Source organism: Juglans regia, chromosome 12, assembly GCF_001411555.2.
Source record: "Juglans regia cultivar Chandler chromosome 12, Walnut 2.0, whole genome shotgun sequence".
Lineage (NCBI taxonomy): Eukaryota > Viridiplantae > Streptophyta > Magnoliopsida > Fagales > Juglandaceae > Juglans > Juglans regia.
In genome coordinates, this window is record NC_049912.1 from 19,601,117 (window position 1) to 19,735,399 (window position 134,283).

The 134,283-nt window shown below is 35.0% G+C and overlaps 9 protein-coding genes across 12 annotated transcripts; 4 read left to right on the forward strand and 5 right to left on the reverse strand.

The window, feature by feature from the left end:
* Nucleotides 1-24,479: 24,479 nt before the first annotated feature.
* LOC108994701 (putative ubiquitin-conjugating enzyme E2 38) lies at nt 24,480-26,056 on the reverse strand. Its single transcript, XM_018970017.2, has one exon. It carries the CDS (start codon nt 25,866-25,868, stop codon nt 24,756-24,758), a length of 1,113 nt encoding a protein of 370 aa, XP_018825562.1. The 5' UTR covers nt 25,869-26,056; the 3' UTR covers nt 24,480-24,755.
* A 19,860-nt stretch (nt 26,057-45,916) lies between these two features.
* On the forward strand, nt 45,917-48,377 carry LOC108994779 (probable pectinesterase 67). The gene is made up of 5 exons (XM_018970113.2): nt 45,917-46,371; nt 46,485-46,647; nt 47,284-47,490; nt 47,587-47,834; nt 47,993-48,377. The coding sequence occupies exons 1-5, from the start codon at nt 46,085-46,087 to the stop codon at nt 48,144-48,146; spliced, it is 1,059 nt and encodes a 352-aa protein (XP_018825658.1). The 5' UTR covers nt 45,917-46,084; the 3' UTR covers nt 48,147-48,377.
* Nucleotides 48,378-58,550: 10,173 nt separating this feature from the next.
* Nucleotides 58,551-60,098, forward strand: LOC108994731. The gene has a single exon (XM_018970058.1). The coding sequence runs from the start codon at nt 58,551-58,553 to the stop codon at nt 60,096-60,098; it is 1,548 nt and encodes a 515-aa protein (XP_018825603.1).
* An 11,990-nt stretch (nt 60,099-72,088) lies between these two features.
* LOC108994780 (huntingtin-interacting protein K) lies at nt 72,089-73,933 on the forward strand. Its single transcript, XM_018970114.2, has 4 exons — nt 72,089-72,304; nt 72,492-72,547; nt 73,441-73,507; nt 73,601-73,933. Exons 1-4 carry the CDS (start codon nt 72,173-72,175, stop codon nt 73,679-73,681), a joined length of 336 nt encoding a protein of 111 aa, XP_018825659.1. The 5' UTR covers nt 72,089-72,172; the 3' UTR covers nt 73,682-73,933.
* A 2,347-nt stretch (nt 73,934-76,280) lies between these two features.
* On the reverse strand, nt 76,281-82,677 carry LOC108994777 (serine/threonine-protein kinase STY8-like). 2 transcript variants are annotated; one of them, XM_018970108.2, is made up of 13 exons: nt 81,725-82,676; nt 80,841-81,261; nt 80,097-80,763; nt 79,795-79,835; nt 79,372-79,440; nt 79,086-79,186; nt 78,841-78,919; nt 78,543-78,641; nt 78,307-78,375; nt 78,139-78,188; nt 77,939-78,020; nt 77,541-77,635; nt 76,281-76,966 (listed from the first exon to the last, which is right to left on the reverse strand). In XM_018970108.2, the coding sequence occupies exons 1-13, from the start codon at nt 82,141-82,143 to the stop codon at nt 76,840-76,842; spliced, it is 2,319 nt and encodes a 772-aa protein (XP_018825653.1). In that variant the 5' UTR covers nt 82,144-82,676; the 3' UTR covers nt 76,281-76,839. The 2 variants fall into 2 exon arrangements, with proteins under 2 accessions (XP_018825653.1, XP_018825654.1); XM_018970109.2 differs by lacking the exon at nt 76,281-76,966 and having other exon boundaries at nt 77,542-77,646; nt 81,725-82,677.
* Nucleotides 82,678-89,929: 7,252 nt separating this feature from the next.
* LOC108994778 (ATP-citrate synthase beta chain protein 2-like) lies at nt 89,930-95,859 on the reverse strand. Of its 2 annotated transcripts, none has more exons than XM_018970111.2 (17): nt 95,761-95,859; nt 94,985-95,101; nt 94,750-94,852; nt 94,182-94,247; nt 93,971-94,094; nt 93,750-93,884; nt 93,056-93,116; nt 92,841-92,917; nt 92,371-92,526; nt 92,096-92,224; nt 91,811-91,943; nt 91,589-91,716; nt 91,306-91,411; nt 91,111-91,187; nt 90,946-91,016; nt 90,518-90,802; nt 89,930-90,311 (listed from the first exon to the last, which is right to left on the reverse strand). In XM_018970111.2, the coding sequence occupies exons 2-17, from the start codon at nt 95,082-95,084 to the stop codon at nt 90,236-90,238; spliced, it is 1,827 nt and encodes a 608-aa protein (XP_018825656.1). In that variant the 5' UTR covers nt 95,085-95,101; nt 95,761-95,859; the 3' UTR covers nt 89,930-90,235. The 2 variants fall into 2 exon arrangements, with proteins under 2 accessions (XP_018825656.1, XP_018825655.1); XM_018970110.2 differs by lacking the exon at nt 95,761-95,859 and adding an exon at nt 95,437-95,722.
* Nucleotides 95,860-109,056: 13,197 nt separating this feature from the next.
* On the reverse strand, nt 109,057-109,614 carry LOC108994732. Its single transcript, XM_018970059.1, has 2 exons — nt 109,427-109,614; nt 109,057-109,330 (listed from the first exon to the last, which is right to left on the reverse strand). Exons 1-2 carry the CDS (start codon nt 109,612-109,614, stop codon nt 109,057-109,059), a joined length of 462 nt encoding a protein of 153 aa, XP_018825604.1.
* Nucleotides 109,615-112,572: 2,958 nt separating this feature from the next.
* Nucleotides 112,573-118,408, forward strand: LOC108994802 (protein high chlorophyll fluorescent 107). Of its 2 annotated transcripts, XM_018970171.2 has the most exons (8): nt 112,573-113,151; nt 113,301-113,444; nt 115,216-115,521; nt 115,642-115,701; nt 115,919-116,164; nt 116,676-116,786; nt 116,919-117,095; nt 117,702-118,408. In XM_018970171.2, the coding sequence occupies exons 1-8, from the start codon at nt 112,612-112,614 to the stop codon at nt 118,047-118,049; spliced, it is 1,932 nt and encodes a 643-aa protein (XP_018825716.1). In that variant the 5' UTR covers nt 112,573-112,611; the 3' UTR covers nt 118,050-118,408. The 2 variants fall into 2 exon arrangements, with proteins under 2 accessions (XP_018825716.1, XP_018825717.1); XM_018970172.2 differs by lacking the exon at nt 116,676-116,786.
* A 1,871-nt stretch (nt 118,409-120,279) lies between these two features.
* LOC108994823 (aldehyde dehydrogenase 22A1) lies at nt 120,280-127,390 on the reverse strand. Its single transcript, XM_018970205.2, has 14 exons — nt 127,188-127,390; nt 127,060-127,103; nt 126,522-126,626; nt 125,347-125,474; nt 124,826-124,948; nt 124,279-124,432; nt 123,895-123,998; nt 123,734-123,812; nt 123,130-123,225; nt 122,905-123,042; nt 121,927-122,142; nt 121,453-121,644; nt 120,890-121,033; nt 120,280-120,790 (listed from the first exon to the last, which is right to left on the reverse strand). The coding sequence occupies exons 1-14, from the start codon at nt 127,297-127,299 to the stop codon at nt 120,635-120,637; spliced, it is 1,791 nt and encodes a 596-aa protein (XP_018825750.1). The 5' UTR covers nt 127,300-127,390; the 3' UTR covers nt 120,280-120,634.
* Between the last annotated feature and the right edge of the window lie 6,893 nt (nt 127,391-134,283).

Consider the following 134,283-nt stretch of genomic DNA (forward strand, 5'->3'; position numbering starts at 1 on the left):
AAATCCGAACCAATTTGTGGTCAAAAGTAGTTTATTCCAAATTGAAGAATTAAGTTGAAATCGGAATGAGTCGGGTCGGAATCATACTCAATTGTATCTAGAGTAACTCCGGGGCCGGGTCGGGTAAGGGTTGTAAACTCTCTTGAAGGCGAATGCTCGCTGCCATTGGAGCTTTTGCAAGTGTTTAAATTATAGTTCAAGCAATAATTTAGAAACCAGTGAGTAAATTGAATTGAGCAAATATTTCTCTATGCCTCCTCGAGGATTTTGTAGAACATGGGAACATGTTAGTGAGCAACATGTTTTGTACGAATTGTAGGAGGGGTCGTTTAACCCACAGAAATATATTACCATCAAATTTCCATTCAATGTACAGTTGCAGGTGCTGCACTTTTGAGGGACATGGAAACCGAAAACAAGCTGCACCATACATGATTGATCTCATCATGGCACTGTCAAGGCTCTGTGCATGGTTCCTACAGCACGAACAACGCGGACGCCACCCTGCAAATAATGGGCCACCTTGACAACATTCTGGGTAGCAGATTATCGGTATAAGTAAAAACTTCTGGGACATGACATGGGTCGAGTAACCCTTCGATATCTTTCGTTTTCAGGGTTGCTTTCTTGCTTATGTCATGGCCGCTTTGGTCGGACGGTCGGTCGCCAGCTTCTAATCGGTCCGCAGTAGCCCATGTTATCTATCACATTCGATGCTAACATAATTTTCGACACCAAGACTAGTCACTTTTTAGCTTGTAACCATAAAACTCGAAGAAAATAACCTAGGGTCACTGCTTTTTTTTTTTTTTTTAATGATCAAGGATGCATTGAAATTAAGTCAAGGTACCTACAAGAAGACCCCATATTAAAACCTCACTACATTGACTGTGGTGCTCAAAGCCAGGGAGGGTGAGTAAATTAAAAAATAAATAAATACCTCTGCCAAGGAGGAGCAGGGTCAGATCGCAGGTAAAGGATGTCAGAGAGGTAAGGGAGGCCAGGGGCTTCAGACGACAAGTAAAGGGTGTCAAGGGGATAGAGCCATGGTGCCAGGGAATGGGATAGATAGTCAGGGGAAATGGGAAATGGGAAAAGGGGAGTCTATCGGCACGCAAGGCAGACCCCGTCACACCACTGTAGAGGGCACGTGGGAAAGCAATTAGATAGATAGGGGTTCGGGGACTCCCAGAGGGATCTTCTCCTTCTACAGTTCTTATTCTTCCACTTTGACTTCCTTCAACTTGAGAACAAGAAGCTCTAGCGAAGGGTTTTTTTTTTTTTTCAGTAAATGTATCCGAAGCCACCATTGTACAATGACGAATGAGAGACCATGATAGATTGAAAATAAGAATATTATAATGAATTTCTCCTCCCTAAACGCCTATGGACGTGTGTATTATGCCGAACCACGTAAACACATGTGTCCATCTTATCTTATTTTCTCTATGCATTTCACCACCATGGACGTACATATCGACATCGTACAACCGCACCAACACACTGCCGAGGGCTCCTAACAACACCAATCAAGGCCCCAAGTCTCCTCAGTAGGCTGGGAATGACTATTTATCCCTTTTCGGGCTGTTGTGCAATTTTTAAAGCATCAATAGTGCGTTTTGTAGATCTCCACTTGCACTACCTCTACGTTCTCATTCAAGAAAAATAAGAACATAATTTTAAGAGATGATCACCATAAAAGTTTGGTGATCACCATAAAGATGATCACCAAATGTCACCCAAAGCTTTAAATTCTAGGTATAAGTTAATAGGCACGGAAATGCAAATGCTGAAACTGACATCTTATAAACCAAAGCAATGAAACCTAGCCGTAGTCACAATCTCTCTCTCCCTCTCGTTGTTAACCCTAGCTGCCGGTCTCTCTCTCTATGGGTTGATTGTAAACTTGTTTTTGAGATGCAAAGTTGTTCGCCGTTCGTTGTGGGTGGGCAGATGGCCATGGGGGCCAGTCCACCCCGTCATCCCAATTGGGGGCCAACCCAAGTAAAGCCTAATAAACATCCCATGCAAGGCAAGGCGGGTAGCAACCCTAATGCCTAGTCAAAGAAAAAGCAATCAACAAACAAAGAAGTCTCAACTAGAAGTTCATTTAAATATCTATAATAAACTTAATAACACATCAAACATGGAAACAATCAATCCAATAAAGCCTTCCCTGCTACTCACGTATGTCACTTGGATCTGGAAAACAATCTACTTGATGATGTATTTTACTTGGATCTACTGTTAAATCATGCAATTTTGTTTGACTCGTGTAGTTTCACTTTCATTCTATTTTGTGAATTACCGGCTGATGCAAACATGATCTTGTTCTAGATATCCATGACTATCTTTGGACGTATTCTGAACATTCTAATCAATGCTATAATTAAAGTTCTTTATAGTCATTATAAAAGGTTTAAATTTCTACCGCTAATTAATGTGAGATCTCATTCTATCAACTTTCTATATTATAACTCCAAAGATTATCTCAATATGTAGTCGAAGTCTCTGTAGCAGCTTTATTTTGAAGAGGGGTCACAATACTTAGGCGAAGAAAATAATAACTCAGTTACGTGCAAATGCGGAAGATATAAATTGCATTATACTTTTAATTTGGGTAACAAATTTTTATTTATTTATTACAAATTGGTCTCTACTCAACTCGTCAAGGTTAAGCAACAAGATTTTGTAGAATCTTTGTACAACAAAATTTCTTCAATGATGATATTAATAGCTCTGATATTTTACACAATTTATTGAATTGAAGTCTCAAAACGTACGTGGCCTGCCTTAGTTTACCATTGGAGGAATCACCCCATGATCAATTTCTAAATTCCATTTAAAAAATAAAATAAAACTCTAAACTCCATAGAAAAACTTGTTTTGACAAAGTTTTCTTCCAAATTAGGCTGAAAGAAACTTACTGCAACTAACGTCTCGACTCTCATCTATAAAATTAAATAATATATATATTGTTAACGTCGTGTTTCATACGTCTTTGGGACAGGTTCCAACAACTCAAGTCTTCAAAGTTGAGTCTGCGAAAATGAAGAAAAAAGAAGCTGGGAGAGGGTTGCCTTGGGGCCGAGGAGTCTCCGATACTAAAGTTAGTAGAATATTTTAGAAGTTTGTAAATAATGAGAGAGTCAATAGACTAGACAGTCCAGAGAGCTTTTCTTGTACCTAGGGATCACTATTTATACCGAGAGTTTGAGGGATAGATCGTGCCTGCCCCTGTGGGACTTGCGTCCTCACTACTGTTCCCTTTGTCAAGGTCCTTTAATGCGGCGTGCCTCTCCGATGACGTCATTAATGTGACATGTTGATCGGGTAGTAGTGTCATTAATACGGTGTATTCCTCGATTTGCCTTACTCTACTAGTGTCTTTGGTGGTCCGTTGATGTCACTTTGTCAGAAGATCAAAGATTCTTTGTCTTTCCCATTCTGCCCTATACGAGTCCCCATGAGCGAGATGCAGCCAAGCGGCGTCAAGTCTGTTCGTCCCATCAGCCGTCATTGCTTACTTTCCCTTGCAAGCGAGTTGCTTCGTGAGCAAGTTTGGGCTCTTGGGTCAAGTATCGGGACGAAACTCATTATTTTCAACCAAGCGCCTAGTGGGCTTATGAGTGAAGGGAAAATCCCCTTACATATATGTTCTTTGAGTATGCAAAAATTAAATATTTTTTAAATGTTTAAATTAAAAAAAAAATGCAATGTCTTTGTTAAAAAATATGTGCTTGTCCAATATTAAGGGAGGGGTACATGACAATTTTGTAGGTGCTAATTTGAAGGAGAATTTTGTCTGTATTCTAATTGATCTGTTTTGCAAGCAGAGAAAGAGAAGAAATTGAACCGTATGGGGCTGTTAATTATTTTCGTGATTTTCTTAATGGTGCATAGGCATCCAGGTGGGCGGATCTATCACAGTTTTTCCAAAAAGGGATTACCGATGAGGAGAATGCTCTTTTGTGTAGGGAACCGTCAGAGTTGGAGGTAAAAAATGCTCTTCTCTCAATCTGTAAGTGTTGGGATATAGTCAAAAATGATGTAGTGGAGGGAGATAAGAGATTGTTTTGGTGGTAGTTCATTGCCACGATTTTAATCTTCATCATTTATTGTATTGATTCCTAAAGTGCAGGAGTTGCAAAGTTTTGATAAGTTTCGACCTATTAGCCTCTGTTTAGTGGCCTATAAAATTTTTTCTAAGATTTTGGTGGTTCACATGATTGGTTTTCTTTCTCGGATTGTGTCTCTGAGCAAGAAGCTTTTATTTCGGGAAGAAGTATTTTTTATAATATTTTCCTTGCTCAAGAGATGGTACAATGGATTAATAAAAAGGCGGTAGGGGGAAATGTGTTGGTTAAGATCGATATGGCGAAAACATATGATCGAGTGGATTGGGAATTTCCTTTACAAGTCTTGGAAGGTGTTGGGTTCTTTCAAAAATTATGTGGGTTAGTGGAAAACTGTATCAAATCTCCTTGGTTTTCTATTATGATGAATGATGCTTATAAGGATTTTTCAAGCTTTTTAGAGGACTTCGTCAAGGTGATCAACTATCTCCATACTTATTTATTATTATGGAGGAAGTTTTATCTTAGTTGTTGAAAAATAGTTTTGAAGATGGGAGTATAGGCCATTTTATCATCTGAGGGGTGGTCATTTGATCTAACATTTACTCCATGCAGACGACTTATTAATTTTTTCAAATAATGATACTGATAGAAGGTCTATGAAGCAATTATTGAAGATGTTAGAGTTGTATGGACAATGGTCTGGGCAGCATATTAGTTTTGAAAAATCATCTCTCTTTATGTATACGAGGCTTGGCTCAACAAGGGTGGCAAGTTTGTTGCGCCTTACAGGTTTCGAGGAAGGGAAGTTCCCGATTTGGTACTTGGGTGCGCCGCTTGTAGTGGGGAGGCTTATGGCTTGGACTTTGGATCCTTCGATGAGTAAGTTTCAAAAAAAAGTAATGGGATGTAAGATGAAACTTTTGTCTCAAGGAGGTAGATTAATTCTAATTTGACATGTTCTTTCTAGCATGGAAACTCACTTATTGGCTGTACTAAATATTCCGAAGCTGGTTTTGAAAAAGTTGAATGCTATTTTATCAACTTCCTTCTGAGGAGAAGGATGTGAGAAGTCAAAGAAAAAATGGTTAGCATGGAAAAAATTAAGTAAGCCTACCATTGAAGGTGGTATTGGGGTTAGAGATTTGTCTGAGATGTAGCGAGCTATGCATATGAAGTTCGCTTGGAGATTGTTCTCTCTGGATAATTTATGGACAGGTTTTTCCAAAGCAAAATATATGAGAGGGAAACATATGATGAAGATCAAGCCTAAGCTTTCGGATTCGAGGTTTTGGAAGTCCATTTTGGAGGTTATGCCGGAAGTGTTGGATAACATGCATGTTAGGGTGCAAAAGGGTCGCGTTTCTTTTTGGTATGATAAATGATTGTCTACGGGTCCTCTAGTTGATTCAGGTGTGGGTGCTTCTAATCCACAAATTTTGGTGCGTGATTGTTGGATAGAAAAGCAATGGGACGTTGCTAAGCTTGAGCAGTTGGTTGGATCTTCTCGGGCTAGGGAGGTGGTCTCGGAGGTTATTAGTGGCTGAGAGGGGGCAAATATGGTGATTTGGAAGCCTACACAGAATGGTAGTTTTTCTAAGGCTTCGGCTTGGGAGTTGAGGAGAATGCAAAGTGTCATATTTTTCTCTCTTAATGTTTAGTCTTTTATACTTATTTGGTGCCTAAATGTACTCATTATTCTTATATTTTTATTTAGGAAGCAAACGGAGTCGTTTAATGCAAACCGAAGTTAATTGGGCCATTCTGGACAGTTTTGATACTGCTTTGTAATCTGGGCATAACTCTATTATCCGAGCTCCGATTGACACTATTCATGATAGTATGGAACACCAAGACAAAGCTCTACAACTTTTATGTTTTGAGTTTTGAAAGATACTGGCTGCATAAAGGTCGAAATTGGGTTTGAAGTTGACCCACCTGCACTGCTGACGTTTTAGAACGTTTGGCCTTATCGTGCAATTCAAATATGCGATTTAATTGAAGATATTTTGGAGATCTAGTGCACGAAAGTTACATTTGGAAAATACCACTTTCCTAGTTATATTAGGACTATTTTATTTTTAATATTTCTCTTAATTAAGTCAGATTTGGATATGATTATTTGAGGATAATATTTATAATATTTTAGGAGATCTAGTAGGATTCTAATAAGGGGCATGGACGTGTAAAAGAGGGAGAAAATGATCATACTAGGGCATCTCTCTCCCCTCTTCTCTAACTCCTCCTTCCAGTTTTTATGATAGTTTTGTATGGCTAAACTTTCATAATTGGTCGAAGGAAACAGAAACATCGGAATCAATAAAATTGTGAGATCTGATTTATTTTTAGTGTTCAATTTATGCTTTGAGTATCGAATGTTTTTCTATGCCTATTTTCATGATTGTCTCGTTTAATTACTAGGAGGCCTACTAGTTTATTATTCGTTGCAATCTATTGCTAGATTAGACATCAAATTCGTAATTGTTTGATCCCTCTAATTTGTGAAGCAAATAAGATTTGATGATTTGCTGCATCAGAAATTATTAGATCTTAGGAAGAAAGATCGACGAAATTAAATGCAACTGCTTGTGGTGGTGTTGTTTAGCTTCATCGATCTCTCTAATTCTTAAGATTGCTACTAAATTAAACTTTTAGCACTTGTCTTGGGTTGTTTAGTGGTTAAGGTTAATTAGATCGCTTGTTTTCTAATTAACTACGACTAAGGAGAGATAGGAAATTAATTCCAACGGTAAATATTCAAAGTATGAATTAATATATATTTGCATCGATGATCAGTTGTAAAATTTCGATGGTGGATGTTGACTTAGACCAATGTTTGTTCTTTTTATTGATTTCGATACTTTAATTTGAATTGTTTCTTAGTTGTTCTTCTTAAAATTGTTTTCGTTATACTCAAACCCCCCAATCCTTGTTCACGTAGCATAAAACTAGGCTAAATACTCTCTATGGGAATGATCCTTACTTGCACTACAATATGTATTTTTAGGAGTATAGGTTTTATTTTTAGTTGCCTGCGACAGCACACCAGGAGTTTATCCGTGTTAAGAGTCCAAGAGTGGATGGGATGGAGTGGATTTGGCACAAGTTTCTTCCAAAAAAAATTTCTTTATGCATGTGGAAGGCGTGGTTTGGTTGTCTGCCAGTGGATGATCACATTCAGAAACTGGGCATTTCTTTTGCCTCAGCGTGTAACTGCTGTGTTAGAAAAAGGGTAGAGACATTGGATCATGTCCTATGTTCAGGAGAGGTTGCTCATATTGTTTGGAGGAGGGCTATACAGGTGTTGGGCGTTAGTTGCATGAACGTAAATCTTTGGTGGCTGAGAGTTTGACGTTGGCTTTGCTGTGCCAGGCGATCTTCACAATGTGGGCAGCTTATCAGTTACTGCCTTGCTTGATCACGTGGAGATTGTGGTTATCCGATGTAGAGCACGTATGGAGGGAAAGCATGAGTCTATAGATTTGATATGGTTGTTGATTCGATTTTGGCTAAGGCAAGTCTCAGATTCGATTGCCAAAGTTTAGAGATTAAATCATGCGAATGAGGAGTTGTTGGCTACATTGGGTCAGCCTATTATTAACCCAACGGTAAGAAGTCTACATCTAATTTCTTGGAAGAGACTGAAGGAGGGCTAGGCGAAACTGAATGTTGATGGCTCTTGTCGAGGTAATCTTGGGAACTGTGATGGTAGGGGTGTTATTAGGAATGATTTTGGAAAAGTGGTAGTAGCGTTCTCTCCTAAGTTTGGCTTTGGTACAAATAATGAGGCGAAGCTTAGGGCCCTTACTTGTAGGTTGAAACTATGTAAGGAGATGGGAATTACTCACGTTGAGATTGAGAGTGATTCGGCTTTGGTTGTACAGTGGCTTCTTAATAAGTACTACTCGATTGGGTATTTATGGGATTTTTTAGAGGAATTGCTTATGGCTCTTCATGGTCTTAATTACATGATATCACAACTTAATTACATGATATCACAACAATTTAGAGCAGGTAATAAAGTTGCAGATTTTCTAGCAAGGCAAGGTGAAGAGGGGAAAATTTGTATGTATGTGGGTTTCAATGATTTGCCCCTACATATGTGAGGTTTGCTTTGGTTGGATTTTTCTTGGTTTGCCTAGCATTAGGCTTTAATGTCTAATTTGTTTGATGTTGGTTTTATGTTAGTCGGGATTTATTTGTTTGGGATTTTCTTTCACTTTAAGTGGGGGTTTTTAATAATATTTTGGAGATGCTCTCTTTTTTTTTAAATATATATATACATGCCCCTCGCATGCATAGGGTAAACAACAATTCCCACTGAATTATAAACATGAGAAAAGTAGAAATTTAATTAGACCACTAACAGCAAATGAACAACAAAGAAATGATTGTATCAAAATCAAAGTGAGAAAAAGAAAGAAAATTAATACGAAAAATATTCATAATTTTTTGCACAACAATATTTTAAACGAGAAATATTTTTATAAAATAACTTATAAAATTAATAACATCGTTTTGTAAAAATATCTCAAATTTAAGATATAATTATATAAAAAACTGATAAAAATAAGTTGCACGTGTATCGTTAAACAAATATAAGCCATTCCTGGAGTGGAATATTGGTGGAAGTGGGCTTATTGCAAGCATGGAACAATACAACTGTATAATATTTTCTTTTTCCTGGCCACAACACAAAACGGGTCTCCATGGACAAAGTTGAGATTCACATGGATTTGGGTCGGATGAGATATAAAATTCTCATCTTATCGTTATATATTTTTTAAAACTTTATATAAAATATAATAAATAATTTAATTTTTTTAAATTTTAATTTATTTTTTTTAAAATTTTAAAATAATAATAATATTAAAATATAATATTTTAAACTTTCAAATAAAATATAAAATTTTTAACTCATCTCCAAATCTGAATAATAGAATTTATAAATTATTTTTATTTAAAAATTAATTTGAAGACCCAAATCAAATGGAATGGAAGTAGTGGTTGCAAGGTAATGCACATGATCCACTGCAGCAGCCACAAGCAGCCTTTGGCAGCGCAGGGGCATATCATACTGCCAGATTGGGACATATTCTATGCTCATCATTTATTATGTGCTGAATTCCATCCACCCTTGGTCAACATCCATTTGCGGTAGACCAGTCTCTCTCTCCTTTTCCAGTCAAATACGAAATATAATTTTTAGAATTTTTAAAATTTTTAAAATTTATGGTAATTTTATTTTTAATTATCACTTAAATATAAAATATCTTAGTAATTTTTAATATTTTTATTTAATCATTACTCAAACAAAAAAAAATCAATACAATTTTTATAAATATCAAAATAAAATGTAAAAATCAATACAACTTTTACAATTTTTAAGATAAAATATTATTCAAATTATTTTTTAATTTTATAATATTTTTATTCAATCTTTTCTTTTTTTTTTTTGAAAATTCAATAAAATATCTCAACTCAAATTATTTTACTACTATTCACAAAATTATGAGATATTTCAAGTATCCAAACATACCCTTGGCTATTAGTTCAAAGACACTCTTGTCCAAACACTCCGAGTTTCTTTATTTGGGTTTTTAGATTTACCAATTTTTATTTTAAAATGAGATACACGAGATTTGTACATTCTAGTATTGTAAAAATCAATTTTATTATTATTCACAAAATTATGAAATACTCTAAGCGTCCAAACATGCCTCAAGGCTAGATATTGGTTCAAAAGCACTTTTGTTAAGCGTTTGAAAAAAAATATTAACGTTATATATAGTTTTAAAATGTGTAAATTTTATACATTTTTTTTTAAAAAATAGTAAAATTCATTATGTTAGTTTTTTTATGTGAGTTTTAGATTTATCTATTTTTATTTTTAAATAGAATACACGAGGCTTGAACGTTCTAATAGTATACAAATCATTTTCTTAAAAAAAAAAAAAAGACTCAGCTATACAAAATTGAGGTTTTTTAAGCAATTTCTACTTGTTATCAAAAGATTTGTATGGGCATATATGCACACTCATGATCTATACATTTTTCATACAACACAATAATCGCATAACATTATATATATATATATTGGAAAATGATCCCTCTCCCTGGAAAACACACCTTCTAGAATGGTTTTAAAGATGAATAATATTACATACAGTCGTAGAATGCGTAAATGTCGTACAATCGCTTTGAAAAAGAATAGAGTTTACTATTAAAAAATTAATTTCTTTTCATATAGGTCTCATATTTATTTATTTATTTCAAAATAACTACACGACACTTACACACTCATAACTACAATTATCATTCCTCTTTAAAGATTCACAACATAAGTGTCAACTTTACATTACATACTATACGGAAAGCAATGATATAATAATGGCAACTTGCCAACTACGTTATAACTATTTTACTACCATATAATAAAATAATATTTTTTAAAAAAATTCAAACACATTAAAATAATAGAAAAAGTCAGAAAACTAAATAGAATTAATATTTCAATCCCAAGCTTTGATCTCAACCCACCATGACTATGACCTGGCTCTATTATAAAATTAAAAAATTGTTTGAAGGTAGTTTTTCAATATAATATTTATTTTGAAATTATAAAAATTGTATTGATTTTTGTGATTTATTTTAAAATTTATAAAAATTTTATTATTTTTGTGTTTAGATAATAATAGGTAATGATTATATGAAAAAATTAAAAATTTTAAAATTGAAATGTATTTTGTGTATAAATAATGCTTGAAAATGATATTATGAGAAATTTTGAGAATTCTATATTTCATCTCTTTATCTAAAGGTCCTCTTATTCTTCTTGCCCATTAAAAATAAAAGACAAAATAAAAATACGGAGGCCCGAGGGTCATTTGAGAGAAGGAAAATGCTATGAGGCCGCCAAATGTACTGATGGATGTGCCTCTAGTGAATTTAAATTTATTTTTTTAAACCTTTTTTTAACATTCTTAATTATTAAAAAAAAAAAGTACATAACTTTACTAATAATTACGTCTTTAACTATTAAGAAAAATAAAATAAAATATCCGAACAATAATTTTGAATAATAACTTTAAGAAGAACAAATATCATTTTCTTTTTGAAAAATGTAAGTATGATTTTCAAATGTGTTCACTCATATATTTTAATTTTTAATTTTTTAATTTTTTTTAATAATTAAGAAAATGACTATTAATGAATTTATTTTTTTTTAAATTTTTTTAATAGTTAAGGATCTTTAAAAAAAAGTTATGTTACATACAGTCAATTTTACGTACTCTTTACATGTGATTGGTTAAAATAATTATTTTATATTAAAAAAATAACATAATTAATTACATTAAAAAATTACATAAAAAATACATAAACATCTCTGCACATAAAATTTTTGCCCTAACATTGTCCTTTCCATCGTGGATATAACATTATCCTATCTAAATATGGAAGGTGACACCGTGACACCGTGACAGAGACGCTCTGAGCTGCGCAGAATTCGGATGACCAGAGCCTATGTTACTGACAAAAATGGAAGCCATAATTCTGATCCACTGAGATGGTGGTGTTGCCATGCTCGACTGCCAGCATTATGCCCCAGCCCTTCCCACCAGAGAATATACCCTCTTATTTCAAGTTTTTATTTTATTTTTGTTTCTTTTAACTATTATTACAATTACTTATAATTTTATCTATAATATTTATTTCGTTATATTTTTTAATTTAAATTTCATAATTTTTAGTATATCAATAATTTACACGTAAAAGTATAATTTTTTTATAAATTTTTCTTAAATACCGTTTGCATTTTTCTTCTTTTAAATAACCACAAAATCAATATTTCATTTGCCAAGATATTATAGTACAAGGATCAGAATCATCCAAATTTCTTAAAATAATGATAAATCCTGTAACCTCCTTGAGTAAGATACCCTAAAACTGATAAATCTTAGCATGATATTTAATTAAAAGTTTACAAAATTTATAAAAACCCAAAAAACAAAATCCTCCTAATCCCTCTTGGCTCTTATAAAATTTAGAAAAATTATGGCCCCTCTTCAAAAATCATCTGTACCTATCAAATAATTTTTCTCATCAATCATTATTCATTATCCACACCTTATACCCATAAAAAAATAATTCTTAAATATGGATATAGAGGTGAATAGTAACTTATGTATAACAAAACCCTTACCTATCAGCCGTAGACCAAAAAAAAAAGAAAAAAGAACTGGCTCTAATATGTATAAAGATTTTAAAAAAAACCCATATTTTTCTCTTAGAAATGGTAAAATATAAGTCTATGAATGAATTAAATTTCAACTCTTAAAAAAAATCTACAATTCTTCTTAAAGTTCAAAACTTTGACCCTAAGGTTATGTATGTTTTTATAAATCATCTCATCTCATCTAATCTAATTATTATAATTTTTTTAAATTTTTATATAAAATATAATAAATAATTTAACTTTTTTAAATTTTAAAATAAAAATTATATTAAAATAAAAATTATATTAAAATTTATATTTAAAAATATTTTATTCAACTTTTAATTTTTATCACATTTTATTTGTATAAACAAAGGAAGGAGAAAAGGTATGAAAACTAATTGATTCTTCGTAACGTGCGACTTTCTTCTATTTTGTTTTCAGGGCCCATTTGTTTCGATGGAAATCATTTTTGTTTTACGGAAGTCTAATTCAGCAAAATAGTTTTACAAGAAAATAAATGATTTTTTGGAACTTGGTTGTCACTTGTGAATATTTTAATTAGTACGTATAATCTTTTACATAAATTTGAATTTTTTTGTGATAGATTTTCCATAATATTAATGCATTAACTTTAACTTCTGTAATAATTTTTTTTATATATATATTAAATAGGGTTAAATACAAAATTAGCGTACGTGGTTTGTCTAAAATGTCAAAATGCACTTTGTGTGTTTTAATTGAATTTTTTACTCCATGTATTTTTACTATGGATACTTCTAAAGTCACCGCAAGGCTTCCGCGCTGGGAGTTCCCGTTAATGTATTTAATATATAATTTTTTTTTTTTTACATATACTTTTTTAATATTTTTAAATATTTTAAAAAAATCATATCACTATTAAAAAACATTTTTTTTTATCAAAAAATAAAAGAAAAAAAATCCCAGAGGGAGCTCGGGAAGACTAGTATAATCTTTTTACTATTAACTAAACTATTAATCATTTTTTTAGAAATTAAATTATTAATTATGTTGACGTGACAAGCCACATGATATGTCACGTGTTATAAAATTAAAACAGCCTAAATATAAAATCTTAAAACTTAAAAAATAAAAATAAAACTTAAAAAAAAGAAGAAGTAGAAAATAATACAAAAATCTCAAAAGCTATTAAGGAAAAAAAAATAAAAAGATAAAAAATAAAAGTAGTTGTTTAATGTAGGGATTATGAGTAGTAATTTTCTTTGACATTTGAGAGTATAAGATTGGAAATCAGATTTCAAGATTTTCAAGCTAAAATCAATTTTCAGTCAATGAAAACCTATTTCAGTCCATGGAATGAGTTTCCATTTACTGAAATCTTTTTTATCATCTAGATCTCTTTTCCACGACCACAACATTGAAGGAGAATGCTTCTATTTAGACTGAACGTAGAATTCATTACCTGCGAGTTTATCATATATTGCTATTTACTCAAATATGGTTTTAAAGGCGTTGGATGAGATTTTTCTATTTTTTTTTTCTCTCTAAACCCAGTCGACGCCAACTTTTCTCTCTAAACCTCCCGCAACTTTCTGACCGGCTAGAGGGGGTGGGAGCTTCGGCTCCTTCCCCCCTCACTCCTTCCCTCCCCCTCTCTGGTTTCCTTTTATGTATTTGTTTTTATTTTTTTTGTTTTTCCAAACCAAATAAAGGGAGAATCGCCGTTCGTGATCTTTCAGGTCCCTACAGCCAACACGCGTCCCACCAGGAGGTTGCCCAGCCGCCGATCTACACGTCCACCGAACACGGCCCCAATCGGAGTGGAGCGTAGCCCGCATGCGCGGGATGAAAATTTCAGAGCTCGTCGGCGCGTGTCCCTCACACGCCACCAAGGAGCTTTTCGCCGTTGCAATGCGCAGCTGCTCCCGAACCGGCAACTCTGGATCTTCCAAGACCGACTGTCGGTTTTCCCTTCTAAGGCGTTTTTGTGCACTGTTTTTTCCTTTTTACAGTGTTTTCTTAATGTAATTTATTTATGCCTTATCTTTATTTTCAAGAAAAAAAAAAACCAAAAATGTTTGTCCCTTCGGACTTAGGTCCAAAGGGTGTTGTCCCCCCTCTGCTTAGTCGGTGATATTGGGGTTTGGTTTCTCCATAACCCGTCCAGTTGAGTATAGAGTTTTGTGTTTGGTTACTGCAAACTCTGTCAGGTACAGAGTTGTGCTATCTCTTAGACTTCGATCTTTAGAGATAAGCCGTCTGGACTAGACCATGTCAGTCACAATAGTGTCATGGGATTCTACTAATATTTGTAATTGACTTGTTGTTTGAAGTCAAGTTTGTATATCCTCTTTCAATGAATGGAATGAATCCGTTGTTATAAAAAAAAAATTGCTATTTACATGTACGTTCATGTCCTTAAATTTATAAATGTGTTATATAAAATGTATGTTATATAAAATAATAAAACATAGTTAATTATTATGATATCATCAATCACCTCCCAAAAATGAATTACTAGTTCCGACAAAGTAAAAATTCCCTCAAGTTGTTCAAACTTGATAGCCTCAAATGAAAAAGAGATAGACATATAGAATGAGTCTTATAATATTTATTATTCATTTAATTTTGCACAAAATATATATACAACAATTTGAAAGGACCTTAATTTGCTCCGCCAATATTCCACATCGTTCATGTCTACCTTCACAAAAATGATTGAAAATCCTCAACTTATAAGATCCAGAAACTAAATTAGCAGTGCACAAACTCGAGGAGAAAGCTGAATTTACACCCAATATTGGCCTTTAAAACAAATTTGAGCAATTTAATAGTAGTTGAGTCGTTGAATATGGAAGCAAAATAGACAAACATCTCTACCGTGTGGATTGTGCTTGTTGATGTCGTGTTTCACACACCCTTAGGCCAGGTTCCAACAACTCAGGTTTTCACAACAAGCCTTGCAAAGAGAGGAATGTATGTGGCTTTGAGAGCGTGACCTAGGGGTCGTGGGAGCTTCTGATGCCAAAGTCAGTAAACGTTCTTGGAATGTAGTAAATAAGTAAGAAAGTTTAAGGGTCAATGAGAGTTTTCTCGTAGCTAGGATCAGCTATTTATACTAGAAGTTCGGTGAGCAGATCAAGCCTGTCGCTATGAGATCTGGAGTTCTTGTACTGTTCATTTTGTCAAAATCTTTAAATGCAGCGAGGTTTTACGACGATTCCATTAATGTGGTGTGCCGCTTGGGCAGCAAAGCCATTAAATACGATGTGTTTTTCCCTTGGTCCGTTCATACTTTCTCTATCAGCAGATCAACGAACCTTCGCATGACGCGCCTGCTATGTGGGCGGGCACTCGATGACTGGACATTATCTGAGGAACCTCAGACCAACGAGTCCCGACGAGTCCCATCCTCTACTACACCGTCCCTCCCATAGGTCATGTACAACAGATCCTCTTAGTGGGCCGGATCTGTGTCCTTTTGTCCTGGGCCGAGTTTGGCTTGGCTGGGCCTCGGGTAGGGGGAAAATACCCCCACAGTTACCCCGCTAATTCTCATCGAACGAGTACTGTGAGAATTTTATCATGAATTGCCCCACCCTTTTCCCGAGGTCGAGCACTGTTTTTAGTTTTTCTGCTGTCTGGGAAGCTTTTGCGGGCTGGCTACTTCTGACGGCATCTCCTCAAGATGGGCTCATCCTTTCATCACAGCTTTTCAAACTTATTAATAAAGAGGTGTCAGGCGACTTTTCGTGTTGATGTTGCTTCGTGAACTGCATTTCCAGAAATTGGAGCGGCATGTATCCTGGTTGTGACAACTTATGGAAGTCTGCCTGTTACCTTCTTTTATAAAACATGGGAGTGGGCCCCAGCTTGCTCTCATTACTTTATGATTGTCCCGACATTCTTGTCCTTTTGATTCTCATTCTTTTCAACCAATTTCTCTGTTACTTCGCTCTTCGGCAATGATGGCCTCTAAAAAATTCATTCAACCCAACATTTATGCCGACGTTGGTCTAGTGTTTTTGGGCAGTGGGTGGCGCTCGTCTACCGATAAGTCCACATTGGCCTCCTTAGCCTTCACATATTGAGTGCCAAAATCCAATGCCTTTGAAGTTCGGGGTCATGACAAGGGTGCCATTAACTCAGAGGGCCACTACAGCAAGGTATCCCTATACCCTTCCATGTTTTCGTGTGGCTTGAGACTGCCATTTCCTTGCCCCATCCGTAACCTTCTGGACCGCCTGGGATTGGTTCATTCACAACTGCATCCGAACGCCTGGAGGTTATTGATTTGCTATAGCATTATCTGGCAGCGGGTTTTGTTGGAATCCTACCCGGAAGATGGAAGATGCTGACCTTAGTGGCCACAAGTTTCTTCTTGTGCACAAGGTGCTTCTCTTAAAAGGGAACATGTGCAGCTTCAAGGCGTCCCACACCTTAGTTACCTTGGAGCAGCTTTATCGCAAGGTAAAAGACTAGTCCTCCTAATTTTTCTTTGTCTCAGGCCACGGTTGGGAGTTTCTGGTGTGCCAAGTAGGCCATCGAGAGTTCCCTATACGGACAGATTGGGGGATGGTTCTAGAGGATAAGGTCGTGCATCCGATAGCCACCCTTTATGAATCAACGTGCCTTGCGATCGTGCGGGAGTGGGTGCAGAAACACCCCAAAGGCATTCATTCCGAGGTCCTCCTTTCCGAAGAAAGTCTGGAAAGTTCCTTGCCTCCTTTGGGGTACCTTTCTTCTAGTGACAGGTCATTGGTTGTGCAGCCACAGGTCGCTTTGCTCCAGAAGCATTCCTCTGAGACCCCACCTGCAGACAAGACCTCGAGGAAGAGGGCTCCCACGCACTTCTCTCTAAACTACTGGGAGAGAAACCGGCCGCTGCCAGTCTGACACGAGGCTTTTCCTCGCGACTAGTTGCAAAGGAGGATAGGCTGGGAATCTCGGGCAGCCTGCCATGATCAGTGAGGCACCGCTGAGACATGGAAATCTCCTCAGAGTATTTCACGCTCTTCCTGGGAGAGAGAGAGAGAGAGAGGCAGCACTCTTCTTTTTGGATGTCTCCCCTTTCCTCATCTCGTTCGGCTGTTGGGAGTCACTTGCATAAGGAGGCCAGGGAGGGAGGGTGAGCTTCCGCCGACCATCATGCGGATGTTGAAGGTTACATAAGAGGTCAGTCCTTTTCCATTGTTGAGATTCTCGGGAGTCCGACGTGTTCCATTGCAGATTCTTCAATTTAGGCTGACAGCGGTCCGAGTATCCCTGTTATTGACCCACTTACTCATGCGGTATCTCTCGTAGGCGGCGACTCTCTTCCGAATGCTACCATCGACTTGTTCACGGGGCACTTAAGTGAGGACTCGATCGCTCCTTCCAAGGTTCCTGGGGAGCTCCCCGAATTTGCTGATCTTGTGGAAGCCCTTCCTTCCTTATCTCAACTGGCCATGGAAGGGAGCCGAGATGGTGTTGTTGGGCAGATTGTCGAGTGTCTATTTTCTTTCTTCTGTGAGGTTTGATTTTGCATTTCTTTTGTCCTGTTCTTCCTCCTTTCTTAGTATTGATTTTGCGTCTTCAGGGCACTTCTCAACTCACCAACTTTATTGTGGATAATCAAGGGGCATCCACCTTGGACTGTGCTCACAGCGACAAGGAAGAGAATGAACAGCTAAGATCTGAACTTGAGGAGAAGAGGCAGGACTTGTCGTGTGAGCGAAAGAAACTGAAAAAGTTGGAGCATCGTCTCCGGAAGCACAAGCAAAACTGGTTCTCAACTCTACGTGATAAGGCGTGGGGGCAAGGGATTAATGAGGGCCGCAAATCGATGCGGTCATTTCTTCTTCAGAGTCGGAGCTGCGTTCAAGATCTTTTACCAAGTTCCTCCAGTGACTTGCGCCTGGCGACATCCCCACCAACGAGGCATCCTTTAAATCCAACCGCGATCTAGGGAGAAATGAGATGACGACTGCTTTCATACCCTTGCCGGTGTCAGAGGATACAACCAGCCTCGTTCATGTGGCCATTGAGTTGTATGCGCCTTGTTGTACTCTCCTCTTTTTTCTTTGAACATGTATCCGCATTTTGTTGTTCGGCGGCTTGTACATAGATACATACTAGTTAATGCACATATTTTTGCTTGTTATGCCTTTGCTTTTGTTTCTTTTTCCTTTCTTCCTTGTCGTTGTGTGGTCGACCTGAGGAACATAGGTAACGGGGTCTGTAGTGCCCTTGCCTACCTCGCTAGCCGATCACGTTGAGCTTGTTTTTCCACTGCGGATGTAAGCTCCTGGAACACAGCTATTGTTGTGGTTGTTATTCTGGTGGTCGTGCCGGTTTTGCCTTGATTTTTCTCCCGGCCTACCCTGCTGGCATCTTCCGCTTTGCTGGGGAAGATTATGCTGATGGAGGCTTCGTTTTTCATGCGACTAGGGGCCAGTTTACATTCTTCCGCAAGCAAGGCAAGACAACCTTCTAGGTATGTCCTCCCTTTTAATTTTACAGGAGGGGAAGTTGTTGCCGAGGTTCCCACTCAGTGGAGTTGACTTTATTGATTGGTACCAATTAATTTTTGCACCATAGAATATAGTTGCGTTAGTGAAATAGAATTCATACAAGTTTTAAGGGACAAAGTAGAGTATTTAACTGCTGCGGTTGGCATGGGTTGTTAGGTCGACTTCTGAACAGTCTACCTTGTTGGTTATTCGTTGTTCCTAGGCTGGGTAGCACTTAGATAGGAACAAGTCCTTTATAGTATGGTTACCCCACTAGTTTTTTTTGGACGAGTCTGGGAAGAATTCTTCTTATGCTCTGTTAATTTTCTGGCTTGTTCGATCGTGCACTGGGCGACATTTGTTTTTACGTACATGGCGATACACCGCCAGTTACATTTCCTCATTAAACGGTGTCGCTTCGATTTCTGCATTATGGTTTCATTCTTTATTAGCATTAACTCCGCTTGTCACATCAACAAATACGTACTGCAGCGGTTGCGATAATTAACGGATTCTAGTTCTCTAGAGAGGGGATACGTGGCATTCGATGGTGATTAGTGGAGTTATGACGATTGAGTAGGTCAAGCTCCCGCCTCGCCTATATAAGGACCTTTCTCCCACTTAAATTTTCTATCATACTCACTTTTGCCCTCTTTTCCTTTCGAAGTTCTTTCACATTTTTTTCCGATCCCCCATTGCTCTGATGTACTCTTCTCATATTAGTGGACGATAAATCCTCTGGTGGCACTTAGGCCGCTGCTAGTTACGGTGGTCCTTATGTTAGAGGTCGAGCCACCCATTTTTTGTTGGTGGAGCTTCGGACCTTTCGTTCTCGTTCTTGCCCTTTTGCTTATTGTGCTTCCTCGTTCTCGCCCTTTTGATTACGAGGCTCCACTCCAAAAGCTTCTCTGCATCCAACCTCGTTGTCTAGTTGTTCGCAATGGAAAAGTGCTTTTCTTGCTCTTGCCATCCATCTCCCTCCAATTTTTCTTCTTTGGATACCAGAATCTCTTTGACTCGGTTGAAATCCTTTGGCAAAGCTGGCCCCGAGATGTTCCAGTTCTTGGCACTGTCTTCACTACTATTCACAACACAAACGACCGCAGTTTACTGTCTGGTTTCCTTGCGCCCAAGAGAGCTTTTCCACTAGAACACTTCTCCTCCTTAGAGCCCGTACGACCATATGGCATAACTTGTCTTTTGTGGTCCGTTTACTTTCTCTAGCGTTATCGACACGTCATTATGGTGGCATTATTTGATCTATGTTGCACCTGTAAGGTCGATTCCATCGGTTCTGTGGTTATGTAGTCGTCTCTCATGGCTGCTGAGTCGATCTCAGTAGGGTTTGCGGTCTCAGATCCTTCCAAGGACTTTTCTCTTATACGTGTGTGCGTGGAGTAGATGGCACTACAGGCAGTTCATTGGAATGTACGAGCTTCCTGGTGTGAATTATTCTTTGTAGTTCAGTAGTTTCATGCGGTCTCGTGATGTAAATTTTTCCTTATAATTTGACTTCTTATTTTATATTTTGCCTTTTGCATTGTGATAAAGTTAATAAAATGATTTTGTGAACCCAACTGTATACTTTCCACATATTGTTTTCAGCTTTTCCCGTAGAGTTGTTTACGCGTCTTGCTTACTGTACTGTTTCCATATTTTCTTTTTTGCGTTATTTCCACATTTTTCTTGCTATATTTCTTCTCTCATTTCCAGCCACTCTTTTTTTTTTGTAACCCTGCATTAAGTAATAAAGTAAGTATGTGTATCCGGCTGTACATTCTCCATATTTTCCTTGCTTGCTTATGCTTTGTGCGGCTTCTTTTCTCAATACTTTGCTTCTTTTCCATAGAGCTTTCTCTCTTCAGGTAGTCGTAAGATTCAAATCAGCACTCCATTGGAGAGGGGTCGGGCTACGTCAAGCTAGCCTGCCCCTTTTTTATTCTCTATGGAGGTAACTTCTTCGGACTGCCAGTGGAGTAGTCTGCTCCCTCCCGCGACCAAGTGCGGGTTAGTCCTCAGCTACTCGACATCAGAAATTTTACCTTACTCATAAGTGTCAATAGGCGAGAGCAGGTACAATAACAAACTGCCCGAAAACTTACCTCTTCACGGGACACTATAGAGAAGGCGCCACTGTTTGTCGTGTTTTGCACACCCTTTGACAGACTCCAACAACTTAGGTCTTCACAACAAGCCCTGCAAAGAGAGGAACGTATGCGGCTTTGAGAGGACGGCCTAGGGGCAGAGAGAGCCTCCGATGCCAAAGTCAATAATTGTTCTTGAAATGTAGTAAATAAGTAAGAAAGTTTATGAGTCAGAGAGAGTTTCTTCGTACCTAGGATCATCTATTTATACTAGAAGTTCAGTGAGCAGATCAAGCATGTCGCTATGAGATCTGGAGTCCTCGTACTATTCATTTTGTCAGAATCTTTAAATAAGGCGTGGTCCTACTACGGTTCCTTTAATGTTGCATGCCGCCCGGGCGACAGAGCCATTAAATGAGGCGTGGTTCTCTAGCCTTCTCCCCTTGGTCTGCTTTTCTCTTGGTTTGTTCATGCTTTCTCTGTCAGCAGATTGATGATCCTCCACATGTCATGCTCGCTCTGTGGGTGGGCACTCGATGACTGGACATTATCTGAGAAACCTCAGACCAATGAGTCCCGACAAGTAGGGGTGTAAATTTAAACTGGAAAACCGGTCCGGAACCGGTTCCTATTTTATGAAAACCAGCCAGATCCGGTCCGGTTTCAATTCCGTAGTTTTTGGGATCGGACCGGTTGGAAATATATATATATAAATTAATTTCATATATTATACAAAATATTTTTATATATAATACATAATTATATATTATATTTTTATATATAATATATAAAATTATATATCATATATGAAATAATTTCATATTATAATTTATAAAATTATAACATAAAATGTTAATTTTAAATATGAACATTTGTAATTTGTTTGATCATAGGTTATTAATATAATTATATATAAGATAATGTTGTTATAATTTATAAAATAAAAGTTTAATTTTAAAGATGAAAATTTAATTGATCATATGCTTTAAATATAATATATATATATATATATTAAATTATTAATATCATTTTATCATAAGAATTAACACTTTATCATATGTTTTTTACATTTAAAAAAAACTGGACCGAGCCGGACCGGAAAAATTAGAGGTACCAGTTTAGGAGGGTAATCAGTGTGTAATCGGTTTTAAAAAATGTAAAACCGGTACATACCGGTTCTGTCCTAAATTTTGTCCAAAACCGGACCAGACCGGACTGGTTACACCTCTACCGACAAGTCCCATCCTCGGTTGTACTGTCCGTCCCATAGGTCATGTACATGGGATCCTCTTAGTGGGCTGAATCTGTGTCATTTCATCCTGTGCCAGGCTTGGCTTGGCCTCAAGTAGGGGAAAAATCCCCCCACAGTACTAAATATAGTAATGGGTTGTGTAAGTGTTGTGCACTCCTTTTGAAAAAGAATAGAGTCTACTATTAAAAAATTAATTTTTCATGTAAGTCTCATATATACTCTTTTTTTTTTTTTTTTCAAAATAAGTGCGTGGCGTTTACACACTCTATAATTGTAAATATTTATTCTCTATTTTATATGTCTATCTTTTTTTTACTATATACGCTAGAATTCAATCGAGATGAAGTTTTAGACTTGAATGCCATATGCCCTTACAAGTTTCTGAAGACAAGCAGCAAAGAAGCTTATAGGGGTTAGTGTTTTGGTTATGGGAATAGAGTAATATTATGTATAGTCTCCATTTAAGAACTGCACATAAGTCTGGATAATTTTATATTTAAAAATTTTTTAAAATTATAATAATATCTTTTTAAAATTATAATAATTTCTATTTAATGAAATATATCAATGGATGTTCATATGCATCCATCATTTAAAGATAGCAAATAAAATTTCTCTATAAAAATATCCCTGATCCAACCTTTTCGCCCTTTCTTCCCTTAACAATTTCTTAGCATAAGTCGTTCTCTTTGCCTACCCTCACCCAACTTTTTTTTAGGGGGCCTCCAGTTTCTTCATTTGCAGATAAGGAATGGTTTAGATTTAGATACGAGTTAAGATAGTTTGTGAATAATAAAATAAAAGTTAAATTATTTATTATATTTTGTATAGAAATTTAAAAAAATTATTTTAAAATTTGAAAAAATTGAATTATTTATTATATTTTATGTGAGAATTTGAAAAAATTGTAATAATGAGATGAGATAAGTTGAGGTGAGTTAAGATGGGTTATGAATATAAACGAGACCTTAGTACTAGTTTGAATAATGGAGTATTCTACTTTTATTTATTATTTTATTATTATTATTATTTATATATTTTTTACTATTATTTATTATTATTTAATATTTTATAATTATTTTTTTATTATTATTCACAAAATATTTAAAATCACTTCACTATCCAAACACAACCTTAACTATAAATACATGGCTTGTACAACATCACCTTACCACCGTACCATGTGTACCCATTGTAATCTTGACCAAATTAATAATTGTGACCTGCAGCTGTGCTTTATTGCATATTCTTCTTTATAGCAACAAGCCATGCATGGTAATTAATTGTGGCTTCCAATTAATGGGTCTATTCGAGCCTTTTTTACTCTAAAATGATACATTTAAATTTGGTGAAATGTCATATGGATTATAATCATCATTAAGAAAAATACAAGTGCTAAACTTACAGAGATATCTCAAAAAAAAAAAAAATATCACAACGTCATGCAGTTTGAATCTATTTTACGCTAAATAAAGTTTTGATATCTGATGCATCACAGCGGTACATTTGTGGGATCTTTCGTAAACTAACCGTTCCAAGGGAATATTTGAAATATTTCTTCTCATTTTATTTTATTTTCTTTCCAAACATCATTTAAACATAAATATTTTCAAATTAATCATTACAACTTTTTCAAATTAATTATTATAATTTTTTCAAAATTTCAAATAAAAAATATTTTAATTTTTTCAAATTTTAAAACAAAAGTGTATTAAAAAAAACTATATCTTAACAATATTATAATTTTTATTCAATTTTTTTTCTCATTTCTCAAAATCCAATAAATACTTGACTCAAATTATTTTACTACTATTTATAAACTATCTTATTACTATATACAAAATTTTCATATCATCTAATTTCTCATGCATCCCCTAAAAAAAGTAAAGAAATGTTGTGTGCAGTTTGGATAGTGAGTTAAGTTAAAATGAGTTGAGATAAATTGAAAATTAAATAAAATAATATTAAAATATTATTTTTTTAATATTATTATTATTTTAAATTTTAAAAAAATTAAATTTTTTATTATATTTTTTTACGAAATTTTAAAAAAAGTTATAATCATGAAATAAAATGAGATGAAACATATCTTATATCCAAACGGGATGCGTCAACTGACCATGACATAATGCAAAATAGAACAACTAAATCCTCATTTAGTTACACAAATAAAATGAAATGAAATGAGATAAAAGTTGAAAGTTGAATAAAATATTATTTTTTAATATTATTTTTAATTTATAATTTGAGAAAATTAAATTGTTTAACATATTTTTTTGTAAGAATTTGAGAGTATTTTAAATAAGATGTAATTAGATAAATTAAGATGATTTGTGTAAGTTAGCGAGAGAAATTAGGACCATTTAGCAATAATTTATGGGGAAAAAAAGAGTGAAACAAATTTTCCAAGTACCACACATTATAAAAGTGATTTTAGCCATTAAATTAAGGGGTCACATCAAGTTGGAGTGACTAAACTATATACGTAAATCTTAATCATCACCAAGGCCATACCTAAGAAATAACCCTTTTTTTTCAAAAAAGAAAAAAAAAAGAAAAAGAAAAAGGTTAGTCCTATTCTTCACCTTGTCTAAAGAGTCCTCACAAAGAAAGAAAATGCCAATCGTGTCCCCCACCTCCGTTTTTCTCTCACCCTCACTCTGTTTCTTCCACCGCAGTGCGGGATGTCCCCACCTTTCGAGAAGAAGACTTCTTTTTGGTCATATCTGCTTTGCTTTTCCCACTCTTCTTCAATCCCAAGACCTCCATCATTCTCCGAAGGAGCTTCTTCGTAAGCCCACCTCCACGCGTCTTTTTCACGACCACTCGAGCCTTCGACGAAGGAGCCTTTTCGCTTTCCGCCTTCAACCGCTCGACGAAATTTCCCACGGAAGCCCCAACCCTCTGAAACGCAGCAACAAGCTCCGGGAAAAGCTTCTCTATCGACGTTTTGAATTTTTCCGACGCATCAATGATCGTTGAAGACGAAGAAGACGATGACCCATGTATTCCATAATACCCGACTCTAACACTACCAGCTCTATAAGCATCACAAGCCCTTAGTATTATGTCCCCTCGCTCCCGAAAATGCCTGGCCACGAAGTCCCCATAATTCTTCGGTGGCCTTCGAAGCAATAACAGCATTGTCTTGCACGATAAGATGAACACGTCCTCGTTATATGCCTGCGACCTCTTCTCCCAGATAGACCGACCCAACATCCCGTGACCCGGTTCGTTAAAGTAAGGTTTTTCGTTGAGAACCAGCGCTTGGATGGAGAGCAAAACCTGGAGCACCGTGGACTCGGATGGGTTCCACTTCTCGTTCTTCTTGCCGGCCCAGGTGTTGAGCAGGGACAAGCACACCCGCCCGTTCGCGTACAGGTTCGGGTTGAGTCTCATCCCGTAGGAGCGGTAATGGACCTGGGGCGGGCGATTCGGGTAATCAGCGGGGAAGGCGATGTCGAAGAAGAACAGCCCATCGTGGTAGGGTGTACCCGCGGCGCCGACGATCACGGCCCTGAGCAGATCCACGCGCTTCTCGTATGCTTGCACGAAGATCAACTCCGGTAGATTCTTCTCCAGGATCCTCCACTCTTGCATGATCTTCTTGTGGGTCCTAGCGTTCCCATTGACGAAGCAATCTCCGCAGTCCTTTTTGGGAGTGTTCAGGTTGAGGTAGGAGTGGTCAGAGTCGTCAGAGACGACGTCGAATCGGTTGAACGACGAGTCCACCATCTCTTCTATCTCGCCGTTCACGGGGAGAGCCATCGTCTATTTCAGTGTTTTAGTAAATATAGAATTTGGTGGAAGGCACAGATGATATCATGATAGAGGTGTGAGTGCTGAGAAAGGCGAAAGTACCTTTGCGGTATGGGAATGTTCTTTTTTGTTTTTTTTTTTTTTTTTTCAAGTGATTCAAAGTGGGGCCCACCACAGATGAAAATGGACGGTGATGCAAGGAATAACATTATGGTTGACATGTGAATGGATGTGCTTAATCTATTCCATTATTACCCCGTCCAATTTTAAAAGGCGAAAATTCTATACTCCATGTTATTAAATTATGATATAATATAAAATAATTTTTATTATAAAATATATTTAACTTATTAGATAAAAATACATCAATTTATAAATTAAAAATTTTATATGCAGTCATTTTTACCTATTCTTTTGTGAACTTCATTCATGTGATTGTTGCATTATTTTTTTAATATAAAATAATTATTTTGGTCAATCATATTAATAGAATACATAAAAAATATGTAAAAGTGACTGTATATAACAAAATTCTATATGAATATATTTAATAAAAAAAATTTGTAACTATAACACTTTTCGGAATAATAGGATACAATATATTATAAACTTTTTTTTTCTTTTATTTAAAAATAGATTCGATAAATCAAATTAGGTGCTCTAAGATTCTTACTTATATACCATATACTGCCTGAACCATATTATACCATCCATATGTGATATTTTCCCTAATCATTAAAGCAATTATTATTTTTTAAAATAATAAATTCTAAAATTTGATGACTAATACAATATTTGTACGATATAATTAGCGTAATACGATGATCTAGTATATAGCATTTTCAGATTGAAAAAAAAAAAAAAAGTTATTATCTGATGTATTTTGGCTCTCTTTTTGAAAGACTTTTTCAACATATTACATACATTGACTTTAGCTTTTGGCTCAGATAACTTAACATTCTAAACATTCACATTTTTATGAATGATTCCTAAAATAGGTTCTTATATTTAATTTTATTACGGGACAATCTATTTGTTAAAAATATCTTAATATTTATAAGAAATGATATTTGCAATCATAAAGTACGTAGTACCGCACTCTTTTAAAAAAAAAAAAATGAGTATATATGAGACTCACGTGAAAAAATTATTTTTTTTCTTTTATAGTGGACATCGCTTTTTTCAAAAAAATACGCAGCAGTTACACAACTCGTAATTATGTCTAGCATTACTCAATATTTATCTCTTCAAGTGCATAATTGTTTTTTAATATTAGCTATTTAAAAGTTAAATCAAAAGGTGACAGAAAAAATATATAAATTATGATTTTTTTTTTCATTTTCCAAATTATAGAATATACATGGTACTGTTTGATTTAATTTCTTGACTTTTCATTTATGACTGAATATAAGTATTTGATTTCCTGAAATAAAAATAGTGCATCACTTTTAATTTATATACACTTTTGCAAACAGTGACAATCAAATAAATAAAAAAGTAAGCATTTAGATTTAGGAAAATTAATATTGTAAATATCATTTGGGTTTTGATAATTTTTCAAAATGATATTTGAAGTACTTAGTACCCATATATTATAATGGTGATCTATGCATTCAAATTTCTTTATTTCATCAAGGAAAATTGTTGGCATGGCACGCACTTACCATCATGTCATGATCGAATATGCATAGTCACATGTCAGATCAATAGAAAATACTTTAGTCCAATTCATGTATTGAGTGACATTATAACAAGAAGGACATGAATATTCTAAGTTGAATTAAATTAGAATATCATATAAAAGAACAAAACTAAAGTAAAACTAAAACGAAGAATCTCATTTGAAGAGGAATGGAACATGATATATAAAAGCATCAAACTTAACTAGTATTTCATCAAATGGGTGAAGAAGCATGCAGATACCCAAAGATTTTCACTCGGAAATTTATTCTCTCTGTTTCACTTAGAATAGTAGTTCTACATGTATTTCTTTTACTTATAATTTTACTTACAAGATCTGTGTAATCGGTTTTCTTTTTAAATACAAATTTTAAATTTCATAATTTTCAACGTATCAATAACCGACATGTTAGCATGTATTATTATATAAGTAAAGATTGCAAGTACGAATAGCATTTTTTTACTTAAAATGGGTGGTATCCATTTATTGAGAACTATTTTATTTCACTAGTCGGTTTAAGCCCCATTTGGATAGCGAGATGAGATGGTTTTAGATAAAAGTTAAAAATTGAATAAAATATTATAAAAATATTATTTTTCAATATTATTATTATTATTATTTTGAAATTTAAAAAAGTTGAATTAATGTTTTATTATATTTTGTGTGAAAATTTAAAAAAATTATAATAATGAGATGAGATGAAATCGTTTTTGTATCTGAACAGGACATTAATGATTTCATGAGGAAATTGTTGAGTCTCTTCCATGAAACTTCTTGTAACTTCAATGCTGATTAATGCACAATTGACGAATCTCTCCCTTGAAACTTCTTAGAACTTTGGTGGTTAATGCTTGCCAAACAAGGTTTATAGACATCAATTTAATTAGGTCCAAACTCTCCCGAAATTGATAGATCTCACGAATTCTCAAAGCTTTCTAAGTCAAATCCATGAAATTAAATGCATTCATTCACTTTTCCATCGGAGCCTTTTCTATTTTTTCAAAAATGTGACGTAGAGCGCAAATGGGTCTTCAAGACCTTTGGATAAAAGCGGGAAAAAGTTATACACCAAATTACACGGTGTAGACTAGAGACAGACTTGTAGAGCACCGAATAGACTATGCACACTACGCTACGCATCTAATTACCTCCCTTGTAGTAATAATATTAATCATCTTCTTAATTATTTTTATTGTGACATTGAATAATTAATTAATTAATTAATAAGTAAATAATGAAAGGATGGTGATTAATAAAATGAAATAATGAAAGGATGGTGATTAATAAAACAAATAATAGCATTACACTTTTTTATGCAATAATAACAAATTATAAGACATTTTAGTCATATTACTTATTATTTTAATATATTTTTACAATATAATATAAAAATATATCTTTTATTACTCATCTTGACGTGAAATTTGTCTTGGGTATAAATATTTTTAAAATCAAGTCAGGAAGTCTTCCACCCGACACTACGCGTAATCGTATATAAAAAATATTTTTTTGATGGTTGTACGTCGTATGCATGCTCTTTTGTTCTTTGCATCAGCAAGTTATGGAAATCTATTGATGTGTCATTCTTGTTAATGCCAAAAATTGTACAACAGTCCAAAAAGAAAGGATGAGGGAGGGGCCCATCCCTGAAGGGCTCAGGCTCGAAGAGGCCAAGCTAAAGAACTCCAGACCCAAGGACGAAGCTAAGAGTCCAGACATGAGAATCAAGTGCCGAGTCTGTGACCGCAAACCTATCCAGGAATGCCTTTTAGTGCCGAGCTCGAATATGCCAATGAGGTCGTCTCGGGGCTCGGCAGCTTAACGAGCCCTACTGTAAGGCACTGGGCAAGACGCACAGCTACACGCGGACGGCTGAACGTGCTCGGTCACAGACTTGTCAGACTCAAGGCACACTGCACTCAAATGCATGTGTCAGGAGACTCGACACTCAACGACGCACCCCATGTACAAAGGACGGCTCGCCCATGACCTGACACCCAACCTTGGCAGAAAGCAGCAGGACAGTGGTAGGACCCCATGTTTTGTGGCTCATGGCCAAGCCACTAGCCATGTCAGCCACATCCCTGTTAGCCGTGCCAACCATGCCCATAGCCCATGCCATGGGCCAGCTTAGGCCACCAAGGGCCAAAACATGTCACGGGCCACATTGGTCATGCAAGACCTTATCATTTTATTATTTTTATTTATTTTATTTAATAATATTCCAAGAGACCTATTGGGGATTTCCACTTTGTAATCTCTATAAATAGGACCCTTAGGCATTGAGTTGAAAACTTTTGATCATTTGACATTTTTCCCAATGTGGACGGTTTAGGCTTGTTCTTGTGAACACTTCGGTGTTTTTGCACTTAGGCTACTTGGGTGACATTCGTGAACCCCAAGGAGAGGATCATAACCTTGCAATTATTTGAATAGGTGTTGTTTCATCTATCTATCTTTTGATCATTGTTTCATCATCACCTTGAAATCCGTGGATAAGTGTGATTCTATTTTTATTCAATATATGATGTTTATTCAACTCTTGTGAAATCTGTGGATCAATTATTGAATTATTATCATTTGGTTCATTCAAGTTCTTAAGTATTATCACTTTGCTCTTGGGTGTTCTTCATTGAGTTATTGGTGTTCTTTTCATTGTTGCTCTTCCAATCTATCCAAAACTATTTTTCGACCAACCCAAGTGTTTGTCCATTTTCCATAAATAATTTGTTCCATACACTTTGCCCTAGCCGTAACCCATTTTCCTTATTGGTCACATTTAAATTCGGCAATCACTTGCCTTATTAGAATTGCTCTAGCCGCCCATTTCACTTCCCATATTAGTGTTCCTATAATTTAGGAACCCTAATTGCCCTCATCTTACCATTTCCTTACTTACCATATTCGGCCATCATAAGCCTTCCCTCCATCAAACACTAGCCGCCCACCTCAAGGCCTATAAGGAAACTCATTACTTTTAGGAGTCTTGACTTCCTCATATTCAAATTCAAATTCCAATTCAAATCCCTAAACTCAAGGAACCACTCTTACCAAATTCAAATTCAAATTCCTAAACTTAAAGAACAACCCTAGACTTATTCAAACTCCATCTCATCTCCATAATCCAATCCCTTAAATCTCTCAACTTCTTCCAATCCATCTAGTCAACCAAGATCATATTCCAAAACCGAACCACCCTAACATTAAACCAAACCCAAAGTCGGCTAACCCTAGTCCCATTCATCCACATCATCCTCAAATCCTAACAACTCATCCTAGACTCCAACCCTAATCCATCTCTTCCAATCTCAAAATCCTCCTTAGCCACCACACCAAACATTAGCTACACTACTCTATTCAAACCCTAATCATCATCCAAGAGGCCCCAACATCAAGGGCAACCCTCAAGCCGTTCACATTGCATCAATCACTCATAATCATCATTTAGAACACCCATTCCATCATCATCATCATCATTCCATCACTCAAACACTAAACCTTCATTAACCTAGGAATCCTTCATTGCCATTATTGTTCAAAGGCCAAGTAAGAGGGCAAGGTCACTCGATCATCATCCTCACCAAGGCGAGCTTGTGGACTTAGTGTTTAGGGACAAGACCGGGGTCCCTAACAGATAGGCCTAGTACGACTGACACACCACGATCTCCTTCAGCCGCCAAAGCCGCGGGCTAACACATTGTGGCAAGAGAAAATGAGTGGCAGCAGGTCTGACACCAAACACGCCACGATCTCCCACAGCAGCAAGACCCAGATTAGGTATAAATAACGGGCATCCCTTCTACGGGAGCTCTCTCTTAATATTTTATTATTCTTACTATTCTTCAGAGTTGTTTTTATCACTAGAGAATCGTTCACTGACTTTGGCATCGGAGTGACCCCAGATTTCACCGGAGCACTTTCTTCTTAGTTGCAGGTGGTGTGAGCTTGGTTATCGCGGAAGTGCTTGGACTACGAAACACGAAATCAATAGGAAGAAAGAGTCATCCCGACCCACGTTAGTGATTCGGGCTTCGATACGGAGCTCATCACGTTCATTCATAACATAGATAATAAATAAGTGAATAAAAGTAAATAAAATAGAAACACGAGAATTTACGTGGTTCGGCATAAAAGCCTACGTCCATGGGTTGTTGGGGGAAAAATTCAATATATCATGTGATGATTTTATAATGTCTCATGACCTCACATATTGCTCAATACAATAAGAGAATTTAGTCTTAGAAGAGTTGGTGGAGAGTACATGCAGAGAGCCGGTAGAGAGCCTATCTCGAGTCCCTTTGATTTGTGGGGGAGCTGCTCCTTATATAAAGGTTATTTCCTTGGAGTGATAGAGTCCAACTTGACTTGTGATATATTTTCCTTTTAGGAGTATAAGCTAACTTCTTTGTCTTATCTATTTATTGTCTTATCTCTTGGCTTTATCTATTCCCTTAGTGATAGGTTTTCAAAGAGTTTGACCCAGTCAATTTAGTCCCTAATAGATGCCCTCGATTCTTAAGGTCAACTTGTTTATCAAGAAAGTCTTGAGAATCTTTAAGTCAACCATGATGGAGGTAACATGCAGAAAAAGAAATTTTGGTAGTTGGTTCATAGTTTTTCACTATTATGCAATGGAGATCTCTATAAGTTCTCCTCAAGAATAATTTGTAAAATTTGTAGTAAGGGCCTTCGAGGATGGGCCCTTGTGAAATTTGTTAGTAAGAGCTTTTGCATAGTGATTGTATGTGAGAATGTTTATCGTTAGTAGAGTGCGTATGTTTCCAATGGCATTAACAATTCTTCTTGGTTCTTATATATATATAACATCCCTGAAAAAGATATTTTATATTTTTCTCCGTCATAGACATCTACTCTAGAATTTTAGTAAAGAAGAAGTTAGACAGGTCCAATTGCAAATGCAAATCCTTGAAATCTCTTGAACCTGATGGCTTTAGTGTTGATCTCTATAAAAAATATTGGGCTACAATGGACGATGTGGTCAGTGCAACTATTCTAAACTTCCTTCAAGCATATGCTAATCTTCATTCTCTTAATCATATTCATGATATTTCTCTAATCCCCAAAGTCGAAAGTCCCATGAGTGTAACTAAATATAGACCAATTATCTTATGTAATGTCATGTATAAGCTTGCATCATAGACATTTTTGCAGATAGATTGAAGAAATCCTTCCATCCATTATTGCCAAGTATCAAAGTGCTTTCATTCTGGAAAAATTGATCACAGACAATATTTTGGTTGCCTACAAAGCACTCTACACACAACGAAGATAAAAAAGATAGAAATGGGCACATGGCCATAACATTAGATATGCCAAAAGCATATTATAATGTGAAATGGTCATTTGTAGACAAAGTTAATGGAAGCTAGGGTTCTATGAGAGATGGATTGCTATGATCATGAAATGTGTGCACACAATTTCATATGCTATCATTGTAAACGGAAAATCGTATGGGAAGATCTAGCCTACAAGTAGGGTTGAGAACTGACAATGTTGGAGTCGGAGTGCCCTACCTCCGACTTTGACTTCGACTCCGACTTTGTTGGAGGTTGAATCCGACCTTCGACTCGACTCCAATTCGCATAGCCTCTGATCTGAATTCGACTTGTCGGAGCGAAGTCGAATTTGAGCTTTTTTATTGGGCTTTTTTTCTTAGCCCATTTGAAAATTTTGAGCTCTCATTAATCGGATTGGGCTTCCAGATTTCAGTTTTTTTAAAAATTTTAAATTTCAATTTTATTAAAACATAACCAAAATTAAAAAAATAAATCATTGTATAAATTAATGTTATTATACATTAGTATTATATATTATTATATATTAATGTTTATACGTTAGTATTACATGTTACTATACATTAATTATTATACATTAGTAATACATGTTATTATAAATGTATATATTTATGTTTATACATAATACATTAGTTATTATATAATTAGTATTACATCTTATTATATATTAGTGTTTATACGTTAGTTGTTATTATACATTACTGTTACATGATAGTAATAGTTAACAGTATGGTGTTTAGTATACTAAACTATTATTACTTAATTTAATCTATTTATATTATAGTATAAGTATATTATTTTATAATAATTTGCTCATACTAGTATATTATTGAATTTAACTAACTATATAAGTTATAGTTATATAATATATATATATATGATTAATATATAAAAAATACATATATTTTTATAAAATATATACAAAATCGGAGTCAGAGTCGGTACATCGCTACCTTCGACTCCAACTTTTTTGGTGAAAAAAACTCAGCTATTAGCAATTCTTATAATCCCTCTAGCCATTAGCAATCAGAGTGTTCAAGGAAAAATATTACAAGAAAACTCAGCTACTAGATGCCAATCTAGGTTACAGACCATCCATTTCTTGGAAAAGTATACATTTTGCTATTGGTCTACTCCAAAAGGGTCTTCTGTGGAGAATTCTTCTGTGGAGAATGGGAGATGGTAATAGCACCGAGATCTAGAAATATAAATAGTTACCCCAACCCAATTCATTCAAGGTGCAATCACAAGTTAAAGTCCTACATGAAGAAGCTAAAGTTCAGTAACTCATCGACCCAAATACGGGATAGTGGAATACCTCTCTCATTCATGAAGCATTCAATAACAAAGAAGCAAAAATGATATGTGGGTTTCCACGCTCTGTTTGAATGCTAAGAATATATCAGATCATCTGTGAATAGTAATGAAATAGTATTAAACTGTTTGTGAATAGTAATGAAATAGTCTGAGAATAGTTTTATTCTCAAACATACTCGTCTAATCAAAATACTAGAATCCATAAGTTGGTCTTACATTGAAAACGGTTCCTTCTCAATTAGAAGTGCTTACCATCTCGAAAAGTAGCTAGAAAAGGAAGGATGGAGAGTGCTCGACCAACAGCAAGAAAGACTTTTAAAAGCAATTTGGAAGTTCAATGTTCCAGGATTGATAAAGAATTTTCTATAGAAAGCATGCCGCAAGGTTTTACCTACAAAAAGAATCTTGCATAAAAGGAAAATAACAAAAGATTCCTTATGTCCTATCTATCAACAAGAAAAATAATAGTTTGTCATATCCTTTGAAATTGTGCAAATGATGTTTGGTCAGAGAGAAAAAGCAACATTCATAAGAGATCAAATTACTCAAACAATTTATTGGATCTTTGGGACCAATTGCAGACTCATTACCATAGGGAGGCTTTGGACTGGATAACAGTTATAATGAGTAGGCAATGTTTTTGAAGAAACTCTTTCATCTTTGAAGGTACCTTCGCTAGCTCAAGATAGATTGTTAACTCTGTCGAAGGGACAATAACAGATTATTATATGGCAAAAAGTGAGCAAACGGTCCTCAACAGTGATATAGCAGGGGTAGCATGGATAAACCTTGGCTGTGATGGTAAGAGACTCTGAGGGGGAAGCCTTGGCTGTGATGCACACATAGGGCTCATAAAAAATCTGAAAATCCGACTCCGAATCTGGCTTCGCTTTAGCTCTACTCCAACTTTGCTTCCGACCCCAACTTCACTTTAGCTCTATTCCGTTTTGTCGGAGTCAGATTTCTTTTTTAATTTTTCAGTTGGAGTCGGAGTCGACCTCCGACTTTGCCCTTCGACTCCGACTCTGAATCCGATTTCAATATTGTACATATGTTATAAAAATATGTATTTATCTATCATATATACTAGTATAGTTACATAGTTATTACACAATTATATAACTAGAACTGATATAGTTAAATTCAATAATATACTAGTGTGAACAAATTATTATAAACTAATACACTTATACCATAACATAAGTAGACTAATGATAGGTTATTAAATGTAAACATTATAATACTACTACCATACAGAATCAAGTATAGAAATTTGTTAGACACTAGTATTTAAATAAGTCTAGTATAATAAATTAGTAACATATATACTAATTTACTAAAGTATAATAACATGCACTTAGACACTAGAAAGTCTAGTGTTTAATCAAGTTAGAAATGAGTTTAGACATTAGTATAATAACATGTAATTAGACACTAGAAATAAGTCTATTATAGAAATAAGTTATAAATAAGTTAGAAATTAGTATATTATAATAGCATGTAATGTTATAGTATAATATCATGTAATTAGGCACTATAGTATAAGTCTAGTATAAAAATAAGTTAAATATTAGTATAGAAGTAAATTAGCAGGGAATGATTTAATTTTAATTTTTAAACTTTTTAAAAAATTGAAATTTGAAAGCCTACAAAAAAATTCTTTCTAAATGAGATAAATATGAAGCTAAAAGAAGAAGAAGCACAAAGTTGTAAGTCTAAATCCGACTCCGCTCCGACAAGTCGGAGTCGTAGTCGAAATTCGAATTTGAATTCCGACAAAATCGTAGTCAAAGTCAGATTTAGAAAAATTCAACTCCGACTAATTAGTTGGTGCTCACGCCTATGCGCACACAAATTTCTTTGATAACATAACCTAAAGTGGCTGAAACCTTAATATCATGGAAAGCGATAGTGTTTTATCGAGACCTGGGAATCCAGAAAACAATCTTTGATGGTGATGCTCTGGCTGTCATTCAGGAGGCTAGAAGAGAGGGGCAAAATAGAGGTCATTGTGGACAGTTGGTTAAGGACATCAAATCTCTACTCAAGAGCAGTGAAAATTGGGGTCACAAGTTGGCAAAGATGGCGATTAGGGAGGCTGAGGAAAGAATCTGGATATTTTTATGGCTGAAAAGTCTAGTTGTCATTTGTAACTCAGAATATCTTGAGTTAATTAAGTTCTATTGTTTCAATAAATAAATAAATAAATCATTACTCCGATCTTTATTATTTTAATAAAGTTTCCAAATTTCAATGTGAGAAAAGAGGACTACAGATATTAGAAACTCAATATCTGTCAATTATTATTTGGATTTAAATTGATGAGTTACTGATCTAACATCAAAGTTAGAAAAAAACAATAATATGATAATAAATGTGCACTAGTACTTATCAATAAAATTAAAATATCGTCTTCTTCTATAATAATAATATAACTGTACATAGTACTTTATTTTGCATATTAATTGCGAGTTTTATTATGTACAAGCAAGTTTGCATACCAATCTGTATATTAATATTGTTGCATTCATATTTTAAATTTAAATTAGTACTGTTTTCAATAAAATCTACTTTCTGACCAATCATATTGAATAGATGCACGTATTAGTGTACATAATCTCTTATAATTAAATTTTTCCTACTTGCAATGATCAGTTAAAAACAATCTAAATTTTCGAACATAAAAGGATTATTTAAGAGTTGTAGCTTACAAAGAGATTAGTTAAACACATTTTATATACTATACTTTTACCACATTTTATAAACACGGTACGGTTTCTAATCATCCTTAGATCATCTATTAATTTTTAAAAATAAATTCAAAAGTTGATAGATAATGTCACTTTATCATAATAAGTAAAATCATATATATTCGAACCTCGCCAAAAAAGGAATCGATAATGAGTGCGAGCTATTGTGTTTTAGCCTAGATCATTAAAACAAATGATAGTAAAAATCAATGATAAAGCGCCTAATAATTAATTAAGAATACTTTATTAAAATAAAATATTAATGATAAACCGGAATCATTTCAATAAACTATAGTATTTACGATCATTAAAAGATGGTATGGTGGGGGATGATCATTAAATAATACATATATATTTATATATTTTATCTGAATTTAAATAATAATAATAATAATAATAATTGTGTGAATTAAAGTTATGTCCATATCATTACTCATAAGAACCTAAGAGACGTTGATGATCCGCTTGGTTAAAAGCAAAGCGCGCGCACCAACTGAAAGATGGTATGGTGGGGGGATGATCTACTTTCTCATTTGTGTTTTTCAAGCAAAAAGAGGAGGCAAGCTAGCTAGCTAGCTAGCTACCAAGGTAGGCGTACGTACGTGTTGGTTTTCATTGATTGTTATCTATATTATCTGCACGTAACAAACACTACAATTCTAATCTTTTTAGGGGACCAATTGTTATCAATTTTGTTATGCAAGTTCGCATTGCATATCAATAACCATGAAGGCATGATGATGAGTGTGACAATTATATATTGCTTCTATGCATAATTGGTTGGCAAAACATAAGAAAATTGAAAGGTAACTTAGAATATTTTCTGTCGTCAGTTCATATTCCAAATTCCTAACTTATAAAATTTTAGAACTTGAAAGGATCAAAATATTTCCAAGTCGGTATGTAGAGCACACCGTCATATCACTTAAATAATAAGATTTAATTTGTAAAATTTAAATTTTATATTTCAAAAGTGAGTCTTCATACTTTGCCTTATAGATACTAAACAAAAGTGAGTATTCATTCTTCAAAAGTCTCCAACCTTATTTTGCTAGGAGAGCCAAATTAAACATCCTTAAATTTTTAAACCCCATCCCACCTTGAACCTTAGAGTTAAACAACTTCTCCTAACTAACCCAATGAATCTTCCTCCCCTGAGATTGATTTCCCCACTAGAATTGAGCCATCAAACTCTCCAACTCAGAGCATAAAGACTTAGGAAACATGAAACAGCTCATAGCATAGGTCGGAATAGATATTGTTATAGGTTTTATTAGTACCTCCTTCACCCCTTGTGACAACAAATTACCTTTCCACAATTAAAGTTTCTGCCATAGTTGTTGTTTAATAATGGAAAAGCTTGTTTCTTTGACCTACCCACCATGGGAGGAAGTCTCAAATACTTCTCAAATTATTGTATATGACTAGCCCCCCCCCCAAAGCTGCATAATCCGAACCCTCAAGTCTTCAATTAACATTCCTACTAAAAACCATAAAAGTTTTTTCTTTATTAATACATCGAATAGATGCTCTCTCATATGTATCAATAAAGAATGAAACTTTTCAGTAGTATCCACATCCACCTTACAAAAACTACACTATTATTTGCAAACAACAAATGATTGACTCTCGGGGCCCCTCTACAAATTTTAACACCCTCAATAACCTCCTTGCCAACTGTCCTTTTTAACAAACTGATAAGGCTTTATGTGTATAAGAGAAATAGATAGGGAGACAAAGGATCTCTCTGCCTAATTCCTCGAATTGGAATAATAGGATCTTTACGACACCCATTTACCAAAACAAAGAAAGAAACTGTTTTAATACACTGCATGACTAAATTAATTAGTCCTCTAGCAAAACCAAGAGCCTCCATCATTCTTTCCTAAAACAACCACTCTACTCTATCGTATGCCTTACTCATATCAAGTTTGAGTGACATAAAACCCTTTCTTCCTTTTCTCTTATTTCTCAAGAAATGTAGCAACTCTTAAGCTATCTTAACATTATTTGAAATCTGTCTACCACGCACAAAAGCAAATTGAGTCTCCGAAATAATCAAAGGCATCACTTTCTTTAACCTAATTACAATAACTTTTGATAAAATCTTATAGAGCACATTGCAAAGGCTAATTGGCCTAAACTCTGCCACTTTAGTTGGACCAAATTTCTTGGTAATTAATGTAATATAAGTATGATTTAAATTCATAGGGAACTCTCCAGTATTCAAAGCCAAAAGCACTAAATCAATAACAGACTTACCAATCACCATCCAATACTTTTGAAAGAAAACTGGAGACATTCCATCTGGTCCAAGAGCCTTCGATGGATGCATCTATTTAATAGCAACTTCAACTTCCTTAGCCACATATGGTTTCATCAATTCCTCATTCATCTCCTCAGTCACTCTAACCTCATTCTTCTCTTTTTCTTAATTGGCCTACATTCTGTAGAAAGTAATACTTAGAAGAAGTGGGTAGAACTAATTGTTTACAGATTATATACAATGTCGACTCTCTATGGGATGTGTAATTTGATTCTTACCAGCTATCTATGGTCTCGTTCACTTTCACAAAACATCTCATCTTATCTAATCATTACAACTTTTTCAAATTTTCACATAAAATAAAATAAACAATTCAACTTTTTGAAATATCAAAACAAAAATAATATTAAAAAAATATATTCTAACAATATTTTATTCAACTTTCAACTTTTATCTCTAAGAGAGTTTGATGAAAACCACCACACTTGTAAAGTGGTGAGTATTTTCCATTTATATTGAATTACAAATTGCATGAAATAATTACATATCGATTACATATCAATTGGAGGACAAATAAATGGAAAGTATATACAAAAGAATCTCCTAGAATTAGGGTCAATTATGTCACATATGGCAAGCCTTAGATTAAGGCAAAGTATCCTCAACCCCCGCCGCAAGTTGAGCGTCGGATTGGAACGAACGTGAAGCTTGGATCGGAAAAATTCAAAAAGACGTTGATTAACACTTTTTGTGAAGATGTCGACAACCTGTAGGTGAGAGGGCATATACTGCGTGTGAAGTTTGCCAGCGACAACAAGTTCTCAAAGAAAATGATAGTCTAATTCAACATACTTGGCCCGCTTGTGAGAAACTGGGGTGGAGCTCAAAAAAATGGCACTTTTGTTGTAGCATAAGAGAAAAGGCCGTTGTGGAATGGGAATCTAAAGGTCACAAAGGAGATGCGTAAGTTAAAGAAGTTTGGCTGCAATTTGCGCAAGAGCACGATATTCAGATTCACAACTAGAATGAGATACAATAGGTTGCTTCTTAGCACTCTAAAAAACCAAATTGTCACCAAGATAAATAAAGTAGCCTGAGGTAAAACGATGAGTGTCGGGACATCCTGCTCAGTCAGTATTAAAGTAAGCAACTAGAGCACCAGGAGTAGCAAATGGGAGAAATGTAAGGCCAAAATGGAGGGTGCCCTTGACATAGAGAAGAATATGCTTAACAGTAAGAAAATGATCTTCAGTTGGAGCATGCAGAAATTGGTTGACAGAGTTGACAACATGAGCAATGTCGGGGCGTGTGATGGTCAAGTATTGAAGTGCACCAACGAGAGACATGTAAACATTTTTAGTAAGAGTATCATTGAGGAATGCATTCTTGACGTCAAGTTGATGAAGAGGCCATTTGTTGGTCACAACAATAGAAAGCATAACATGAACAGTGGTAGCCTTGATAATAGGACTTAAAGTGTCAATATAGTCAAGACCAGGTAACTGTGTATTGCCCTTGGCAACAAGGCAGACTTTGAGACGTTTAATGGATCTATCCGGTAGATATGTGGTCCGGAACACCCATTTGGAGCCCACAATGTTGGTATTTGCAGGTCGAAGGGCCAAAATCTAGGTGCGATTATTTTGCAAGGCTTGAACTTCTTCATCCATGGCAGCAAGCCAAGCAAGATTCTTAGCAGTAGATTTCAATCCTTTAGGCTTAGTTTTGAAAATACTAGCTTTAGCTCGTGTGAGCATAGGGTGAGAACCTAACGAAAATGCAGGAGCAGGAACATGAGGAACGATCTATGTCTTAGTAGAGGGCGGGTTAGAAGCCGGGTGCGGGTAGGTTACTGCAAAAGAATTAGTAGCCTACAAAGACTCATCCACTGGGTCAGTACATATAGCACATGGGGTAGATCCGGATTGAGTAATGTGCAGAGAATGGTGTGCAGGGGAAAAGGGAGGGGGATCTGTATGCAAAAGACTAGGTTCCATAAAGTTGGAAAAATGTAAAGAGGAAAGAGGCTGAGCCTGGGAGGTATCAATGAAAGGGAAATGATTTTCATCAAATTGAGCATGTCGAGTAATATATAGCAGAGAGGTGATGGGATCAAGGCACCGAAACCCTTTATAAGAGGCAGTGTAACCCAAAAACATGCAGGAAATACTACGAAGAGAAGAGTTTTTAGGCATATAATCACGCAAACAATGATAAACACAACAACCAAAGGGATGAAAATTTTCATAATTCGGAGAGGAACCATATAAAAGCTCAAATGGTGACTTACCTCCATGAAGTGGTGTGAGCAAACGGTTGATGATGTAAGCTGCAGTGCTAAAGGCGTCAACCTAGAAGTAAGGAGAAAGGTGAGAGTAGAAAAGAAGGGCCAAGCCGGTCTCAATCACGTGGCAGTGTTTTCATTCAGTACCACCATTTTGGGCGGGGGTGTATATGGACAGGAAAGTTGATGGCGAATGCCAGAGGTACGATGATGAGCTTTGAAGCAATTGCTAGTAAATTCGGCCCCACCATCATTTTGAAAAATCTTGATACAAGCAAAATATTGATTTTTCACAAATTTTTGAAACTGAGTGAAAACATCATAAAATTAATATTTGAATTTCAAAGGATAAAGCCAAGTGAACCGTGAATAATCATCAATGAAGAGAACGTAATAGGCAAATCCCAAATTTGATTTGACGGGGAAGGGCCCCATATGTCACAATAAATAAGATCTAACACATGAGACGACTTATGTTCGTTATGTGAATAAGGCAAACGATAATTTTTCGTAAGTTGACATGTACTATACAAAGTTGGAGAGGCAATAAAGATGTAAGATAAAGATGTCTTTTTTTTATTTAAATAAGACATAACAGAATGATTCACATGTCCAAGATGAGCATGCCATAAATCATATGAAGCATGTAGAGATTTATTCTTAAGGATAGAAATAAAAGTGGAGTTGCCCCGCTCTAACACATATAAGCCTTCATCTCTCTTATCGGCTGCTACCACCCTTCCTGTTTGACTATTCTGAACAATGACAAGATTATTAGTAAATGTAACGGATAAAAAAAAATCATACGTTAATTTACTAATTGAAAGAAGATTTTTGGTGAGGTGAGGAACAACCAAGACATCTAATAAATGAATATTTGGGGTAGGAGAGAGGATACCAGTATGTGTAATGGGTAGGGAAGCACCATTCTCCACAATTACCGAGTCCTTACCCGTATATTGACTGGACTGGTCGTAAATGGATGAGTCAGTGGACATATGGACCGAAGCCTCAATATCCAAGAACCAATCAGAGGCCTCAAATTCACTTAGAGAGCATGAACTAGTGAAGACCTTGGCAACATGAGCACTGGACTCGCTGCGTGCATACCGCTGGTTGCACCGATCAGTAAAGTGACCATCCATTCGAAAAATTTGGCAGCGGGGAGGGTGGCGACCTTGACTAGAGTGGGAGTGGCCTCTGTTTGAAAAAGTGCAGCCATGACCATTGGTTCAACCATGCGAGTTGCAGGCGAAGTTCCTTTGGTTCGACAACTGGGGACCACGATTTGTGGTGGTGAATGCCGTAGCAGGAGGAGAAGAAGTCTCAAGGGACTTCTGAGAAATCTCAAAGCTCTAAGCTTTGGAGATCAAATAGGTAAAACAAGAGGGAGGTATAAGGGCCATTTGCGCAGTGGAAAAGCTCGAGAAGTCGGAGCCGAGGCCACGGAGTAACCAGTGCACCTTATCAGTGCCATCAACAGGCCGACCAATCTCATGGAGTTGTTCACAGAGGGCCTTGAAGGCTCGGGCATAGGCAGCAATAAAACATGTGCCGCTCTTCATCAGATAGAGATCGTCTTTGAGGCGGAGTTCGCAGGCCTTCGAATGATGGCTGAACGTATTCTCCAAGGCGAGCCAGACCTTGCGTGTGGTGGAGAGGCCAATGACCTCAACCATGGCCTCTTCGGTGAGAGAGGAAAGCAATAGGCTTAGGAGGCATTGGTCATCAGCTTTCCACGCCAAGTGTTTGTCATTTGGCATGTGAGAGTTGGCAGCTTCAAACCGAGGTGGCGGCATAATGTTTCCATCAACATAGCCCAATAATTATTGGCTCTCAAGAAAGGGAAGGAGTTGGCTCTTCCATAGGAGATAGTTGGTGGAAGAAAGCTTGATAGTCACCATGTGAATCAAGGTGTTGAAAGGGAGAAGGGTGGGGGAGGATTCGGTAGCCATCGGGAGGGACGATGAAGGGATCGAACAAGGGATTATAATCCAGTTCGGCTCGTGATACCATGAGAGAGTTTGATGAAAACCACCACACTTGTAAAGTGGTGAGTATTTTCCATTTATATTAAATTACAAATTGCATGAAATAATTACATATCAATTACATATCAATTGGAGGACAAATAAATGTAAAGTATATACAAAAGAATCTCCTAGAATTAGGGGTCAGTTATGTCACATATGGCAAGCCTTAGATTAAGGCAAAGTATCCTCAATAATCTCAACTCATCTCATCTCATTTGTGAAAACAAACGAGGCCTTTATTGACAAAGAAGTTTTCCACAAGTGTATGTCCGGTAATTTAAAGAAAAATTTCTCAATCCAATAGTTTCAAGAGTATGAACACGAAGTCTCAAACCAAGAGCATATGGTTTATACGGCTTGTCCCCAAGTCGCATAATACTAAAACTCAATAATAGTCTCTTTTCGATTTAGTAGTGTTGGGGACAAAACTGGCCAGTGTGCCCACACATTAAGTGATGATGGGATAAGACATGCACAATACGGGGACTAACATCTTCAAATAAAGGAAAACTAAAGGATCATGTTTCATCTTCTTCTTCCTCCTTCCTTTTACCTTAGCCAACTTTTGAGTTAAGTAGTGTTGGGGGCCAAAAGCTACAACTCAGACCGACACATTGAAAATATAATTAATAAAGGCTTGCTAAAAAGTAATATTGATGGGACAAAACTTGCACAATAAGGAGTTGAACATTTTCAAAGAAAGGAAGACCAAAGAGTAAGGTTCATCTTCTTCTCTTCCTCCATTTATAGATTTCCACACCATTGAAAAGGTCAAGCTAGGTTTTCAATGTAATAGACAGTTCAAGAAAGGAAGTGCCTGTATTAACACCATTTATAGTAGATTTTAGTATTTTACACCCCAAAGCCATTGACATAGAAATGTATACCACAAACGCAACAAGTACTAGCACTACCGTGAGAGCAAAGCATGACCATCAGACTAATTATTAGCCACCAGATTTGGAAAAAACAAAAACAAAAAGGAACCAGCAATTAGTATAATGCTTGTTGATACCATCTAAAGTAAATAAGGAATGCATATTTAATGTCACTGTTAAGGTGTGTTTTGTAACCACCCAGCCGTAGAGGAAGAATGCGTCATTCCCGGCCCACGATAAAGATTTAGGTCTCAATCGGTGTGATTTGGAGCCCATGATGGCTGTCCAGATTGATAACACGGTGTCCGTACATACGTCCATTGTAGTAAATAGAAGATAAATACAACAAATATAGCTGGAGAACAAGATACAAAAATTTACATGGTTTGGCACAGTGCCTACGTCCATGGGTCATTTGGGGTGCAATTCCACTATAAATATGAGTATTTTACAGTCTCTCACGATCTCTCGTAGCTCACTGTACAAATGATAAAGCTGGACTTTTCCATCTAGAGGTTGAAGGAGCTCTCTCCTTCCAGTCGCCCAGGAGAAGTCTAGACAAAGAAGAAGAAGCCACAGAAGTCTTTGATCTCAGATCCCTTTTATTCACCCCTGTCAATGGTTGGTGAAGAATTTAACTTTAAGTCACTTTGACGTTCTCCCTTATGCCTGACCCTATTTCCCTCTCATTTTTCTCTTTTTTCCCGTCACCTCCTTTCTTTTCCCCTACATATTATTCTACCTTATCCTTTGCTTGTCCCATCCTAATGGCACCTCATGGGCTGGGCTTGGAGCGCCATATGGGCCATGGGATTGTATCCCTTCCAGTCACATAGACAGAAAGTCATGTCTTATACACGAACATATATACTTAAAGTAAACCAATTATAGCTCTTAGTTGCTGCCCAACTTTAACCACTCGGCGTGCCGCCTTGTACAAATGTGTATTTTTATTTTTTTCTCATTTTTCTTTTCATATTTTTTTAACATGTTTAAATAGTTTTTTTTTAAAAAATCATTTTTTAACACTAAAAATCACTTTCTTAATCATTAAGTAAAAAAAAAAAATTAAATACACAAGTGGTCAAAATGAGGGGGCAAACTAGCATTTTCCTAAATTATTTCGGGCATTAAACAGAAGTTTTTCCTTTCTTTCTATCCGATTTTTATGAACTTATTGTTGGCCACGATCATTATGAAACATGTTATATATCATGCCCTTTTTAAGTACTGTCCAGCCTAAATTGGCCGTAATCAATTCCTGACCCAAGATGGCCAGGAGAAAGAGCTGTATGTCTCTCTATTATCGTTCCATATGGGGGACCTTCAAAAATCGTGTGCCTCACATAATTAGCTTAATTTGTTATCATACATATTGTAAAAGTGTAAAAAAATAAAGTGTTTTGGTGTCATAATAACTAAAATTACACCAAAAGAAAACAGTAAGTATATATGAACCACAAAAGGATCCAATGGAAGCCCACCAAAATAGGGAGCCTTTCATAACAAACTTTCCCCATTTCATATTCTAACACTCAATTCTACCTTCCAAACAAGACTACGCACCAGAAAATGAACTGAAACCTCTTCACTTAAAGACCCCAAACTAATTGGTTTTTAACAAACAAAAAAAATTCACATAAATATTTAACCTCCAAAAACTCTGATTCACCAAAGCAAAGGCCACCCCCAGGAAGTATCATGTCTTCTTCCTGTTCTTGGCCTTGTTCAGCTCTCCCTAGAGCAATTCATATTGCCTTGGCAATCATTTTTGTAGTCTCTGTCTCCTTTCTGGATCATGTCAATGGAATGGACGCCAAAACAGTGATTGACTCTCCTTTATTGACACAAAAAATTGGCACCAACCGCACGATAAAGGTCGATCTCAATGGCGATGGAGACTTCAACTCTGTCCAAGCTGCCATTGATTCTGTTCCTGAAGGCAACTCTCAGTGGGTTATCATTCATCTTAGGAAAGGAGTCTACAGGTAATTCTCTCTCTCTCTCTCTCTCTCTCTCTCTCTCTGCGTCGGCATACGTGAATGATGATCTAATACCATGCATGCATGCATGCCATCTATGATATTTTGATTAATGGCAGAGAAAAGGTGCATATCCCAAAAAACAAGCCCTATATATTTCTGAGAGGAAACGGGAGAGGAAGATCAGCAATTGTATGGTCCGAAAGCTCTTCTGACAACGTGGCTTCTGCAACTTTTAAGGTCGAATCCCACAACTTCATTGCCTTCGGTGTTAGCTTCAAGGTAATCCATGCATCTTTTTTTCTTTCTTACAGATGTTTCTTTCTTTAATATTATGTGATATGGCTAAATGGTGCTCTCTTAACCATTTAATCTGCATTTTTCGAAGCCAAATCATACTTAAAAAATTAACTCTACACCTTTTTTCTGCCTAGAACTTCCATTTTCAACTGTTAATATGCTAATTCCCCATTTACACACAAACAATTCGCTTTCTAATGCCTTGACTCAACATGCTTTGAACGTTTCAAATTTTGTTTTTATTTTTTCACATAGAACACTTCTATTTTGGAGACATGCAGTAAAAAGGCATATAGTATATGTTATAGAAACAAAAGCTTCACTCAAAGGATCACCAAAATAGTTCGATTTTCAACCATAATTAACAAATAATTCTTCTCATCAGCCACTATTTATTGCACACACTTTACACCCATTGAAAAAATAAAGAAAAAGTTGTCAGGTGTTGGGTGTGGGGGTGAATAGTGGCTGATGCATAGCAAAACCCATAATTAAATCCCTGATCTACTTCCCCCGCCCCCGGGGAAATGATCAATCTTAATGCAGAATGAGGCTCCCATTCTGCATTCAATTTTCCCCTTTTAACTTCTTTGTTTTTTGGGTCTCCAATTAATGCAGAATGAGGCTCCCACAGGGGTTGCTTATACCTCACAGAATCAGTCAGTGGCAGCATTTGTTGCCGCAGACAAAGTAGCATTTTACCACTGCGCATTCTTCAGTACACACAACACCCTCTTTGATTACAAAGGCAGGCATTATTACGATAACTGTTACATCCAAGGCTCCATTGACTTCATCTTTGGCCGCGGCAGATCCGTCTTCCATGTAACCATAAATTTCATTCAGTACTCACTTTCGCCTCTTTTTTTCTTTACTCAAATTAATTAATGATATGTACAAATTGTTTATGTGATCATGCAGAGCTGTGAGATCTTTGTAATATCAGATAAGAGGGTGACGATTCATGGATCAATCACAGCTCAAAACAGGGGAAGTGCAAATGAGAATAGTGGGTTTGTTTTTGTTAAAGGAAAGGTGTATGGCATTGGTGGTGTGTATTTGGGAAGAGCTAAAGGTGCATATTCCAGAGTGGTTTTTGCAAAGACGTACCTCTCTAATACTATTGAACCTCATGGCTGGACCAATTGGAGCTATGACGGCACCACAGAGTAAGAATTCCTTACCATTTATTTTCCTACAGATTTTCCAACCCTACTAACTTTTTTAAAATAACCAAGTATGATAAAAATATATATATATATATATATATATATATATATTGTTCTGAGTTCTAACACCGAACACGTTGTGTGCATGATTAAAACAGGAATCTATATCACGCGGAGTTTAAGTGCCATGGACCAGGAGCAGAGTCAGAAAAGCGTGCTCCATGGTCCAAAGAACTCACCGAGAAAGAAGCTGCCCCTTTCTTATCTATAGATTACATCAACGGCGAGGAATGGCTGCCAGTTTGGCTATGAAGAATTTCGTCCTATATTATAGCCACTAGAAAGAGAGAGAAACTTTCTTAAAAAAATGTTGCGGGGGTTACAGATGACAAGCATGCATTAGCTGCTGATCCCCCAGTTTAAGTTACATGATTCATATGATAATTTTGCAATTCAGTGTTGTAAGAGTTTGGTGAATCTTGCTCGATCGTTGGCAATGTAGAATGCGAGTGCATTAATATATCGTCAAGCTTTCAATTTGAATTTCCAAGATAGATCTGCGTTTCTGTAAATTGATTATTGCGTTCTTTGTCAAATACATTATTTTCACACGAATTAAGCACTAAGCAGTAGCTTCATTAATTATTCAAAGCTATGATTACATGATTTTGTACTATCAAGCATGGCATGGCAATTCATGAGATGGTTTAAATTTTGGGATCAAAATCCGCCACCAATTCCTCCACCTGAACCAGCCCCACCACCAAAGCCACCACCAGCACCGCCTCCTGCTCCACCACCAAAGCCACCACCAGCACCGCCTCCTGCTCCACCGCCAAGGCCACCACCAGCACCGCCTCCTGCTCCACCTCCAAAGCCACCTCCGGAACCACCTCCAAATCCACCACCTAAACCTCCACCACTACCGGACCCACCTCCAAAGCCTCCTCCGGTGTTATTCTAAGGGGTGTGATCACCAAACGGTGTACCCCTTGGAATAATATTCTCTAACATGGTGATGGTTCCCATGAGGGGTGATGTTAAAGGAAGTGTCAAGAGACACAACCTTTTGATTTAGTCAAAAGGTTGTGTCACTTCTTAAGGATGTGACTTTTGGGTTACTATTGGTTTACCAATGGTTGTGCCTTTTCACAATAGGATGTGTCACTCCTTAAGGTTGTGACCTTTGGGCTACCATTGGTTAACCAATGGATGTGCCCTTTACCAACCGGTGCATGATGGCCTATAAATAGGGGTCATTGGTGCACAAACAAATGCACTCAATTCCCTTTGTTCATCACCAACTTGTGGGACAAATACCCTCACGGGAGTGTCACCATATTGTCGTAATTCCGCTTCTAATTGTTATTTAATTCTCTACAGTGGTATCAGAGCCAGGTCATGTCAGAGGGAATTTTATCGCGCATTACAAAGACGATAAATAGGCAAGTGCTTGGTTTGGCAACCACACTTGCATATTTTAATCATCTTCGTTTGCTTGAAAATCCGAGAGAGAAACTTTTTCAGATCACGGTGGGGGGTTTAGAGTATACTGGTAATCTTCAAAATTTAGTAAATTGTTACTATTTTGAAGAAAATTATTGGTATTATTTTACACAAAGGAATAGTGATTTAAATACCCCATTTGTCCACAAAGTTACTGTTTCGGCCGGTCGCCGGAGCCTCTCACCACCGCCGGACGTCGTCGACCTCGGGAGCACGTCGGAGTCGTCGTCGCGGGCCACCATTTGGTCGGACGGGGCTGAGGAAATCGCACGCAGGGACACTGCAGTGCGCCTGCGTGAGGTTGAAGACAACCCAGGACGAAACGGTGCCGTTTCGTCCAACGGTCATCTCGTTCAAACCATTCCAAGGCTAAACGACAGTGTCGTTCAGCCAACGGAGGTTAATAACGGTAAAAACGACATTGTCGTTTTGCCCGTTTCTGACCCTCTGGAGCCGAGCCGCCAAGCCGAGCCGCCAAGCCGAGTCGACAACCGAGCCGTTGACCGAGCCGTTGACCGAGCCGAGTACCGAGCCGTTGACCGAGCCGTTGACCGAGCCGCCTCCAGAAGCCGATCTCCAGAACACGGCTTGAACCGGCTGAACCGGTTCACCCGGTTTCCTGAACCGGTTCAGGGCAGAAAATTTCAATCGGGCCGTTCGAGATCATTTCAAGCCCGATTTGGTCCGTTCAAAAGCCGTTGTGCTCCAAATTTCAATTCAAATTATTATAAAGCACCTGTTGATCGAAATTACCGCCAGAAATTCTTTGAAAAAGGTGAAACATCAAGGAAAGGTCGTGGATATCCTCGATCGGGGCGTCAGTTTTATTATTCTCCTTATATAAAATATAATAGGAGAATTTCTAGGCTGCCACCTTGGATTAAACCCAAGGGTTATTATTATTACTAATTAAGTTTGTAATAATTTTAATTTTTCACAGTTGAACTATTATATTTAAATAGTACACATTTATTATTTCTACATTCTTCTTGTTGATTAATTTTTTAAGGTTTATTATTCATGGCACCGAAGAAAAGTATTGATCCCTCGGGGATAGAAAAATTGAATGGAAGAAATTTCCGGGCCTGGAAAAGGCATATAACTTTTCTTCTAACCCATGAAAAAACCTTATATACATTAACAACACCAAAGCCATGGGAAGGAAATGTAGAAGATGATGAAAGTGTAAACAGCATTTTAAATGTAGATAAATGGATAGAACACAATGCATGGGCAAAAGCTTTAATTTTGCATTGCATGAGTGATCACATTATTCCTTTATTTGAAGACTATGAAACTGCTAAAGAAATTATGGATGCAGTTGAAGCAAAGTATGGTTTAAGGTCGGATACTTATATACAGTTATTGTTGGATAAGTATAATCGGACTTGTATGAAAGAGAATGATGATATTGGCGATCATGTACTTCAAATGGAGTTGATGGCGAAAGAATTAAATGATGCCGGTCATCCTCTCAGTGATAAAATGCAAGTTACAACCATACTAAATAGTCTTCCTTCATCTTGGGATCACATTATTACTTCTTTAACACACAGTGGAAATGAAGTAATAATGATATCGCTTCCAGTACTTTTAGTACTTGAAGGAGAAAGGATGAAAAGAAGGAATAAAGATGGTGAATCATCCAATTTATTAATGGCTCAAGATAAGCGTTCTACACAGAATAAGATGAAGCCAAAACAGTTCAAGAAAAAGAAATGGTTAAAAAGAAAACAAAATAAACCATTTTCTGGAAACTGTTTTAAGTGTGGAAAGAAGGGTCATTACAAATCACAATGTCCTAACAAAGGAAAAGCACAAGAAAGTAAGGAAATTGTGATGACAATCTCAGAAGTAATGCTAGTGGAACCAGTGACAGATTCATGGTGGGTTGACTCTGCAGCGACAAGACATATATGTAGGAACAGAGATATGTTTGTCAAACTTGAAGATAAACAAACTGGAGAGCACAAAGTATATATGGGCAACAATACATATTGCGATGTCTTGGGGCAAGGTACATGTAAATTCAAAGTAAATGGTTCCATTATTTTACTTAGTGATGTTCTATATGTACCTAGTATTCGTAGAAATTTAGTATCTGTGCCTGTACTAGATCAGAAAGGCTACACAGTTGAGTTTAAGTCTGGAACCGTTGTAATTAGTAAGGGAAATGTGTCAGTGAAAGGCGTGAAAGATCACAATATGTATGTACTGAATGTTGATATTAATAAAGTACCTATTTCTGAGTATTTGAATGTGTCTACTGATTGTACATATTTATGGCACTTAAGATTAGGCCATATAAATAAAAATAAAATGATCAGAATGTATAAAAGTGGATTAATACCACAAATAAACTCAGATAATTTTGGTATATGTGAACCATGTATCAAAGGAAAAATGAGTAGTAAATCTTTTTCAAAAAGTTGGAAATCTACGGATTTACTAGAAATTATACATTCTGATGTGTGTGGACCTTTTAAAACAAAAACTCATAGAGGAATGGAGTATTTTATTACTTTCACTGATGATTATTCAAGATATGGACAAATCTACTTACTCAAGCATAAATCTGATGCAATTGAGAAATTTAAAGAATTTAAATTAGAAGTAGAAACCCAGTTGGGTAGATCCATTAAAAGTTTGAATAGTGATAGAGGAGGAGAATTTGAAGTTTTAGACAATTTCTGCAAATTGAATGGTATAAGACATATTTATACTATGCCATATAAACCTCAACAAAATGGCATTGCAGAAAGAAGAAATAGAACTCTATTGGATATGGTGCGATCGATGATGGCATATGCTGATCTACCAATACATTTTTGGGGTGAAGCATTATCGACTGCTGCATATATATTAAATAGAGTTGAAACTAAAGCGAAACCTCTTACACCTTACGAATTATGGACGGGACATAAACCAGACTTAAGTAAACTCAAAGTGTGGGGTTGTAAGGCACAAGTGCTTATCCCAAGGCCACTAAGGGATAAATTAAAAAGTAAAACCTGGGAATGCAGGTTTATTGGGTATGTAGAAAACGGAAGTGGCTACAGATTTTATCATTCTGAAAAAGGATTGATAGAAAGTAGGGATGCCGTTTTCTTGGAAAACACGAACCTTGTTACTCCTGTTGATCAAATAGATTTATTAAATGATTTAGAGAATCAACGGATCTCCACAGAATCTGACAATGAAAATAATGATATTATTCAAATCCAGAATAATAAAAGAAAGTCAGATGAAAATCAATTTTCAGGCATTGATGTTGGAGACAGTGGGAGTAAAAGATCCAGAAGACCATCAATATTATTTCAAGATCATTATGCACTAAATACCAGTTTGGAAAATTTAGATAATGATCCTGAAAATTTTTCTGAGGCAGTCAATAGTATTGATTCAGATAAATGGCTTGAGGCCATGAAAGATGAAATAGAATCAATAAACAAAAATAATGTTTGGGAGTTAACAGATCTTCCAAAAGATAGAAAAGCTATTGGCTGTAAATGGGTTCTCAGAAGAAAATTTAAAGTTGATGGCAGTTTGGAAAGGTACAAAGCAAGGTTAGTGGCCAAGGGATATACTCAACAACCAGGTGTAGACTTTGTGGATACATATTCGCCTGTGGCGAAGTTCACATCCGTAAGGATCATCATGTCCATTGTTGCCAGGATGAATTTGGAATTACATCAGTTAGATGTAAAAACAGCTTTTCTCAATGGTGAATTAAAAGAGGATATCTTTATGATTCAACCAGAAGGATTCCAAATTAAAGGACATAAAGAGAAAGTCTACAGGTTGAGAAAGTCACTGTATGGACTTAAGCAATCTTCAAGACAGTGGTACTTGAAATTTCACCAAGCCATTTTGGAAATGGGATATGAAATGAGTCCACTAGATCACTGTGTATACATATGGAAAAATGATAATCAATTAACATTATTATCATTATATGTTGATGATATATTACTGGCAAGTAATTGTCTAGATATGATGCATGCAACAAAGGAATTCTTGAAATCTAAATTTGAAATGAAAGACATGGGTGAAGCCGCTTATGTTCTTGGTATAAGAATTTCTAGAGATAGAAATTCAAATCTATTGTATTTAGATCAAGAGAAATATCTAGAAAAAGTAATTAAAAGATTTGGTATGGAAAATTGTAAATTTTTAAGTACGCCTGTTTGCAAAGCTCATACTTTAAATAAAAGTATGTGCCCAAAAGATGAGGATGAAATAAGTGAAATGCTTAAAGTTCCCTATGCTCAAGCTGTGGGAAGCCTCATGTATGCAATGACAAGTACCAGACCAGATATTTGTCATGCAGTTGGATTGGTAAGTAGATTTCAATCCAATCCAGGTAAAGAACATTGGCAAGCAGTTAAGCGTATATTGAGATATTTACAAGGTACCAAAAATTTGAAATTGTGCTTTGGAAACAGTGATCTAGAATTAATCGGCTATAGTGATGCTGATTTTGGAAGTGATGTAGATGATAGAAAATCTATAACTGGATATATATTTCTATTTGGTGGAACAGCAGTTTCTTGGTTAAGTAAGAAACAGGGCTGTGTTGCTAAGTCTACTATGGAAGCATAATATATTGCTTGTAGTACTGCAGTGAGTAATGCGGTGTGGATAAAACGCTTTGTTGAAAGCTTAAATTTGGGTACATCCACAGAACCAATCAATGTGTTTTGTGATAATCAGTCTGCCATTTCTTTGATAAAAAGTGGAACACAGAGTTCCAAGGGAAAACACATTGATGTGCATTATCACTATATTTTAGATATAGTGGAAAGAGGTGAGGTCAAGGTTAATTTCGTTTCCTCGACCGAGATGGTAGCAGATCCAATGACCAAAGGTTTATCTCTGGAGAAATTCAGAGAACATGTGACTAGAATGGGATTGAGAGAAACCTAGGTGAAGCAATCTCATGGTCAGCATGTATAACTCAGCAAATTCTGGGGACGCCTAGAAAATTGGAGTTATAGAGATACCCAAATGAAAATTTTGGTCATTTGTAAAGTCACTGATAAGGTGATCAAAGAAAACCTCAGGAATGGCCTTAGGGTGAGTACTTGATAAAATTTCAGTGCAGATTGATTAATCAAGTAAAAGGTTGATCATGGTAAAGTCGCTGATAAGGTGATTAAGGAAAGACTCAGGTGAGTAAGTACTTAACGAAAATTCAGTGCCATTCACTAAAGTTTTAGTGAAATGTGATTTGATTACCCAAGTAAATGGTTAATCATTTGCAAAGTCGTTGATAAGGTGATTAGGGAAAAACCTCAGGAATAGCCTCTAGAGGAAGTACTTAACGAAAATTCAGCGCAGGTCAATACATGTGTTATGTATTCGGCTGAAGTCGTCAATTGTGACAGAGGAATGGATTGTTGATCCAGTCACGGAGAATTGATGCCATTCACTAAAAATTTTTTTAGTGAAATGTAGTCACCCCTAATATGTGGTCAGTGGGAGCACATATGGTAAAGGGTGCGGTCAGATAAGGTAATGACAAAAACGTGTGCATGTAGAGGCTTGTCATGCTCTGACGCCGATCTGCAAGAGTTGCAGATGAGAGTTGAGTAGTGGAAAGCTCATATTGGTACCAAGGTAAAATACTCAACTGGATCATCACCGTTTTGTGTGATCAAGTGGGAGATGTTATTCTAAGGGGTGTGATCACCAAACGGTGTACCCCTTGGAATAATATTCTCTAACATGGTGATGGTTCCCATGAGGGGTGATGTTAAAGGAAGTGTCAAGAGACACAACCTTTTGATTTAGTCAAAAGGTTGTGTCACTTCTTAAGGATGTGACTTTTGGGTTACTATTGGTTTACCAATGGTTGTGCCTTTTCACAATAGGATGTGTCACTCCTTAAGGTTGTGACCTTTGGGCTACCATTGGTTAACCAATGGATGTGCCCTTTACCAACCGGTGCATGATGGCCTATAAATAGGGGTCATTGGTGCACAAACAAATGCACTCAATTCCCTTTGTTCATCACCAACTTGTGGGACAAATACCCTCACGGGAGTGTCACCATATTGTCGTAATTCCGCTTCTAATTGTTATTTAATTCTCTACATCCGGCACCACCACGCTGACCGAATCCTCCTGCACTTCCTCCACCGAAACCACCGCTTATGCTCTCAGCATACTCAACTTTCTCCAATTTTCGACACTCAGCCAGCTGTCCTACCACCAGCAATAGCAGCAGCATCACACCAAGGTACGAGGAAACCTTTCCCATCTTTTCTCAAAACCAGAGGATCAGCTAGAGAGAAGCATAGAAGAAAGCTTTCTTCTTAATGCTTGGTGCTAGCAAACCGAGTAGCAGTGCCTTTTATAGAGGGCAAAGGATGCATGCATTAATGCACGTACGTAGTTGAAATCTAAATGCTTTCGTGTGCATGCATGCCATTGTGGACTTCCAATCCCTTAATTAGCACGATTATGAACAGATCAAGAAGAGAAAATTTCAACTGGTTCCGATAACGAATGATAAATGGCCGCAAGAAGGCTTGAAGAAAACCCTAGCTAGATAAGGTTGTAGGCTAATTAAGATGGATTTATTTTTGAACAATTCACTAACCATACGAAGATAACTTCTTACTTTTACAGGACCAAGCCTAATTTTTTTTCTCAATTATGTACACATTTAATTATATCCAAAAATGAAGAAAAGAAAAACCTAGACGTTCCTTCCTAAAAGTATTGGATTGATCATGTACGGATGAAAATTTGAAATGACTAAGCGCAGGTTTGGGGGTGGGATGAGACACAAAATTTTCATCTTATCTCATCTCATCATTACACATTTTTCAAATTCTCATATAAAATATAATAAATAATTCAACTTTTTCAAATCTCAATTCAACTTTTTCAAATCCCAATACAATAATAATACTAAAACATAATATTTTAAACACTAAAACAAAACACAAAATTCTCATCTCACCTCCAAACCTGCCCTAAGAGCATTGGCATTAGGGGTGGCAATATGTAACACAACTCGTAAACCCAATATAAACACAACAAAAAATTAGCGGGTTTAGATTTAATGTTAACGGATTCGGGTCAAAACAGATTGATTCGTTAAGACACGATTTATTAACAGGTTAATAACGAGTTAACCCGCTTAATACGAAATCAACCCGTTTTGACCCGTTTAGATTTTATTTCAATATGCTTATGTTTTTATTGTTGGGATTATAATTTTATACCTTAGCTCATATTTGTTATTGTATGGTTTGTAATATTGATTTTATTATATGTTAAAATTTGAAAAATATTGATATATATATATATATATATAAGATATTGTGGCTATTAATAAATATAGATTTTAACTTTCATATGAAATTAAGAAAATCAAGTCAAATGAATTATACGTGTTAGTTCAACCCATTTACATAAAACATGTTTAAATGGGTCGTGTTGTGTTAATTTATTTCTAATTAATTATTAAACGGGCGACACGACACGAACTATTATTTAAATGGGTTGGATTAGGATTTGAAAGTTTGGCACGTTTAACTTAACGAGTCGGGTTCGGGTTGACATATATAATCGAATGTTCATGACTTAACATGACACAAACATGACCCAAAAACACGATTTGTCACCCCTAATTGGTATTGGTCTATCCAAATGCAAATTCAAACACATATTAACAATCCCACTTTTTCTACTACATTGGATTAGCCATATGCAAATTTTTTGCTTATTATGAACAATGTTCCTATATATTTTTAGAGCTACTGTTCACCCTTCATCCTTTATTTGACTATTTTTTTCTCTCCTCCCACTCTCTCTCTCTCTCTCCCCCTCCCAACGGCTTGATTTTTCTCTCTCCTCCCACTTTTCATTTTCCTTTTCCTTTTATCTCTATAGCATTGGTGTATATTTGTTGATGTTCAATTTTAAGACAACACAATTGGTGTATATTTGTAGATCTTATGTAGTGGGTATTAATTGCAAAATATATAAAAAAAAAATTAATTTTAGGAAAAAATTAATAAAATAATAATAAATATTTTATTATTATTTTGGCTAATATCTACATAATCTAATATGAGAGTCTTTCTTGAATAACAAAGACAACCTCCAAAACATGTGATTTTGTATTTGCGTTTGGCTAAGCTATTGCCAAAGCTCAACATCAAATATTTTGAACTAGCTAGCTAGATATATACATAGAGAATTTCTTAAAAGGAAAATTATATACACCACATTATCATCTCACTTTCATCATACTACATAAGATATAGTAGATTTATCACCATTAGATTATCCTTTATTGGATAATTCTTTATCGGTGATAAATATACCACATTATATATAGTGAGATGATAGTGTGGTGTATAGCATTATATAATGCCTACCTCAGATATATATATATATATATATATATATACATACACAGTTGATACCAAACTCTTTTAGAGGCACTCTGACTTTTCATATTTCTCACTTCTCTTCCTATACTCGGAAACTTGTACTAAGAGCATTGGCAATGGTCTAGCCAAGTCTAAAATTTTACTAAGAATTGAGGTTTTGGCTAAAGCCAAAATTATTAGAGATATTAATCCACATTGAACTATCCATCCTAAAGTTAAAATAATGATATAATATTAGATATATTAATAATAATTTTTTAAATTTTTAGTAATCGACCACAATCATTGCACTTCTTCTTACAGAATACAATGTAATCTAGTTTTACACAAGGACAACAACCAAAGTATGGCTAAGATACATTGCAGCACTCAAGACATGCATAAAGCTGATAAAGTATGCTGCAGTACATGGAAAGAAAAAGGCAGCAGCAACAACAAAGGTGATGGCACAGAAAAGATGAATCACAGCTGAGGAAATGCATGGTTGCACTCAGAGAAGCATGAGGGACACGATGCATAAAGCTGCATCTACCATACTGTCCATAGAGAGTTCTAAATTGATGTTGTGTACATAATCAAAGTTGCTTTTCAATACCTTTTTTTTACTTTTCTGCTTTCCTTTGTAATGTATATATATGACTCTTGTGTAATCAAAAGACATAAAAAGAGAATCAGTTTCTTCTCAACTCAGTTTCTTCTCATCTTCAATTTCTGTTTTTTAACAGTTTCTAACATGGTATCAGAGCAGAAATAATTTCTTGCAATACCTTCTCGTTTTTAATCATCTTTCATTGAACCTATGGCCTCCTCATCTTCCTCTTCTTCTTCTCCAACAGAAGATCCAAATAGCCCATTTTTCTTGCATCACAGTGACAATGCAAACACTGTCATTATTTCACCACCTTTGACTGGCCCCAACTACATTTCTTGGAGCAGATCTTTTCTTCTTTCCATTTCAATCAAGAATAAGTCAGGATTCTTGGATGGCACCATCCTCACTCCTGACCTTGCAGATCCTTCTTATGTATCTTGGCTACGATGCAACAACATCCTGCTTGCTTGGATTTTAAATTCAGTTTCCAAAGACATAGCCTCTAATGTGTTCTTCATGACTTCAGCTAAACAGATATGGGATAAACTCATAGAGCGCTTTGCACAGCCTGATGAAGCTAGGATATATCACCTTCAACACAAACTCAGTGGCATAGTTCAAGGGCATCTTTCTGTAAGTGACTACTTCACCCAGCTTAATGTCATTTGGGAAGAACTACATAGCTATAGACCACTTCTTTGTTGCTCTTGTGGTTTATGTACTTGTAATACTTTAAGGAATGTTGGTGAAGTTCAACAGAGGGACTATGTTTTCAAATTTTTAATGGGTTTAAATGACAGCTATGATTCTGTTAGAGGGCAAATTATCTTGTTGAGCCCCTTGCCTTCTCTAGATAAGACCTTCTCACTCATTGTACAAGAAGAGAGGCAAAGGCAAGCAATAAACAAAGTTGTTCCTACCACAGAACCATCTGCCTTGCTTGTTTATCAAAATTTCTCAAAGAAAAAGGAGAAAACAGATTTGGTTTGTGGACATTGTGGGAAGATGGGACACACAAAGGAAAAATGCTACAAACTGATAGGGTTCCCACCCACTTTCAAATTCACCAAATCCAAGTTTGGAAATGGTTTTGGAAAACCCGCTGCTCACTTTGCAAACCAGGTTGCTCTTGATGGTTCCACTATGGATCAAACTGTTGTTGCAAGCGATGCATCTCCTGCACCAAGTACCTCTCAGTTAAGCCTCTCTCAAGCACAAGCACAACACCTCGTGGCTCTTGTCAATGCCCAATTCCCTCAGCTGACCTCAGGACACAATAAACCTCTCATGCCACCACCTGTGCATCCCTCACCAATTATTTCAGAACCTGCCCCTTCAACAACATCTCACTCCAATCTAGCAGGTAATCATCATTGTTTTTCCAGTCCTAGCATCTCTCATAACCCCTCTCTTTTCAATGTCACAAGTCATGATGAATTCACTGCTCTTTCACAAGATCAGCATGATACATTTCATCACGCACCATGGATCATGGACACAGGAGCCACTGATCACATTGTGTGCTCCACCTCATTTTTTACTAATTCTTCATGCTGCATTCAAGCTTTTGTACAACTTCCAAATGGTACAAAAGCTCAAGTCACACACATAGGCATTGTTAAACTCTCAGACTCTCTTCTTCTCATTGATGTCCTATGTGTTCCCCCATTTGCTTTCAATCTCATCTCAATCAGTAAACTTACTCAAAGGCCAGACACTTGTCTGTTTTTCTTAAACAATCTTTGTTTCATTTAGGTCCTCTCTTCATAGATGAAGATTGGACTTGCTAAAGTCCATGCTGGTCTCTATTACCTATTGTCTTCACCACCAGACAGCACCAATATTCCACCTTCAAGCCCATCTAGTCTAGCTCAAGCCAACCAAGCTGCTGTACATCAAAATTTTGACTTATGGCACTACAAATTTGAAAATTTATCCTCTCAAAGAATGAACTCAATTCATTCTGATGTACCTAATGTAAAGTCCAAAGAAAAATCTCATTGTACAGTTTGTCATTTGGCTAAACAGAAACAACTTTCATTCCCTTCAAGTGTTTCAAGTAGTTCATTTCCTTTTTATTTAATCCATTGTGATATATGGGGCCCCTACTCCCATGCTTCTCTTCAAGGATTTCATTATTTTTTAACAATTGTGGATGATTATTCTAGAGTTACTTGGGTTTTCCTAATGAGATTAAAATCAGACACAAGATCTCTCCTGCAAATCTTTCTTCCATCTCATACAAACCCAATTCAACGAAAACATTAAGCAAATCAAAATTAACAATGGATTTGAATTTGCTATGACTGATTTTTACAAAAAATATGGCATCATTCATCAAACATCATGTGTGTATACTCCTCAACAAAATGGTATTATTGAGAGAAAACACCAACATCTCTTGAATGTTACCCGAGCCCTTCTCTTTCAAGCATCATTGCCAAACCAATTTTGGGGAGATGCTATCTTAATAACAGCCTATATCATTAACAGAATCCCCACACCTCTCCTCTCCAACAAATCCCCATATGAGATGTTTTTCTCATCAGCACCTTCATATTCTTACCTTAGGGTCTTTGGCCGTCTCTCTTATGCTAGCACTCTCAAACAAAACATAACCAAATTTGAATATAGAGCTAAACCTTGCATTTTCTTAGGATATCCTGCTAATGTCAAAGGTTATAAGCTATATGACATTGAAACTCACTCTACATTTATCTCTCGAAATGTCATTTTTTATTAATCCACTTTCCCTTTCAAATCTAGTTCTTTTTCAAACAATGACCTGTCTTCCTTCCCCAACAATATTGTCCTTCCTCCTGCTCCATCAGATGACATCTTCTCCTTTTCCCAAACTCTCATTCAATCACACAATGATGAAGAACCTTCTTCACCAGCTGACACCTCCACTCTTCCCTCCCCTACTGCTCCCACACTCCCTGCACCTGCCTCCTCACCTCATCCTGATCCTTTCCCTCTTTGAAGGTCCACTAGAAATAGGAACTAACTTGCTTATCTTCATCAATATCATTGCCAACTTGCAGCATCTCAACCCTTCCTTTCCTCCTCCACAAATCACCCCTTTCATGATTACATAACTTACAAAAATTTCTCTCCCTCCCACCAGTCATTTTCTGTTTCCCTTTCATTACTTCATGAACCTCAGTCCTATAATGAAGCTGTCAGGTTTAAGCATTAACAAGATGCCATGAAAGCTAAACTTCATGCTCTAGAAGAAAACCACACATGAACTGTCACCACCTTACCCCCAACAAAACTGCAATTGGTTGTAGATATGTTTATAAGACCAAGCTGAAATCAGATGGATCTCTTGAAAGGCACAAAGCCAGACTTGTGGCCAAAGGCTACACCCAAAAAGAAGGCTTTGACTTCCAAGAGACCTTCAGTCCAGTTGCCAAGCTCACCACAGTTCGGGTTTTCCTTGCCATAACAGCCATTAAAAACTGGTCCCTCACTCAAATGGATGTTCACAATGTCTTTCTTCATGGAGACCTCGATGAGGACATCTATATGCAATTACCTCCAGGCTATCACATCAAGAGTGAGCAGATTGAGGGGGAGAACTTGGTATGCAAATTAAATAAGTCTCTCTATGGACTTAAGCAAGCATCTAGGTAATGGTTCTCAAAGTTTTCAAATTCACTCACTGCCATTGGATTTCACCAATCAAAATTTGACTATTCTTTGTTCACTAAGGTCAGTCCCAATGGATTTATAGCTCTCTTAGTCTATGTGGATGACATCATAGTTGGAAGTGACTCTCAAAGAGAAATTGATTTCCTCAAATCTTACCTTCACAGCAAGTTCAAAATTAAGGACCTTGGACCCCTTAAGTATTTCCTAGGATTGGAAGTTGCTAGGTCCTCACTTGGAAATAACATTTGTCAAAGGAAGTACACTCTCGAGATATTAGAAGATTCAGGTCTACTTGGCACAAAGACAGTTTCCACACCTATTGAACTGAACCATAAATTGAGTCACACCACATAAGAAATCCTCCAAGATCCCACAGCTTATAAAAGACTCATTGGAAGGTTAATTTACTTAACTATCACTAGACTCGACATAACCTATGTTGTAAGTGTTCTAAGCCAGTTCATGGACAGACCCTCACAATCTCATATGCACTCAGCCTATAGGATTCTCAAGTATCTTAAGGTATCCATAGGTCAAGGCATTTTCTTGTCATCCAAATCAACTTTACATCTAAGGGCCTATAGTGATTCAGATTGGGCTGCCTACCCCGAGACAAGAAGATATGTCACAGGGTTCTGTATATTCATTGGGGATTCATTAATAAGCTGGAAATCTAAGAAGCAAGCAACAGTTTCTAGATCTTCAGCTAAGGCAGAATATAGGGCACTAGCATCTACAAGTTGTGAGATCATATGGCTTCTCGGTTTGCTAAAGGAATTTAATGTTGACCATACACAATCTGCTTCCCTCTTATGTGATAACCAAGCAGACATCCATATTACAAAGAATCCAATTTTTCATGAAAGGACCAAACATATAGAACTAGATTGCCATTTTGTTAGAGAAAAGGTCTTGGCTACAATTATCACACCTATACATATGTCCTCAAAATTTCAGTTGGCAAATATTTTCACTAAGGCCTTACCAACCTCTACATTTCAGCTCCTACTATCCAAGATGAGAATTGTTAACATCTATGCCCATCTTGAGGGGGAGTATTACAGAACACAATGTAATCTGGTTTTACACAAGGACAGTAACTAAAGTATGGCTGAGATACATTGTAGCACTCAAGACATGCATAAAGGTGATAAAGTATGATGCAGTACATGGAAAGAAAAAGGCAGCAGCAACAGCAAAGGTGATGGCACAGAAAAGATGAATCACAGCTGAGGAAATGCATGGTTGCACTCAGAGAAGCATGGGGGACACGATGCATAAAGATGCATCTACCATACTGTCCATAGAGAGTTCTGAGTTGATATTGTGTACATAATCAAAGTTGCTTTTCAGTACCTTTTTTTTGCTTTTTTGCTTTCCTTTGTAATGTATATATATGACTCTTGTGTAATCAAAAGACATAAAATGAGAATCAGTTTCTTCTCATTTTCACTTTCTATTTTTTAACAGTTTCTAACACTTCTCCTCTCTCTCTCTCTCTCTCTCTCTCTCTCTCTCTCTCTCTCTCACCTCCGTCTGATCGCACAACCTCTCTCTTCCTCCATAACTGGATAAAAGCTTCTTCTCCGATCTCTTTTCAATATATTCGATCCCAAATTCAGTAGTAATACGAAACCTCTAACCTTCACTATACCCACTACCTACATGATCGGTATGTAAATCAGTTCACCTTCATTTCTTATCACAGTTAGTGATAATAAGAAGTCAGTTTTATCTAGCACGAATTTGTGCTGAAGCTCGTCACTTTTTCAATTCATATTGAAGGTTCTGTTTGTTTGAAAAAATGCTAGGTTCTCTGCCAATCTTGCCCCTCCTTGCTCCTTCGTCTGATGGAAATCTTGGCCCTCTTCCCACATCTCAAGTGTCTGATGTGAAAATGGATGAAAGGCCATCAATATTATATTATATATGTTATGCTAAATTGCTAATTAATATCACATGAAATTCTATTTTTATTATTCATATCTATTAATCTCATAACATAAAATAATTTTAAGAAATTTTAATTTAACAAAATTAATCTTATAATTTTTAATATAACATTTTATATAGCATATAGATTTACTATGCATGTAAGAAAAAAAAAAAAAACAAGTTCCTTTGAAGAGAACAAGCATTAGAGGAACCAGCTCTTAAGTCTCAACTTATGTATTGCCACACGCATAAACGGTAAATTGTAAAAATTGAAATTTTCGATTTCAATGATGAATCGATCCATATCGATTCTTAAATTTTTAAAACCAATATTTATCGGTTCAGTTTCATTTGTCCAAAATCGAAACCAAAATAAACCGGTTACACCCCAAGGGATACAATAGATTATAACTTTTTTTTACTAAAAAGTATTTAACGTGTCACAATTAAATATATTAGCTTGTTGAATTTATTTTTATAAGATGTATATTATATGAAACACACATTTTTTTTAATATAATAAAAATATAACTTAAAATATAAGGCACTCGTTAATGGATAAGCATTGTTAATTGATTCACCATCTAATTTAATACAACCTTACTTAGCTGGGCTAGACTTACCCAAGGCCTAGTACTACATTTGGGACCACTACCATAATACCATTCGAACCTAAGGAGAAATTTAAAATGTTGAACAAGTGACTACCCACCCAATCAAGAATAGCCCAGGGGCACCAAGCTAGCCACGACGTGCATTTATTGGGAGGCGAAGGGGGGCACCCAGCCAACCTCGTTGTGCATCCATGCGAATGCCATGCCGCCCATGTGGCACGCACATCGAAGAAGCATGTCATGTATCGATTTTGGACAAGTTGCTTGGGAAATCGTGGAAAGTGATGTAGTTTGAGGGGAAAAGGCGAATCGAAGCGACACAAGACCGAATCTCAGTGGATCAAGACAACAAAGTCACTTTACCATTTACAATATCTCGTCACTAGGGCTGAGCAAAAATCCAACAATTCGATTCCGAATCCGCTCCGGCTCCGCTCCGACTCCGACTTCGACTTGTCAGAGTTGGAGTTAGAGTTTTTTTCCTATTGAAAATCGGAGTCGGAATCATTGACGAACCGACTCCGGCTCCACTCCGCTCTTATCCACCTCCGACACTCTACCTCCGCCTCCGCCTCCGCCTCCGCCTCCGACTTGGTCCTCCGACTCCGCCTTCGCCTCCGATTTTATACATATTTTATAAAAAGATATGTGTTTTTCTATATATTAATCATTTAAATTTTATACAACTATATCTTATATAGTTAGTTAAAATCAATAATATACTAGTTAAATAATATATTTATACTATAATATATTGACTAAATTGACTAATAAATAATAATAGTTTGGTATATGACTATATGTAAATATCATACTATTACAAATTTACAATATTACTACCATGTTTCATGTAAGTTGTAACACTAAATTACTAATGTATAAATATAATAACATATAATACTAATGTATATATAATATACCATAAACACTAAGATACATAATAACACCAATATGTAATACTAATGGATAAACACTAATCTATAAATTTATAATAACATATAATACTAATGTATAATAACTAAAGTATTATTCATATAAATGTTATATAACAATATCTTGTATTAATTATATTTTTTGACTTAATAAATTCTCAACATATTCCTTTTGATAAATATATTAGTAATACTAATATTCATTAGTATATTAATTAGATTTATGATTTAGTACTAATACTATTAGTAATCCACTTTAAGTCTATATATAAATTACTATATAAATTATTATAGTATTAATTTCTAATACTATATTACTATATGATACTATTAACTATAGTGATATACTAGTATTAGTATACTAATATTATCATTGATATAGGTAGTATAGTGATTTATACTAATAGTATTATATAGTTATACTAAATTAAAATCACTATAGCAAATACTAATATATAGTATTAATATCACTATTAGTATAATATATAGTATTAATAATAACTAATACTAATATAACTATTAGTATAACTAATATCACTACTAGTATAACTAATAGTAATACTAATATACTAATACTATTAGTGTATTACTAATATTTATATATATTAATATATATTTCAAGTATAAGAGATTAGAGATTTAATATATATATATAATATTAAATCACTAACATATTAATAGTATGATACTATAGTATTAGTAATTATACTATAAGATATAGTAATATACTAATAGTATATTATAGTAATACTATATTATACATAAAATAGTAATACTATTTTTTGAATCTTCATTTTGTATACGGTGCCTTTTTTTTTAATGTTCATATATAATAATATATATCATAATTTTTTTAAGAATCTTCATATATATAATATATAAAATTAAAAATAGATTCATAATAATTATAATAGTATACTACAGTAACTATATGGTGCCTTTTTTTAAAATCTTCATTTCATATACGATGCCTTTGTTTATTGTAGGGATTAGTTGGATGTGGATATGGAATCATAGATGATGGGAGTACATGTAAAAATAGGACTTTCTTTTTATTTTTAATTTTTGAATGTATGTTAGTATGTTACTTGTTTTAATTAGTTGTATTTTTTGTTATAATCAAAAATTTAATAAGTTTAGATTGTAAATTTGAGAAAATTGAAATTTGAAAGCCCACAATTTTTTTTTTTTTTTAAAAAAAGTGGGTCAAATATGAAGTTGAAAAAGACAAAAAAGAAAGTCCAAAAATCCGACTCCGCTCCGACAATTCGGAGTCAGAGGCAAAGCGAATTCTGTACATCTCGGAGTCGGAGTTAGAGTCAGAGGTCGGAGTCGGAGTCGGAGTTGGAGGGCCCATCCGACTCCAAACTGGTCGATGCTCAGCCCTACCAGTCACATATTTAAGTTGACTGCAAAAGATTCTATCTACCGCTCAGTGAGAATTTTACTTCAAAGCTCAACAACTGGATATCAATAAATCTAAAACACAATTGAGAAACTCTATTATAAAAACTAAAATCAGGATAGTGCTAGACAGGTACAAGTCTTTTGAAAAAAGTGTGATGTATTATGAGAAGCGATTTTTTTTTTTGTATAGATCCCGTTTATAGAAAATAAAAGAAAAAAAACTGTGCGAGACTTGTAGTACAATACTTGGGCTATATTTGGTGCATGGGTGAGACTTACACATTCTAAGGGCAGGTTTGGGGTGAGATGAAAATTTTGTGTTTTGTTTTGAAATTTAAAATATTATGTTTTAATATTATTATTGTTTTAGGATTTGAAAAATGTGTATTGAAATTTGAAAAAGTTGAATTATTTATTATATTTTGTATAGAGATTTGAAAAATATGTAATTATGAGATAAGATGAGATGAGAATTTTATGTTTTGTTTTAGTTACCAAACCTGCCCTAAATTTACATAAATTTATTCTCTTTAAAAGTTTTCATTTAAGCCCCTCGAAATAAAGATTTCAGAGCCGAAGGGCACATGGGCCAGAAAGAACAAATTCATAAAAACTAGACTCAAGTTCCGTTTGGCAAAATAATTGTTTTTAAATATTTTCAGATATTTTTTTTAAATATAATTTAAATATCAAACACTTTCAATTTTATATTTTTAATTTTTTTATCTAATCATTACAACTTTTTCAAACTCACAAACAAAACACAAAAAAACAGTACTAATTTTTCAAATTTCAAAATAAAAGTTACATGAAAAAATTATATTTAAACAATTTTTTAACTATATAATTTTTTTACTCAACTTTTTCTCTTCTATTTTTCAAAACTCAATAAAACATCTTAACTCAAACCATTTAACTATTATTCATAGATATAATACTTGACATATTTTAAGTATCCAACCCATCAACCCAGGCAATATAATCTAGGCACATTAGTAAGTCTTATTTTAATCCAGCCAAAGCAGTAGTTTTGCTTACACCCTCTAGAGAGAAGTTGACACATAAAGGTTTTCATTAATTTCTAAAAGATTTTGGCTAAAGCAAATCACTTCCCACCTTAAGATAAAAATTGCATTTTTCATCCCATGCCCATCCCTCTCTCATATTAGATCACTCGCTCGCTCCAACTTCGCCGTTCACCACCCAACCACTGTCAAACCGTGTCTTGAAATTATGGAAAAAACTTCAGATTTGAGAGAAATGTTGTCTTTCTATTCCTAAGACTTGGTTGGGATTTTGGATGTTTGGGTTAATTAAGTCAAAGCATTGATGTATTTAGTTGTTTTCTTTCTGGTTCTAACTAGAAGAGGAATGAGTGTTTAGAGCACAAACACAAAAAGGTTACAAAGATAGCTTAGGAGGTTTCATGCACTCAGGTTGAAGGAGATCATCTTCTAAAAGAGGGCAAAACAATTAGGAGAAAATAAGATTGAAAGAGAACTTCTCTTGTGAAGTGTTAAAGAGAAATGAAAGATTAATGGAATTAGCAAAAGAGGCACGCATGCTGAAATGCATGAGAACAAGGTAGAAGTGACTCATGTGGTTTTTGAGAAGGTAGAGAATGAAAGAGGTTAGAATAGAACCTAAAATTAAACAAATCAACTGGAGCAAAGAGCTTCAAGAGCTTATATATGTGTCAGTTTCTTATTGAATGGTGTAAAGTACTACTGCCTCTTTGCACCATGTCCGGTTCAAAAAGCTTCTTATAGATTTCACAAGAAGCTACTTCAATAAAAAATCATTCATGGTATCAGAGCTAGGTTCTAAATTCGAACTTGACTCTAAACTTTTCAAAGACTACTACCTCGCCCGGAAAACACAATTGGTATCCAGCCTCCATGGACAGAAACTATTTCAGTTTGTTGATGGCCAAATTACGTGCCCACCCCAACTCCTCACCTCTTCCTCCACCTCAAATCCCAACTCCAAATCCTCCTGAATATGATTACTAGTATGAGCAAGATCATGTTATACTCAGTGCGCACACTCCTCTCTAACTTGTCGGATTCCGTTCTCACCCAAGTCGTTGGTATCCAAACATCTCATGACTTGTGGATAACGCTAGGGTGCTGCATGTTCTATACCCAGTCCAATGGGCAAATCATGAATACTCATTTCCAACCAGCCACTTTGAAGAAAGGTAACCTCTCCAAAAGGGCAAACACCTTGCTGATATTCTTTCCGATGTTGGCCAACCACTCCGTGACACAGAAACCACCACCTACCTCGCTGCTCTTCCCTCTGATCATGACTCCTTAGTCACTTCTGTCACCACTCGGTTGGAAACCATGTCCATTGATGAGCTCTATGTCCATCTCCTTACTCATGAGCTCCGTGTCAAACAACAATCAGCCTTCTCCGATCTTGGCATGTCGTCGGCTAACATGGCCACTCAGTACTTCTCCAACAAAAACATGACTTGTGGTTCTGGACAACCCTCACACTCTAGCGGAAGAGGGCACAAACATGGTTCCTCATCACCAGTAGCATCTACATATATTTCCACCAACACTACATCAACCGACTCAGCATGTTACCCGAATACCAAAGCCCCCAACCACATCACATTAGATTTGGAAAATATCTTCTTAAATGTCGAGGACTAAAATTTGGCATTATGTGAAAATACAGTAATGAGATATCTAAAAAGGCGCTCAAATATTTTTGTATGGTCGTTTGGATACAGGAGAACTCTCTCCATACGAAACAAGTTGAGATGTTTTCAACTCTCAAACCAAACCACGCCTTAGTGTGTCTGAAATTCAACACGTTCATGGGGTTGGAATTCAAAGATAAAATGGGTCTCAGTTCTCATGCGATTGGGTTTATTCAATGGGCTTAAATCCAATTGTTGAGATTAATAAAAAATCCATCATACATTTAAATAACTTTTGGGCCCGTGGCATATTAGAAATTATCCAAAAATCGCAATTGGGCTTTCCAATAATGCCCATCAACATAATTTAGGCCCAAATAAAATTATCTTTATATTGACCTATAGACTGGGTCGTTACAAAATGCCTCATGATGAATGGGGTGGAATATTTTTATATTGACTTCACTTGATAGACGGAAAGGAGAATACTCTAGGCATATCATGTGTGGTTTCTTCGAGTTGGTTGGCCGGGCTGATGTGTTTCCCGGTGCAACATGTATATCCTTCAGTGTGTGAATGAATGATTTGATGCAGTGGTAAACCCAGAAGAAGTACTTGAGGAAGAAGGACCAACTACACTCGAGCAATAGATACGGAGGCTTGTCTCCGTTAGGTTTAACTGTATTGTTTCTTGAGTGTTGTATTATGTAGTCCGATGACCAGTCATGTTCAGATCTTCATATTAAGATATAGGGAGCAAATGGATGGTTTTGTCTCTTATTTGAGAAATGAAGTGACATATGGATATTTAGGTGATTAATGAATGAACCTATTTAAGATTTAAAGTCTTGTACAAATAGTGCTTAACTTTTACTTATTCCGCTGCGGTTAACACATCTATTTCCTTACACGTGCACTTCCTTGTGAATATTGCACGCCTATTATCGATTTAAATATTTGTTATTGCCAACCAACTAGCACCCTTGGCATCACGAATCCTCGTAATGTCCTTTACCAAAGAATGAGGCGCCACAGAGGCCATTTCTGATTCAACATGATTCCATTTTTTTTCAACGTAGATATATTGAAGACTTGCTCTAGAAAACCAACATGCGCAATGCCAAACCTGTGACCTCACCCATGCCCTCAGCTGCATCCTTATCTCAATTCTCTATATATGCCTTCCATGATTCCATTCTATATAGAAGTGTTGTTGGCTCACTACATATCACTCACCCTTCCTGACATGGCCTTCGCTATTGGCAAGGTATCACAATTCTTGAATCAACCTATAACAAATCATTGGGTGGCAGCTGAATGCATTTTGTGTATCTACGGCATACTCCTAATCATGGCCTACTTATTCGTCGTTGTGGTTCCTCAATGAGTCAACAATACAAGCATTTATGATGCCAACTCGGCCAGTTTTCCCAATGATCGTCACTCCACCAGTGGGTATTACATTTACCTCGGCTCAAATCTAGTTTCCTGGAGCTCTCGGAAGCAACGAACTGTCTCTCACTCCATCACTGAGTCCAAATATTGTGCAATTGCCCATGCCTCAGCTAAGATCCTCTGGCTCCTTCACTACTAACAAAACTTGGCCTTCCTCTTAAACAACCACCAATATTCTGGCACAACAACATCATTGCTACTTATCTCACGATAAACTTATTACTAACTCTTTAGTCACCTTCCTCCCCCCCTCCATTATGCAAAATACTTAATTTCCAGCATGCAAAATCTCAAAAAACTTTGTCTCTATAAGGACTATCTTCATGTACCCCATCCTTGACAATTGCGCCTCCTAATGTCTTTTAGAATAATGCTAATCGTAAATGGAAATACCATATTACCATCCATAGAATATTGAACACAAGGAGCAAGGAAATTGAAGAAGATGTACAGAGAGAAAAAGTAGAGAGAGGTTTTTACATCCAGAAACTCTTCAAATTGTTTCTTATTACCTAAGATTGCAATTTGCAAATATATATTATTTCTTCTTTTGTGGTAGAAGGTACTACATGTCTCCGCCAATCAAATGACACACAATCTGCCAAGTGGACTTTGATTGAAAAAAATTAATATATCTTTCTTGTATCATAATCTTATTCACCTCACCTTATAACGGAATTGCACGTGACAATCCCTTGATTAAAAATATGAGAAGTGATATATAGCTATAGATATATTTTATTAAAATAAATTCACAAACTGACGTATATTTATTTTATCCGTTAAATTATAAAATAAAGTTAACAGATCATACGAAATTATGTTAATTTGTGAGTTTATTTTTATAAAATTATTTTATAACTAAAGCCTTTCTTTAAAAGTATTATATCTTTGATATTACTAAGAGGAAAAAGAAAAAAAAAATGAAGAGGTTTTATTTCAAATAAATATACATGATGGTCTTTTATTAATAAGTTGGAAATTTGTCTAATTTTCTATATTTTTTCGGAATTGAAATCTGAAATTATTAATTAAACTGGAGTTGGGCCAACAAGTAGGGGAGCCCATGGATCACGGGATTGATCTGCACTCTAGCTCGTCCATAGTTAGGGTTTTAGATTGTCACATTTCGTTCTGCAGAGAAAGCGAGCGAGCTAGCAAAGGGAGCAAATCATGGAGGGCGTAGACGACGGAGGGATAGAGACGGTGTTGGACTCCAAGGACATGCAGCAACAGAGCAAAGCCTTCGACAAGCTCACCGACCGCGTCGAAGATCGCCAGCTCGACTCCACTCGCGTCCAAGAGGTCCGGTCTTCTCTGTTTCTTTCTTTCTGTATCTCCGAACCTTAACTTTATCTTCTGGTCGGATCAAAATTCAGGAAAATAAACATATTTGAGACTCGTGCCCTTCCGTATGTAATATCGAGGAAATGTTTTGCCTTCATTTTGATTGTGGTTTTTTTTTTTTTCCTCTTCATGGTTATGTTGGCAGGCAATGGCGTCGATTGCGGCATCAGCTGAAGCGGATTGGAAAGCTACGAGATTGAGGTACTGATTGATTCTCTGACTTTGTTTTTGTTTCGAGCTAAGGACTTGATCAATCAAAAACGCTCGTCTTATAGCCGCGGAGTTTATATTACATTAGATACTATGGAATTGGTATAACCTTTTTTAATTTCATACTTTTTATTTTGAATATGGAAAATCTCTGCTGCTTTAACTGCTTTCTCAACAAACCCTGAACACCATATAGTGCTACATTTTATGCCGATTTGTTTACCTCGAACAGTGTTTGAAAATGAAAAGGCATGAATTTCAGGGAATAAGTTTCCTTTCCGAAGAGCTTGAAACTATTTTGAAAACATAATTAAACTAAAATGCAATGATATTTTTACGTCTTTTTTCAGTCAATCAGACAGTGTAGTACTCCGAGTTTGTTACCTGGTGACTTTTTTCTTCAAATTGTGATGCATGTGACCTGATTCTTTGATTTTCATATCATGGGCTAGAACTATTTTGAACTGCATTTTCATGTACGAAGAGCTCATTACAAATTGTGTATGCATTTGAAGCAATAGTAGAACTTCTCGGGGGTTGTAGTTTAATGTGTACTAATCTGAACTATAAAACCATTAGTTTCTTTGGCTACATTCACTTTTTAATGTGCGGAATTTAAAAGTTATTAAACATTGTGTTTTTCATGTTATAATCGCTTCAAGAGTAGGAATCTCAAGACTTTTTTTCTAACATGACCGTAAATTAAAGTGCTATTAATTTCTTAATTAATATTTACTGCTTGATCGGGCTGAAATGGACCGAGTCTTTTTTTCTTTTGACATGTTAGTTGAGGATAATTTTTCCCTACTCCGGATTATTTCTGCATTTCTTTTATGCTTTTCTGTCTCTGAATTTCAACGAAGATATCATTTTCTTCCTTGCAGAGAGAAAGAACTGGCTTCTGTTAAGATTAGCGCAGCTGATGTTGACATAATTGCAAATGAACTAGAGGTTAGATGCCTCCTATTTTTTCTTATGCTCTTTAATGTATATTATCCCTTTGGCCGTAGAAGTCTTATGCTTCATTTTCAACATTGAGAACAGTTGGACCCAAAGGTAGCTGAGAGAACCTTACGTGAGCACAAAGGTGATGCTGTTGCTGCCATTCGGCATTTGCTTCGGTAGAAAAGGGGAGTGGAGTGATTTACAAGAGGTTGCTTTTTCAGATTTTTCTTGGAGTCATTTGCTTTCTATTGAAATATGAATGATTGTTACGGACAGCTATATTGTTTTGCCCTCAGAAGTCTCTAGATCTGTCCCTGCAATGGAACATGTTGCCTCATAAATTCTCTATACGTAATTACTCAGATTTGTTGTGATGTTGATGAATGCTTTTTTACTCAATTGGTACAAAAAGACTAGTAAATTTCTCTTTTTGATTGGCACTTCCGAGAACAATGTCTCAACTAATCACGTGGGTGCACAAAAAATTGAGAAGCAGATATCAATACTCATTAATTTCAGGCCTTGAAAGCTTTAGTTGCTAAAGGTCTTTTATACATACAAGCAAATTATTTCATTCTGATAATAATAATTCAAAGTACAGTAAATGGGAATCGGGGGCTCCTACAATCCTCCAAAATTTTCAAACTTAGATGCTAAGTAGTCAAAGAAGTGTAAAAAGAAAATGTAATTGTAGCAATTAGGACTGAGCAAAAATTTGACTCTGTTCTGGCTTTGCTCCGATTCTAATAACTCGGAGTTGGAGTTTTTTTTACCAAAAACGTCAGAGGTAGTGATGTACCGACTCCGTTATTGTACATATTTTATAAAATATATGTATTTTTATATATTAATCATATATATTTTTTACATAACTATAACTGATATAGTTAGTTAAATTCGATAATATATGAGTAAATTATTATAAAATAATATACTTATTCTATAATAGAAACAGGCTAAATTGATTAATAATGATTTAGTATATGTAAACACTATATTATTAACTATTACTACCATATAATACTAATATATAATAACAACTAATGTATAAACACTAATGTATAATAACATGTAATACTAATTATATAATAGCTAATGTATAATAACATTTAATACTAATGTATTATGTATAAATACAAATATATAAATTTATAATAATATGTAATACTAATGTATAATAACTAAAGTATAATAACATGTACTAGAAATGTATAATAATCAATGTATAATAACTAGTAATGCTAATGTATAAACATTAATATATAATAACATATAATACTAATGTATAATAACATTAGCTTGTATAATGATTTATTTTTTCAATTTTGGTTATGTTTTAATAAAGTTAAAATTTGAAAAAATATTTTTTTAAAAAAATTGAAATCTGGAAGCCAAATCCGATTAATGAGAGTCCAAAATTGTCAAATTGAAATTTCAAATGGACTAAGAAAAAAAGTCTAGTAAAAAAGCCCAAATCTGACTCTACTCCAACTCCGCTCTAACAAGTCAGAGTCGAGGTCGGATCGGAGACTATGCGAATCGGAGTCAGATGTAGGGCACTTCGACTCCAACATTGTCGGTGCTGAGCCCTAGTAGCAATGAGAAGTTTGGGCAAATGGAATAGTCCAGGTTACATTCTCTATTGCCAATTGGCTGCAGTATGGCTTAAGAGATGACCAATCATGACCAAGCTTAAGGTTTCTAGTGCAGCCATGAGAGTTGTCGTAGATGGAGTTGCACCAATTATGGATCAATTGTTGTGGTTGAATGTCTCTGCTTCCTACTCCACTGACTTGGATAAGATTTGACTCTGGATTTTAAAAAAAAATAAGAATAAAACTATTTTGTCTTCCTAATTTACCGTTCAATTTGACCGCTTGACAGATTTTTTTTTTACTTAGTGATTTTAAATGTATTAGATTTTTTAAAAAAATATTTAAATATATTTAAAAAATGTGAAAAAAAAAAGCTTAAAAAAGTACATTGGTCAAATGGAGCAAGCTACTCTGGACATAGAGTAGCCCGACTCAAAAAGTAATAAAATGGATGGGAATAGAGGATCAACTCGATCACAGCTCCGTATTCGTTCGAAAAGCCATGGAACTATATCAACGCATGGAGCCCATGCTTCAACTAAGGAGGGGAGTGGATAATCACATCTTAGGCCTAAGAATTAGATGGATTGGCACATGAGGCACACTTGTCCACCGTTTTGTGACACCACTTCTTGCACCTTATAGATTGGCGGCTTGAGAATCTATTAGTATGGCACGTGTAGCTCGAAAGTGGCCGAAAGGTGATAGATCGGCCATTTTCCATCCCAAAGGAGAACAAGCACAAAACTTAACATCCATGACTTCTAAGCCATGAGAGAAGAAGAGAGGGAGGGGAGAGGAAAGGAAAGGAGAAGCAGCTCCACTCAGATAAAGCTCCTTTTGTGTGGATTGAAAATGGTGAGTTTAGAGAGAGGTCACTTTCCTCCACCATGATACGAAGGTCTTGTAGTGGTAAGGACGTGCATGTTATAAATAAATATTTGCATTGTTTAAATTATGTAGCAACTTCGCCATCGACTTGTACGGACAAGCCCCCCATTATCTGTCTCGGTGCATATCCGGGTTTTCTATTTTCGGATTTTTTACACTTAAAAGCCCCAGATCATTTCATGGTGGCTGTTACTAGCATGTCGACGCATTACTTAAGCCTTAAGTTTCTTTAGCCAGACCATGCATTCAATTTTCGGCATCTGCATCTTAAATCAAAACCTGAGAATGAATCATGGATTAGTCGGACTTTAGCCCGAACACAAAATGCTAATAAAAAGAAAGAAAAATTCCACATCATTACCGTTGCAATTATGTGCAAATCCCAAGAATTAAGAGAACAAGACAAGTCTAGTAACTACTAGAATGTAAAACTGTGATTTTCTTTTGTACAGCTTCTGTTTAAGAGCCCCAACTTGGATTCTCCGTATAAAATCACTAACTTGGGATTTATATGATACCAACCAGAGCATGGTTTCTCCCACCACACATCACCATTATGAAGATTTTGTTGTGATGTCAATTGAATAAACAATCATCACTCAACAAAACCCCATATCACCACCAAAATTAGGTAGCTCACGTGGGGGTGACAGCCACTTTTTCTCCTCTTCATTTGGCCAAAATGTTGACCAAGGATTTTCCAATGTTCAACTTCATGTCTCCAATATCACAAGCCAATTTTGGCAATTTGTTGTCCAATGCTTGTCGATCAGTATTGGATCAAATCTTTTTGAAAATAATGCCACCAATGCCAGTATTGTAAGTGAAATCCAGAGCACAAATGAGTTGAAACTACAATTCCTTCTGGGCGTTATCTCCAGCTGCAGAACGGGCTGCCTGAAATTGAAGGGCATACTGTCTCTGTAACTCTCTGAGCCTTTGCAACAATTCCTGGAATGTTGGTCGGCATGCTGGATCTCTGATTTTGACAAAGTTGTAGATCAGTACATTAGCCATCTTTGCAATTTGATCCCCATCTTAGATGCCTTAATAACTAAAAACTACAGCGAAAACAACTAATATGATCATGATTTTGACGCTATCCTCTTCATCATAATCCCCATCAATCCAACCAACCCACACATGCCAAACCACTTTCAACAATGAAATGGCAGACATCCGCAAAAGTTTATTTTTTTTAATATATCAATTATACTCCCACAAGATTGGACTATAAATCTTACAAGATGAATTTCTCGCTAAATATAAACCAAACAAATAGCATGACCGTTTAAGGTTATATGGTCGCCCAAGCTATGTGAACTCACCAAATACTTGGGCCTAGCTATGTGATTAATTTATGTAGAGCTAAGGGCCATAGCTTCTAGTTACCACACGGGCACATTAAACATGGTTAGAATAATAAAGGCAATGCATCATAGCCAACTACTCGGATATTGTTTGAAATGTCAAAACTAATCCAACTTATCATTTGCAGGGTACCATTGCTTATTGCCACTCTAGATAATGAAAATCAAACTAAGAATAAACACCTGTGCCAGCAGCTTTCAATAATGGAAACCCACTGTGGATCAGCATCCTTAGGAATTTCTAGCCGTTGATTCATGAACCCTACAGCTCCAATCACCTGCAAGTATCCTAAAGAAGATGTTCATATGTGCAGCACATTACCCTTTTTGTTGAAATTTTTTATAAAGAAATCCCACCATCAACACCAACTTCTGCTATTGCCAGTGAAGGTATCTCTATGATAAAGTACTGAAGGAATTTATCTCATCACAACGGTTTGGTCACAAATGAAAAAGAGATTTTCCATGGATAAGATAAGAGATTTATAAACTGAACAAAATATTTTGATTAAGAAAGTGGGGTTTTCTTTGTTCACTCAAATATAAAATCCTGATAGATTTTTTTAAATGAAAAACAATACCTGCATTGAGTTGAGATTGTCCCAAGGGATCTTCTCAGTGGCAAGTTCCCACAATATCACCCCATAGCTATATACATCAGACCTAAATGTTTCAAGAGAGGCAATGACAACTGTATGTTTAAATTTCGAAACTTAAGGGAAAAAAAAAAAAACAGACTTGAATCAAAGTACTCAGATTTAAATTAAAGATCGCAACATACTTTTCATCTGAAGGTTCATTACGGAGAACTTCTGGTGCCATCCATTGAGGCTACAAAACATGAAAATAGTTGTATCAATAGAGAATTTCTATGTAGCCTCATGCAAGATAATTTAGAAGGATGACAAATAAAACTGATGAAGAAGAAATCAAGAGTGCCAATTGATACCGTTCCCTTCCCAGTTGTAGCTGTGAGATATGTTTCGTGCTTGAGACGTGAAAGACCAAAATCACCAACCTGTTTAGATGACAATTGATGAGATTATGCTTTTGACTGAAAGGAATATACACATAATAGAAAGCAGATCTTCAGAGTCCAGTTCTTATCAAATGGAAGATTGGAAGTCAATTGACAAGATTATGCTTTGGATTGCTAAAAGGGAATATACATGATAGAAGGCAGACCTTTACAGTCCAGTTCCTATCAACTAGAAGGTTTGATGACTTCAAATCTCGATGGATGATTGGTGGGTTGCAATGATGAAGATAATTCATACCCCGGGCCTGTAGAAGGATTAAACAATGTAATAGTCCATGAATCGCTATGGGAAGATGTCACAAGACCAACGCATGCAAACAAATTCATTCAGCCCAAAGCTAGAAAAAAGTTCAAAAAGAAAAGAACAAAGGCAGCACACTTGAGAACACAACAAAAAGAATCATTGAAAAACTAAAGAAAAAGTGAAATATAAGTAATACTCACTATATCCAAAGCCATATGTACACGGCGCCTCCAATCTAGTTTTGTTGTGCTCCTCTGTAGTAAGCGAAACAAACTTCCACTGCATCAATTAAATATAGATATGTGACACCCATCAGCACAAGTGTTACACCACATTCTTGGAAAGTTCCCTATCAGTATCGATATTGATACATAGGTAAACACAAGAAGAATATATCACAAATGCATGCAATATAGAGTTCTGAAAAGGAGAGTTGAGAATGTACCGTGGAAAGAACTCTGTAACAATGCAGAGATGTTCATAAGAAGTTACAGCTCCCATAAAGAGCAAAATATTTGGATGTCGAAGTCTTTTCATAAGAGATACCTTAAAATATAAAGCCATATCTTAATATCAGTGTTCAACAAAAATATATTCACAAAAAATGGAAAGATATGACTTCATATGTGTTGGTGTAAAAAAGTACAGGAAAACAAAAACTTCAAGCTAATAAATTTTTTACGTTCCAATTATGCTAGCATCTACAATAACAAGATAACTAGAAGGCAAACCTCTTGTCTGAAAGAAAGTAGTACATCATCTGAATATTCTTGCTTGGCGAATACCTTTATGGCAACATCCTGCAATAATATAGATATAATTTCAATCACACAAGCAGATAATAACAGTCACAACCTTTTTGTGCACTTATTGCTTTCATCTAATAGAAAAGGCTACTTAAAACTGAAAAAGTGGTATCTAGTAAGGCACATTAAATGGGATTTGGATCTTTGTGCCACTTAATGCTATTGCACATAACATTCAGACCTGGAAACCCAATGCATAATCTATGGATACAAAATCCCTGAACTCAGCTTGTTGGTTGTCAGCACTGCAGCACCAACTTTCAAATGAAATAACCTAGATTCATGTTTTGTGTACATGCAGCCACATAAAAAACGAAGTTAACTAAAGAAAGAGAGCAAGGAACATACTGATCCATACCAAAGACCATGATATACAGTTCCACAAGAACCTGCAGTAGTGGGAAACACAGTAAAAAAGTAGTGAAATTAAAATAGGACCAAGCAATGCATCACAGCATAGACTTAAATACAAGGAAGCATAAATTCAAAGGAGAGGCTTTAGACAAGATCAAATATGGATAACGGCATACACTCATAAACATTGTGTTCATTCGGTCACACGCTTTACCAAACTTCACAAGAAAATACTGTTTGTGCCCCCCCCCTCGCTTGGCATATATGAACAGGGTGTTCAATTAAAATACAATTACCTTGACCAATTTGTTCTCCAATTGTCAAGTCCTCCCACAAGATTTCATAATCCAAGCAATCAATATCCATGTCCACCTTATTGATTGCACTACTGCTGGTACTTCCGCAGCTGCTGGCACTGCTGGTGCTATTTACATTAAACGAGGACCAAGACCCTGGTGCCTCATTGTTGCCAGGCCGATTACTTTCACTCACCTGGATCTCGTGTTTTGTCCCAGAAGGGGGATTCTTCTTGCCATGAACCGGTTCATTCTCTTGATCATCTTGCAACCAGGGCCAAACAAAACGCCCAGTCCTTGCCTCTGAACCTTCTCGCTCATTCACTTTCCATGGCCATGATATCCCTTTCTTACCAATCCATGCTTCTGCCTTAGAAGATATGATCTTGTGAATTGCAGGCTTTCCTTCACTCTCATCACCTGAATCTCTAGAGAGTTTTCCAGGGTACTTCTCCTCTCCGTGAAAAAATGCACCAAAAGAAGATGGAGCTATATCTCCCCTGGGTGTGCTAGCTCCACTTGAAGTTGCATCCTCCCTATGGTCAGCGAAAATGGCATCTGAGGAACCGTGATCAGAATGGTGACTATCTCCACTTCCACCTTCACGCTCTGTGCTATTCTCTCCTGTCCGAATTCTTGACTTAACTTTGTTGCTCACCTTGGATGCCTGTGTTGGTGATTTAATATTCAAGAAATGCCAGACTATAATAAATCAGAGTAACTTGAAGATACTAACAGACTAACCAAATTAGAAATTTTGGATGTAATTGCAACTTGCAGAGGCTGCTGAGGATCAAGACCGAGTTTATTTGTGATTGTGAGGCCACTTCTGGGCCGACTAAAACTTGAATCTGGTTCTGAGTTCTTTACACCTGATCGTTCAACCCTCATTTCTTGAAAGGACCGTGAATCACTCGATACACAAATAATCCCAACTAAAGTCCCATCATCATCATAGAATGGAGTATCGGTCGAAACAGCTGAAAACCTATCCCCCATCTTATTCTTGACAGGAATCTGCCCAGTCCAGCTCTCTCCCATGCTGACACGATGCACAACATTATTTGCTATAGAAAAGTTCTGGGGTTCTATCAGAAGCTCAACGGCATCCTGGCCTAGAGCTTCTGCTGCAGAATAGCCGTACAGGTTCTCAGCAGTTCGGTTCCTGCAAAAAATTGAACATTCCCCGATAAAACACAGCGAAAGCAAGCTGCTATTTAATTAATAAGAAAGATCATACATTTCGGGAAGTGTATAAACTGCAAACGCAAGTTCAGGGTTTCAGAATCACAACCCAGAGTTGATCCAAAATTATCAATTCAAAAAGCACCATCAATCTACAGTTGCAATATAAAATCCCGATACAAACAAAAGCAAATATATGGTGAAATACAAAATTCGACATTCACATTCGTGAAGACAGACAATACTAAATGAAGGGACCCATATACAAAAAACAAAACAAAAAAAACTGTAAAACAAGCCTCTCAAGCGAGCTGGTCACTAGTAATGTATGAACCATGAACAACAAAGTAAATAAATAAACGATACCCAAATGCATAAAACAAAAGAAGCATAAAAAAAATGTTTTTAAAAGTCATCTAATTGAATGAAACCGAACTACTGACCAGTAAATTATACGTCCATTAAGATCAAATATATGCACAGACTGCCCCATAGACTGCAAGATATTCAAATACTGTCTATTTGTGAAATTTACTGCCGAGGGCCCTCCAGCATTCACAGGCTCGCGGCTCCGACTCTCCCTCTGCAGCGGCGACGAATGCCGAAACGAAGCCGAACCCTTCTTCCATGAAGTTGCTCCGCCTTCCAAACTGCCTCTCATCCGAGGCGGCGCAGCGGCGGCCAGGGCAGAGCGCTGAGGGGATACCGAGTGGGACCTCTGGTGGGGATGATGGTGGGGCTGTTGTTCGGATTTGGCATCACCGGAGATCATGAGCTTGGACATCTCTTGCTTAAGGTGGGCTTGACCAGCTTCCAGCTCCTGGATCTTCCTTAGCAACTCCTCCGCTGGTGGGGTACCCATTTCGGCTTTTTGCGACTCACTCTCAGAAATTACCCACTTGAAATTGATAACTGCGTATCCAGAAGATTCATGGCCCTCAATGGCTCAATCCTTCTCTCCCGCTATATATATATATACACATCCAATGTCTCTCCCTGTTTCTGTAAAACTCTCTTTTCAAGTAATTGAAGAAGGCTCAGTTGATAATCTCCAGGGATAGGAAAAAGTATGGCCGTATGGGTTTGAAGTTGATAAGACCTGCAGATTTATGAATCTTTCTCTCCCTCTCTCCCTCACTCGGGTCTAATCTCTGACTCTCTCTCTCTCCAAGAACTCTTTGTCTGTGCCGTCAATTGAACTGAATAGATAGGGGGGGAGGGTCAAGACTCAAGAATCTCTCTCTCTCTCTCTGCCTTTTTCTATCTTCTCAGCTTCGTTCTCTCTCTTTTTAGGCTCTGCTTTTGCGCTTATTCTTCAACCCTCTCTGAGTCTCTCTCTCAACACATTCTTTCTCTGCGCTTTTGGGCGGTTTTGGTCTCTCAGTTTCTATCTCATCATTATCATCTCAGTCTAACCATATTTAAGACCCTCTTCTTGTACACTTAAAATCTTATTTTTATAATATATATGTCAAACTGTTTTTACCCACGCTCAGAAGAGCGCGTGGAAAAGTTCCAGCCAATTACGTTCCAGGGATCTTTCCAGTCGGTCCAATGCGCACCGAGCGCCTCGGCCACGCTGCTTCGTTGCGTAGTCAGGGAACCTTTTTATTTGTGTTTCTTTTAGGTAAAGCTTTTGCTTATTCCTTTCTAGAGGCTCTTTCTGATTGGTCCATTTTCGACCCGTCTTTTTCTTTAAATCTTTTAGTTTTAAGTACTGAGATTCTTTACCATTCTTCTCAGGTTGTTATTTACTTTCGGTTCAAAAAAATAATAGAAAGTGAGATTAGATATAATTTTATAAATAATAATAAAACAGCTTTCTTACTCATCATTTTACATATTTTTATTTTATTTTTATTAATTAAATTAAATTATTTTACTCATCATTTATATACACATTTAAGATGAAAAAAATATAAAAAATTATATGTGACGTGAAGATGATGAGTAAAATTTTTATAACAAAATAATTTATGAATAGTAATGATCTAGATAATTTAAGTTAAATATTTTTTAAATTTTGAAAAACTAAATATAAAAAGTTGAATGAAAAATATAATAAAATTAAAATATTAGTCAAGGGTGTTACAAAAATATTTAAAAGAAAATTTACACTAGCGGTACGTCTAGCGGTCGACTAGCACCATCATTTAAAACATATATATATATATATATTTATAAACCAAGCTCATAATTATTTATCATCATCCTAAATAATAATACATAAATATTAGGGAAAATAATATATATTATAATTATGTATAGAAATGTATTTATGGAAAATAATATATATATTATAATTTATTATGTCATAAAATGTAATTAAACTTGATATATAGTTTATATCAATAAGATCAAACAAATGTTCATGTTTAAATTTAAAATTTTATGTTATATTAATTTATAAAATTAAAATTTTTAATGTTATATCAAATGTATATTAAGGTTTATAACATTAATTTTATGTTATATCAAATGTTATATTAATTTTATATTATTTGATTATTGTGAGCAATAGAATTTTAAAATTTAGTCTTATATTAACTATCAATTTAGCATATAATATAAAATTATTTTATATATATTATATATAAAATAATATATATATACAAACCGGTCCAGTCATGTTCGATGCTAGAAGAAGGAAAACTAGAACCAGACCAATTCCAGCCGGTTTTTCCAAAGATGAAACCGCTACCAAATCAAATCAACCAGTTCGATCCGATTCGGGCCAATTCACCGGTTTTTATTTTCATCTCTAGTCTCTCTCTTTCTCTATGTTTCCTCTCTATGATGTCGTTGCCTCAAGGTATCTCTCTCTTGCTATGGGCGGTGGGCGAATTGTCCTGGGACCAATCCACCATCCATCATCTAGATGAGGGCACCCGCCCACGGGGGGCAAGGCCTAGGGCTACCATCACAAGAGGTGCAAATAGTATCTTAATAGATACAATATCGCATTTATTATGGATTGACATATATCTTATATTGGTCTTAGGCTCGTGATGGGATGACCAAAAATATTAATACATGAACATCATTCTCTCATCCAAAATATAATAGAGTTAGCATATTGGGTTCTATTATCTTTTGTTTGCTAGGGTTAAAGAGAATTTTTTCCTCTCTCACAATCAGTTATCTAATTTTATGCCCACACGTTTTAAATAAAGTAAAAATCCTTGAAGAATGACCGTATAATAGATAGAGAAATATTTTAATCACAACAAAATTTTATAAAAATAAATCTATAAACTGACATGACTTGATGTGGTACATTAGATTGTAAATTTATTTTTATTATAAAATAAATTTAATATATCATATAAAATAATGTCAATTTATGAATTTACTTTTATAAAATTTCTAAAAAAGAGTCTTTTGTAGCAACTCAGTTCCAAGAAATCGAAGATCAATAATAATACACCTACAATTCTCTAAAAACTATTTTATAACTTATTTTCAAAGAACCAATAAAATTATACCACTCCATTAAAAGTAAATTTTAATATTATAAAACTACCATCCATTTCTTTAAAAATTAAGGTCCCGTTTAGATATAGAAATACTCTTAACATATTTTATATCTCATCTCATTTCATTATTATAAATTTATTAAATTTTTATATAAAATAAAATAAATAATTTAATTTTTTTAAATATTAAAATAATATTAATATTAATATATAATATTTTATTCAATTCATTTAAAACTATCTTATTTTATCTTATCTCACGATCTGAATCCAAACGAGCGAAGGCTGTCATCTTCCTCTTTAGAAAAGAAAACACCTCCATTTACGGCTCTAAACTTGACGCTGTCATCTTCCTCTTTAGAAAAGAAAACACCTCCATTTACGGCTCTAAACTTGACCACTTTATGTATGGATGTGTGCAGGACAAAAAGCCAATAGGGCATGCATCCTTATCTCATTCTCCTCCACTCAAAAATACTAAAAAAATACATATTTATAAAGTTGGAGGGGTCCTTTTACCTACATCCCAAGTACTTGACCTTATCTAAAGATAAATAATTTGTAAAAATTTTAAATAAATAAATCATATACAAGTCATTATAAAAAAAATAGACCCTATTTAAAAAGAGTGTAAAAAAAACTATACCTTATTAATATGATTCATTTCTTTTATAAATAAGTTATATGAACCTTATCTATTTGAAATTTATATCTAATATTACTCTTATATAAAACCTCATTGCCTGCCTAAATTAATCGGCCGGTGTAGAAACTCCTGAACACGTCCCCACGTCTAACTCAGAAGAAAAACAGATCTCGTGAAAGGGTAGAAAGAAAGGAATGGGTTTAGATGAGGTTTGGATAGTGAGTTAAGATGAGATAATTTGAAATGAGAGTTGAAAATTAAATAAAATATTATTTTTTAATATTATTATTATTTTAAAATTTGAATGAGTTGAATTGTTTAATATATTTTATGTGAAAATTTAGAAAATTTATAATGATTAAATGAGACGAGTTGAGATCAAATCTAAAAAATTCACGATTTAGACAAAGGGGCCGGTCACATTATATATAAAAATTTGTATATAACAAAGATTAAAAGATTACTTAAAAGCGTGCATGAATATATAAGAAGTTTCAAGTTTGAATGTAAAATAAAAAATAAAATAATTTAATATGCCAATTGACCTCAATATTCTTTTAACAAATAAAGATTATTAATTATTACATTCTTTCTCAATGTAGACTAGCAAATAATTTATAAGAAAATCATAATTTATTTTGTTTCGAAACCTTATTTCAACAATATTAAAAGTTAAAAATGTTCATTTAATTCATTTTATTTTGAAACCTAATATTATTAATGTTCATTGTTTAAAGTTTTTGGTTTGTCCATATTGTTAAACTTAAGGTCTCGTTTGGTTGTAAGACTCAGCTGAGATTAATTCAGTTCAGTCTAATTTTAAGTTGAACCTAACATCCAAACATCAAACTCTCAAATTATTAAACTCATCTCAATTCAAAGCCTCCTTACACGTGGGACCAACAACCTTTTTCAACTCAATACATTTTTATACGTGGAATCCAAAATATTTTTTAATTTTTCATAAATAATATTAAATTCATCTTAATATCTAAATACGTATAAATTCATTTTAGATAGACAAGAAAATTATCTAAGAAAAGTCATATTATGATATTCAAAACTAATTTAAATATACGTACAACATAATAAATCAAATTAAAAATTTTGACTTTACATGATGAATCAATGAGCATCTATATGATTTATGGAGAATAAAACATATTTGAGATTAAAAAAAATCACATCTAATATTCTTTTATTATAAAAATATCTTCGTTCTTTTTCGATAGGTTAAATGTCAATAAATTTCTTTGGAAAAAAAATTTATTAAAAAAAATCTCAAAATTTTTTAAGTTGGAAACAAAGAGATATTAGAGTATTAGCATTGGCTTCATCAAAAGTCTAGTCAAATATAAAATTTGATGAATTTCATCAAAATAGAGCTGCATTGGATTAGTCAAATAGATAAATGTGAAACTTTGAGCTACAGTAAATTTATAGGTTTTTTTAAATTTGAAGGTCTACTATTCATTCATCAAATCTATTTTTTATTCACTTTTAATCTCCAAATATCTTTTTTATTCACGTTTAATCTCCAACCGTCTTGTAATAATAATGTAAGAATTAAATTAAATTATTAATCAACATATGATTAGTGTAATTATAAAATATGAAAAAAAATAAAAATATTTTTATTAAAAAATAATATTATATTATTATTTTGATGAATTCAATGTAGAGTTATGGCTAGGAAAGTTTTAGATTTATAGAAATTATGTACTTTTCATCAAACTTTAAAGATAATTTTGATGAAGCCAATATCAATGCTCTTAGAAGAAGCACGTCTTCCACTACTTTTCTTTAAATCTTAACATAAAGAAACTATTGTAATGAGCTTCCAGCTTTACCGCATTGCTACGAAGTTTTGATTAAATTTTTTTATACACCTTTTTTTTTAAACATAAGTTTTGATTAAATTAATGAAAAATGTCGTAATTTGGCACCCCTAACTTCGTTCCTGGTTTTATTCATCGAGAATTAGCTTCATTCCTCCCGGCAGGCTTTTGCATTTCCAATTCCAAACACATCAAAATTGAAACTTGTTGGGATAAAGTTGTTCAGTCCCGTCTATTGAAAACTTATCACTAATAATAAAAAAAGAAATAATGCAAGTAAAGATAAGACAAGTTGACTCAGACTCTTAAAAAAAAAATTTATAAGATAAGTAGAATCACTTTAAAAAAGAAAATAGATCTTTATAACAAAATGATATATCCACAAATCTATAGAGGCTCCCGAAGTACAGAATCCACCATGCACAATGACATGCACAATGACTCAAAAGTATCTGCTCTCAAGGGAGGTATGGTTTTCAACCTCCCGAAATCCTATATTACTCTATTGTATTGTGAAATATATGAAGACATGAGAGATTGTAAAATCATCAATTATAGTAGATTTCGCTCCCAAACAATTCATAGAGGTAGGAGTTACTTTGAACTATATAAATCTCTATATCTTTTTTTATTTATTTTTATTTATTTATTTACTATTTATTTTTATTGATAAATATGAAGAGAACCGTATCGAAATCCGAATCAACATCTTGGGGAAGAAATAACTCTTTCCTCATTTTCGTACCTATTGTACAATTTTTAGCATTAACAAAGCCCCTAGCCAGCGCGCTCTAGCCCTCACCTTCAAAGGTACCGAGTGGAGAGAGATTAATCTACAACCTTCCTACCATTATTGAGAAACAAGTGTTATATGTTAGACTTTTTATGAGAAGTTAAACAAATAATAAATTTTATCAATAATTAATTTGAAAATATAGCTTAAACCGCCCCTATAGGCTATAGCGATTCATGCAAGACGCTCTCTTGGACCAGCCGATTGAGAAAGTATGGGATCGGGACTACTCTATTGCCCCAACTTTTCCTCCTATATATATTTTTTTAAAAATATTTTAGTCATATAAAAATTACATAAAAATAAATTTATAAATTGACGTGATTTAATGTGATATATTAAATTATATTTTATTATAAAATAGATCTAATAAATTTCATGAAATCACGTCAGTTTGTAAATTTATTTTATATAATTTCTATGTCTATAACACTTCTCTTTTTTTTTTTTTTATATATGATTAATGATTATTCACCACCTAATTTTGAATGTTTTATGGTGAACGTGGAATTCTCAACTTTCACATTTTCTACCTTGAAATTGAATAATAAATTTATTTGCTTATTTATAAAAAAAATACCTCCCTCGATTCCTCCCTATGGCCGCCGTTAATACATTATTTCCCACTCTATCTCCCGCCTCTCTCCGTCCATGTCTCAATATCAAACTTGTATTAAATACGGGCTTTGAACTTCTCAGTATGAAAGCGAAGCAATACTTGGTCCTTTTTTATACAGTAAAATGAGATAATCTATAAATAATAATAAAATAATTTATAAATAATAATGAAATAATTTAAGTTAATATATTTTATGAGATTTTGAGAAATAAGAGAGAGAAAAAGTTGAATAAAAATATTAAAAAGTTAAAATATTGTTATTATATAATTTTTTAGTATTATTTTTATTTTAAAATTTAAAAAAGTTTTTTTTTTTAAATTTAGGAAGTTTTTAATAATTAAGTAATGATTAGATGAAAAAGTTAAAAAATTAAAATTCTGAAATTAAAAAAGTGTTTATATTTGTGGTATTTAGATATTGAGATGAGAGAAGATGAAAGTATCTCTCTATCCAAACCAGAGCTTAATTGAGAGATATTACTTTTCTGGTCGTCACTGGGTTGGCCAATGGACACCACCTATAAAACTACTAAATTTCTAAAATTTACCTTGATCAAGAAAAACAAAGGAATCAGTATCTTCAAATCTGTAATGTAAAATACCGTAAAATGCCAAACAAAATCCCAAAATCCATAACGTAACATAGGGCTAGCGGCGGGGCGCCGCCACCCCACCCACCTCGTCTGACCCCTGTTTGATAGGGACGGAGCCCCGGAGCCCCAATCCGCAAGTGGATACCCTCATGCAGCTAGGCACCAGGGGATGAGGCCCGAGTTGGACTCAAGCCTGCCCTGGGTTTACTTCGTCTACTTGGCCTAACCCAGCCCACCATATATGTATATATTAAAAAAATAATTTTTTTTAATAAATCGACATAGTTTTATCCAAAGTTTTTTTAAAAATAAAAAATAAAAGGACATCATTTTTTATTATGCTTGGTTTAAAACCTTAAGCCCCATCCCTTGTGCAGCATCTCTCTCTCTCTCTCTCTAGCATAGTTTGGTTTTGAATGTTGGATTTTTTTTTTTTTTTTCTTCAATTGGTTTGGAGTGGTAGGGAGTTTTGGGTGAGGTGGGTAGATGGCCATGGGAGCTAATTCGCCCCTCGGCATCCGGATGGGGGCACTCGCTCACAAGGGGCGAGGTTGGGCCCTGGAGGCCCAACTCCCTCTCCCCCCAACGTGGAATGTTTAGTCATGTACGTTCTATTTAAATTATTTATCAACTACTACTGTACGTGACAGACAGGCATGATGCAAAAGTGATCGATCATCATGTGCATAGAAACAGTAGTATTTATTTTGGGATTCTTAATAATACGTCTTTATCTCTAGCTCCTTGGTATGCCAGTCCCAGACACAAAGCACTACTATTTCTTTACTGAAACTAAACTTTGTTTTACAATGGATCTTGGAGTTTACTCTTTACGGATTTTGATACAACTTACAAATGAAGCAGCATGAATCAACACTTATTCAAACAACTGAAAAATCATTTCAGCCAGAGTGCAGAAACTTGGAAAAGGAAAATGCTAGTTGAAAGCAGGTCAGCATGCACTGCTCCTCCAGCAAAATGAAATGCCATCATTTGGTGTAAAGAACATCCTCCCCTGGGTGGCGGTAGAGCGGCTGTTTCAATCTCTTCTGATCAAAGGTGTGCCTATTTTTGTTTTTTTGGTAACAAGGTGCATTCAGTTAGGTAGAACTATATATGATACTTCAATGGAAATGTAAACATTTTAGTAGAACTCGATACCATAACTCCAATGCTAATGGTTCAGTATCAAGGATTTGATTGTAACCAAATAATTAAAACAAAACATGACCATGTCTGGATAAGAAAATTTTTAGCATAATCTAACTCACCCAATCAGGCCAATGGAGCGTGCCAGCACAAAGATTCCATTCAGATAGCCAATCTTGACAATCTCATCAATCTCTTGCTTGGTGAACATTCCACAGCCGGCAAGGAGATCCAAGAAAAGGGAACCAATTGCACCATCAACATTCATCACCAGATTATTTGCTTTGGAGAGGGTGTAAATTTCGACTTCCACAGCGTATTCCATGTACTTTACAGAAGGGAAATGTGAGCGCGCAAACCGTTGTAGCAGCTCTACTCTCTTGTCTCTGTTGTCGCCTCTCTTGATCCTTTGCCACCGGAAATAAACAAGAGTTTCAAACACTAGTATTTCTGTTATAGCCACTAGAAGCATTATAAATCTTTTGAATTTCACGGTTTCTATGCTTTTGGCAATTTGAATAAAATAGTGGCAGTTGAAAACTCCCTGTACCTGTGCCCAATTCCTGGTACACGGATGCCCTTCTTTTTCATGGCTTCAACAAACTCATATGGTGCCAAGCCCTGACATACACCACAAAGAGATATCATGTTAGAATCTTTGACCAGCAGAAACCAACTGACAATAAAGTTTCTGGTAATGCCCATCCTGTCTCACCCGGTCACAGGCATCCTTGAAGTATCGAGCAGCATCATCAATGGCACCACCAAATCGGGGACCAATTGTAAGCAAACCTGTTTAAGAAGTGTATTGTTCACTATTCCCTCACATGATCAGCTCAAAGGAGCCAGTCCTCTAAGAAATTTGAAGTAATAAGCTCAGAGAGGGAAAGCCACTATGGCAACTCTTTACCAGAGACCAGACAGGAAATAAGGTCCTTTCCAGCTCTTGATGTTACAATGGCATTATGAGCACCAGAGGCGCAAGGACCATGGTCGGCACATAACATGATACACATCTGATCATTCTTGTATTTGTTAGTTATAGGAAAAGAAAATCCAAGTCTGCTTTTAGAAGCAAGCATTTATTTAAACAGAAAACTTGGGAGACAGTGAGCTAAATCAAGCAAGAATTTTGAGCAAAAATCGAGTTTATAGGGAAAAAAAAATGATCTCTATGGTCATGAGAAACCTACCTCAATAAATTGTGTGCAGTAACGGGGAAGGCTGCGTTTGAACCACAAAAGTGAGACAACACCACCAATACCATTACCCGATTCAACAATAGAAGACATTGGTACACCGGCATAGCATTGCTCCTCGCCTACACATTGATTACAAGGATTAGAGAAAATGATATCTAATCCATAAAGCACATGAATACCATATTAAAGTATTGATCAGGATTCAACAGGTACCCCTTTCATCAGAGATGGTGGAAATAATATGGGTTGGAGCGCGAACTTTCCCACTCTTGATGGCAGTGTTAAGATCCTCGGGGATTTGTCGAGGCTGAACCTCCTTTACTGGTTTAATCTTCTTTTCTTCAACCTCACAGTATATTAAAATACAAAGTAAACAAAAACAGTTAAATGCAGAGCCTAAGGGAACTCATGGCAAGAAATTTTGTTTTCTTTTTCGTTCAGAACGGGGTTGGAGGTTACTTATAGAATGATAAAAGCTCATGATACTTAGAAACTAACCAGTTTCTCAAAAGTTTCCTTAATTGCAGTTTCTAAAGTTTCATATGATGTGGGAACAACAGCTCCAGCTTCTCTTAGTGCTTGATTTTTTCCTTGAGCAGATTCCATCTCACCACCACTTTTAGCCCCCTGATTTCAACAATACCAAGGAATGTAATTCTTTTTATGAGAAACTAAGGAATGTTATTACTTGGGAATGGGCGCCTTTAGTAATATCATTACAGAATACTGCATTAAAGAGAGATCAGTCAAAGCCAATTAAGGTAGTTGCTTACAGCATGCCCGAATTGTACTTCAGATTTGAAAAGTCGTGCACAAGTGCCACTAACCCAAGCAACCATTGGTTTAGTTACTTTCCCTTGTTTCAGGGCTTCAACTAGCGAGTACTCATCTCTCCCACCAAGTTCCCCAAGTACAACAATCATTTTAACCTGAGATTTACAAAAAATGAGATGCAAGGAGAACAAAGACAAGACACTCAGTTACAATCTCATAATAAAATTTTTCAGCTTTTATGCCTTTAAAAATAGAGTTTGCAATTTATAACCAAAGAAAATTGCATGGGTATGATCAATTTCTGGTCCTCGAAGAAATTGGGACATTTTTTTTTTTTTTTTTATAACTTTAAAGCTGGAAGTATAATGTAAGATGGTGCAGATATTACTTGTCACACAGAAAAACTAGAGTACAGGATGCAGACATTTGGCAAGCACCTAAGAGGGAGCAAATCAAAGTGATACCATACCTGCGGAATGTTGTTAAACCGCAAAACATGATCAGAAAGAGTGGAGCCTGGGAACACGTCTCCTCCAATGGCAATACCTAAAAGAGTTCCAAAAACTCAACAATGTTTAGATTACACTGTTACACAGAAAAACTCAACAATAGCAATATCTAAACCCACGCAGATTAGGCTGCCTTGAAGACAAAATGAAAATAATAGCACTGGCACAGAGGTACCTTCATAAATTCCATCAGTAACACGGGCAACAGTATTGTATAATTCATTTGACATCCCACCCTGCAATTGGATGAAATTGTTTAACCGTGGCCATAAACATGGCATTCTGGCCAAAGGCAGTAATTTTGATTGGTAGTGAAAAAAAAGCCAATCAGGAGGAAGATCCAGTCATGTCAATTGGGTAGGGGACCCACAATTTGGAAACTCCTATACCAAAAGATTCTAAATCTCAATCTTGAATTAAAGATTACACAAGTCCATCAGCCAAAGAAAGTGCCAAATTGTGCTTGACAGCTTAGAACTGTTTGCACCGTTCAGTTGACAGAGAAAAACAGGTCGCGCATACACTTCCAATGGAATCCTTATACTAGGCTATCATTTGTGTCACTACTTGCATCTGTATTAAGAGGATATGTAGTAGGAATGAGAAATACGAACAAAACTCAATCTCAGATCAGATATAAATTGCTGAAGGTGAAAAACAATATTGTTAATCATTGCATGCATCATGCAACCATTATAACACAAAAATTATATTATGATGACATTCTGGAGCTCTATAACAAAACACCATTGAGCAGCCAAAAAAGTATACTTATTGTTAAGAAATTTCTTGAGAGTGAAGGGCAAAGAATGCTCCATGATGTGAGAAACATACATGCAATGAAGAGATGAAAATGAGTGACTACATACAGATTTGGAGACAAAACCAACAGATCCAGGCCTGTACAGCTTGCAATGAATTATATTATCAATAGTTCCAGCAGTGTCTCCAATCTTGAAAGCTCCAGCTTGAATGCCTCCAACAGTTGCTGGGCCAATAACAACCTGCACCGTCATTAATAAATTAGTACTGCTCGTTAATCTCTTGCCTGGTAAAGTTAATTTAAAAGTATATGCAACTTTTCTCTTACCTTATTGTTTGCCTGTGCAAATGCAATCAATTGCTTCGTGTCTGACTCTGGAACACCTTCAGCAATAATAGCCACAACTCGAATGGTTGGCTGCTTCAGAGCATCCATCGATGAGGCGGCAGCACTGTAGAGTTGTCAAATATAATTAATCACAAAGTGTAAACTAATGAAATCCATCAACACAAAAGGAGTTCATTTGATGAGTGCTGACCTTCTAAAGGATGCAAAGTTGATAAAGATATCAGCAGTAGGATGTGCAGCACAAGCCACCTCAATGCTGCAAAAGAAATTGACGTAAAAAAAACAAAAAAAACTCAGAAATGGATATAAACAGCAGATCATGCATGTTAGTTGCACTAATAGGTTAGAGAGCATACCACAATTTGACATCATTATTCGAGACTACTCATGAAAAAAAACTGTATGTATCTATCTGTGTAAATAAAACTGTATTCCATTGTTTGTAATCCGTCATAATTCATCTATGAATAAGTAGTTGTGTATGTGATCACTATGCTATGTGCAAGCAGGTTATAATATTGAGATCTATAAAAAGATGAAACAAACCATAAAGCAGTCCATTTTGCACAATAGTGAAAAACAATTTATTTTAACGAGTTATATTATTAGAAAAAATAGTACCACAAAAGGATAATAGTCAAACCAAACGGATCAATGTAAATCTGTTGTCTGATCATACAAAATTGCCTATCCCAAGTCTAAATCAAACCATCAACAGATGAGTATTATATAGAAAGTGAAAGCTAGACATAACATACGTTGAGTGCACAGGGATGACAATCTCTTCTTGACCAAAAAAGAGTTTCTGAAATCCATCGCCACCAGGGTTAATGATTCCAGCAACCGACGGTGTTTCCCTCCCTAGAAATCCAAACATAAACACATCCAATCAACACCAAAGACTAAAAGTCAAATCCAAGACGCTAGAGGAAACTCAGTCACTAAATCATTATATCCCTCTCGGAATAAATGAAGTACGCATTCAATGCACACCACAAAGGAAGTCAAAATCAAGCATTCGCTGAATCGGTAATTGCTTGTAGTTGTAAAACAAAGCTTGGGTAGTGCGCGAGAATAGTTGTCCGGTGGCCATGATGGAGACTCAGCGACCTGTCACATATATTAGAATAAGATGCTGCTTTAGGAAGTTCAACAGACATATATATAGAAGGAGAAGGAATACTAGAACTTCTAATATAACTTGAACCGCATCAAACACCTATGATTAGTCTAACTACTTCAGTTGGCGAATGAAGGACTATTTAAATGGCTGTAAGATGTTCCCGGGCTAGCACTTTATGATCCAACATTAATAACCCATCACGTGTAATCTCCGATAAAAATCAGCAAGCAGATTCAAGTAAGTTTTGTAATTAAAACCATGATTATTATATCACTTTTGTAAGGCAGTCCCAACGCAATGTGTTATTAACCGACAGACTTACTTCCAATCAAACAGCGTATGATACTAATCAGAAACAAGGACCATATCTCTTCCGCTTTTGTTTATGTATCTATCCCACATTCGAAACCTCCAGAGTCAGTACACTAACTGAGAAAACAGAGCATTTCGCTCCACCTCAAAGACATCAACAAACTGCAGCATCAAACAAGCCTGAGGAATCCGAAACCCGAGGTAAGGAAGAACATAATCCAGACCAAGATTGGGATTGGAGTAATCAGGGACTCCTAAAAGGACAGTCCTCGCCGAGAGAGAGAGAGAGAGAGAGAGAGAGAGAGAGTTTCCAAGGTAGGAAATTTGATGATACCTGGCAGCGAACAAGGTTCAAACCGAGTCGCCCAGATAGAGCTCAGTGGCGGGAATAGCGAACCGGGAACCGACAATGGAGTGCTGGAGGTCAGGACTCAGGAGTGATGACTGATGGTAGTCTGCTTTATATAAGCAGAGGGAACGACCACGTAGATATCTGTATACGGTTATGAACTTTTTTCTATTAGTTGGAATTAAAAAAATGATAGAAATATAAAATATAAAAGAGAGTAATATTATTTTAAAATTAATTATAGAGTAAAGTTAGAGAGAAGTTATTATAGTAATACATATTTTGTACTTACTGTATAACTACTTCTAATTGATTATTTCTAATATTTATTTAGAAAAATATGTGATCTAGATGATATTATATTATATATACAAAATAAATGTTTTTAATAGTGATTTTTATTTATATTTATTTTTAATTATATTATACGAATTGGGTGTTTAAATTTGGCAGTACAATCTTTTTACTACTGTTTTGGTTTGGTTTGAATTCGGACTGTCTTGTTAGTTGGGGGTTGTTAGTTGGGGGTAGGTTGATCCAAGGGTTGACTTCAACCCCCCCAAAAAAAAAAAATAACTCGGTTGTATTTTAAGATGAAAAAACTACTTCCAAAGTTATTGCTTTATTTGACTGCTCAGTGAAATTATTTATTTTTATTTTTTACTTAATAATGAAAGAATTGATTTTAAATGTATTGATATATATATATATATATTTAAAAATATTTAAAAATATTAAAAAAATGTGAATAAAAAAATTACAAAAACAACAAAATAGCACCGCTCTTTTAAGATTCACAACCAGTTTCATTTATTTTAGACCCCACGAATGATTATAATTTAAATGAAAATAATATATTTACAATTACTTTCATAATTTTTACATAATATTATTTTAAATGAGATATATTTTTAAAAAATAACTTATCCAATTAACATCGTTTTACAGAAATATCATTATTTTAAAATACGATTGTATGAAATATTTTATGTATATCATTACTCACTGTCAATGAGTCATTGATGGCAGTGATGGATCGTGGCGATGCAAGAAGTTGCATGGTCCGATGAGGTTAATGATTGCAACACTAAAGATTTCTTGATGCTTAAGATTTTTTTTATATAAATAGACTTCATATCATTTAATAAATCGAAGTTACAACTGTGACTTATCAATACAGGAAAAATCCAGACTATAAGCCAAATTATGCAACTGCTCCGGGGCACCCTTGTACACTAGTAACATATATTGTCTTAACTTCTCAATAACTCTCTCTTAAAAGAGAAAGTGCTCTGTAAAAACAGAGCTGAAGAGCCCCCTTCGTCCTCCCAAGGAGGAGCAGTACAAGACACTTCTATTATGGACACCAAGTCCAATAGCTTATTTCTTCTTTATTAAAAACTAAACAACAAAAGACTACAATATAAAACACAACAAAAACAACAGAACCACAAGCACCGGCATGAGCCTAGATGACACGCCTATCGCAAGCATCGGCTTCACGAGCCCAGACGGTACGAGCACCCAGCTCTCGCACGGACCACACAGGCCAGTTGTACGACTATTGACCGTAACATCGCCCGCCACACTCGACCAGCTCTTGCCCTAGATTACGTGCAATCTAACGGCTCAACACCTCACTCGGGTCAAAACACAAAACACAACAACTCTAAATAAACAAACACATGGACCAAAAAAACACATGGGCTAGCCACACCAAAAACCAGACTGTTAGCAAACAATGAGATGGCAGCCTAGGGTTTTATCTCTTGCAGTCAGCCGCAGCCCCCCACCCTTTTTTTTTTCCCTTCCTCTTTTTTCCTTCCTCCTTCCCCCGAGCTCATTTCTCTTGGAATAACGGCCTCTGCGACTACCGCCCACCCACACGAGCCTCGGTCCTCCCAGCTTCTCCCACCATCTACCAACATCGTCCCTCTCGCATGAGCACTGCCCAAAGGAACGTCGCCCAACTTCCCTCTTGCCCATCTTCCCACCACCTTCCCTCTCGCCCCCCCCCCCCCCCCCCCCCCCCCCCCCCCCCCCCCCCCCCCCCCCCCCCCCCCCCCCCCCCCCCCCCAATCGGCCACCTCCACCTGAGTTTTTGAGCTTCCCCTCCACCCTCGCACAAGCACCGGCCACCTCCTTCCTCCACCATAGCTCATCGATTAGGGGACCGTGATCCTCAAAACGAAAAAAATAGAGGCATATCACCTCATGTGGCTTCATAGGCTCAAGTTTCTCAACAAATCACGAGGGAGAAGCTGGAAAAACATAGACTAGAAAGAAAACAGAGAGGAAAAAAAAATTGTTGGGATCGAGAGCTGTGTTTCTTCATTATTAGACTTGAAAGAAAAAAAAGCATTTAAATACAAACAAAACAAAAAACTAAAAGAAAGCATAGGGAAGTGAGGGGGAAGGAGCCGAAGCTCCCACCCCTCTAGCCGATTTTGAAGTTGGGGGAAGTTTAGAGAGAAGGGAGAGGGTTTAGTAAACGATGCTTTGAGAAATTTTGGGTGATGGTCTATTGGTAAGAGATAATATCAAATGTTAGATGATAAAGGGTAAAACAAAGCTACAAGTCGTTTGTATTTCCAGTTTTTATATTCTGTTATTTTTCTTACACAGCTGTAAATATAGAAGGATTTTACTTTCTGTTAGTTTGTTACATAGGATACTTGTATAAAGGCTACGGCCTCCCTTTCTTTTCACAGTGAACAGTACAATATACAGAATCGGGTTTTACCTCCATCAACACTCTCTGTTTTCTACTTTCCCCTTCTTACCATTTACTTACATGGTATCAGAAAGCCATTAAGAGCAACGATGGAGTTCTCCGAGCCAAATACCCCAATACCCCACCTGATTCACCAACCCACTCAGATCTTCATACAAACCCTCCCTCTCGATACCTCAATCTTACAGATCCCACAAACCCTTACCGCTTAGATCACGACGATAGTCCTTCAATCATTCTCGTTGCTGATCTACTCACAACCGAAAATTACACAATCTGGTCCCGTGCGATGAAACGAGCATTACGAGCATTACGAGCTAAGAACAAGCTCGGATTCATCGACGGCACCTTACCCAAACCCAAATTCCCAAATGACCCCTTACTCGACCTCTGGAATCGTTGCAATGACATGGTAGTGTCATGGATTCAAAATTCCATCACTCCCTCTCTCAAATCCAGTGTTGCCTTCGTCGACGATGCATACGAGATTTAGCTGGATCTTCATGAACGACTATCTCACCAAAATGGGCCCCGAATATTTCAATTGAAGAAAGTTTTGGCTTCTCTTTCTCAAGAACATGACTCGGTAAGCATCTATTATAGCAATCTAAAGACTCTTTGGGATGAAATGGCAATTTATGATCCTCTTCCATCTTGTTCCTGCGGAACCATGAAGATTCTTTTAGCCCGATCACAACGGGATTGTGTTCTACAATTTTTAATGGGTTTGAATGATTCTTTTTCACCCATTCGTGACCAGATCATGCTTCTAGACCCTCTTCCCCCTGTTTCTAAGGTTTTTTCTCTTGTACAGCAACAAGAACGCCATCACCAAATTACCTCTATTCCTCAACCTTCTGAAACCCTAGCCCTTGCTGCCAAGAAGCCTTATAACCTTTCCAAACCATCCCACACAAATCAAACCAATCCCCGAAAGGACCGTCCCTATTGCACTCACTGCAAAATTTCAGGTCACACTGTCGACAATTGCTTCAAACTTGGCAATGCCGAACCTCCCCTTTGTACCCATTGCAATATGACTGGTCACTTGGTTGAGAAATGCTATAAGCTAAAAGGGTATCCACCGGGTCACAAATTCCATACCAAACAACCTCCTAGTTCTCATGCTAATCTATCTTTTGCTCTTGAATCTGATGGTTTCGGTGAGGACAAGGTGGGTTTGACAAAGCTACAATATCAGCAGCTGCTAGCTCTACTACAACCTCAGGATCCTATCTCGACTAATGCCCTGCGTTCAAATAACTCAGCCTCACACTCCAATATGTCTGGTATAATCAATTGCCTCTCAACACACACACACGCCTCTTTGGCTTCACCCAACACAAATTGGATAATTGATACTGGTGCTACAGACCACATGGTCTGTAGCACCTCCCTGTTTTCATCCATTACTTCCACAGTTTCATATTCTGTTAAGCTTCCAAATGGAAGCTCAGCATCCGTGACCCATGTTGGTACCATCCATTTGACCAACACTGTTATTCTCAGAGAAGTCCTTTGTGTCCCTTCTTTCAATTTCAATTTAATTTCTGTCCCAAGATTGACCAAGTCTAATAACTGTTGTTTTATTTTTTTTTCTTCTCACTGTTTCATTCAGGACCTGCATTATTGGACAACGATTGGGAAGGGTGATCTACTGCATGGGCTTTATCATTTTCCCTGCTCAGATGTGTCACCCACTGCCCTTACCAATTATTTTTCCATTTATACACACAAACCACACACAGACCTCACACATTTTGCTTTTGTTGCACAAAATCCAACTCCACACAACCTATGGCATTGTCGCCTAGGTCACTTATCCAACCATAGGCTTCAATTAATCAAAGATCTATCTGTAGACACTCATAGCTCTCTTACTAATGAAATGCCTTGCACCTTGTGTCCTTTGGCAAAATTCAATAAATTGCCTTTTCCTGATAGTTCTCATTATTCTTCTAATATATTTGAAACCATCCATTGTGACATTTGGGGACCTTCCCCAACAATAGCACAAGATGGTTCCAAATATTTCTTAACTATTGTGGATGATTTTTCACGTTCCACGTGGCTTTATTTACTCCAAACCAAGGCTGAAACCCGCAAGTGCATTGAGTCTTTCTATCATTTAATTGAAACCCAATTTAACATGAAACTTAAAATCTTAAGAAGTGACAATGGTGTTGAATTTCAAATGAAAGAATTTTTTCACAAAAATGGCATTATTCATCAAAGAAGTTGTGTGGAAACCCCTCAACAAAATGGCATTGTTGAGAGGAAACACCAACACTTATTAAATGTCACTAGAGCCCTCATGTTTCAATCGGGTTTGCCACATAAATATTGGAATCATGTTGTCCTCACAGCAACATACATCATTAACAGACTCCCTACACCTCTTTTGAAAAACAAAACCCCATATGAGCTCATTTTTAAACAAAAACCAACCTACACTCATATGCGCGTTTTTGGATCTTTGTGTTTTGCTGCCACTATTTCCCAAGGCAGAACCAAATTCCAACCTAGAGGCCGTGTCTGTGTTTTTATTGGCTATCCTTTTGGGATTAAAGGATATAAACTTTTAGATATTCAAAACAACACCATCTTCATTTCAAGAGATACTATTTTTCATGAATTTGTGTTTCCTTTTCACACCAATAATCCTAATTTTTCTCCCTCAACAGATTTCCCCCCATCTCCTTTCTCTCTTAATTCACCTTCCACTACACAAATTCATTCCTCTCCTCCCTCATTCCCATCTCCTTCACCTTCACTACAAAACCTCACCAACACTTCAAACTTTCCAAACATTCTCTATACTGCCGAAACCCAAACACCCACAAACAACCCCTTCCCCACCCCTGCACCTGTCCATACAGCTACACAACCTACCTTACCACACAACCCTGCACCTACATCTTCACCTCCACACTTCAGCTCTCCCCACCACTCTCTTCCTCTAACACAGCCTACCCTTAGAAGATCTTCTCGGACTAGAACAGCTCCTCAATACCTCCAGGATTACCACTCCAACCATGCCATGCAGCACCCTTATGACCAATCAAGTTCCAAGCAGGCTCCTACTTCAAATGGTAAACCATTTCCTTTATCTCATTGTTTATCTTATCATCTTTTTAACCCTGTTTTTCAAGCATTCACCACTTCCATTTCCTTGCATACCGAGCCTCATTCTTACAAACAGGCCATTAAGGACCCGGCTTGGTGTAGAGCTATGGAAGCTGAAATTACAGCTTTGGAAACAAACCACACTTGGATACTTACTGACCTACCAGCAGGTAAAAGACCAATTGATTGTAAGTATGTTTACAAGGTTAAATTCAATTCTGATGGTACTTTGGAAAGGTTGAAAGCCAGGTTAGTAGCCAAAGGCTACACCCAAGTAGAAGGAGTAGATTATGTTGATACCTTCTCACCTGTAGCTAAGTTGGTAACTGTCAGATTTTTACTTAGTGTGGCAGCCATTAAAGGCTGGTTTTTACATCATTTCGATGTAAACAATGCTTTTTTAAATGGTGATCTAACTGAGGAAATTTACATGAAAAAACCACCCGGATATACCAAGGGTGAACCTCACCAAGTGTGCAAGCTTCTTAAGAGCCTTTATGGTCTTAAACAAGCTTCAAGACAATGGAATTCTAAGTTGACCTCATCTCTTCTTGCCTTTGGATTTGTTCAATCCAAATCAAATTATAGTTTATTTACTAAACAAGAAACAGATTCCTACATTGCCATCTTAGTTTATGTTGATGACATTCTCGTTGCTAGCAACTCAAATAATTCCATCTCTTCTCTTAGAACTTTTCTCAATAATCAGTTCAAAATAAGAGACTTGGGCTGTCTAAGATATTTTTTGGGTTTAGAGATTGCAAGATCATCCAAGGGCATCCACTTATGTCAAAGGAAATATGCCTTAGACATCCTTTCAGATTCGGGTATGTTGGGTTGTAAACCTTTGAAACTCCCTTTGGAACAAAATTCCAAACTAAGCAAAGAAGATGGCACTCCCATTTCTGACCCCAGCATTTATAGAAGACTTATTGGTCGGCTGTTGTACCTCACAATCACTCGGCCAGATATTAGCTTTGCTGTTCAGTTACTTAGTCAGTTCATGGACAAGCCCATGTCCACTCATTTGGCTGCTGTATACAAGATTTTGAGATATATTAAAACCTCCCCTGGTCAAGGCATCCTCCTATCCTCCTCATCTCAAATTCAGCTAAGGGCATATTGTGACAGTGATTGGGCCTCTTGTCCTGACTCCCGTAGATCCACCACAGGCTATTGCATATTTTTAGGTCAATCACTAGTCTCTTGGAAGTCCAAGAAACAAAATGTAGTCTCCCGATCTTCAGCTGAATCTGAGTACAGATCAATGGCCACCACTTGTTCAGAGCTGACTTGGCTTCGCTATTTATTACAAGATCTTGGTCTACATCATCCACAGCCTGTATTTCTTTTTTGTGACAACCAAGCTGCATTACATATTGCTGCCAACCCGGTATTCCACGAGAGAACGAAGCATATCGAGCTTGATTGCCACTTAATTCGAGATCAAATCCAACATGGTAACATCACCACTGCACATGTAACTTCTCAGACCCAGTTGGCTGATTTACTTACCAAAGCTTTGCCCTCCTACCTCATGCAATCGCATCTCTCCAAGATGGGAATAATTAATCTTTATTCTCCATCTTGCGGGGGGGTGTTAGATGATAAAGGGTAAAACAAAGCTACAAGTCGTTTGTATTTCCAGTTTTTATATTCTGTTATTTTTCTTACACAGCTGTAAATATAGAAGGATTTTACTTTCTGTTAGTTTGTTACATAGGATACTTGTATAAAGGCTACGGCCTCCCTTTCTTTTCACAGTGAACAGTACAATATACAGAATCGGGTTTTACCTCCATCAACACTCTCTGTTTTCTACTTTCCCCTTCTTACCATTTACTTACATCAAATACTTTTTTATTTTTATTTTTTTTTTTCATTTTGAACTTAGAGATAATATAAAATACTCATTTATACAGTTCGAAAATTTTATATGAAAATATTAAATATTGTAAGACTTACCTAATGTGTCTATTTTTAAAAAAATAAGATTATTGAATGGAAACTCCTCTGGATATAAAGATTCGTAGTCATACTCCTGGCTTAGGCTCATAGGGTTTCGATTGATCAAGTTATTGTAGAGAGGGAGCAATTTGGCTTTTCAAGAGTTATGTATTGTAGTTTGAAAAAGGCAAATGCTAGAGCCACCACTGCGGCTTTGGTTTTTTTGTGTTTTAGTTTTATTTGTATAGATTTTTTTAATACTTTTAAATATTTAAAAAAAATTAAAAAAATTCACAACATTATTAAAAGATACTTTCTTAATTATGAAGTACAATAAAATAAAAAAATCCCAGCGGGAGCTCCCAACAGGAAGACTAATATTTTTTTATGATTTTTTTTTTTTTACTTTGTGATTAAGGATATGTTTTTTTAATGATGTTGTAAATTTATTTTATTTTTTAAAAAAAATTCAAAGTGTTAAAAAAATTTATGAAAAAAATAACTTAAAAAAATACATGAAAAAACACATGTTAGAGCCCAGCGAGAGCCCCAGTGGTGGCTCTAGCATTATCCTTTATAAAATGATATAGACATAGCTATTATATAATCTTTGTATAATGAAAAATGATATTTGTAATTTTAGGGTATGTAATTTTTGCTCACTCAGTTTTGAAAAAGTGGATAAATCTGTGACCCACATCATATGAAAAAAAATATATTTTTTTAATGATGAACTCTACTTTTTTTCAAAAGGAGTGCAAGGGGCAATATTTTAGGTAAAAGTGGATAAATATGTGATCCACTCAAAACACTTTTTTTTCTAGCATTACTCATATTTTATTAAAAAAAGAGAAATATTTTAGCCACAAATGAATTATATAAAAACAAATCCACATATTGACTTGACTTGATGTTGTACTTTAGGTTGTAAAGTTATTTTTATCATAAACTAAATCTGATAGATTACATTAAATCATGTTAATTTGTGAGTTTAATTTTATGTAATCCATCTGTATTTATAGCATTCTCTTACAAAATTAGGTAAAAAGTTGTGAAATAATTTTCTTTCTATTATTTTGGTAAATAATGGCATAGTATTTTCATAAATGGGGTTTCAAATTAGAAAAATTTTACTTATCATCCCCTATATCACACACCAATATGTAATTTATCACTTTTGTCATTCTAATTAAACACACAAATATTGGTGTGTGATTTTCAAGTATGTTTAAATAAAATGAAAAAAATGACAAATCATATATTGGTGAAGTGGCAGAACCAGGAATCTGCTTTAAGGGGGCTAAGCAAAGTTAAAACTATAACAAAATATTTGTTGTTCTATTTCTATATAATTTTTCCTAGTATAGAACAATCTAATAGTAAGATCTAAAGTTAATCTTTAAGCACAAAATAAATAATCATTTAATAGACATAATTATATATAAGTCAAACCAAGTAGTAATCAATCTATTTCAAAAAGAAAAAGGAAAAATCTAAACAAAAATACAACTGCATTAATACATGAAAGAAGGGAAAAATGAAAAAAAAAAAAAACTTTGAAAACACTACATCAATAGATTCAATACAATTATATATATGAAAGAAGAAGAAAATCGAAATAAAAAAAGAACAAAAAAATAGAGAAAAGTCAAAATGTGTATGCAGTGGCGAAATTCTCACTATGTATGTAGGCAGCTAGGCTATTAAATTGTTACTGTTACTGTAACTTGTAGAAGAGCCATAGGCTGCACCAAAAGTTTGCTTCAAGACAACACGTAATTGTGCCCATGATCAAAAGCTCCCATTTTTGGCCTTTTGGTAGATGATAAGGACAAGAGAATTTTCTTTTAGCAGTAGAAAGTTAGAAATTGCAAAATTGTAGGTGGCAGCGGGCAGAGGAGAAGAAAACCATTTGAGTTCTCTTTTTTATTTTTATTGATGGTAAAAACGTGTCATCATTTTATTAGATCATTTTATTTTATGTGAAATGTATTTTATTTATTTTATTTTTAAATCAGATTAAATTTTTTAAAATTGGACTTATAAGTAATTAATCTATAAGATCAAAATAACTTTGTATAGGAGAAGCCAAGATAATTTTTTAGAGAATGGGTCAAAACAAGATGAGATTAATAGCATCCTATTAAATCATAAAAAATTAATATGTAGTATTATTTTTTTCAAACTTTGGGGTTCAGTCAATAGTTGTGTGAAATATAAAAGCATTTTTTCATAAATCGATTTATAACTTATTTTTGCCTAATATGCATGCGTTTCACACAACAATCCGCATCTCAAAGAAAATACACGTCCTTATAAACTTCACTAATAACCGCCATAGAAATTCCAACCAAGGCCTAAAAAAGCCTTTAAATTTTTCTTCAGAAAATTGCCAATTCATCTTCAATATTTAGGAATTCAGCATTAATTAATTAAGAAAAAATAATAGACATACAATTCTTTATAGAACTATATTTTAAACTATAGACATACATTAATTAACTCATTCTTGAGCCGCTTATAATTCATTCATGTCTACGCCTCTTTACTCCATATCTACCAACTTTCAAAATGGGACCACGTTATTCTTCATTTCTGGCCTTATGAACTACTCATCTAATAAATCTTACTATATATATATATAATCTGCATTTATTGTATAGGCAATAGTTTTAGGAAACTTTAGGATGGCACCCACTAGCGTTTGTTGATAAATGTTATTCTAAAACTTGTACACCGCATACCATTTACATGATATAACTTGTTTTGTAATATTCGAATTTTAAAATTTATTTTTTAAATTAAATTATACCATATAGATGATGTGTAGTGTAGATGTCTTATAATAGAATTATTCACATTTGTTATTATCAATGAATTGCCTTTTAGAAGAGAAAGTTTCATTTTGAAATCTTGATTTTAATTTTTAAAATTCGAGATCCTATTTTCAAGACTTCAAGTTACTAAGAATGTGAAACCTTATATAATGTTTTGTTATTTTTTTCACGAAATAAAGCTTGAAGTATTTTTAATAGAAAAATATTATTTATCATCTTCTTAATTATTATCTTCTCATCATTTCTTTCAATAGTGTTAAATAATAGGAATAGAGAAATGATATTTACAGTCTTAAAGTATGCAAGGCTCGCGTAGTCTTAAAGTGTGCAAGCCTCACACACTACTTTTTAAAAAAAAAATGGCTAAATCTGAGATCTATATGAAAAAATTATTTTTTATCGATATACCCCACTTGTTTTAAATAGTGTGCAAAATTTGCACACCCTAAAACTCTGTATAACATTACTTATTACTTACTGGAATATAAGTAAATGGTGATAAATAGCTTTTCAATCATTTGATACCACAATGGAGAATGATGTGGAGACATCGATTAAAAGAAAAATGAATAACGCTTATATTTTTAAAGAAAATTATTATTCTAAACCTTCTACATTACATACTACTTACGTAATATAATTTGATTAGAAAGATAAATTTTAAAATTTGAATTTTACAAATCAAATTTTATTATTTAAGTGATGCAGGTGATGCAGATGATATGTCCTACATACTGACTTTAAAAATAAATAATTCATTTTTAAAAGTGGATAAGGACTAGGAGTTCTATATTGATTTCATTTCACCCCCATTTGGTGGGTTTTTCCATTTTATTAATTACATTTATGAAAAGTGGCGTTATATTGCTACATATATAAAAGTAGACGCTAGTTTATCTAAAAGTAACAAACACACATTGATGCATGTTCTACATTTCAAAAGAAGTTCACATGCAAAGCACACCTAACTAATTCTACCATAAAAGCCGAACTACGTACCAATTAAACGGCCATGCATGTATTGCTAATAAACCAATTGATGTTGGTCTCATGAGGCCGTCCTAGCTCCATTGTTATTAATTGCATCGTCTATTCCAAACTACCAAAGCAAGAAGAATTTTGCATTGTTTTCTTTTAGGTAGCCGAAATCAAAGTATAAAGATATATTTTATTATAATAAGTAGATATCTAACTGTGAATAATAACTTTTGTTATTTTTTAAATTTTCTTTTTTTTCTATTAAGTCATGTTTTATCAAAAGACTCTTAAAATTGTTGATCATTTGACGTTTAGCTCCCTTGTAGAATTTAATGAAGGATCTTGTTTTATCAAAAGGTCCTTAAGACCCTTGACCATTTGATGTATAGCTCCATTGTAGAATTTAATGAAAGATCTTGTTTTACCAAAAGATCATTAAGACCCTCGACCATTTGATGTATAGCTCCATTGTAGAATTTAATGAAAGATCTTGTTTTACCAAAAGATCATTAAGACCCTCGACCATTTGACTTGTAGCTTACTTGTAGAATTTAATGAATGATCATGTTTTACCAAAAGACCCTTAATAGCCATGCGGCACATATGAATTGACGTCTCTTTTGGTTCGAGGTGTTCAACCTCCAAGAATGTAAGCAAAAGACCCTTAATAGCCCTTCTTCAATCTTGCAGATGATTGATTCTAGGTGTTCAACCTCCAAGAATGTAAGCAAGAATTAGAGAGAGAGAGAGAGAGAGAGACGGAAATGATCACTGAGTTCCAGAATTGCCTCTCTTCCAACTCATGAATGCTTTTATATGATGTATTAAAACAACAACGTATTTGAATACAATCAAAAACTCCCCTTATTTCTACTAAACGACATCACTGCATTACTTACACACACTTTACCTAACGACGTCGTTCTACTTACCACTCTTAGGCTTCGTTTGGATCCCAAACTCATCTTAACTCATCTCAATTCATCATTACAACTTTTTTAAATCTCAATACAAAATATAATAAACAATTCAACTTTTTTAAATCCTAAAATAATAATAATAATATTAAAAAATTATATTCTAACAATATTTTATCATCTCAACTCAACTCATTTCAACATCCAAACACAACCTTAATCATCTACATATAAAACGACACAAGACTTACAATTTACATTTACTAAAACGACTTTGTATCAACCTGCTTTTAACTACCATTCGAACCAGCCTTCATTTCTCAAAGCCAGTCTTTCCTCCCTTTGCTATCTTCCTCTACTATACTTCTTCATCAACCACTGCACCTTTCATTACATATCTCCATCAGCCTATAATATATCCTCCACTCTTAAAGCACTTTGCCCACAAAGTGAGGAAATCTGTTATGCAGTTGCCAATAAGATTTCTAAGTAGCATCCTCCACCCCATTCCCTTTCCACTGAACTAAGACTTCTGCCATGAACTTTTCTACTTCTGCATTTCAACACACATTCAGGTTCTGGTGTTAAATCTCCTTGCAAATCAACTAGTGGCAATGTTGAGAGGGGTGAAACATGCTGGTCCAATTTTTTTTTTTAAATACAAGACATGAAATACTGGATGAAGGGAAGTATGTGAGGATAAATCAAGTTTGTAAGCAACCTGACCAACCCTCTTTGTGATCTAAAATGGTCCAAGGAATCTAGGAGAAAGCTTAAAGTTCCTCCTGCTCGCCAATGACTGTTGTCTATAAGGCTGCAGCCTAAGATACACCCAGTCTCCAACTGCAAGCTCCCTCCTAGTCCTTCTTTTATCATCCTGGAACTTCATTCTTTCCTGAGAAGCAGAGAAGTTAAGCTTCAATGTTGACAAAATTTGATATTTGGTTTTCAAGACTTCTTCTATTACCTGATTAGCAGTTAAACTAGGTATATAAGATTGCAATTTAGTAGGGGGTCTGCCATATACAACTTCATAGGGAGTCAATTATGTAGAGGTGTGGAAAGTAGTGTTATACCACCATTTAGCCAAAGTCAACCAATCAAACCACAACCGTGGTTCATCACCAGGAAAGCTTCTCAGAAAATGCTCAAGGAATTTGTTAACTGCTTCGGTCTGCCCTTCACTTTGAGGATGATAAGCAGATGAGTAAGAAAATGTTACTTCTTGTAACTTGAATAACTCCTTCCAAAATGGGCTAGTTAAAGTTGCTCCTCTATCAGAAACTATGCTTTGAGGCATGCCATGCAACTTAAAGACATTATAAAAAAAATAGGGATGCCACCTTTGCTGTTGTAAAAGGATGCTTTAGGGCCACAAAATGTAAGTACTAAGATAATCTGTTTGCAACCACCATAATAACAGAATATCCCTTCAAAATTGGAAGACTTTCCACAAAACCCATAGACAAATTTGTCCAAATCTGTTGAGGTACAGGCAAAGACTATAATAAGCTAGCATGATACACATTCTCCACATTATTTCTTTGGCATATATCACATCCTTTAATGTACTTCTTTACTGCATGCTTCAAGCCAGGCCAGTAAAAATCATATCTAGCTCTCTACAATGACTTATGAAAGCCAGAATGACCTACAGATGGGCTAACATGTATGAAGTCCAAAATCTTAAGCTTCAATTCAGGGCAGTCTGGTATGTAAATCCTCCATTTCTTAAACAATAAACCATGTTTAAGAGTAAAAGGAAGAAGTGGAAGAAGAACTTTCCTGCAACAATGAAAACTGTTGCTGAGCCATCTAATCTCCCACGTATGCCTGCTTCAACTCCTCTAACCAAACTAAGGTTGGAAATGAAATAGCAGTGAGCAAGGCTAAATCCTCTGAGACGTCCCTTCAAGATAAAGCATCTGCTACCTTGTTCTCAACTCCCTTTTTCTATTCAATGGAAAATTCATAACCCAACAGTTTTAAATCCATTTTTGTTGAGCTTCTGTGCCAATCTTTTACTCCAATACTTTAAACTATGATGATCAATTCTGATGACAAAGGCAGCCTCCAATAGATAAGGCCTCTATTTTTTAACAGCTAACACCAATGCTAACAACTCCTTCTCATAGGTAGACATAAACAAATTCTTACCTTTGAGAGCTTGGCTAAGAAAAGCCAATGGCTTCTGGTCTTGCATCAAGATAGCTCCTATCCCCTTATTCGTGGGGGGTGGGATGAGACACAAAATTTTTATCTCATCTCATCTCATCATTACACATTTTTCAATTCTCCATACAAAATATAATAAAAAATTCAAAATTTTCAAATCTCAATTCACATTTTTCAAATTTTAAAACAATAATAATATTAAAACATAATATTTTAAACTCTCAAATAAAACACAAAATTATCATCTCACCCTCCAAACCTGCCCTAAAGATTTCTTGGAATTGGTCACCTTACCATAGATTCCAACTTCCTTGGATTAGCCCTTGCCTTCTTTGAAAATCAAGTGCCCCAAGTACTCTCTATTTCTGCACATGCAAAGTGACATTTTGATTTCTTTACAAATAACCGATTCTGTTGTTGTGTCTCTAGACAGTGGCCAAGTGGAACAAATGAACTTGATTCTGATACCAATTGTGATGGACCCTTCTTCTTCAACCTTGCAGATGACTGATTTGAGGTGGTCATTCTCCAAGAACGTAAGAGAGAGAGAGATAAACGAAAATGATCACTGAATTCTAGAGTTGAATCTCTTCCAACTCATGGATGCTTTTATATGATGTATTAAAACGATAGCATATTTGAATACAATCAATAACTCCCCTTATTTCTACTAAACGACATCACTGTATTACTTATACACACTCACCTAACAACGTTGTTCTACTTACCACTCTCAATCATCTACATATAAAATGACACAAGACTTAAAATTTACACTTACTAATTGTAAAGAGAAAAGTGTTATAGTGATAACGAGATTCTATAAAAATAAATTAATATGATTTTATATCATACGTTAAATTTACTTTACATTAAAAATAACTTTATAATTTGACATACCATATCAAATTACGTCAATTTATAAATTTACTTCCATAATTTATCTTATTAAATCTATAAGGTTACCGTGAGTTAGGGGTGTCAAATCGTATTAACGAGTCGTGTTCGTGTCGTGTCAAGGTATGTACATTACACTTAATGGGTCAACACGAACACGATCCATTAAGGATTTCGTGTCAAAATTTCAAACTTGAACACGATACGGTAAGATAACGGATTGATACGACAAGACCCGTTAATGAATAAGAAATAAATTGACATGACACGACATGATACGACACGACACGACCCGTTCCATTTCGACCCGTTTACGTTATGGGTTGAACAGACGCGATAAGACACGACACGACCCGTTTGACTTGATTGATTTTATATAAATATTTAAATATAAATAATACTTATAAAAAATAAAAAACTAACTACAAGTCTAAAATTATAATCCAAACAAATATGATCCACACAATTTCTAATAATATTCATTATTAAAATTACATATCAAATATAATAAACAAAACATACAATATAAATATATTAATTTTATAATCTCAAATATAATAAAAATTTAAAAACATAAATTTAAATAAATTTAGAATTTGAAGAAGAAATTAGAGCGTCCTCCTTGCCCTTTAGGTTTAAGGATATAAGAGTAAATTTAATTTTCTTAATGGGTCATAACGGGTTGATCCGTTAATGATCTGTTAAGTAATCGTGTCTTAATGGATCAATCCGTTTTAATTCAAATCCGTTAATATTAAATTTTAATCCATTTTTATCGTATCGTATACATATTAAATTAACAAATCGTGTCACGTATTACCAACCCAACCGTTAGTTTGATGGCAGGAGATTGCTCTCGATTTCGATAGACTATGGTGAGCTTTAACAAAAAAACCAACCATCTAAATGTCTCCACGTGGCATAAAAATCCGATTGTTTGGATTGCGAAGGAATAGCTGAGCCAGAGCAACAGTCGGTGCAGTCACTCTCTTTAACTTTTTTAAGTTTTAGGACTGAACCCCGTGGCCGATCATAGACCAGTCACAATTAAACACTTGAATTACTCAAATACCCTTTCATTCAGATGAAACAGTAATGACTAAATCATAGAAAAAGGGTATAACAGTACTTTAACACATCTTCCTCCTCTCCCAGCCCCGCTGGCCTCTCATTTGCTGGTACGTGACATTCATATCATGTGCAGTTTAATCCGTTATACCCAAAAATGCCATTTCTTCCTTCTTCTTCTTCTTTTTCTTCGAATTCTAACTTCACCGTCTTCTATACGTCCCAAAGCCCACACAGACTATCCAAACTCTCCTTCAAAATCCCCATTTTACCTCTCCATCACTTCTCCTCACCGTCTTATCTCTCCGTAACGTCATGCTCTTCCCAAGATTCGCCCCCACCGGTTCTGGAGAAAGACTCGTCTGTACCTACCCAAGAGATCAGTACCGAAGACGTCGTCTCCAAGAAGGAGTCTTATCCGCAGAAAGTGCTCGTCGTTCGCCGTCCGGTGATGGAGTCTTCCGGTGACGGCGAGAGTGAAGAAAGTGAAGAAGACGCGGATTTGAGGTCTTCGGCCATCGATGCTGGCCTCAAGGAGTTCGCGAAGAAGATGCCGTTGTTCGAGCCGGAGAGAGTGGAGGCATCGGGATTGCAGCTGGAGAAGCCGCTTGCCGTGAACTTGGACTTGGCGCTGTATAAAGCGAAAGGTTTAGCAAGGAGGTTTCGGTATGAAGAAGCCCAGGAAATACTTGAGAAGGTTTGGTGTACTTAATTTGATTCTCTTTATATAATTTTGTTGTTGCAATGAAAGCTTTTAATGTGATCATATGATTTGTTAGATTTTGGAGTTAAGCTAGCTAGGTGTTTCTGATCATTGGGTTTTGTGGATTTGTTTCTAAAAAAAAGTGCATATATTATTGGCCGGAAGATGGGCGGGCTTCAGTGGCGTTGGGGAAGATATTGAGTAAGCAATCGAAAATGGCGGAAGCTAGAGCTGTGTATGAGAAAGGTTGCCAGGCTACTCAAGGAGAAAATCCCTACTTGTGGCAGGTTTGTTGTTTTTGTTTTGCTTATATTAATTTGCTGCACAATAGCCTTATTTATTGATCAAAATACGGTTGATCAAAATACGGTAAATACTGGCTTGTTTGGATTCGTAAGTCATCTTAGTTCATCTCAACTCATCTCAACTCATCTCACTATTATTCATTATTATTCAGCAACTTTAACTCACAAATCTCACTACTATTCACAACTTATCTCATTACTATTTACAATCCATCTCAACTCATCTCAACTCATCTCAAGTCATTTTCGAATCCAAACATCTCATCTTTTACGCTAAATGGAGAGGGATGCTATTCATTGTTATTAATATTATTTAATTTTCTAGAATTGGGTATTAATGTTTTTTTAGGTATATTTAAATAAAAATTAGTTATATTTAGTAGGATTAATTTAAATAAAAATCAAAGAATCTAGTCATGCACCCGTTCTTTTCCAGACCATCAGTATCTGTTCCGTTAGGTGGGTATGAAACTGCTCACATTGATTACCATTCATGCTTAATTTGTGGAGTATGTCTTATTCAAGTGGGAAAACCGTATCTGGCGTGCGCATTGATCTGATCTGCTGTACTTTCAACCGGAGACAATTGGATAACTTTTTACGTTTGGTTATTTAACTCTTCTCAACTCATCTCAACTAATCATTATAATTTTTTTAAATTCTAACATAAAATATAATAAATAATTCAACTTTTTCAAATCTTAAAATAATAATAATATTAAAAAATAATATTCTAACAATATTTTATCATCTCAACTCAACTCAACTCGTTTCAACATCCAAACACAACCTAATCAACTATGTTTGGACATTGAGAATTCTCAAGATTCTTAAAACTTCTTGTAATTTCATTCTCAAACATTACTCAAACACAAAATATTTTTTAATTTCAAAATTTCAACTTTTTTATCTAATCATTACTGAATCATCACTTAAATACAAAAATCAATACAATTTTTACAAACTTTAAGACAAAAGTAATATTAAAAAATTATATTCAAACAACTTTTTATATATTTCTTTTTCTAAAACCCAATAAAATATTTTCACTCAAACCATTTCACTATTGTTCACAAAATTATCAGATAGTCCAAATGTCCAAAAATTATGAGAGGATACCCAAGCTACCGTCATTTTTCTATGTGATCTTCGAACTACTAATTTTGACACTCGACACTTCTATTTGAAACTTAGTTGTAATGTTGAGTATCCTCTCTTATCTTTCCTTTTTCTTTTTTATTTTTTTATTTTTTATATTTTTTATCTTCAAAAAAATAAAGGTTTATCTTATGAAAGCAACTTGGACATTTTCAGCCGTAAAAAAAGCACAAGGAGTATACCCCTTTTAAATTTCCTTTGTGTAACACTCTCATAGCTCACTCTTCACCTCTTTACAATTGAGCAATACTACTTTTTATCTCGAATTCTATCCTCTACATTGGCTGACAGGACACATGCTAGTGGGTTTCATAAATTAACTACCTAATTAAAAACTACTTAAAATGTATCACATGAACTAATGTGATTGGGAATATAAAATCCAAGATGAAGAACATATTTCTCTTTCTTTACATTGTCAGTTACATGCATCATAGATTAGGGATGCCAGCAAAAGGCATTTTTTTCCCTTTTCTGAGAATAAATTACACATGCAGGGGATAGGTTTCATTGAATTTGACTTATTAAATTCATTTGTCTTTTACTTAATATGGTCTATTGTTGAAGTTAACAAGTACATGTTCTCTTGGAACAGTGTTGGGCTGTTTTGGAAAACAAGATGGGAAATATAAGAAGAGCAAGAGAATTATTTGATGCAGCAACTGTTGCCAATAAAAGGCACATAGCTGCCTGGCATGGTTGGGCAGTTTTAGAGATAAAACAGGGAAATATAAAGAAAGCGAGACAACTGCTGGCCAAAGCTTTAAAATTTTGTGGTGGAAACGAATATGTATATCAAACGCTTGCAATGCTGGAAGCTAAAGCAAATCGCAATGAGCAGGCTCGGTATTTGTTCAGGCAGGCCACTAAGTGTAACCCCAAAAGCTGTGCCAGTTGGCTTGTAAGTTTTGTCTTGATTGTCCCTATCTATAGGCTTTTATTTATTTTTTGAATTGAGTTTCACTGTCATGGGTGTGAGATTACTAAGTAAATTTTCATGCGTATTTTAAATATTCTGAAGGCATGGGCACAATTGGAGATCCAACAAGAAAACAACAGCGTTGCTAGGCTGCTATTTGAGGTGATTATTTTTATTACAATGAAATACTTTTACCATCAGTGTCATTTCCTAGTTGCAACATGGCAAGCCAGAGAAAAAAGTATGACATTGCTTGTGGCCGGCTCTACATTAAGGCCATGCTGATTTTGTTTCGTTTTCAATGTACCTTTTTCGGTAGGCAAGGGCTATTGATCTTTACCATAATTTTCTCAATGGTGATTCTTCTTTAAATATGTAGAAAGCAGTCCAGGCAAGTCCCAAGAATAGGTTTGCATGGCATGTGTGGGGAGTTTTTGAAGCAAATATGGGCAATATGGAGAAGGGGAGAAAACTACTAAAAATAGGCCATGTACTTAATCCTAGGGATCCCGTTCTCCTTCAGTCTCTTGCTTTATTGGAATATAAATACTCATCTACGAACCTTGCTCGGGTGCTGTTCAGGAGAGCGTCTGAATTGGATCCAAGGCACCAACCAGTATGGGTTGTAAGTAACTTATTCTACCATTTTAAATACATCCATATCATTGCTGTTCCAGTTTTGTCTTTCTCATTCCATCCATGTCATCGCTGGTAAATTTAGCAAATGACGAACAAAATTGAAGACAGAATTAATTGCTTATGTTGCTTCCCTTCACCGTTTTCTTGTTGAAACATTCGAGTCAGGTAGTTAAGGGCTGGTTAACTTTAAGTCACGCAGAGCTAGGAAACTGAGTTCCGGCCACACATATAATAATAATAATAACACCAATAAAACAACAACAACGGCAACAATGATAAGCAGAAGATGATTGATTGTCTCTGTGCTTGCCTCTGATGGTGATGCGGATTATTTCAATCTATATTTTCCCATTCTGATTGTTAGTAGTTCTTGTATTTTGATTTCTCCATGCGTTATAATGATTTAGCACAAGAAATCGCATCCATCCCTTTCTTTTCAAGCACTTTGTGAACCACTGGAAAACTAATTTAGTGATTAGGATTTGTGGGCTGTTTAGGCGTGGGGATGGATGGAATGGAAAGAAGGAAACATCGCAAAGGCAAGGGAATTGTACCAAATAGCCCTGTCAATTAACTCTACTAGTGAAAGTGCTGCTCGATGTCTTCAGGTAATGAACATGTCATGTGATGGTTGTAGCAACAACACGTTCTGGTTGGTTTGGCTTAGTGTGGTAGCTCTATGAGATTGCAGACTATATTATTATTATTTTTACAACTTACCAGAATAAAAATCATTGCAGGCTTGGGGTGTTCTTGAACAGAGGCTTGGTAATTTATCAGCAGCCAGAAGATTATTTAGGTCCTCGTTGAATATAAATTCACAAAGTTATGTAACCTGGATGACATGGGCATCATTGGAGGAGGATCAGGGCAATTCTGTACGTGCTGAGGAAATACGAAACCTCTATTTTCAGCAGGTCAGATATGGTCAATATCGGTTTTTAACACATTTAATGTCCTACCATAAGCAGTGACCTTAAAGTGACGTATGTTATTTAGCAATTCTAAATCTTAACTATCTAGCAATTCTAAACCTTGAAAAATATTTTCTTTATTTTTGTGGCACCATTCAGTCAGTAACTCCTTCATACTCGTTTGGAGAGTGAGATGAGATGATAATTTGTGAATAGTATTGAGATAGTTTGAGTTGAATATTTTTTAGATTTTAGGAAATGAGAGAGAAAAAGTTGAATAAAAAATAATATAAAGTTAAAATATTGTTAGAATATAGTTTTATAATATTATTTTTATTTGAGAATTTGAAAAAATTGAATTGTTTTTTTATTTTTTGTTTGAAAGTTTAAGAAAGTTGTGATGATTAGTTTGAAAAGGTTGTAATGATTAATTTGAAAATATCTATATTTGAATTATATTTGGGAAGGAGATGAGATGAGACGAATTGAGAATTTTGGGATGAGATCTATTTCAAAACAAGCCTTAAGTATTAGTTTTCTGAGAAATTATCCTTTCCCAAAGTCTTGTTACTACTACAAGACCAAGTTAATTTTGGTTGTATGAAACAGCGTACAGAAGTAGTGGATGATGCTTCATGGGTTATGGGATTCTTAGATATCATTGATCCAGCACTTGATAGCATAAAGAGGCTCTTGAAGTTTGGCCGGAAATCATTACAGAAGGAAAAGGAATCTCTGGAGAATATAACAGAAAATAATGGAAATAGCATTGATGAGGACTCTGTTGGCCTCTCCTCTGGCTTGTCCGGAGGCAAAGACACAGAAAGTAGTGGGACTGGAATTGATTTGGATGCTTTCATCAGTGAAAAGTTATCTCTAGACCCATCGAAGCTGGATGTTCAGCTGGAATCATACAAGGTTTATGTTACCAGCAGAACTAGACCTAGAAGAATGTGAAGATCAGAAAAGAGAACTGCCAAAGTACCTCCCAGGGTAAGTGTTTAACAGATTCAAGTTGGCGAGGTAAACTCGCTCCATTGTTCATCCAGTTTAGTTCATGTAGTAGAAGTAGAACAAGCATTAATGCATGCTAAAGAGGAAAGCTACTTCCGAGAAAGTTGCACCAAATCCTTACACTACAAGCATTGATGTATATGCTAAACAGGAAAGCTACTACCGAGAAAGTCGCACCAAATCCTTACACTACAACCCAAATGAATGCTAGAGTATGTTCACTGTTTACTGTGCATATATTGTATTAGAGTAAACATCCTACTGAAATATCGTAATCTAACTTTTTCTGTTCATTGCTTCAATTTTTTCACCTTATATTAGTTATATACGCATCCCCTTATATGAAATATTAACATGTTTTGGTTAGTAAGACATTCATTGAGCAGAGGCTAATGTGTGGCGATATTCAAAATTCCTTTTAAGAGTTTATGTTGTTTAGAACATCTGTTTGGATTGAGAGTTGAGATGATTTTAGATGAGTTGAATAAAATATTATTAGAATATTATTTTTTAATATTATTATTGTTTTGAGATTTGAAAATTTTGAATTGTTTATTATATTTTATGTAAAAATTTGAAAAAATTATAATGATGAAATGAAATGAGTTGAGACTTTTCAATCCCAAAGTTGTCAGTTTCGATAACAATGATAGACGCACGAACATATTAGCACGACTTGGCTGATCTTTCAATAAGAATGAATTTCAATCCCTTTTAAGCTGTCATGCGACACCCATCTGAAATATTATCTAGGTGTTGTCAGTTTCGAGTCACATAATGTGAATATTATCTAGAAGTTGTCAGTGTTGAGAAGTTGTGAATAATAATAAAAAATAATAATAAAATATGAAATAATAATAAAAAATAATGAATAATAAAAAAAAATATGTGAAAAGTAATAATAAAATAATGAATAATAGTGAAGTATTTTGAAAATACTTGAGATATTTTTGGAATCCAAACTACACTGGCTTCGTTTGATATTTAGAATATCTCAATATATTTATGAATAGTTGTAAAATAGTTTATGATTAGTAGAGAAATTACTTGAGTTAAGATGTTTATTAGATTTTGAGAAATTAGAGAGAAAAAATTGAATAAAAATATTATAAAGTTAAAATATTGTTTGAATATTAATTTTAATATTATTTTTGTTTTGAAATTTAAAAAACTTTTATTGTTTTTTGTATTTTGTTTGAAAGTTTGAAAAAATTGTAATAATTAAGTAATGATTAAATAAAAAAAATTAAATATTTAAAATTAAAAAGTATTTTTACTAATATTTGTGAATGAAATATTTGAAGATATATAAGAATATGAGAAGGGTGGCTCTACTCCCACTGCTGAAGCTCCCGCTAGCTGATTTTATTATTATTATTTATTTTTTTATTTTTTGCTTTTTTTTTAGATGTATTCTTTTAACATTTTTAAATGTTTTTTTTATAAAAAAATTATAATATTATTAAAAAATACTTATTTAATCATTAAGTTAAAAAAAAAAAAAAACCAGCGGGAGCAATAGCTTTTTTCCATATGAGAACACTTGTACACAAACGGGGCCGACTGTGTTTGAAGCTCTAGTTCAAATTAAGTTCCTCATTATACAACACGTTATTCCGTAATAATGAAAATCTTAAATTTTTAAAGGATGAGAGAATTATTACATTTTTTGTAAAGCTAAGCTAAGATAATTATATCTGACAATGAAATTTATAGACTATCTTTTATTTTAGTTTTTTTTTTTTTTTATTAAAAAAATAATACGCAGATTTATCCAGTCTATGTAGCAAACTCAATTTAAAACTATTGGACAATTTATCCTACCACACCATCAAATTGAGATCTGTCTTGACCAAACTCTAGGGGTCACTTCATAACCGAATGTTATCTAGTGATAAAGACATGAAATAGATCCCACAATATTTATAATTATCTAGTGAATTGCATTAAATTCTCAATAACTAACCAAAGGCCTATAGCCTAATTAGCATAAACCGACGGTCTTCAAAATGGAGGTCTTGGGTTCGAAACCCCTCCTCCCCAAGCGTATAAAAAAATAAAAAAAATGCTCAATAACTGCTGTGGAGTCACTTCATATGTTTACCTCTAGGTCCTAGAGTTCATTCAATAACTCCAGGAGATTCAAATCCTCAAAATTGTAGGCAGCGGCATACCCAATTCAAAATTAGATTGTTCATCCTCGGACTCAGATTATACTCATCACACCATCAAAATTAAGACTATGATACCAGTTAATAGTTATCTAATTCAACCTAACCCAGTCCAGTACTGATCCAACAAAAACAAGGGTACCTCCAGGACTTGACAGGAGTATCAGCGCTTAAGAAGCCATGAGCAAGACAAATTAGGGAAACATACCACCAATCTCATAACTAAACAAGAAGAAAAGGGGGGAAATCTAAGGATCATGCCCAAAATTATGATAATTCGAAATCTTGAATGCCCACAATCATAACGCGGTAAACCCAAGGTGGAAGGGCAGTGTTGGCGATTCTCATGCATCGTGCTCAGTCGTTTTTCCTAGTTCCATTGGAAGGAGAGTTTTTCTCCTTGAGGATCTTCAAAACATTGACCAGTGCTTGCAGGCGTTCCCATATATTTAGGCCATAGAGGGCTTCAACGAGTGACTCCTGAAACTCAAAACCGTTCTCCGCGATGGGATACTATGGTTGCGAAGCGAGAAAATAATCAGTGTTGTTATTATTGTTATTATTACTTTGCATACTCTAAAAACACACATGGAAAGAGAGATCGAAGATGACCTGTATAGGCTTAGGTATCTTTGTTTTTATAAAAGGCCACCATCTATCCTCAACAACTGATTTTACAAGACAGCAAGCTCGTAACCCTTCAACACCAGCAAAGCGTCCAAATCCACTGTGTTTCACACCACCAAATGGAAGGGACTGGAAAATCAAGATGCATCTCAGTTCAGTTGTATAAACAGCAATTTCCAAGGTTCAGTACATTTTATCCTTAGACGGTTTGACAGAGGAAAGTATGAGCAGAAAACAGGAAAAAAAAAAGTTTAAAGGATAAAAATGACCAATTATTTCCCAATTAAAACAGTTATATGAATAGAAACTAAGTTTTTCACCCCCAATGAAGGATATACATGATTCACGTGCATAATTACCTATTTATAAGGCAAAAAGACTTTTATGTCCCTGTGGGCTCTAATCTTGATGGTAGTAGATCTTTTAAAACAAATATAATCCACATCAATTGTTTCAAGTGAAGTAAATAATCTACCTGGTCCTAGCATGAATTTTGATAGAAAGTAAGATCAATACATTATCCAATAACAGCACTAGAATAATATTACCTGACACATGTAATTAGATGCAAAGTCATTAATTGCAGCAACTCCACAATGTATCTGTGAAGCTATCTCTCTGGCACGGCGTTGACTGCCAGAGAAAACAGCACAGCCAAGTCCATATTTTGAGTCATTTGCAAGTTTCACAGCTTCTTCATCCGTGCTAAATTTCATTATCGGCATGATTGGTCCAAAAGCCTGCATAAAATGAGCAAGTCCTTCAAATAATGAGTAAAGATCAAGGATCCTATACTTATATTCAAGTTCCTTACTGTTTCCATACCACGCAAGAAAAGAGCAAACAGAACCTCAAGAATGGCCTCAATACTAACCACTAAAACCATCATCATACTAAGTGTAAACTTATTTCATGATTGAAAGTAGTCCTCAACATCTATGACACCATATGCACATTTCGGATGCACAGACCAAAAGAGACAATTGCAAATGCTTCAGAACAGAACACAAGAGTTTTGGTACCTCCTCTTGCATCAACTTCATCGTATGATTTACTTTTACTATCACGGTGGGAGGAAAAAACTGATCCACTGCACCTTCACTTATATTACCAATGCTTCCACGAGCAACAATTTCAGCTCCTTTCTCTAAGGCATCATTGACAAGGCTTTCAAGCTTTTCAGAGTGCTCTTGCAAACATATGCCTCCCATATCATACTTACCAGCAAGGGGTGGGCCCTTCAAAAGATTATCAAACAATAGGCAAATGTTAGGTACTCTCTGATAAGGTAATTATCTTATATACTCCCTCTGTACATCAAGAACACTTTGTATCGTCAAAAAAATAAAAAAATCTTGGCTTAAAAATAAGTGAATTCCCTTGGCATGCTTTATTTAATAAGTGTGCATTTCCATGTAGGAAAGAATCCACCAGGAAAAGCAACATTCACAAGAGGTAAGGTATGCAAAAACATTGCATTTCAGGAAATTAACCTTAATGCCTCACAAGGCTGTTGGCAGCTGGCTTTTCCAGTTTATTAACACTAGAGTTAAAACTGTGGGTTTCACCCCAACACTGATGATTCATTGTGCCCAATAACAGTTAAAACCCAATGACTGGATCATTTAATGCTCAGTCCATCCATCGACTGGTCAAATACATAATTTCACATAGTCAATAATGCATTTGAGGCCAGTTTTGCACTGAAATGTGAAACCATTGACTTCCTAAATCACCATCAATAATCGTGAATCGTGTATCCTGAACTCCAACATGAGTTTTCATAGGAAACACCAGAAGTAACTAAATATCCACCAAGTATATGCAAAAATAGAAATTTCACTGATTTTACAGTATGGACTTACAGGCAAGACTTTTGAGTGCTGATTAGCACAGTCCAAGTAACTACTTAAACTCAAAGTTGTATAATATTATGAAAACACAAATGCTAGACAACAAAATAAGCATTTTAGTATATCGTGTCTGAAAAATATACTTACAGCTGAAACGGATTTAACAATTTTGGCCACTTCACTGACAAATGAAGAATAAATTTCCCTATGGACATAAAACCTCTCAGCACCAGCACAATTTTGTCCACTTGATTGAAGAGCAGCTCTAACAGCAATGTGTGCAACCTGTATTGGATTGATCAACTCATGTCAGCACAAATGGATGTCAAGTCCACTTACAAGAGAAAAAAGAAACTCAAGTAGGACCCATACGTGATTCACATCTACATCTTCACACACAATAAATGCATCTTTTCCACCAAGCTCAAGCGTAACAGGGATAAGTGTCTCAGCAGCATTTCTCATTATCTGCAGAAATAGCAAGCATGCCAACCTATAAGCAAGGCAAACACTGAATTGAGTGCAGTGACTAATTTGCTATAACAGCAGGCACACGAATAAGAATATGCTTCCTTTTTAAGGGTGGAAGAAATTTCAATTCATCAGGCACCTTTTATAGATGAACGTACAACCTCAAAAAAATTAAGTTCTTTGAGGTTGAAGAATAATAAAACAAAAAAAAAGTTTTGATCAGTAGATAAAGAAAAAAAATGAAAGAAAAAAAAACTACTAACTTCAAATTAAAGCTGCCTTTATCTTAAAAACAATAATAACCATATATAACCACCACTCATTGGTATTTGCTTCGATGCATATCTATGCATGCTTAAGACATCAAGAGTCACTGCAAGCAAAGTAATGATCAAACATAATTTTTCTTGTAAGTAATAATGATCAAACAATAATAAAGTGATAATTCGCTTCAGAATTGGAAAAGAAAATCAAGTTCATTCAATTGTCTAAAGAAAGATCATACCATCTTACCCACACCAGGCGATCCAACAAATATAACTTTGTCAACAGAAGACACCAGTGCTTCTCCGGTTTCAGCAAAGCTTTGGAGAGAAATGTCTGATTAACAGTCTAAAAAAATTCCTGACACATAGATAATAAAAGATCTAAACAAAAAGGGCATACCCTGTAATAACTTCAACCAAATTTTCAGGAGCTCCAACCGCAGCCAGGGCTGATTGAATAATTTGGAAATAGAAACATCCAGACCAACTTGCATGTTCTGAGACCTATTTACAAGCAAATTATTAAAAATTAAAGTTCAGTAAAATTACTCATCCAAAAGAAATTTATTATGTTTGAAGTAACCTCCCCAATTTAAGTCAATTAAAGCAGAACACAACATGATACAGGTACATGAAACAATGGTAGACATGAATATAGGGTGTAAGACAACCTCCAACTTAAAGGAAATAAAGACAAAGACAACAGTGTAGCAGTGTCATTTTGTGAATGTGCAAGGCATCCGAAATGACAAAAAATAAATGTAGGTAGTTAGAAATTAGATACCTTAATCACAATGCTATTTCCTGAAAAGACAGCTGCTAGCATTGGATTAAAAATATTATGGAAAGGATAGTTCCACGATACAATGGCACCAATAACACCAAGAGGGTGAAATTCCACTTTGGATTTCTTGTAAAACATTGACCTTCCAGAAGATCTACAAAAACAGTGATTCATGAATTAAAAAAATTACATATAGTTCGAATATATCCCAATTTGTGTATTACATGAAAGATATTCAAGTTTATGAGTAGAAAGTAGGAGATTGCAATAGTGATACGGTTCATCATGAATGGGCAATTGGTATGATGCCACATTCAAAGGGAGACATAAGAGTTCTTTAACAGGACATATTCAGGGACATATCATTCACGAAATTGGAAACAAGCAATATAGAGGCAAGAAGATTAGTCTCTTTTTTTTTTTTACCTACGTAGGCATGAAGATTAATCATTTTAATAGAATAGAGCCTGCTCATATAAACACAATTTCAGTAGTTCCTTCACGTCCAAAGTGGAGATCATTAAAAATTAATGGAAAAAGGACATACCGGTATTCAGGCTTTAGCCACCGCTCACCCTCTGAAAGAAGCCAAGTAATCTTCTCACATGTTGTCATTATTTCGCCTAAAGAGGCATCTACCATTGTCTTTCCAGTATCACGTGAAGAAACCCTAATCAAAATGACAGATGAACTAAAATTGGCACCCCAACTAAGCATGATATAATACAGCCATTGATTCCACACATATAGGACAGCCACCCCCCACACAAAGAGAGGGGGGGGGGGGAATAAGAGAGCAACCATGGCGAACCCACATGTCTACTATGATTATAAACACTTCTTCTAACTCCAATTTAACTAGCCTAGCAGAGAGAGAGAAGAGGGGAAGAAAAAAAACCATTCACACTTTTTTTATTCAGAAATGTATATCCTTCACTAACTCGTTCAAATCGTTCAAAGAACATTAAATAATAATAATGATACATAAGTGGTTAGGATTTAACAAAAAGAAGGGGGAGATCAATGGCTAAACAGATTCCTCCTACTCTATGGGACCAGAATCCTTACTTGCATATGAGCTGTTGGTGTTTAATTATATAGTTTAAAAGTATCCGCAAAAACTGGCGCCTTTGCTTGAAGCTGCTCTTTGCCCAGATTTTCTGTGCCTTCCTTGCATGTGCCACACGCTCCTCCACCTGAGCACAAATATTCAGAGTAGTTCTAGCTGAGCATGTATATTGGATAGGATCTTTAGTGGACTATGCAATGTCAGACAGTAGTTTTAGTTGGTACTCGCCCTCCCCTTTGTTAAATTTTAATCCACCAGAAACCAGTAGGGTGATATGCATTGCGACATCATTTAAGGTTGTACAGATGGATGGATAAACAGACATCACGGAGACTGAGAATATCTCTGGGTTATTAACAACTTTAAGTGGCATTTGCATAAGAATAGCTACTTACATGTACACAATGAGAAATGGATAAAAGGACCTTACACACACATATAAATTGATAATGGATATGCCTGTACACGTTCAGGTTAGAACAAAATGGCAGATGTGTATAAAAATGATAAAACATAGTTCAACAGATACATCATGTTTATCTCTGGAAAAAGAAAAAAAGATAGAGCATTGCAATCGAAAGAGCTATTAGAATTGAATAAAAAATATGTGCACCAAGCATATCATTCGGCTTATCACAAACCTGCAACAGTGAATCACAAATCTGCTTATAACAGAAATCACTGCTTAATAACGGTCAGAAATTAATTGTCTCCGTTAGTCCTACTATGAGATGAAAAATTGACTCCCCAAATTGGACCATTAATAATGATAATGCCACAAGCATAACTTCCACCTGCATGTAGTTTAATAGCCATTCATGATATCATTAATGGATTTATCCATTAATGATACAATTCCAGGCAAAAATGAAAAAATTCATCAATGTAAAAGTAGAGAGGAAAGGAGATTTGAGTGTAATTCCCGTTCTTTTTCTCTCTGCATTGTGTATGTTAAAACTTTCCAATGTCTGTATATAAGAAACCAACCAAAGTAGAGCAAACAACTCATAAATTCGTATATAACCACGTCCTCAATCTTGAATATAGTCAAAAACCTATAATCTGGGGTTCAATTCAAATGGATACAGGTTAAAAAAGTAAATAAATAGGATACAAGAATAAAGCTATCGGACCCAACTGATCTCAGTACCGAGAAGCACACAACATCACTAACCTCTGCAGGTGTTAATGCAGGGAAATACCCCAAGTATTTCATTGTCGCGGGCTCATAGCACTGAACTTTCGGGTCCGCCTGCTGCGTCCTTCCCCTCGGTGGAATCTGCACCAAACCAATCGCCAATAAAAGGTAAGAAACCAGGCCGTACACCAAAGTGAATAAAATTCATAATTCTACTATTTTCGCTTTTCTTAAGCGAAACTGGACATCCATTTTAGATTTTACGAGCAATATGAATTACTCTGAACTACTACTACGAAAAAAGAAAAAAGTTGACGCAAACTGAATCAATTTACCCAAAAAAAGAAGAGATTAATTTGTTGACCAGTTCATTTGCCTTTCTTAACGCAGATCAGACTGATAATATCAATAACAAGCGTCCTATTTTGGGATTAATTGGAAAGTAAGAGACAGTTAAGCCCGAAATCTTGCACAAAAATGGTTAGTATTTTTAATATCATACTAAATTCAGATAAAGTACAAATCCTGTCGAATTACAAAAAGCCAAAAAGAAAAAGGCAGTTGAGAAATTCACATATATGAAGCTTTCCTCTTGCATCTGACTCCCATCCTCCAACACTGCCATTGGCAAAACCACACCAGATCTTCAGCAACACAAAAATAGAGCGAGAGAGAGGGCGGGGGGGTGGTTATGAATCATACCGTCTGAGACATCGACGTCGATGGAGGGAACATTGTGAGGAATGAGCATGAAAAGGAACCGACAAATGGCGTAAGCTAATGCAAGAACCAGCAAAGGCCACCAAAACGCCATTTTTCTTCTGGGAAATGGAAGAGAACGAAAACGAAGCAGCAATCGCAACGGATTCTATTTTACTTGGGTTTACTTAATTCTTTAATTAACTACGATCGCATCTTCTGAAATTATTGGTATATAAGGAGGCCTTTAAATTTTGATTAACATGTAACTTTTTTATCTTTAACTAATCATTCAAAATTTGAAGTTTATACTGGATTAGTCATCACATTCTTTATAATAATAAAATATTATTATTTTTTATTACTTATATTTTTTTAATTAATTTTTATTTTATTTTCATAATTTTCAATAACTTCTAACAAATCATATTCATTTTTATTTTCACAATCTAACAATCTATAATATAATAATCTTATATATGTATATAGATAGTAAAATCTCACATGAATAAAAATTTTATATCTATAATATAATAATTTTAAAAAATACTTTTAGACTTGTTACAGTTCTTTTCATATTTAAAAAAAAGTATAGATTTACTGTAATTTATAATTTAGATAAAAATAATTTAATTAATTTAATGTAAAGTAAATATAGATAATATTTATTAAATTTAAAGATAAAAATATATTTGACTAATTTAATGCCAATATTCTTATCTTGTTTTAGAATTAACAAGTGCTATTACTAGTTTAAAATTAGTCCTCACTATTAACAGAAGATATGCGTCATCCTATAAGAGTGCCGCGTGTTTCAAGGTAACATAAAGGAGAGGAGAGAGAGAGAGAGGAGGGGGGGGGAGCTGGGTGCTATGCTACGGTGCTACCTATTGGCCAAGGCGCTATCTAGCAACTCGACTACCCACAAGATCAATGAGTTCAGCTGTAGGGTGTCCAACCATCCCGCAATTGTCGAGTCCATGTGGCCCTGCTGACATAGGTGGTCGAAATTTATAGTCACCTCGTGGGTTGCCGCACCAGGATCGCCTCCGGGTGGCCGAAGCTGACTAACCCATAGTAGCGGATGGATGTAGGGATTCTCCCTTAGCCTAGAGGAGGTGTAAAAAAAAAATCAGTGAATCATTAAATCAGACTGGACCAAACCAGACCGAACTGGTGAATTTGGTCCGATACTGAATTTGGTTCAGTTCGATACTGATTTTATTTTTCTTAAAACCAATCAAAACTATTTAATTTTAGTTTTTCTTTTTTTAAAATCGGATCGGAACGAACTGAAATGAACCGAACCAGTTCATATATATATTATAATTTTTTATATTGTATATAATTATAATTATATATAAAATCTTATAATCTTATATCAATATAGTTTATTGTATTAATAGTTATACTAATACTATATCACTATATATTATAATATTCTATAATATATCACTACATTATATATTATAATATATCTTTATAGTTTATAATACAATTATAATATACTACAATATATTATCACTATAGCTTTATATACTATAGTATACTATTATATATATTATATAATATGGTATATAGTATATTAAAATTGAAAAGTCAGACCGAAATCGATAAAATCGAAAGTACCAGTTTAGGGAATAACTGATACGGTTTTTGAAAATACAAAATCGGTGCATATTGATTTTGTCTCAAATCGGACCGGTTACAACCTTACGAAGGCCAACTCTTTTTGTTTTTTTTTTTAAATAGCTTTTTCTATTTGTTTTTTTCAAATTTTAAAGTATTATAATTTAATTTTTGTTATTATTTGAGTTTTTTAAAAGCAAGAAAAAGAATTAAAATACATGGTACCGTTGTATGGTGACACGTATTTCCCATTAACTACGATGAACGGGATTTCTCGCTGAGGGGATTAATTGCATAAAAGTCAAAATCCGAAACAAGCTAAAGCACATGGATAAATGGCCAATTATCCCTTAAAAATAAAAGTATATTCACAACACTTTAAATATAACGTTGTGTAAGACATTAATAGAATAGACAGTTATACAATTAATTTTTAAGTTAACTTGCAGTTCAATTAGTTTTTTCTTTTTGGGAGAATGAGGTTGTAGATTCTAATCTTATTAAGGAATTCTCTCTTTATAAAAATAAAAATAAAAATAAAAGTAGAAGTTATGAATATAATCATCTTCAGAACTTACCGTTGGAGTATCGTCAGTACAAATATGTAGTTTAATTTTTTATTATTAGTTTTAAATATTTTTTTAAAATCCTTAACAATTAAAAAAAAATTTAAAATATATATATAACTTCAGTAATAATCATTTTCTTAATCATTAAATAAAATAAAAAAATTAAAATATTCAAGCAGTAACTTTAAGCGATAACAATAAAGAAGCTAAGTAGCATTTTCTTATTATTAATAATTCCAACTCTTTGCACCTTTAGCTATGGACGTCATTTGGTTCCTTAGAAACAAAGTCATCTACACAGCCTTCAAACCGTCACTAACTCAGCTTGTCTCATTTGTAGCCTCTCTTCTTTTGAACCACATCTCAACTTGGGCTCAGAAGTCTGATCATCCCATAGTTAGAGCACACATTATTAGATATGGCTTTAACTTGCTTCAATTTGATGTGGCAATTAGAGGAAAAGGATGCACCACAACATCCATTTGCAAAACAAGTGATGGTAACCCCATCTTCGGTACCACAAGTTTCATTAGCAACATCAATCCTAATGTGGATGAAGCAACAATAGTGTTTGAAGGCATCCAAGAGGTACATAACAAAAATCTGAAAAAATTATAAATTGAAAGAGACTCCCAACAAGTGATTGATTCCATTTCAAACCATAATTTCAGATTTGATTGAGAAATTTAAGGTATTTCATCAGACTTAAGATATCTGTTTCATTCATTTAAAGATTGGGTTGTAAATAAAATTAATCGATCACAAAATCGATATGCGCATAAAATAGCACAATGGGCTACTTCCAATCATCATTATGGAAACTTGCCCCTCTCACCATTCCACCAACATTGCTGAAATTTCATAGTGGAAAGGATCTTCTTAGTTTGTAATATTTTAAGACTTGAACTATGTATTTCTTTTTCTAGTTTTTATAATGAAATAGCTAACTTGCCGAGATAAAAAAAAAATAAAAAATAAATAAATAAATAAATAGTAGCATTTTCTTAATATGATGCAATTTAAAAAATAATTAAAAATATTTAGCAATCATGTCGTGTCTTGTGAGTTGTGAAGGTAAATGACTTGACTTCGCAATTACAAAACTAACTCTTGTTATCCGTACGGTGTAATATTAAAAGAGGATTTAAATATATTTTTTAACATATTTTTTAATATATGTTATAAAATAATCTTAATTTTATAAGATATTTTATAAAAATATTCCTTATTTTAAAATATTATTGTATAAAGTAATATAAAGAGTAACTTGTATATCATTTTTCACCACTTAATGATGTACCATTTATTTTACCTCTTTTTTCGTTCCAATGATTAGAGCTTTGGCAATGAATGCTTAAAAGTCTAGCTAAATTTAACCCAAAGAATGCTACTTTTAAATTTTAACTGGCATATATATGAAAAAATCTAGGGATAATTACATTTTACTCCTTTAGATTTTTATTCAATTTATAATATATCTCTGAAATTAATAATTGTATTAAATTAGACTCTCGAACTTCAAAACTTCCAAATTCTCTCATTTCGTCTACTAGCAACGTTAAATTTAACGAAAATTTATTATACATGTTGTTCATGTACATACCATTCACTATAAAGATATAATTTTCATCTAATTTATTATCATGAGTAATGTTAGAGAGAAGCTACTATAGTAGTGCACACTTTATACTCACTGTGTGGCTGTTTCTAGTTGATTGTTCCTAATACTCACTTGGGAATATATGTAGTCTAGATGATGCCACATCATGTGTGCAAAATGAATACTCTCAATAATGACTTCTATCTATATTTATTCATAAAATAATTTTATATATGGTTAATTATTAATAATTTATTATTAATTGATAGTATATATTATTTTATATTTTACGTGGTCAATGATAACAAATTATATGAAAATTACATCTTTACAGTGAATTTTCATTAGATTTGACGTTGTTGGTAGACAGAAGGGGAGAATGAAAAGTTTTGAAAGTTCGATGGTCCACTTTGATGCAATTATTAGTTTCGGAGCCACATTGTGAATTAACTGAAACTTAGAGGGAGCAAAGTGTAATTACTTCAAAAATCTATTTATCATTTATTTTTAATCATCATCTCATCATCTTATGATGAGTCATTAAACGATAGATTGATAAGTAAAATATAATAAATAATCTCTAATCATCTAATGTTACATCATAAGATGATAAGAGGATGATGAATATCATTACTTTATATATAATGAAGTCCAAGTTGAATAATTCATCCTTTTTTTTTTTACAATTCATCTCAACTCATTTTATTTCATATCATCTAATCATTATAACTTTTTTAAATTTCCACACAAAATAAAATAAACAATTCAACTTTTTTAAATCTTAAAATAATAATAATATTAAAAAAAATATTTTAATAATATTTTATTTAACTTTTAATTTTAATCTCAATTTATCTGTAAAAACAAACAAGTCTATTCATTCTATATAATATAATATTATAATTTTTTTTTTCCAAAAAAAAAGACAAAATACACAGTTATGCAAGCCTTTGATTCAAAGAAGAGGCTTGTGTTTTGGTCCTTTGGAGTGTTTTTGTCAAATGGGCTGGAAAAAGTGGACTGCATTTGCAATGACCGAGCATAATATAAGTAATAAAATAATCATTTAACTGAGCTATAACCGGCCCAATAAATTTGTTGAGGATTGAAGTGAACTATATTTTATACAAATAATTCTACTTATCATCCTTATACATTATATACTATACTTATTTTTTTTTTCATTTTTCTTATAATAAATATGTGGTGTGTAAATGATAAGTAGAACAACTCAATTAGTTTAACAAGAATAAAATAAAATAAAAATTAATATTAAAATATATAAAATGTGTAGTGTTGGATGATGAGTAGCATCCCTCATTTTATATAGATGCTGAATCGCTGATGCTAGTACTCTAAGATGAAGTTTAGGGATCTAATCGGTTCAATTTAATTTTGGATATATTTTGAAATCGATTGATTTAAGTCAATTTTAGAATTTTGAAAATCAATATAGCCGGTTCATTTAGGAAATCATAATTCTGAATTTTTTCAATTTCGATTTGGTTCAGTTCAATTTTATAAGTGTGATTCGATTTTGACTTTTTTTGTTGGACTAGTTGGTTTTTCAAACCCAAATAAAAAAATTATACAAAAAATGTGTAAAAATGTACTTATCATAAATGTATTTATCCTTTCTATATATATATATATATCAAAACTGTACTCTTATACTTATACCATATTATCTATGTAAGTATGTAACTTAATATATAAGGATATATAGAATAAGTTTATATGAATTAAGTATAAATAATAAGACTAAAATTTCATATTATATTAATTTTATAATATATATAATATATAACATTTAATATATAGATATAATATAACAAATTAAAATGTATATTTCGATTCAATTTGGTCTAAATCGGTTTTCAGAACATAAAAATCGGGACCGAACCGATCGGTTTTGGTTCCTAAAAACTGACTGAATCAGTTGTGAACCGGACCAAACCAATCAATTCGGTTCAGCTCCATAAGATTTTCGATTTTTTTACACCCCTAGCAGAGTCCATGTTTCACACAAATTGACATTTCATCTCTTATTTAAAATAATTAATTAAAAATAGAACTCTAAGGCGATTTTAGAATTCTAAAAATCAATATAGAGCAGCTCATCTAAAAAATCAAAATTTTTAGTTTTTTTTAGTTTCACTCTGGTTCGGTTCAATTTTATTGGTGTGATTCGGTTGAGTTTTTTTGTTGTTGATTTTTCTAACCCAAATAAAAAATATATATACAAAAAATGTACTTATAATAAATTTATTTATGATATATCAAAACTAATATATTAGGATAAATAATAATATATTAATAATTTTAGAATGGATGTTTACATCCCCTATTGGGTTAGACCTAACTTATCTCAGGAGGCCCAACAGCCGAAGTGTAGTCGGCCCATAAGTTAGAGAAAGAGGAAGGAGGCCTAGGCACAATGCAGGAAGAAGGTGTACATGGAATGATGGGATGCTGACACTTTTTACACTGTCCTACACACACACACGTAGTAGTAGGGCCACACCACACTAACAAACAGGTACAAAATGCGGATAGACAGGACAGGACGGAACTATATACAAGGCAGGGGCTACAGCCCCCCAGATTTTTTTTAAAAAATAATATAGTATAAAATAATTATGATTTTTCTTTATATAATTGGCCCTCCCTCCCCCCTCCCCCAAAAGAAAAAAAAAATACGCAGGCCTCCAAAACTTTTACTAAAATTGTCCCCCCAATATTCATATAGCCCGCATTCTAACTTTTCACTTCACTTGACACCTTTAGTCTAGACTCTAATAGTTAACTTTTTACTGTACCTAGTACACCCTCACTCTAACATACTCAAACATGGAAACACCCTCACTCTAACTCTAAACTTTAGTGATTTGACATGTTACTAAGTACTAACTGAATACAATTTTAATTTGAACAATTTTGAAAATGACAATTATACAAGCTACACAGCCTTCGACGTGGGATTATCTTGATAATTACAATTTACACGATTACTCAATCCATCAATCCATCACTGATACCTCTCTCTTTCTCTAGTACACAACGTCTCTTGTTTTTCTTTTCATTCTTTACAACACTAACGCTAGAGCCAAAGCACAGTTGCACAGACAATAATTTCTGATTGATTTTCTCCTGAAGCACTCTCCACCAAGAACACTAGATTTACTGTTTTGGGTACGTTAATATAAACATGTATAGTGTACTGATATACATTATTATTTACTTGTAAGAACAACTCTATATTATTTCATTTCATTTTTGTTGTTAATGTTTTAAATCCATG

Coding starts and splice junctions, on each gene's coding strand:
- LOC108994802 (XM_018970171.2), top strand. CDS start 112,612: ATGCCATTTCTTCCTTCTTCTTCTTCTTTTTCTTCGAATTCTAACTTC. Junction 115,522..115,641: donor AAAGCTGTGCCAGTTGGCTT/GTAAGTTTTGTC, acceptor AATATTCTGAAG/GCATGGGCACAATTGGAGAT. Junction 116,165..116,675: donor GGCACCAACCAGTATGGGTT/GTAAGTAACTTA, acceptor TGGGCTGTTTAG/GCGTGGGGATGGATGGAATG.
- LOC108994732 (XM_018970059.1), bottom strand. CDS start 109,614: ATGCCTCAAAGCATAGTTTCTGATAGAGGAGCAACTTTAACTAGCCCA. Junction 109,331..109,426: donor TTTCCTGGTGATGAACCACG/GTTGTGGTTTGA, acceptor TGTATATGGCAG/ACCCCCTACTAAATTGCAAT.
- LOC108994823 (XM_018970205.2), bottom strand. CDS start 127,299: ATGGCGTTTTGGTGGCCTTTGCTGGTTCTTGCATTAGCTTACGCCATT. Junction 123,999..124,278: donor GAAATAGCATTGTGATTAAG/GTATCTAATTTC, acceptor GCTTGTAAATAG/GTCTCAGAACATGCAAGTTG. Junction 123,813..123,894: donor TTGGTTGAAGTTATTACAGG/GTATGCCCTTTT, acceptor TTCTCTCCAAAG/CTTTGCTGAAACCGGAGAAG.
- LOC108994779 (XM_018970113.2), top strand. CDS start 46,085: ATGTCTTCTTCCTGTTCTTGGCCTTGTTCAGCTCTCCCTAGAGCAATT. Junction 46,372..46,484: donor CTTAGGAAAGGAGTCTACAG/GTAATTCTCTCT, acceptor GATTAATGGCAG/AGAAAAGGTGCATATCCCAA. Junction 47,835..47,992: donor AGCTATGACGGCACCACAGA/GTAAGAATTCCT, acceptor TGATTAAAACAG/GAATCTATATCACGCGGAGT.
- LOC108994701 (XM_018970017.2), bottom strand. CDS start 25,868: ATGGCTCTCCCCGTGAACGGCGAGATAGAAGAGATGGTGGACTCGTCG.
- LOC108994780 (XM_018970114.2), top strand. CDS start 72,173: ATGGAGGGCGTAGACGACGGAGGGATAGAGACGGTGTTGGACTCCAAG. Junction 72,548..73,440: donor TGGAAAGCTACGAGATTGAG/GTACTGATTGAT, acceptor TCTTCCTTGCAG/AGAGAAAGAACTGGCTTCTG. Junction 73,508..73,600: donor TAATTGCAAATGAACTAGAG/GTTAGATGCCTC, acceptor CATTGAGAACAG/TTGGACCCAAAGGTAGCTGA.
- LOC108994731 (XM_018970058.1), top strand. CDS start 58,551: ATGGCCTCCTCATCTTCCTCTTCTTCTTCTCCAACAGAAGATCCAAAT.
- LOC108994778 (XM_018970111.2), bottom strand. CDS start 95,084: ATGGCCACCGGACAACTATTCTCGCGCACTACCCAAGCTTTGTTTTAC. Junction 94,095..94,181: donor AACTTTGCATCCTTTAGAAG/GTCAGCACTCAT, acceptor ACAACTCTACAG/TGCTGCCGCCTCATCGATGG. Junction 91,017..91,110: donor TCAAGGATGCCTGTGACCGG/GTGAGACAGGAT, acceptor GGTGTATGTCAG/GGCTTGGCACCATATGAGTT.
- LOC108994777 (XM_018970108.2), bottom strand. CDS start 82,143: ATGGGTACCCCACCAGCGGAGGAGTTGCTAAGGAAGATCCAGGAGCTG. Junction 79,187..79,371: donor TACTTTCTTTCAGACAAGAG/GTTTGCCTTCTA, acceptor TTATATTTTAAG/GTATCTCTTATGAAAAGACT. Junction 78,021..78,138: donor AATGAACCTTCAGATGAAAA/GTATGTTGCGAT, acceptor TGAAACATTTAG/GTCTGATGTATATAGCTATG.